General features: G+C 55.4%; 2 protein-coding genes across 3 annotated transcripts; one reads left to right on the top strand and one right to left on the bottom strand.

Annotated features, from left to right (window-relative positions):
* Positions 1–25,578: 25,578 nt before the first annotated feature.
* Positions 25,579–83,441, bottom strand: LOC106732545 (C-type lectin domain family 2 member A-like). Of its 2 annotated transcripts, none has more exons than XM_075913762.1 (6): positions 83,375–83,441; positions 81,465–81,804; positions 34,325–34,429; positions 33,792–33,976; positions 28,331–28,434; positions 25,579–28,096 (listed from the first exon to the last, which is right to left on the bottom strand). In XM_075913762.1, exons 2-6 carry the CDS (start codon positions 81,622–81,624, stop codon positions 27,967–27,969), a joined length of 684 nt encoding a protein of 227 aa, XP_075769877.1. In that variant the 5' UTR covers positions 81,625–81,804; positions 83,375–83,441; the 3' UTR covers positions 25,579–27,966. The 2 variants fall into 2 exon arrangements, with proteins under 2 accessions (XP_075769877.1, XP_075769876.1); XM_075913761.1 differs by lacking the exon at positions 83,375–83,441 and adding an exon at positions 82,426–82,828.
* Positions 83,428–116,887, top strand: LOC102446064 (C-type lectin domain family 2 member B-like). The gene is made up of 6 exons (XM_075913763.1): positions 83,428–83,815; positions 84,431–84,770; positions 113,019–113,123; positions 113,473–113,657; positions 114,611–114,714; positions 114,949–116,887. Exons 2-6 carry the CDS (start codon positions 84,611–84,613, stop codon positions 115,076–115,078), a joined length of 684 nt encoding a protein of 227 aa, XP_075769878.1. The 5' UTR covers positions 83,428–83,815; positions 84,431–84,610; the 3' UTR covers positions 115,079–116,887.
* The last annotated feature ends 1,546 nt before the right edge of the window (positions 116,888–118,433 follow it).

Genomic DNA, 118,433 nt, shown 5'->3' with positions numbered 1-118,433 from the left:
GGAGTCATCCCCAGCCACAACAGGGACAGCCTGCAGGGCGATGTCTACACTGGTGGCTTATTGTGCAAGAACATCTTGCGCAAAGGTTGTTGTCCAATAAGTCTTGCACAGTAAAATGTCCACACTGCCATGTGTGAGCTGTGCTTTTGCACAAGAGCGCCCATGGCAGTGTGGGTGCTCTCTTGTGCAAGAAAGCGCTGATGGCCATTTTAGCTATAGGGCTTTCTTGTGCAAGAAATCCCTGTCGAGTTTCCACACTGCCCTCTTGAGCAAGAGCTCCTGCGCAAGAGGGCTTACACCTGTTAAAAAAGAGTGTAGCTCTTGTGCAAGAAGCCCTCTCTTACACGCCGTACTGTAAATATTCTTGCGCAAGAGGAGGCGGGCAGTGTGGACATTCTGCAGATTCTTGCGCAAGAGGAGATGGGCAGTGTGGACGTTCTGCGGATTCTTGCGCAAGAACGGCTATACTTGCGCAAGAAGCTGTGAGTGTAGACATAGCCCTGGTGCCCTGAGACAGGAGTGGGGGGCACAGCCCATTTGTTCAGGTGCTTTTGCCTGTCCCAGTCACTGTAGCCTCTGCCCATCAATGCAGAAGCTGTCATGTTTTGATAAACAAGGTGTGTGCCTCAGTTTCCCCACTGGTTTCACAAGGATTCTGTTTCTCTTTGGGACAGTCACGGAGACAGTGAACCTGTCTGGATCCATAGCACTGCAGTGTCCAAAACGTTCCATGTTTGATGGAGAGTCAGCAATTATATCTTAACAAATGGCAACACAAGCAGTCAGACCAACAGAAGCGTGGAGTCACCAGAGACACTGGCTCCAGGAAATACAAACTGGGCTGCCCAGCACAGAGAAAACTGAAACCCCGGCATCTTTGAGGCAGGAGATTTTTGCCAGCATGGACACAGAGCTCAGCTCTGCCTTCCCAGACTAACCTAATGGCCCTGAAAAGCTGTGTCCCAGCTGGCTAATCAACGTCAGCTTGGTTTGGGAAGGTGGCTGTATCATGCCCTACAGAAGTGAAGTGTTTACCAGGCATCTGAACTCATTAGATACCCTGGCTTCCCAGGGTGTGAACAAGGGGTTTTCTAGATAATGGAGACCCGGTGTTGGAGTCTCAGGGCTGTGGGGAACACCTATGGGAAAGTGAAGTCCCATAAAGGGGGCACTCATAGAGACTGTGGGAAAACTTGCAGGAGGAGCACAGCCTGGAAATCCCTGACTATGTCCCAGATGGTAACAATGAAGGAAGGCTCTGCAGCCCAACGTGGTGAAACTGAGGCATAGACTGAAGAAGAGACTCACCCAAGGCCATGTCAGAAGTCAGCAGCAGAGACAGGTCTCAAGGACCAGTCCAGAAGGCTGGGCTCTTTTTCCCAGGATCACCTTGGTTCTCCTGCAGTAATTCCCCCAAGAGATCAATCCCCTGTTGCACAGGAAGCTTAGAGCTACGACAGTCACTGCTCTGGGATGTTTTATAGCCACCACACAGTAGAATTCCCCTTCCTCTTGGATCTCTCCCTTTGAGCACAAGCCGGGCACTAGATGGAATTTTCACTTCCTTTTATTCATCTGCACACTACTGCATGGATGGGCAAGAGGCAGCTAGTGGGCCAAATGCCTTCTGGGAACCTCACTACACAGGAAATGCAGCTGCTTTAAACAGCAGGCTGCTAATTGCTCTGCAAGCTGCGCAGGGAGGAGAAAGCTTTCTGCACAGTCCCCCTTGCAAAATCGTCCAGCTCCTATTGGCCAGTTTCCAGCCAATAGGAGCTGAGAAATTTTGCTGACGGCAGGACAGTGAATGAAGCCACCTCATTCCCTCCCTCCCTGTGCGGGAGCAGAGCCAGGTGGAGCAGCCTGCCCAGCACACAGGCATGGAGCCTGTCTCAGGCTCTTGCAGGGCTGCTGGCTGGGAGCTGTATATTAAGCAACTCCTAGCCAGAGCCTGCCTCTGGCATCCCACCCCCTCTCCCTGCAACCACCTGCCCCAGGACACCACCCAACCCCTCTGTGCCCCTTTCTCCCTTCTCTCTGATCATAACTCCCCTTCCAGATCCAGCACCCCCCTTACTCTCCTCCCCCACCTCACCACCCAAACCCTCTGCACCCACTTTTCCCCCTTCTCCCAGGACACTACTCCCTACCAGACCCTGTACCCCCCCCTCACACTCCTCCCCCAGATCAGAATCCTGCGCCCGTAAACCCTCCTGGATCCTGCACAGATCATAACCCCCTCCTGCACCCAAACGCCGTCTCAGACCCCACACTCCCTCCTGCACCCCAGTCCTCTATCCCAAGCTCCCTTCTAAACCCCACCCACCATTCCAGACTCTGCACCTCTCCATAGAAGTGCGGCCTTTGACCACCAACCAAAATCGTGTAGTGCCTCCCCATTAAAAATTATTGCCCACCCCTGAAGTAGACTCTCTGACCAAATCACATCTCCCAGGCTACCCTGCAGATGTGGGACTCCCAAGAGGCACTGCAGTCATGAGGAACCCCCCCCCCCTTAGGATGCCCTGCAGGCACAGGACTCCCAAGGTGCTCTGCAGCAACAGCCAGGGGGGAAGACTTTTGAACAGCAGAACCTCAGCGTTACAAATACTTTCATCACAATTGGCAGGCACCCTACATGCCCTAGCCCCACACCACCGGCCACCCCAGGGAGCTGACAGCAGGGCCCCCTGGTCCAATGTGTGTGTGGAGGGGAAGCTGGAAGGGGGTAGGTGTCTTGGTGCACGGCTCCAGCTGCAAGCACCGCCCCCTCCGCTCCCATTGGCTGGGAATGGGGAACTGCGGCCAATGGGAACTGAAGGGAAGGTTCTGGCAGAGAGGAGCAGCACACAGAGGCACATGCCAACCCATCTCTGGAGCCACAGGGGCACAGTGCCGACCCGAGCCATTCATGCGCACGTCGCCTGGGGCCCTGCATCCGCCCCACCCGCCTGCCCGCCCCCACCACAGGTGGACTCCCCGGGTAGGTGCCCGGTTAGCCCGCTCCTTAATCTGGCCCTGAGGCGCACATTGGCCCCTTGTGAGGGCAGCATGGGGCCAGGCCAGAAAGGAAACCTGCCTCAGTCTTCCTGTGCCACCTACCTGGAGCTGCCCGTGGTAAGTGCTTCCGGGCGGGAGGCCCACACTAACTCCCAGGACCTTCTTGTAGCCAACACTCCATGTCCCCACTCCTGCACTCCAGCCCTCTGCAGAGCCAGCACTCTGCACCCCCCCTGAACCTCTCCCCCAGCTCTGCCCCTCCTCCCATAGTCAGCACCCCACTCCTCTTCTAGGCCCCCGCCTCAGCCCAGTAGCAGTTTGGGAGGGAGACAGGGAGACAGAGAGGGTGGAGTGGGGTTTTGGGAAGGGGCAGGTTAGATTTGCCCTTAAATACAAATAGTTATCTTGGGTAAAAAAAGGTTGGAGAACACTGCCTGACTTTGTAAAAAAAAAAAAACTTCCCTTTTTTTAGTAGTTTATATGTGTTTGCTTTTCTAATCTGTGCTGCTGCCCAATTGTCTACTTCAGTTCCAAATGTAATGTGCATTTGGACATTCAGTTCGTAAGAGAAAGAGAGAGAGTGTAAATATTTGGGTAAAATTTTCTAATTTGAAAATGTTAATATAACTTTCAAGTTTGAAAAAAAAATGGAAAAACGTTGAAACGTTCATTTAATTCTCCATACATCCTTCCATTCTTTGACCAGCAGCAGAGCTTTTCACATTCTGAACTTCATAATTTAGGGAATATTTACACATTTAAAAGAAGGCGACAAGATTTTTTTTCTATAGCCATAAATGTCCCCTTTATTTATAACCAGTTCCTGTTTGCACCTTGTTATCCCTCTATCCCCATGTGTGCGCACCCATCTCTCTGCCCATCTAATTGTCTCTCTCTTACAGACAGGAGCTTTCCAGTAACATGATGTTCACCAGCTAGTAGAAGAGGCTCCACAATGGAATTCCAGAGGGATGGGACAGTCCAGCCTATTTGCTGATGGAGCCGCACAAATAAACAAGGGCCAGTGGCTACTCACCCCACATCCCCAGCACTATCACAGCGATCACTAGGACAATGTTTCCAATCCATCCGACCCACAGCGCTGTGCGGTGCCACCGGGGACTCTGGGCACCTGCAAGAACCAACTTCAGGTGAGAGAAAATCAGGGTCTGGGGTATGAAATATTGATTCAAAGAAAAATACGGCCCCGAACTCACAGTGTGGATAGAATCCTATGCCCGTATGGAGTTTGTTAAATGACTGGGGCCTATCCGTTCACGTGCTCATCTTGTTTTTCTCTGTAGACCCATCTGGCATGGCTGGAGAGCTGCCAGTTTTTTATAAAGGCAACAGGGGTGAATTTTTGGCCACTTTCTGGAATATTGGCACTTTCTCCAATCTTTTTACATTTCCCACATTTTAAAATGAAACTTTCCCCCTCTTTTTTTAATCCCTCACCATATTTATTCCTTGTTTTTCAGATTCTCTTTCTGTTTGAACATATTGTTCTTAACTATTGCCTTGTGTTTAGTGTATGTAGTGTCAATTTGCATACCCTGGCAGTCATACATAAGTCAGCTGAGTGTCCAGGAGAAAACACTTACAAATTGCATGTACCAGTTTAAACAGAATTTGGCCATTGCAAATCTACAGTTTAGAGTCCAAACTATGAGCATTCAACTCAACTGTTATTTCCACCTTCCTGTCCACCAAAAGCATGGACAAGTGTCTACATACGTTGGAAAGCAAAGGCCTTAGAACACTACTGGACATTAAATGGAATGAATTTGTAACAAATACCAGGATGGGTCAAAGTCCAAGAACAGCTGATCTAAAGTTATATAGAACAGAATCTGGTAAGTCCCCGGATGTTAACAATGAAACAGAACATTGGCCTTGGGCATCTAGAGAAACGTGCAAAAAGGCCTTCCTCCAGCGAACAGTCCTGAGAGAGAGAGAACTTACAGAGTATGACAACCCAAATCTGCATCTGACGAAGTGAGTCTTTGCCCACGAAAGCTTATGCTCCAACACTTCGGTTAGTCTATAAGGTGCCACAGGACTCCTCGCCGCCTTTACAACCCAAATGATGCACAAAGGAGGCCCAAGTTAGCCAGAGCTGGTGGAGGCTGGGTCGTGCCTTGAGCAACAGGGAAAGGATTTGGTATCACTAGTGTTATTTTTGCTTTCCCAGTTGATTTTCCCAAAGGTTTCCCATTTGCAACATTAGTGTCTGGAAATTTTTTCCCATTTGTAAACACCTTTGGTTTGGTGCTTGCTGTTTCCATTGTCAAAGTTAAATTGGGATGTTGCACAGCTGAGTGTGATTGGTCAGCTTACTCACATGGCATTCTATTATTTATAACTTATTTCTGTCTTGAAGTCACAAACTCACAGAAATGTGGAGCTGGAAGGGACCTCGAGAACTCATGCAGTCCATCTTCCCCTCCCTCACTCTGCACAGAGCCAGGAACAAGTTCAAGTAACCTTTATTGAACTGGTCTTTATTTAACCTAGTCCTGAAATCTTACAGTGACTGGCCGTCTACAACCTCCCTAGCTAACCTGTTTCAATGCATAACTCTCTTCACAGTTAGAAAGTTTCCCCTAAAATCTCACCTAAACTTCCCTGCTGCAAATTAAGTAGGTTCAGGTACTGTTCATCCCTCCTCCAGGGCCACGGAGAGCATTTGTTCAACACTTCCTTAGTAATAACTTTTTCTGTATTGGAAAACTATTATCATGCCCCCCCCTCCCCTCGCCATCTCTGCTCTAGCCGGAGCACAGCCAGTTCTTTCAACCTGTCCTTACACGTCATGTTTTCAAAGCCTCTTTTAGACTTTTTTCTATCTTGAGAACAAGACAGTTCCCTCTTTCAAAAACTAACCCTATGATCACACAGTGCCTGCAGGGAAGTATCTGGGCAGGTTTTTATTTTTGTCAGGGCCCCAGAAGCCTGAGTCCATCCTGCGACCATCTATGACTCCAAAAGCCACTAGCAGGAGCTCGATGCGGCGCAGCTGGAGAAGGGCCATCTGATGCACCCTCTCTACTGGTGAATGGTGCCTGGAGTTCCCCCTCTCCAGGCTCCTGCACCAACAGCCCCCACATAGCAGTGAGCTGTGACTGAAAGCTGATCCAAAGTATCTCAGCTACATCCCGAAGGCCAGAGGGTCTCCCTGGCACAGTCCCCCTCTGGGTCAGGCTTTGAGAGCAACAGGCTGCCAAGCAAAATCCACCCTGAGGTTTAACATGAATCCCCCAGGAAATAAAACTACTTACCAAAGGGCTGAGCTGAAAAGGGAGACCTGGAGTCAGGCAAGCCAGAGGGTAGGTTCAGATCCGCATAGACGATCTCCCCTGCCATGGTGCAAACAGCTGAGAATTGCTCACACACCTGGCAGTGTTGGACAGACTGCAGCGCGTATGTGCATGAGATTGATCTCAGTCCCACACCAGGAAATGTCGCCTCTCAGAAAGCGGAATTCCACACCTCACATGTGACCGCAAAGGGTCCTTCAGAGTGACAGCAGATTAAATTGTGCAGCCCTAAACCCATGTTACCACCCTTAAAATTCTGAGACTGGTGCAGTCTTGGGCCAGGGAGTTCGAATGCTCCGTAGCTATTTTAAACTCTAGTCACAGGGGCTAGAATGCTCTGGGAATGAAAAACCTGGTTTTTAATCTCTGTTCTGACCCGCTGTGTGAATTTCCGCAGGTCACTTCTTTTCTCCACATGTTTCTCCTCCTGCTACATTTCTATTTAGATTGTGAACTATTGTACAGACTCCTTGTGTGTCTGTGCCGTATCCAGTACAATGGGGCCCTGATCTCAGCTATGAATCATCTCCATTTCATAGAATCCTAGGGCTGGAAGATACCTCAGGAGGGATTGAATCCAGCTCCCTGGCCAAAGCAGGACCAATCCAACTAAATCAACCCAGCCAGGGCTTTGTCAAGCCAGGACTTAAACACCTCTAAGGATGGAGATTCCACCCCCTCCCTAGGGAACCCAGCCCAGTGCTTCCCCACCCTCCTAGGGAAAATAGTTTTTCCTAATGTCCAACCTAGACCTCCCACACTGTAACTTGAGACCGTTGCTCCTTGTTCTGCCTTCTGTCACTACTGAGAACAGCCGCGCTCCAATGTCTCCATCCTCTTTGGAACCTCCTTTCAGGAAGTTGAAGGCTGCTATCAAATCCCCCTCACTCTTCTGTTCTGCAGACTAAATAAGCCCAAATCCCTCAGCCTGTCCTCATAGGTCATGTGCTCCAGCCCCCTAATCATTTTGGCTGCCCTCAGCTGAACCCTTTCCAGTGTGTCCATATCCTTTCTGTAGTGATGGCCCCAGAACTGGACACAATACTCCAGATGTGGCTTCACTAGTGGCGAATAAAGGGAAAATCACTTCTCTAACAGTTTGTAATTGGGTTCCTAAATACCTCCGAAGGTCTGGCCCTAAGTGACTTGCTGAGATCACACACTAAGTTAGAGGCAGAACTTTGTAACCCAGATCTCCCAGGTCCCAGTCCTGAGTGTTAACCAGAAACCATCTTCAGTCTCGTTATCATGTGGGGGCATTTGTTCCACCCGGGAATTATTTGCCCAGAGCCGCTGTCGTGCCTGGCGTGTTGCTGAGGAAAGGGTTACTGAGATGTAGGATTGGAACGGATCCACAGCACGGCCCCAGTTCCAAGAGTTCAGCAGAGGAGCCGATGGAGGAACCAACTAGCCAGACTAATTACTGGTTGACGACTTGGATGATCTGTTTTGCAACCAGGACCTGAGCTCGCATCAGAAAAAGTCACTGTCAAACCACAATGAACTAGGTGAGAAGGCTGCCTTGTGACAGTGGTTAACAAGCATTCAGAAGGTGCTAGGGCCTGATCCCCAGCTGCTGTGAATTGGCCCTGTTTCCAGTTGCATCAATCAGGCTGCAGCCCCAGCCTGTGCACAGCAGTTTGTCTTGCAATGTGCAAAGTGATGAGCACTGGGAAAAGCAATCCCAGCTACACAGTGAGGGGGTCGACACTGGATTCTGCCACACAGAGTGAGATTTTGGCATGTCCAGGGATTGTTCTCTGAAAATGTCCACTCAATGTCCAGCAGCCGTCCCAGAGGTTAACGAAGGGTGAGGAGCTGTGAGAGTTTCCTGGGATCCGGTTCCTTACCAGGCCTCGTACTTAACAGGGAAGTTGGCTGTAGGCAGGTGAAAAGAGTCTGCCTTGAAGGGTTGAATGGTTCCTCGAGCCACTGGGTAGATGAGTTCAGGATCCACTAAGGAATGATGGATCGCTGACTCCTGTGCTCCAGTGTCTCTCCCCACAATAACCTCCTTCCTGTCCATACTCGTGGTCTCTCTTTGCTCTGCAGGTATCTGAGTGAGGGGTATCCCTCTACATGCCACTCACGCTCACTCATACTAGGCCCAGCTGATCTGTCTTTGGCACACACAAATGGAGAAGGCTAACCATGTCTTAAATCACCTTTGTCTTGGGTGGTTGGTGCAGCTAGGGCTGGGAGAGACAGGCCCCCAATCCCACCTCCAGCCCCATTCCCTCTGCTGCAGCGCTGCCCCTCACCATGGGGAGGGGAAAAGCTGGGAAGGGGCCAGCACAAGTGGTTCTAGTCTCTCTGACCCCGGAGTACTAATTACTCAGTAAGAAGAGGTTTTGTAGAGCTGCAGCGGGAGTAGCTCCCAGAGGACAGAGCGGTACTTCTGTGCATCCGAAGGTACTGAGGGAGTTGGAAACGTCATTAGAGCCTTTGGCCATTGTCTTTGAAAAGTCGTGGAGATCAGGAGAGGTCCTGGACAATTGGAAAAAGGCAAATGAAGTGCCCATCTTTAAAACACGGAAGAGAGACAATCCAGGGAACTCTAGTCAGCCTTACCTCAGTCCCCAGAAAAATCAAGGAGGAGATCCTCAAGGAAACCATTTTAAAGCACTTAGAAGAGGGGAAAGTGATGAGGAATAGTCAACATGGCAAAGTCGTGCCTGACCAACCTGATTAGCTTCTATGATGAGGTAACTGGCTCTGTGGACATGGGAAAGTCAGTGGATGTGATATACCTTGACTTTAGCAAAGCTTTTGATATGGTCTCCCACAATATTCTTGCAAACAAGTTAAGGAAGTATGGATTGGATAAATGGACTGTAAGCCTCGTTTCATTAGGCATAAAGGATCGGACGACAAAGGGATCTGGGTTCAGCTGATCCCCTTGTAGACTACCACACTGTGCCAACAATCAGCTGATTGGAACAGCGCAGCAGCCATTTTGATGTAAATGAAGCGGCAATTATTTAAATCACTGCTTCATTTCCCTTTGCCAAGTACACTCATCTACATGGCTCTGTCGATGGAGCCATGTAGTCTAGACACAACCCTGGAGTATTGCATCCAGTTCTGGACCCCGCATTACAGAAAGAATGTGGATGCACAGGAGAGGGTCCAGCTGAGGGCAACCAAAATGATAAGGGGGTTGGAGCACATGACCTATGAGGAGAGGCTGAGGGAATTGGGCTTATTTAGTCTGCAGAAGAGAATAGTGCGGTGATCGTGGACCTCATTGAGGTTTGGGGGGAGGCCTCCAATGCCCACGATCTCCACACTAGACACAGGAATGTGGCTGTCTACAGCCTCATGTCTGTCAGCCTGGCCACCAGAGGACACATGAGGACCCAGGAGCAGGTCCGCTGCAAAATTAAAGATCTGCAGCAGGCCTACTCCAGGGCCTCCGAACCAGGGGCTGACCCAGAGGCCTGCCCTCATTATCAGGCCCTGGACCACATCCTGGGGGCTTACGCAGTCCATGCCCCCCGGGTATTGATCAAGCCCGTGGCAGAGGGCCCTGCCCCTGAAATGGAGGAAGAGGAGGACGCCGACATCCAGGAGCTGCAGGAGGCTGCAGGGAGCCTTCCCAGGACCCAGGACCTCCGAGGCATCCAACAGAGCCCATCAGCTATGTCATCTGAGGCCAGAGAAGGCTCCACATGTGAGCACCATCATGGTCCCCTTATATGGGGGAGTGGGAGAGGGAGCCCAAGGACCATGCGCCTGGGCCTTGCCCATCATGGAGCAGCAGCTGGGTGTCATGCAGGGGCCCTGGTCTGTTCCCCATACACCAACCTCGCCTTGCAGAGGGGGGCTGGGTTTCACCCACTGTGTCCCCAGGGAGAACTGACCACTGCTCTTGTTTTACCACTGGGTCCGGGAGGACCTGCGGCTGTGGCAGTGGAGCTTGGAGGTGCTGGAGGAGCAGAGCCGTGCCCTCCGCGGCCACCTCCAGTCCCTGGTGGACAGGTTCGTGCCTCCTCCTGCTCCAGCCCCTATGGCCGCCCCAGCTCTCGCTCCTCCTCCCACTCATGCTCCCCCTCCCGCTTCCTCCGCACCCCCCGTACCTCCTGCCCCACCCTCCACACCCATTCCCCCCCACACACACCCGCAGTGCTGTGAGACGGGAGAGCCAGCAGGACCCCCAACCCTGAGCTTTCCCTTCCCATCCTCCCCTTCCTGCTCCCTCCTCCCAGGTTTCCCCCCCACCACCACTGTCCTCATGTGGATCCCCACTCACATGTGGAGCCCTCCCCAGCCTGAGAGGACACAGCTGACGTGCTCTGTGGGATGTCCTGGGTCCTGGGCAGGCTCCCTGCAGGCTCCTGGCTCTTGGCATCTTCCTCCTCCTCCTCCTCCATGTCAGGGATGAGGCCCTCTGCCCCGGGGTCAATCACCACCCAAGGGGCATGGACTGCATTAGCCCCCCAGGATGCGGTCCAGGGCCTCATAATGAGGGCATGCCTCCGGGTCAGCCCCTGGCTGGGAGGCCCTGGATTAGGCCTGCCACAGGTCCTTGATCTTGCAGCGGACCTGCTCCTGGGTCCTCATGTGGCCTCTGGTGGCCAGGCTGTCAGCCATGCGGCTGTAGACAGCCGTGTTCCTGTGGCTAGTGTGGCGATCGTAGACGCTGGAGGCCTCCCCCCAAACCTTGATGAGGTCCACGATCTCCGCAGTAGACCAGGCGGGCACCCGCCTGTTGCAGCCCTAGGCAGGCTTCTGTGAGCCGCTAGCCTGGTCCTGGGAAGAGGCGGAGGGCTGGGTGGCAGCGGGTGGCTGGCTCATGCTGTGCCAAGTACAGGGTCTGCTGGCTGGGTGCTGGCAGGCTTGCAACTGGCACAAGCACTGTAGCCAGACCGTGCCCCTTTAAGGGCTCCGGGGCCGGGCGAGGGGCAGACGAGTTTCCCTGGTTTGGCCCAGAGTGGCCACCAGGGCAAGCTGGGAAGGGCTAGCCTCCCACTAGTTCAAGTTAAGTGGCTACACAGCCCTTAATTCGAACTATGTAATTCAAACTAGGCGTTAGTCCTCATAGAATGAGGTTTACTAGTTCGAATTAAGTGCTCTGCTAGTTCGATTTAAATTCGAACTAGCGGTTTGCATGTGTAAGCAGGGTCAGGGTAAACTCTACCCTGACATCTAGTGGTGAACTGTGGCAAGTGGTGCAAAGAGACTTCAGGGGCTGATCCCAATTTGCATAGATACACCCACCCTGTCTAGTATGTGCTCACAGCAGCCCAGATGGTCACTTTGGCCACTGTGGGATCCCCAGTCTCTCTGTTATTGAGGCAGGGGGGATAAAAGTGTTGTTACCCTGATTATGCAAATCAAGGACAATGGAATGGTGGAACTGTTTATGACAGCGGGATTCTCCATAAACTAAGTAGCACTAGCTAGACAAGGGGCATGGGTTCCAAACCCAGTCAAATTGAGAGAGGGTAGGGTTAGGTTTTTGTGCCTGGTGGTGGGACCTTTTCTGAGAGCCTAACCAGTGCCAGTTGCACCTTCTCTTGTTACCTCAGTTTGTATGTTTATTGGTTGTGTGGATGGGAAATTGTGAAGTAGTGTGTTATGAGTCCTGATTAAGACAGACTAAGGCAATTGGTTTGAATGATTTATTTTAGTTCAAACCAAGGAAGTTTGCCAGTTAGAAGTTTCTTGCCTTTTCAAATTGCACATGGTACTAGGGCTCTGTACCCCATTCTAATTCTTTGCACTTGGTAAATAGCTGCACACAGTTCAGAATGTTATGCACCCCACCCACAAAAGAGTACACTGAGCACCTTTGGAATCTTCCTGCTAAAAATACCCCAGTTCAATAGCGGTTCGGGTTCCCTTTTTTTTTTCTTGTTCAGTTCCTGATTGCATTTGGTTCTGTAGAATGTCTCTCTGTGGTAGTGTAAATGGTAGAATGAGTGAGAGAGTGACAGTGTGTGAGCTTAGCCAGTGTAGTGTTTGTGTGAGTGTGGTGGGTTCTATTTTTGGGTTTTTTATGCTTGTGGAGAATTCCTGGGTGAAAACCATTTGGATCCCATTGGATTATTACCGGAGAGCGGAAGGCCTTCGACTTATAGTCCATATCCCATCCATCATCAAACCAGAGGGTCTGATCCTGAAGTGACATCACCTCACTGTTGCTCTGCCACGGCTTGCAACTAGCCAAGGCATAGAGGTTGTGAGTGCCTCAGCTGTTTTAGGCCACATGAACGTAATGTATAGTCCTAGGCTACGTCTACACTGGCATGATTTTCCGGAAATGCTTTTAACAGAAAACTTTTCCGTTAAAAGCATTTTTGGAAAAGCACGTCTAGATTGGCAGGACGCTTTTCCGGAAAAGCACTTTTTCGTAAAAGCGTCCGTGGCCAATCTAGACGCGCTTTTCCGCAAAAAAGCCCCGATCGCCATTTTCGTGATCGGGGCTTTTTTTGCGGAAAACAGTACTGTACTGTCTATGCTGGCCCTTGTGTGCAAAAGTCTTTTGGAAAAAGACTTTTGCCCGAACGGGAGCAGCATAGTATTTCCGGAAAATCACTGACGATCTTACATGAGATCGTCAGTGCTTTTCCGGATATTCAAGCGGCCAGTGTAGACAGCTGGCAAGTTTTTCCGGAAAAGCGGCTGATTTTCTAGAAAAACTTGCCAGTGTAGACACAGCCCTATTGTTTAGGGGTCTTTACTATCTACTTTGTCTTCGGGGATAGGGAGGATTATAGAATTATTGTTACATGCTGTTCTGTATTTTAAATTTACCTGAAAGTAGGAATAAGAGATCCTCCGGAAAAGGGCTTTATTCCGGAGGATCGCGATAGTCTAGACGCTTTTTTCCGGCTTTTCCCCAAGCCGGAAAAAAGCGGCGGCCATGTTTATTTAAATCCCGCGGGGGATATTTAAATCCCCCGCGGATTTCCCTATTCTGATTTACCTGCTTTGCATGACTATTCCGTTTTATGGGGCCAGTGTAGACGTAGCCATAAAGTAATGGTCAACCTTTGCTGTTAAGGTCTTTTGGCATTGGGGCTTCATCATCCATTGCAAATAGTACTCATCGATTCCAAAGTCATAAGGGCCTTTGTTATTTTCCCAGGTGTTGTTTCTGTACCATACCCCATTCAGAATAATGTTTCTCTCACATCTGCTTTTTCCCACTTGGGCTTCTGAACCATTACATGTCCAGCAGTATTCTCCAACTAGGGTCAGGGCTAGGCGGATATACCCTGGGCTAGTAAACCCTTTATCCTGCCAAGTATCATTTGGCTTCAATTCACTAAACAATGGGCCATTCATTTGAGTGTTGTTCAGTGGGACTGGAATCATTGGGATGCCTCCTTCTGAGTCTACAGGACTGTGAGCACATATCCAGCAACCTGTGGAATTAAATTCTTGGGAAACTTGGTTCATTAAAAGCTTAAACTCATTTGAACCATATAGGTTATAACTACTAGGTATTAAAAACAAAATTAAGCATAAGCTCAACATGAATTGTTTGTCCAGCCTCATGCTGGCTGTTCTTCAGGACTTCGTAGATTGCTTCACCTGTCGCTGGCAGCTCCTGGTACCGTGGCCTCGGTCTTTCAGGATCGTCCACTTCTGGGCCTGGATTGCCGGTACCAAGCCTGCTCTGATCCTCGTCTACTTCTGGACCTGGCTTTCTGGTACCAGGTCTGCGGTGATCCCCGTCTGCTTCTGGACCTGGGTCTCCGGTACCAGGTCTGCGATGCTCCTTGTTGGGGCCAACCTCTGTAGGGGCTGGAACTGGTTTGCAGTGGGAGGCGTGAATCCAGGCGGGCAATCCCTCGCACTTTACAGCAGTATTGGTGGTCAGAAGGACTTGGTAGGGACCCTTCTACCTGGGTTACAGGGCAGTTTTCCGCTGGTGAACTTTCACACAAACCCAGTCTCCTGGTTGTAGTTTATGGCACGGCTCAATCGGGGCCTCTTGGAAGGCGTCCTTAACCTGTGAATGATAAGACTATACACACCTCATAAGTTCCTGACAATACTTGACTATGCTTCCTTTAACAAGTGTGACATCAGCCAGGTTAATGTCTGGACTTCTTAAGAGTCTCATAGGTCGGCCACATGCAATCTCATGTGGACTGAGTCCAGTTTTCCAATTAGGAGTGGCTCTCATGCTCATTAGGGCAATTGGGAGTGCTTCTACTCATGTTAAGCCAGAGTCCTCACATATCTTAGCAAGTTTGTTCTTTAAAATCCCGTTACATCTCTCTACTGTTTCTGCGCTCTCCGGGTGTCACAGACAGTGCAGTGCTTGTCTGATAGCGTAGTACTTTGCCAGTTTTTGAACAATTTGTCCAGTAAAGTGGGTACCTCTATCACTGGAGATCACCAGGGGTATTCCCTATGATGGGATGTAATGATTTAGAAGTTTCTTATCTACTGTGATGGCATCCGCTTTCCTGCAGGGATAAGCTTCTATCCATCCCGAAAACAAGCAAACAATAACCAGCACATATTCAAAGGATTGACATTTAGGCAATTGAATAAAGTCCATTTGTAATTCAGAAATGGTCCCAAAGGCGGAGGTCTGGTTGCTGGAACTGTCTTTACAGGTTTACCCATGTTGTGGGCTTGGCAGACAGGGCAAGCCAGACAGTGATCTTTAGCTGCTTGGGAGAATTTAGGAGCAAACCAATTTTGTTTTAAGGATTGCCACCATCCCCCCTTTGCCAACGTGTGACAATCCAGGGAGCACGGAGGCAAGGTGAGGTAGCAAGACCACTGGGGCAACAATGCGGCCATCAGAGCTGCACCACAAATGGTCTGGGTTCAAGGTGCACTCTGCCAGTCTCCACTTCTGCTTTTCCGATTCTGGGGCTTGGTCCTGCAGGAGGGCCGTTTCTGACAGAGATGGCAAAGGAGCTGGCAGTGGTGGGAGAGAAGGGTACAATGCTTCAGCCAGAGGAGGACATAGGGAGGCTGCCTTAGCAGCCCGATCGGCCATGTCATGCCTAATGCAACTTCATTAGAGGAAGAGGAATGAGCTACACACTTAACAATAGCAAGAGCCGAAGGTAAAAGAACTGCATCAAGTAAAGCCGCTACATAAGGTCCATTCTTTATAGAGTGGCCAGAGGAAGTAAGGGAACCTCGCTGCTTCCAGAGCGTATCAAAATCATGAACTACGCCAAAGGCATACTGGGAGTCAGTGTAGATAGTAGCAGATGCTCCTGCAGCAATATGACAAGCCCTTGTGAGAGCCATTAATTCCGCCTCCTGTGCGGAAGATACAGCAGGCAGAGGGGCAGATTCTACGACATCCCAGACAGTACAAACTGCATAGCCTGCTACTAAAACTCCACTAGAATTGTAAAAGCAAGAACCGTCTGTATACAGTATAAAAATAGGGTTATTTAAAGGCGTTTCAGACAGGTCTGGTCTGGGAGCGGTGACGGCTTGCACAACCTGCAAACAGTCATGAGGCTCCCCCTCGTGGGGTGCAGGGAGCAGTGCAGCAGGATTTAGTGTCACAGCGAATTACAGAGACATCAGAAGAAGCAAAGAGAAGCCGTTCATATTTAACAAGACGGGCATTAGAAAGGTGCTGGGTTTTCCCCTTTAAAAGTAATGCTGACACCAAATGAGGAACAGCCAGTGTTAAAGGAGATTGTAAAACCAAAGGTTCTGCTTGCTCTAAAATCTGCGCTGCTGCCGCAATAGCACAGAGGCACGGTGGAAATGAGGCCACAACGGGGTCAAGATAAGTGCTGTAATAAGCAAGAGGGCGGTATTTATCACCATGTTTCTGCACTAGTACACCTAAAGCACATCCCTCTTTTTCATGACAGAACAAAGTGAAATGACGGGAGTAATCGGGTAAGCTCAGAGCTGGAGCAGAAGCTAGCGCCTGTTTCAGAGACGAGAATGCAGTGTCTTGCTGAGATCCCCACGGTATAGGAGAAGGGGTCGCATTACGGCTGAGCTCCTGGAGCGGTTTGGCTAGCTGAGAAAAGTTAGGAATCCATTGTCTGCAGTAGCCAGCCATACCGAGGAAAGAGTGGACTTGGGAAGGGGTAGTGGGCTTAGGGGGCAGAAAGGATTGCCTGGATTCTATCAGTAGAGAGGTGACGGCTCCCTGCCGAGAGGTCATGGCCCAAATACCGAACTGTGGGCTTGCAGAGCTGAAGTTTTTGTTTAGACACTTTATGACCCTTATTAGCTAAAGCAGTCAGAGAGATCCTGCCGTAGAATTTGTGAAAAGTAGGTGGGAGAATCTCTAAACCCTTGTGGCAGAACAGTCCAACAGTATTGCTGTCCTTTATAATAAAAGCAGTAAGATATTGGCAGTCAGTATGGAGGGGAACACTGAAAAAGGCAGAGGAGAGATCAACGACGGTAAAATGGGTGGAATCAGGTGGGATAGAGGAGAGAATAGTGGTCGGGTTAGGCACAACAGGAAATTGAGAAATAACAATAGCGCTGATAGCTCGAAGGTCCCGGACAAAACGATAGGTGTCCTTTCCAGGTTTCTTTATAGGCAGTATAGGAGTGTTACATTCACTTGTACAGCGAATAAGAACACCTTGTGCCAAGAGATCAGAAATAACAGGCTGAATTCCTGCCTCAGCTGCAGGATTCAGTGGGTATTGAGTAATATTGGGCACACGCTCAGTTTTGTCAACAGAAATGTAAATGGGATTCACTGATATCCTGCCCACTTCGTTTGGGGTGGTGGCCCACAAACAGTTGGGGACCTGGGACAAAAGATCAGCATCCGAATCAGGAATTAAGGGAAATAGTTCGGTGTCAGGACCCTGCAGTAGGTCCTCCACCTCCTGTCGGGTCTGTGCAGGCACTTCAAGATAAACCCCATCAGGAGTACAGAAAATAGTGCAATGCAATCTGCACAATAAATCCCTTCCTAATAGATTCACAGGGGAAGTAGGACTTAGAAGAAAGGAATGATGCTCTGAAATGGGTCCTAGTACAAGAGGCACAGGTTTAGAAACAGGGTGAGGCACAACTTGATTAGAAATACCAACTGCATTAACAACCTGGTTAGAAATGGGAATAGAAAAAGACGAAGCTTGGAGGGTGGACCTGCTAGCACCTGTGTCCACTAAAACCTGGGTGTTTTGTCCAGCAACCTGGCAAGTGAGGGTGCCATCAGAATTTAAGGGAATAAGCAGAGATAAAAAAGTGAAGTTGCAATCCTCCTTTGGGCACCCCTATTGACTCTCAGCCGCCGCTAAGTTAAACTGACCCTGCGGGGGTCTGAAAGCTACATAAAATGGTTTCTACATACTTGACACACTTTATCGTGGGGAGGAGAGGGAAACCAGCCGGGAGGGGAGCAGGGCTGGCTGGGAGGAAGGAGGGGGCCGGGAAGCAGAGCTGACCGGGGCAGTGGGGCTGGCTGAGGGAGATGGGAAGCAGAGCTGGTTGGTGGGGGTGGGTCAGGCGTAGTGGGGCTGGCCGGGAGATGTTGGGGGGAGGGGAGGGCTGGCGGGAGCGGGGCTGGCTAGGGGAACTCAGGAGGAGGAGGGAAGAACTAGTCACTGGAAGCAGAGCTGGCAGGGGGTGCAGCAGGGCTGGCTGGGGAAGATCTGGAGCAGGAACCAGCGAGCAGGAGGCAGAGCTGGCAGTGGCAGGAGAACGGGGAGAAGGGGAAGGGGTTGGGTGCAGCAGGGCTGGCTGGGGGAGATCAGGAAAAGGAGGGGTGAGCTGGCTGCCGGAAGCAGGGCTGGAAGGGGCAGCAGGTCTGGCCACAGAAGATTGTGAGGAGCAGAATTGTGAGTAGGGATAGCTCAGTGGTTTGAGCATTGGCCTGCTAAACCCAGGAATATGATTTTAGTCTTTGCGGAGGCCATTTGGGGCAAAAATTTGTCAGGGTTAGTACTTGGTCCTGCTGTGAAGGCAGGGGACTGGACTCGATGACCTTTCAAGGTCCCTTCCGCTTCTAGGAGATAGGCATCTCCATTCATTTATTTATTTTTATTTTATAAGTGGGGAAGAACCAACTGGCTGGCTGGAGGGAAAGCAAATCAGTCGGCTCCCATCCCGCGCAGAGTCCTGGTGAAGCTTGAGTCAGACCGGCTGCGGCTCCACCAGGCAATTGACAGCGCTCAGGAGCACGGACAGAGCTTCCCCTCCTCCTCAGTCGCAACCAGGGCTCCCAGCGCCGATCGCGCCCACCTCACAGACACTCCCTCCGCCCTCACCTGGCTTCCGTCGGGCACCCAGCTGGAAAACCAGAAAATACCAGATATTGCATATAACTGGTATTTTCTGGATGTTTTTAACCAGAGAGAGGGGTCAAAAACCGGACCCAGCCAGCAGCACCCAGCACCCAGCCAGCAGACCCTGCACCTGGCACACGATGAGCCAGCCACCTGCTGCCACCCAGCCCTCTGCCTCTTCCCAGGACAAGGCTGGCGGCTCCCAGGGCGCTGTCCGAGCCCGAAAAAATTGGCGCCCACCTCATCTAGTGTGGACATCGTGGACCTCATTGAGGTTTGGAGGGAGGCCTCCAACGTCCACGATCTCCACACTAGGCACAGGATAGCTGCTAGCCTGGTCACCAAAAGCCACATGCGAACCCAGGAGCAGGTTTGCATGAAAATCAAGTTGGTCCAGTGAGAGCCCCAACCCTGAGCCCTGAGCTTAGAACATAAGAACGGGCGTACTGGGTCAGACCAAAGGTCCATCTAGCCCAGTAGCTTGTAGCGGCCAGCACCAGTTACCCCGGAGGGGATGGACCGAAGACAATGACCAAGCCATTTGTCTCGTGCCATCCATCTCCAGCGTTCCACAAACAGACGCCAGGGACACCATTCCTACCCTCTAGCTAATGGCACTCCAACCTCCGTGAATTTATCTAACTTCTCTTTAAACTCTGTTCTAGTTCTAGCCTTCACAGCCTCCTGTGGCAAGCAGTTCCACAGGTTGACTATTTGCTTTGTGAAGAAGGACTTTCTTTTACTAATTTGAGGCAAGCTACCCATTCATTTCCTTTGGTGTCCTCTAGTCCTTCTATTATGGGAACTAATGAAGAACTTTTCTTTATGCACCCTCTCCACCCCACTCATGCTTTTATAGACCTCTACCATATCCCCCCTCAGTCTCCTCTTTTCTAAGCTGAAAAGTCCCAGTCTCTTTAGCCTCTCTTCATATGGGACTTGTTTCAAACACCTAATCATTTTAGTTGCCCTTTTCTGAACCCTTTCCAAGGCCAAAATATCTTTTTTGAGGTGAGGAGACCACATCTGTACACAGTACTGAAGATATGGCGTACCATAGTTTGATACTTCCCCTCCTCCTTCTTTCCCTGGCTTCCCCCTTCCAGCTCACTCTTCCCAGGTTTCCCCCTCCCCTCTCCCACCTCCTTTCCCCAGTCTCCCCAGATGTTAATCCCCCCTCAGTTTTGTTAAAGAACACACATGTCCTTTATTTTTTACATCAGGAAGGGATGCTAGAGAGGGGTAAGTGGAAGGAAGTGAGGGAGGAATAGGGCACGAGCCCCCGATGGGGAGGACTGGGATGGCTCTGCGGGCTCTTTGGGGTGGAAGCTCTCCTCAAGGCCTCCTGGCTCTGCCTCCCAATTGACCCCCCCCTGGATGGCAGACTACTGCAAATGCAGCCCGTCTGGTGGCCGAGTGCTGTGATGTGCTGAGTGTGGGCACTCAGGGCACTCCAAGACAGGACTGCTTTGCTGTCCCTCACTGAGTTAGACAAGCAAGCGGGGAACCCTGAGAACTGGGGGTCGGATCCCTTTAAGCACAGCCCTTGGCTAGCCTGAGGCAGGGCTCCACACTCTAAGTCCTAACCTGATGACCTTCTGGCACTGGTTCTTACCAGCCTTAACTTCGGTCCAGGGTCCACTAAATGTGGACATGCTAGTTCGAATTATCAAAACGCTAATTCGAATTAGTTTTTAAGTCTAGAGGCGTTAATTCGTATTAGCGCTGTAGTGTAGTCATACCCTAAGAGAGGGAGAATGGAGTGAGCAGGGTTCTCAGAGAATTGGAGGGATGGAGGCAGGGCAAGGGTGTTTATATTTGAGGTAGATCTTGGATTGCACTTAAATTCAAAAAGTGATCTCGTGCTTTAAAAGGTTGGAGACCATTGGTATAAAGCTTCCCTGCAATCCTAAAAACCTAGATTTTGGAGAAAAATATCCACTGCCACCAGCAAGTGTTTTTGAACCCACAGACAGGAGTGGACACTTGAAACCAGCCCCAGGGCACCCAAGTTCTTTTCCCCAAAGAGCCTGAAAAAGAAAATACAAACTGCAGTCTGTGGCTGCAATCCCCTAGTCAAAGGCCTGCAGATCCCACAGAACACAGAACTGAACCAATACCAAGTGAATAGAAAAGAAAGAACTTTTATTATCATAACAATAGTCCCGTTACAAGCATAGCTGGATTGGCTAGATGGTAAGAGCCGCCAATTAATAAACTCATGGGCTGCATCCAGACTGGCAAGTTTTTTCGCAAAAGCTATTGCTTTTGCACAAAAATTCCAGCTGTCTACACTGGCCGCTTGAATTTGCACAAGAGCACTGACTTTGTAATGCACAAAAATCAGTGCTTCTTACGCAAATACAACGATGCTCGCGCTCGGGCAAAAGCCCTCTTGCACAAATGCTTTTGCGCAAGAGGGCGAGTGTAAACAACCTAGAATTGTTTTGCGCAAAAAAGCCACGATGGCAAAAATGGTGATTGGGGCTTTTTTGCGCAAAACCACGTCTAGATTGGCCATGGATGCTTTTGCACAAAAGCGCTTTTGCACAAAAGCATCCGTGCCAATCTACACGCGCTTTTGCGCAAATACTTTTAACGGAAAAACTATTTGTGCAAAATCATGCCAGTCTAGATTCAGCCATGGGGAATTTTCCCATGGGAGCAAAACTTACTTACCAAAGAGAGGAAACCCCATTTCTAAATGCAGATATCAGATTCCCATTCCCAAACCACAAAACAATGAAACCTAATGGATTTATCTAAACTTTTCCCTACTTACCCATGGTGAAGAGTCTTTTCTTGGAAAGAGACACATTGTCTGTCCCCCTCAGTATCTGGAGAGCAAACTGGCCCAGAGACAAAAAAGGGAAAACCACAAAATTCTGTTGCCTGAGTTTGAAATTCCTATCTGCATTTCAACTGGCTGACTGCTACCTGGCTAGGTGCAGTTAACTCCTTAGTCCCCAGGCTGCTTGTCATCCTTCATGACCATGACAGGTGTGGTGAAATGATAAGGCAAGACAGACCTGCACCTCCCTGCACTAGCAATGGCTGGAGAAGGGTGGAATCCAGACTGAAGAACAATGAGAAGAACAATGGGACCTGTGAGGTGGGCTCATTGAAAAAAGACTGGACCTGTGGATGCCTTGGGAGTCAGCAGCAAGCATCTACTTTTGGAAGCTGTGTGATGGGCTGAAGCAACCTTGCACTGAACTCGCAGGGTTCGGCCAGGGATACCTGACTGCAGAGGCCTTGCCCCCTCCGCCCTACCGAGCATGTCCAGGCTGCAGCTTGGCTATAAAAGCCTGGGAAGAGGCTCTGTCTGGGCTGGTGGGAAGGACTTGGTGGGGAGCTCCTGACCAGCAGCCACTAGCGACCCCAGGAGAAGCCAGAGGAGACACCGGGATCAAGTAGGATGTCACAGGGGTCATCCCCAGAGGAGAAGTTTCCCTTGTGAATGCGGAGGACCCTATGAGCATGTGGGAAGAGGCCCTGTTGGACTTGGACCAGGGAGGAAGTGACCCAGGGCAGGGACAGGAGTAGCCTCTCCCACACTGGGAACCTCAGCATGTTGTAATGGGATTTCCCTGCCGAGGGATTGGTGGGCCATCCTGCCACTCACAGGGGCCTGAGCTGGGACCCGGTGGAGTAGGGTGGGCCGAGGTCCCCTACCAAGGGGCAGTCTCATCATATCCATGACCTGCCAACACAACTCTTGCCTTAAAGGGCCATCCAGGGACTTTGCTTATTGACTTGGGCCAGTGGGCCCTGCATGAATGGGACTTGACACCAGAGGGGGCAGGAGGGGATGCCCCATGACAGTCCCTCTTTGAAAGTGAATGGGGCGGCATTAAGACAACACCCAGAAGAAGGTGCCACAGACGAATAACTGCATATGCATATGACGACTCAGATTATGTGGATGCATGTGATGACTGATGGTGGAGAGCTGCATTAGGGAAGATACTAGACATGTAAAACATCTTGCAGTCAACATGGGAGCATTGATCCAGCTCCAACCCTCCTGCACTTAACTCAGTGGCCACTGGAGTAGGGGGAGCAACTATTGGTAATAAGAAAACAGGGTGTGTGTGTGTTATATCACATGCATATGGTGTTTACTGCTATATGTGTGTAACAACAGTAAAGGTGGCATTTTGCCTCCTCTCCCCCCTCCCCCCCAAAAAAAGATCCTATGCAGTCCTTTTCAGTACAACACAACCACCCTCCCCCAGAGCCAGACCCCCCAACACTCCCCATCCCAATGCACTTACCCCGTCCCAGAGCCAGGCACCCCCAGTGCCAGGAGCACCCCCTCAATCAAATCTTCCCATCCCTTGCAGAGCCAGGCACCAGAGGAATGGGACAGGGTAAGGATAGGAAACCTTACCTTTAAAGTCACCACTTCTGCCACCCAGCTTGGCTGCCTCTGTTCTGTTTGTAGAGGGAGGCAGCATGTGGCCAGCTCCCGGGTCTCCACTCAAATATCAAAAATCATGGGTAGTATGAATGCTTAGGAAGAGAGGCCATGCTGAGGTCCAGGGAAGAGCCCTGGAGGATTATGGACTTGTTTACTACTTTAAGAAAAAAGAGTGAGTAAGATAAGAGACTGTGTGTGCTGAGGCAGCATTTCCCAATAAGAGAAGGGCTACGTCTACACTGGCCCCTTTTCCGGAAAGGGCATGTAAATTTCATGAATCGTAGTAGGGAAATGCGCGGGGGATTTAAATATCCCCCGCGGCATTTAAATAAAAATGTCCGCCGCTTTTTTCCGGCTTCAAAGTACGAATAAGATCCTCCGGAAAAGGGCACTTTTTCCGGAGGATTGGGGCCAGTGTAGACGCTCTTTTCCGGCTTTTTTAAAAGCCGGAAAAAAGCGGCGGACATTTTTATTTAAATGCCGCGGGGGATATTTAAATCCCCCGCGCATTTCCCTACTACGACTCATGAAATTTACATGCCTCTTCCGGAAAAGGGGCCAGTGTAGACGAGCCCAAGGGGTATGTCTACACTACCCCGCTAGTTTGAACTAGCGGGGTAATGTATGCATACCGAACTTGCTAATGAAGCCCGGGATTTGAATTTCCCGGGCTTCATTAACATAAAGCCGGCGCCGCCATTTTTAAAAGCCGGCTAGTGCGAACCCCGTGCCGTGCGGCTACACGCGGCACGGGCTAGATAGTTCGAACTACGTAGCCATTCCGAACTATCTGTACTCCTCGTAGAATGAGGCGTACAGATAGTTCGGAATGGCTACGTAGTTCGAACTATCTAGTCCGGGCCGCGTGTAGCCGCGCAGCACGGGGTTCGCACTAGCCGGCTTTTAAAAATGGCGGCGCCGGCTTTATGCTAATGAAGCCCGGGAAATTCAAATCCCGGGCTTCATTAGCAAGTTCGGTATGCATACATAACCCCGCTAGTTCGAACTAGCGGGGTAGTGTAGACATACCCAAAGGAACAAGGGAAGAATCTAACCAAGGACAGACCGTTGTTTCTCACTCGTGGTGAGGCAAGAAAATTGGGTGATACAAAAATCAGGTGTTTCTGGATCGGTTGTGGACACACCAGTAAGGAGAAGGGGGTGTCACTAACGGACATCACCCCACCTGGACTGTGAGCAACCAGAGGTTGGCATCCCACTGGACTGGTCCCTGCCAAGCGGATATATACCACACCATTTTGCCTCACGAATAGGAGTCCATTGATTCAGCATATTGGGGTGATGTGCAAGTCGGACTTCCGCCTCAACAAAATTAACCAACATTACCTGGGTCTGGCCAGCCCCCCAAAGGGTGAGAGTGCATGTGCGTTGGAGTGTATGTTAATTTAGCAGCCGAATTCTTAATTCAATTTAGGTTAAGAATTAGATTTAGATTAAGTATTGAATTTAATTATTGCTTGAAAGCCTATTAATGACTTTCAGGCTCTGTCTAGACTGCATCCCTTTCCATAAAAGGGATGCAAATTAGACACATCGCAATTGCAAATGAAGTGGGGATTTAAATCCCCCCCCGCTTCATTTGCATAAACATGGCAAAATAAGGAATAAGGGATCTTTCGGAAAAGGCTTTATTTTCTGAAAGATCCCCGTCTAGACTGGTGCTTTTTTCTGGCAAAGGCCTGAGCCGGAAAAAAGCGGCAGCCATCTTTATGCAAATGAAGCGGGGGGGATTAAAATCCCTGCTTCATTTGCAATTGCGATGTGTCTAATTTGCATCCCTTTTACGGAAAAGGGATGCAGTCTAGACACAGCCTCACTGTTTTAATTATTTACGTACTAAATATACATATAGTGCTTTTAAAATTTGTTCCTGAATTGCTTGCAGTAAAACTTGTTAAAGGTACAGATTGTTCACTGTGGGTCTCTTGTTCTGTGAGTCAGCGCCCTCTTGTGACAAAAGCATCACATGGTCCAGAGCAGCATGGACTCTGGTCCCACCCCAGCCCGGCGCCCTCCTAGCATGGTACCCGAGGATAACTGCCCCCCCCCCCTTACTCCCTGCCACTCCCTCTTCGCTAGTCTCTGCAATCACTTCCCATTCTGTTATGTGTGCATCTGATTGTTCCTTCCTAAGGGGAGCACTTTGCATTTGGCCTTATTAAACACCATTATTTTTCCTGGCACAGAAGTTAAACTGACTGGTCTGTAGTTTCTAGGTTCTTCTCATTTCCCTTTTTATAGATGGGCCCTAGATTTTCCCTACTCCAGTCTTCTGGAATCTCTCCCCACTTCCCTGACTTTTCAGAGATGAGAACTAAAGGCTCAGCTAGCTCCTCGATCTGCTCCGTGAGTAGTCTAGGCCAGTGTTTCTCAACCTTTATTTATAAAGTAACACTTAAAAAAAAAAAAAAGTACCCTCAACCCGCCCCCGCCACCTAATGCGCCCAGCCCTCCCCCAGAACCAAGCACCCCTAGACCCACTGCTCTAAACCAATGCCCCTCCCCTCCCCCAGAGCCGAGGCACCAAGGTAACCTGACCTTTGAAGTGCCCGCTTCTGCCGCCCAGCCCTGCATCAGTGGCTTGTCTGCAAGGAGCAAGTGTCCTGCCAGCACCAGGCTCACCCCATGGGCCTGTGCGTTCCCACCCCAGCCTGGTGCCCCCCTAGTGTGGTGCCTAGGGGCAACTGCCCACCCTATCCCCTTGCTACGCCACTGATGTGGAGCAAAGCTTATTGTGCCGCGTCACTGCCTTTGAGCTCCTCTCCACAGCACCACCAGAAAGGAGCCATGGGGATGCATTGTACTGAGCTGCTGGTGGAGGTGGGGGTAATGTTGCATGCACAGGAGCAGTTGTCAGTGTCCAGCCGTGACACGTCACCACCCTCTCTCTGATCTCCTTTGCAGGGCCAAATCCCAGACATTCTTTTGCCAAATTTCACTTGTGTTGAGGTACCCCCCCCCCCGACTTCTCTTGTGTACCCCTAAGGGTACTGGTACCACTGGCTGAGAAACACTGCTCTAGGATGCGTTTCAAGAAGCCTGGGTGACCTGCAGACATCTCATTTTTCTAAGTGGTTTTTAACTTGTTTTCCTATTTTAACTATTTCCTGTCTATCCCTATCCTATTTCCACTGGCATCATTAGAAGGACTTAAGGCTCACAAAACTAAAGCATCCCTGAGGGAAGCTGATTATAGATGAAAATATATATTTAGAAAACTTTACAAATTTTCTGCTATACACATGTACATAATTACAAGTTATATACCAATATAAACACGCTATGTACATACACACCCGTATGGCCTAGCCTGGTCCAGCGTTCCCCTCATGCCCAGGGCTTCTTTCCATGCTCCCCCAGCCCTCTCAGCAGGGCCTCCAACCAGCTGCAGGAGTGTGAGTCCTTCCCCCAGGCTGCAGGACTCACCCGGACACTTCGCTCCATGGCTGCAGGGACAGCTCATCTCCAGCCAGCCCTGCAGTACATCACTGGTGACTGGCCCAGCCCTGCGGCTCCCACCCTGGGTCTCTGATTGGGAAGGATACTACAGACTCAGCTGTTCTCTGCCAGTTTCCAAGTTAAAAGTTTCCCCTCCCTTCCCTGTTCCAGAGGCCAGAGCTTGGGGTTTTATCCCCTTTTGCTGCTCCCAGCAGAGCCTGCTGCCACCTGTCCCACCAGGCTGCCTGTGAAGGACATGGCAGCTGCCTGTACTTTGGGACTGGAACACTCGTGGAGTAATAATGGTGGGTGCTGAGGGGCAGTGAAAGCAGGCGGGTGCGCTGTGGCGCGCAGCTCCAGCAAAAGCCGGCTGAGCTGCGGCAAAAGCCAGCAGGGAGCTATTTACACAGCTGGCAAGGCCCCGGGGTGCTACAGGAAAGGACCTGTCAGAAATGTTGAGTTACTTTCAGCCCTGGTGCTGAGTAGGGATGTGAAATACCAGTTAATTGACTAGTCGAGTAACTGCATGAATTCTTATTGGTTACTCCACTATTCTTTAGTTCCCAGGGTGGGGCCAGCAGCCTGTGCACTCCGGCCCCACTCTTGAGGAGCCCCCTGCCACTCTATACTCCTGCCTCTGTATTAGAGGCAGCAGTGCAGGGTGCCAGGTGGGAGCTGGTCCATGACGGGAGCCAGTTTAAAAACCAGCTCCCCTCTTGGACTGGCTCCCTGTCGCTTTGTGCTGCTGTCTCTGATACAGAGGCAGCGATGTGGAGTGTCAGCAGCCCCTGTCTGGGGGGAGGTGAGTTCTGGGCTCTGGGAATTGGCATGAGCGGGGCTGCTGGCCAACCTGCTAAAAATTTACTGGTTGGGGGGAGGGAAATGCGTGTGATCTATAGATTAACCTATTCGCTTTGGCTTGTTTTTCAATCGACTTCACTATTATATCCTTGTCCAGCAGCCTCTCTACCAGCTCCCTCCTCTCCCCCAGGGCTTCCTGCCTGTCTGACAGCTGTTCTGTGGTGTGTGGGAGGCTGGGAGAGGGGAGGAGCAGGGATGAGGCATGCTCAGGAGAGGGGTGGAATTGGGTGGGAAGGGGTAAGGGTGAGAGCAGAGCAGAGGAGGGGCGGGGCAAGGGGCAGAGGGAGGGTGGAACTGTGAGGGTGCGGGGGAGAGTCAGTGCCTGAGGCACAGCTGGGGATTCAGCACCTTCTGGCACATTAGAAAGCTCCGGGCTGGAGCTGCAGCCTTGGCCAGACCAGCATCCCTCTCTGAGTTCAGGATGGGGCAGCTACTGGAAGAGAGCCAGAGGGGACATCCCATGATGTGGCTTCCATGTGAAATCCCTGGCGTGTCACAGAGCCTCAAACAGGCCGATCGGTGGCAGAGACTCTCAGCGGGGAGCTCTGTGCTGTCCTTCAGCGAGCGTCTCTCTTCCTTGCTGCTGGGGCAGCCCCCTTCGCCAGCACATTGAGAGCCGCACACGCTGAGGCCGCTTGGCAGAGCCCCGCTGACAGGACTTGGCCAGCTCATCCAGGCCACTTCATCCAGGCCATGGTCACTTCATTTCGCCTGCTAGTTTTTGGGCAGGTTTGCTGCAGATCCAGCGTTGAATGTTCGAGCAGCGTGAACTGGTGACCACACTGCCACTCAGATAAGCGCATTCTGCTTCTCCTGCGATCGGAAACCTGCAATAGCAACAAACCATGAACAATCCTCCACGGCTGCTGGAGCAGCTTCCTAGTAGTGAAAAACCAGCCCCGAGCAAGTCACCCCAAGTCACGCTGCAAATGTAGGAAGGAGCCAGGCACTGAACCCCCATTGCCCAAATCACAGGCCCAGGTTGTAACCTCAAGGCCGGTCTCTTGTTTTAAATACAAGATGCAACATTTACTGAGTTAACAGAAGAAAAGGGGACTCACCAGTTGTTGAAGTCGGTGCCATTGGCCCATTTCCAGGTCTGGCCCCGTTCTCTGTTGAGCCCGATCCAGTAGTCTAAGGATCCTCTATGGAGTCTCAGGAAATCCTTTGTTCAAAACATAAAAGCCAACGTACATTAGACAGCTGCCTCTCTGGGTTCTCTGCAACCTACCCAGGGCACTGGACAGGGGGCCCAGAGGCTGGGAATTCTGCACCAAGGAATGACACCCACAGGCAGTGGGAAGTTTGATTTTGCCCTGATTCAGAAGGAAAACAAATGTCAAACGATCGGAATTTCCCAGCTGATGCAATTTCCGATTTTCAACCAGCTCCGTTATTTAACGGCTCGGATTCTTAGCTGCATCCAGACCCTGAACACACCTGCGTTCTTAGCAACATCTCCCGATTTGCCGAGAGTCTCCTGTGGTTCGTTCTTTTCTTAACTCCCCAGCTCCTGCAGATTACAAGAGTCTCGTCTTTCACTTAAAAGGTGAGTTTCTAGCCCTTGTGGCTGCAGAGAAAATGTGACCCACTAAAAGCTACAACACGGGAATGTAACACTCTCAGAGCTCATGGAAGAAGTGGTGTGACGGGGTTGCCTCACCCCGTCACTCGCTTACGGCGGGAGACGCAGGCGCCGATGGGGAAACCGCCGGCACGGGTTCAGCCGCGGCGGCACGCCCAACAGCTGGGGATGCGGCGCGTCATCAAGGCGTGCCAGGATCGGAGGAGCAGCCGGCGGGTGCGCCGGGGGAAGCGGGAGGCGTACCCGGAAGTGGAGGGGAAATAGGCACCATTACGGGGGTATATGAGGGATCCGAGAAGGGAGTGGGGGGAGAGCATGTGTGGAAGCAGATGCAGGTAAACGGGGAGGAGGAGGAGGGTGCGGACAGATGGCAGGGTGGTGAAGAGGGTGCATGGCCCGTGTCTGGGTCAGGGAGATGGGACGGCCACTGGCCGGCGGGGTGAGATAGGCCCAGTGAGGGTAGTGGAACCCGTGAGCAGGCGAGCTTAGGGGTAATCTCTCACTTGCTACCATCGGGAGCTAACTCCCGGTGTTAGGGCCCTCGGCCAGGGTCCGGAGTGAGGGCGGGCCTGGACCCTTCACCCTGTCTGGAAGGGCGATAACTGAATATATAGTGGCGTGTAGACACGGAACTAATTCGTGACACGTGGTGGAGAATGTGGGTATGATCCACGCCCTGTAACGAGGGCGTGAGTACAGGGAGTAGCAATATTTGTCGTTAAAGGGGTAAGCACAATGGAGCCGAACAAGATTCTGGAGTGGCTGGTGGACAATCAACGCCAGCTACAGCAGCAGCAGACTGAGGTGCTGCAACAGCTTACCACTGAATTTTGGGAGCAGCAACGACAGCTGATCCATGAGCTAAGGGAAGGGGGCAACGGTAACCCCGACGGACGAATCGCAGGTACGGGACTCGGGGTAGGGGACAATGAAGGAACGATTGGGACTTGTCTCCCGATTAGGTTGGCCAAGCTAGAGCCTGAAGATGACCCCAAAGCCTTCCTGGTGACTTTTGAGCAGGTAGCAACGGCGGCCCGATGGCCTCACGAGCATTGGGCTATGATATTGGCACCTTATCTCTCTGGCCCCGTGCAATTGGCATATCGGGGAATGTCGGACAGGGAGGCCCTCTGTTACTATAAGGTAAAAGAGGCAATACTGGATCAACTGGGTATATCACCCGAAACCTATAGGCAAAAGTTCCAGGCCTCCAAATACGTGACGGGAGAACGTCCCCGAGCGGTGGCCCAACGGGTGAAAAAGCTGGCCTGAGTTGGCTGGAGCCTGCAACCAAGATGGCGGCGCAAGTCGCCGACTTAGTAATATTGGAACAGTACCTACAGGTGCTGCCTCCCGAAGGGCAACGCTGGGTACGCCGTCACCTTCCCGGGACCCTCGAGGAGGTGGTCTCTTTAATGAAACATTTTATGGCCACGGAGGGTGCGGAAGAACGTAGTAAAACAGGGGCGGGGGCCAGCCCGGTGGGAAGAGGAGGGGCCAGTCCGCGGGGGAAGGAGACCCGGAGCAATGGAGGGCTGGGTCCGAGAATCACACCAGGATGGGTCATGGAGCGACGACTCGCCCCGGTATGGCGCAGCCCGGAGAGACAGGAGAAGGATGAGGCCCGCAGTGGCGAGGAGAAACAACCAGAAGTCAAACCCGCAACCACCTTGAGGTTAACGTGTTATCACTGTGGGCAGGAAGGCCACTTCCGCAGAGACTGCCCCATGATGGACTGTACGTACGGACAGCCTACCCCGCGGAGAGCCCCATGACCGGAGATAAGCAGAGCCAGAATCACGCGGATGGTACGCTTGGATGGGAGACTAGTTGAGGCGGTGCTAGACTCGGGGTGCGGGCAGACGCTTGTAAGGAAGGACATCCTGAGAGCGGGGACACGCAGCGGTCGTCAGGTATGGATTAAGTGCGTGCATGGGGACACGCGACCTTACCCGACCGCCCAGGTAGTCTTACATGACGGGCAGCAAGGGGGGCCGCTGCAGGTAGCGGTGGCACAGCGGTTACCCTATCCCGTACTGTTGGGACGCGATTGGCCTGGGCTTAGACAGCTCCTACGGGGGGGGGGGCACGCCCATCAAGACGGGGTCAAAGCTGTCTGGGTAGCCCAAGAAGAGGAGAGGGGATGCCCACCCGAACAGGAGAAAGGAGAGACAAGGCCGCAGAGGCCTGTGACGGCTCTGGATCTAGATGCGGGGGATTTCCTAGTTCTACAACGAGAGGACCCAACGCTCCAGCATTCATGGGAAAGTGCACAGGAGCCCTCGGAGGAGACGGACGGAGCAGGTGAGAGACCCGTGCAAGGGCCCTATTTCGACATCCAGGGCAATAAACTCTATCGCGTTCAGCGGGGTACTGAACGGGGAAGAGAGGAGATCCAGTTGGTCGTACCTAAGGCCTATAGGTGGCGGGTCATGGAACTGGTGCACGACAACCCTTGGGCTGGGCACTTGGGAATAGAGAAAACCCAGCAGCACGTGCTTCAACGATTTTATTGGCTGGGGGTATACCAGGATATTAAGAATTACTGCAGCTCCTGCCCACAGTGCCAGCGGATGGCAGATGCAAGGGTACCCCAGGCTGCGCTAGTGCCCCTACCGCTAGTCGAGGAGCCCTTTGAATGGGTAGGGATAGACCTCGTGGGGCCATTGGAACGAACGCGAAGGGGGCACCAGTACATCTTAGTGGTGGTGGATTACGCTACGCGCTATCCCGAGGCCGTGACCCTCCGCAAAACCACCGCCTCAGTAGTGGCCGACGAACTTATGAAAATGTTTGCCCGGGTCGGCCTCCCCAAGGAGATTCTGACCAATCAGGGCCCAAATTTGGTGTCCCGCCTGATGACGGAATTGTGTAAGTGGTTAAAGGTCAAGAAGATCCGGACCTCAGTATATCATCCCCAGACGGACGGATTAGTCGAACGCTTCAACCAAACTCTAAAAGCGATGCTGCGAAGACTGGCACAAGACGACCCGCGGGATTGGGACAAGCTGTTACCACTCCTGCTCTTCGCCATACGGGAGGTACCCCAGGCCTCAGTAGGATATTCCCTCTTTGAACTAATGTATGGGCGACGCCCCCGGGGGATACTGGACCTAGTGCGGGAAGGGTGGGAGGAGCAGACCTCGACGGCGCTGGGAGCCGTCCAGTACGTTAAGTTACAAAATAGGATGCGTACAATAGGCCAGTGGGCTCGGGAGAACCTGCAACGGGCTCAAGAAGTACAGGCTCGCCACTACAATAGGGGAACATGGACGAGGGAATTTAGCCTGGGCGACCCCGTGCTGGTGTTGTTACCGGTGGGGGACTCTACATTGTTAGCAACGTGGCAGAGACCCTTCCGGGTGTTAAAAAAAATCGGTGAGGTGGATTATGAGGTACAGATAGGGGGGAAGAGACGCCAGAGCCAAGTCTATCACGTAAACTTGTTGAAGCGGTGGGTGCCCTGTGACGCGCCTCCATCCGAAGCCCTAAGCAGCGACATAGAATTCGGGCCGTGGGAGGAGGAGGAGATAACTTGGACGGCTAGCCCCGTGGGGGAAGGCTTGAATCACAACCAACAGGGTCAGCTCCGGGAGGTGTTACAACGGTTGGCGGCCAGCCTGACGAGCAGACCGGGGAGGATGAATCTCGCCTGCCACGAGATCACCACAGCCCCTGGGCAGAAGGTAATGGATCCTGTGCACCCCATACCCCGAAAAATGTGGGAAACTGTCCGGCGGGAACTTCAGGACATGATTCGGTGGGGGATAGTAGAGAAATCTCGGAGTGACTGGCGCAGCCCGATTGTGTAGGTCCCCAAGAAAGACGGGTCTGTTCGCTTTTGCATTGACTTTCACAAGGTAAACACGGTGTCGAAATTCGACGCGTATCCCATGCCCAGAGTTGACGAACTCCTAGAGCGGCTCGGACAGCCCAAATACCTATCGACGATTGATTTGACAAAAGGGTATTGGCAGATACCATTAGCTACCGCGGCGAAGGAGAAGACAGCATTTGCCACCCCATTTGGCCTGTATCAATTCATCACCATGCCGTTCGGGCTCCACGGCGCAGCCGCCACCTTCCAACGACTAATGGATCAGGTTTTGGAGTCCCATCAGGGCTACAGGATGATATAGTTATGATATAGTTATATCAATGATATAGTTATTTTTAGCAGGTCCTGGGACGACCACCTCTGACATCTCAAGGCCGTATTGCATACAATTCAGCAGGCAGGACTGACTGCCAACCCAAAGAAATGCCAGTTTGGTCAGCGAGAAATATCGTATTTAGGATACACGGTGGGGAATGTGCAGTTGAAGCCACTACTAGACAAGGTACAAGCAATCCGGGATTACCCGCGGCCCCGGACAAAGAGGCAGATACGCCAGTTCTTAGGTCTGGCTGGGTACTATCGGTGCTTGATAGCGCACTTCGCCTCGTTGGCTGCCCCCTTGACGGACCTTACAAAAAAGAATCAACCCCAACAGGTAGTGTGGACCCCCCAAGAGGTGCGAGCATTCGAAACGTTACGCGAGGTTCTGATGTCGGGGCCGGTGCTCCAGCCACCCGATTTCGAAAAACCGTTTGTGTTGCAAACAGATGCATCAGAGGTAGGCCTCGGGGCAGTATTGGCACCGGAGGAGGGTGGGGTAGAACACCCGGTGGTGTTCCTGAGCAGAAAGCTATTCCCCCACGAGAAAAATTATGCCATGACAGAAAAAGAGGCCCTAGATATCAAATGGGCCATCGATTCCTTACGCTACTGTCTTGGGAGGATGGGTGTGGGCGGAGCACTGAGAGCTCCAGCTGTTCTGGGCTGGGGAAGTTGCCCTGAATTCAAGCAGCTTCTGGGACCAGTCCAGCCCCAGGACAAGCCCAGACTAGAGCCACCTCTGGCACCCCCATCCCCTGCAGCCCAGAATCTCTCTCACCATTTCCCGCTGCAAATCAATCCCAGCCAGGGAAGCACCGAGGGCAGAGCAGTTCTTCTGGCTCTCGGTCCAGTTTGCTTCCAGCTCTGAGAAATAGTAACACTTCCCCCGGAACTCGATCCAGTCGAAGGGGCAGGCGGCCAGCGGGCAGGGAGCACCAGCCGGGCACGGCTCATATGTCTTGGCTGGAAATGAGAAAGCAGCAGGGTGAGAGATTTGCCCGTTTCCCTCTGTACCCAAGAGAACACGTCTCTAGTGACACTGTAACAAGGAACCGACCCTCTCCCCTCCGCACACACACGCTCTGCTCCAGGGTTAGCTGAGCCTGTACCAAGGCATGTTCCCCTTTCAACAGGGAGAGGCCAGCGCTGCCCCCCTCACCTCCTACCCCCACATGCTCTGGGTTGGAGCCACATTTCCTGCCCTGGGCTCCTTTGCTACAGCCCAGTTTTGCCCCCTGCAGGCGCAGATGCTACCAGGGAGACCCTGAGCACCAGGCGCAGAGATATGGTCAGTGCAGGCTCCACACTCACCTGGGCGGGTGATAAGGACGATGAGGATGGTGATGACGATGATACAAATGAAGTTGAAACCCAGGCTCAGGGGACGTATCCGGGCTTTCAATGCAGAGAGCCAACCTGTAAGAGACGGAGACGTTAGCGCTCACAGCATCACCTGGAAGTTGCTTGTGAAGGGGGATAGTTTGCAAATAGAGAGAAAAGCTTCGAGCGAATATTTTGATCAGTGTTCCTGCTAAGATTTACCATCTGTGAGCGGAGTGAGTTTTGCTTTGTGCACCAATACTGAGGTGACACCCACCAGTTACTAACAAATATCATAGTCACATATACAAAGAATCAAAAGCACAAATAATAAATCAGCACTTTCACCCATGCAGCTGCATATTGACCACCCCTGCACTATGGGTATGTCTAGACTACATGACTCCGTCGACAGAGCCACGTAACCTAGTTTACCCGGCATAGGCAACGAAGCGGGGATTTAAATAATCCCTGCTTCATTACAATAAACATGGCCGCCACGCTGTGCCGGCAATCAGCTGATCCGGCACAGCGTGGCAGTCTAGACGCGGCTCTGTCGGCTGGGGAAGCTTTGCCAACCCATCCCTTACGCCTCGTGAAACATGGGTGCTGCGTAGGGACTGTGGCGCCCAAGCTTGCGCTGCTTGCTCCCCCACGGCAGCCCGGCTGAGCGGTGCAGAAGTCAGCCGAGTGCCATGGTGTAGCCAGACACAAAAACCCCATCTTGTTTTTCCACGAGCCCCATCTTGTTTCCCCCCCCCCCCCCCAGAGAGCAAGAGAAAGGCAGTCAGCCTTTGATGCCCTGGGAACACAGGTGTGCTGTCCCTGGCTCTACCATAAACAGAAACCAGACAGTAAATGGGCTAGCTGACGACCCGGGGCCTCCCGTCGCCCTGATGGCTAGTACCAGTAATTGACATGCCTGCACTGTCCCAGGAGAGGAATCTTCGCCCATCACATACCAGAGGTGCCCATTGTCTGCATTTTCCCAGGTGTAAATTATGCTTTGCACCCTTCGTGGGAAACTTGGCATTCAAAGCCATTTTTCCTAATTGGCCACTTGAAACCAGGAAGAAGCCTACATGACCCAAGGGGTATAAAAAGAGGTTCAGCAGCCCGCCCAATTTGAGCTCCAATCATCTATACCTGCTGGCAGGTATTGATTGTCTCCCGAGGTCTGTGGGACGCCCAACCTCGCCCTACTTCTTCCCGAGGGATTGAGAGAAAGACGCTGGCCACGCCAAGTCTGGAACGCAGGGGTGAGAATATATACCTGCTATGTGTATTTTGCATGCATTTAATAAGAGCTCAGAGAACCAAAGGGTTTCATGGTACCTGTAAGTGACTTCTTAGTGTAATTTCTGTCCTGTCCTTTGTAGTGTCTGTGTTATCTGTAACACAGCAGTAGCATTTAACAACTAAGTTTACCCTGTAACAATAAAATAGTAACTGTTTAAGCTTTAACCTGACTCCTTCAGTTGCTGTAACAGAACCAAGCACAATTTAAAAGAACTTCAGCCGGTCTTAAGGGACTCACTGCCCTGACCGTCGGCTGACAGAATTGGCGTAGTCGGCAGGATTGTGCTACTGGTTCACATACAGCAACATGAAGCCTGTCATGATAGACATGGATTTTAGTGATATAGAGAAAGGGTTTGCCCAGGAAGGTTGGGGCAACCCAAAACGGAATAGAGAAATGTTAGAAGAGGATTGGGGAAATCCTGAGGAGTTGTGGGTACAGTTCTGTAAGTATAGAACTGCCTGCAAGCTAAAGAATGGGACAAAGCCTGAGTCTGTGGAAAGGAGCCACTTTCCATTTAGCAAGGAAAACAGGATCAGGCCCAGACAAGCAGGCAGAAAAGGAAAACAGGATCAGGCCCAGACAAGCAGGCAGGTAACAGATAAGATTGAAAGCCTTGTGGAGAACTGAGAAAAAGGCTGTAAGTACTGGAAATCTCAATCCTTAAGCATACTTACAAGAGTAATATCTGAAACAAGGCCAGGTTTTTTTATTTTAGAGATAAGAAAGTGTTTTAAGAAAAGGAAAACACAGAGAATTTAAACTCTGCAGAGAATGGAGAGAATTGAGCAGTTGTGCAAATGCTAAAATAGTGTAGATAGAAAATTGTGGTTTCTTTACAGTCATTCTGAAGGAAAAATGGGCCCTTTTTCCAAAGGAATGTCTGTAAATAACCCAGGCAAATTTGACTCAAATCTGAACATTTGATTAGAGAGAGACTGTCAAAAGAACTCTAAAGGGAGGGTGTTCTATTGGAACTAAACTACCCCATTGAATAAAAAGGGAATGTAATTGTTGTACAGCTATGTAGAAATAGTGTAAGAAAGGTTCAGAGAGAATGTATGTGTATCTGTGTGTAGATATATATATGTATAGTGTAAATAATATGAAGTTTTAAGGTCCAGTAATCTTGTTTGTTTGTAGGTTTAAAACAAATTGGTTTGGTTTACTTTTAGTCCAAGTTGTTAAATGAAGGTACAGAAAAACTGCAAACAAACTAAAATGCTGTGAAAGCTCCAGGAGCCACACCAGGTTGTGATTTCCTTTGTGGTGCAAATGCCCTAGCTGGCAGCACAAAGAAGCTTTGCAGGTAATAGCTAAGTTTGATTAGCAAACTACCTGAGACCAGAAAGTTCAAATTGTAGCCCTCCAGAAAGAAAGAAAAATGAGGTATTGGTATTGCTATTTTAGTCCCAATAGCAGGTTGGGTATACTAGAAAGGTTTAAATGTAAGCAGTCTTTTAAGAAGGCAGAGAGAAGACTGAGAAATTGGCATTTGTAAAAGATGTTACCCCTTTTGAACAAAATCTTGCAAAGGTTCGGGCATAGCCCTTGGTCTGATCAAGTGTTAACTGCTTGTCCATACAATTTCAGACCTACAAGACAAATTGGCTAACTGCTTGTGTATATGTAAACCCTCAACTTCAAAGGAGAGGGAAACAGCTGCAGCTTTTGTCTTCTGTGAAAAACCTGTAAAGAGGTGTTCTGCAAAAATGTAAAAGCCTCTGCTGCAGAAGTGGAGAAGTAGAAATGCATGTCCCTCAGTACCCAGACGAGCTAGATTCCCTTAAGGATGGGTGCTGAGAGTTAAAGAAACTCTCAGATTTATTTTTTTTCTTCCCTCAGGAATATGTTTAAGAAAAGGACCAGGAGGTATAAGGCTTAGTAAACAAGCTCACCCTCCTTACCAAATTAATAGTAGACAAACCTGTCTCATTGGGAAAAGTCATTTAGCAGGAATTAGGATGGACCATAACAAGGGGAAGGCAAAAAGTTTGGAGCCCTATAGGCATAGTTGAAGGAATAAGGAAAGTAAAGCAGACATTGGAAAGTTACTAGGAATGAGAAACATTTTCTTTGAAAGGACAAAGCAAGTGATTTGAGGGAATGTGAAGATAAAAGGTGGACTCCATGGGAGAATGGAAGGAATTAAGCAATGGTAGTAATATGTGAAGGGAAATCTTGTTTTAAAAATGACACCTTGTTTCTTTGCAGCCTCTTCCTTAAGCACTGTGCAAACGATCTATGCAAAGAAACAATCAAATGTAAACATTTTGTCTTTGCACACCTTTGTTAAATCTGCAAAGGAAAATTAGGGATTCTACTGAAACTTAATTGGTTAACTGCATAAAGAATAAGCTCTATATATTGTAACTATTTTGTGGATTTCAAATTGACCAGTTTTATTTTGTTTTGGATAATGTCCGCTTGCTCAAAATTGCAAATAGACAAGGCACAAATTAGTTAGTGCTTGTGTTGGGCATTCAACTTTTAAGGTTAAATTTAACTTTCTAGAAACCAAATTATTAGTTTAGAAATTCAAGCTTTGAAACTTAACTGTCTCTTTCAAGGCTGAGTTAATAACACTTTTGGCTTGCTTTTAAATTCAACATTATATGTAAATACAGGCTGCCTGGTTATTTCAAAGGAAAGTGGACAGGGAAGGCTGTTGCTGTTTCAGCAGACACATCCATTGCACCCCTGACCACAAACATAGAAGGAACAGCTCAGCTTGCAGAGCTGGCAGCAATCAATTAGCTTGTGAGGCAGGGGCCAGTACCATCTACATTAACTCCTATGCTGTATGGGCTGGAGGCACCCAGTGGATAACTAATTGGAAGAATAATAACTGGGAAATAGGAAAACCTGTTTGGAGATTGGAATATTGGAAATGGATATACCAGCATGCAACCCCACATGCCTTAAGCATAAGTCATGTGTCCAAAAGAAATAATACTCTAGCTGCACAGTTAAATAACCTAGCAGATGCGGCAGTACAAATTTTTGCTGCCCAGGTGGATTGGGAACGCCTGTACATTTGGCTACATGAAACCTTGGGATACACAGAAAGTGATAAGCTGGTGCGGCAGGCACATGCCAGGGGGTGGCCTATCACCCACAAACAAGCCAGAGATCTGGTACAAGCTTGCACCCTATGTGCTGAACTCAGGAAACATAACAGAAAGGCAATGATTTGCCAGGCTAAGAGATGGAAAAATACTATGGGCAACCTGGCAAGTAAATTATATTGGTACACTACCCACCAGTAAGCAAGGGTGGAAGTATGTTTTAACTGGAATGGAAATTGTTTCAAGAATTGGTTTTGCTTACCCAACCCGATGGACAACAGGGTTGTCTACGATCATGGGACTAAACCACTTAATAGCCCTTGTCCCAACACCCCAGTTTGGGAACACAAACCCATGTACTGCACTCCTATAAGGGAAAAGGAGTCTGGACAACTGCAGATGCTGGGCTAACACCAATAACCATCACTGAGGCTTGGATTGTATCCAAGACCGGCAAACCTTATGTTTTATTACAGGAAACTGAGGCAATAGCCCTAAACAGTGCTCCAGTGGGATGAATCCCTCCCAATGCTGGTGTGGATCCGGGAAACCGCCATGAACTTTTTGTATATATACACCGCTTGCTGTTGTAGCGCTTGCAACCACTGTTGTTAGTTACAGACTATTAAAATGAGACATGGTACTCCAACTCGCCATGGTCTTCTTCCTCATCCCAACTGCTACTGCTGTACCAGAACACCTTACTTGACTCCTCTACTGGACTGGGAATCGAGTTTGTCCCTCTCAGCCCAAATGACTGGTGAAACAAAGTGACATCTTCCGATGGGGACCGGTATGGTTCGATGACAGCGACTACCGCAATCCTCTAAATAACTCTGGGGGGAGGTCAAGGGGTGAGGCAAGGGAAGTGGCAACAAACGGTATGGGATAAGACATGCTGTAACTAAAAATGTAAAGCCTCATGGCTAGATTGTCTAGCCCAACACCTAGGACTTTCATTAACTCCCTTCCTTCACTCTATTGTAAATACTATATTAACCATTTTACTTGTTGTAATTGCTTGCTGCATGCTTCTATGTATTGTTAGGCATTTTGTGTACACTGCTACCTCCTCTGCACAAATCTGGTATATGGCGTTGGGAAACGATCCTAATCAATCCCTTGATCCAAATTATCTGATCAGACCCTGCTGATAGGGCGATTTTAGCTTCCTCCAAGGAGGGCAAAGGGTGCTGGCATCACCGCCATCTTGCGTTCTGGGACATAGTGAGGCGTGTCAAGGGGGTGGAATGTAGCCAGACACAAAAACCCCATCTTGTTTTTCCACGAGCCCCATCTTGTTTCCCCCCCCCCCCCCAGAGAGCAAGAGAAAGGCAGTCAGCCTTTGATGCCCTGGGAACACAGGTGTGCTGTCCCTGGCTCTACCATAAACAGAAACCAGACAGTAAATGGGCTAGCTGACGACCCGGGGCCTCCCGTCGCCCTGATGGCTAGTACCAGTAATTGACACGCCTGCACTGTCCCAGGAGAGGAATCTTCGCCCATCACATACCAGAGGTGCCCATTGTCTGCATTTTCCCAGGTGTAAATTATGCTTTGCACCCTTCGTGGGAAACTTGGCATTCAAAGCCATTTTTCCTAATTGGCCACTTGAAACCAGGAAGAAGCCTACATGACCCAAGGGGTATAAAAAGAGGTTCAGCAGCCCGCCCAATTTGAGCTCCAATCATCTATACCTGCTGGCAGGTATTGATTGTCTCCCGAGGTCTGTGGGACGCCCAACCTCGCCCTACTTCTTCCCGAGGGATTGAGAGAAAGACGCTGGCCACGCCAAGTCTGGAACGCAGGGGTGAGAATATATACCTGCTATGTGTATTTTGCATGCATTTAATAAGAGCTCAGAGAACCAAAGGGTTTCATGGTACCTGTAAGTGACTTCTTAGTGTAATTTCTGTCCTGTCCTTTGTAGTGTCTGTGTTATCTGTAACACAGCAGTAGCATTTAACAACTAAGTTTACCCTGTAACAATAAAATAGTAACTGTTTAAGCTTTAACCTGACTCCTTCAGTTGCTGTAACAGAACCAAGCACAATTTAAAAGAACTTCAGCCGGTCTTAAGGGACTCACTGCCCTGACCGTCGGCTGACACATGGCGGGAGGTGAAGGACGTGACTCGGGCAACAGCGCCTCCCAGAGGCAAATGCCAGCATTCCAGCGTTACAGAGTCACGGACATTGGGCTACGATATATATGAAAATGCTAAAGTTTCAAAATAACTTAGTAATGTCTACAGAGGAGGCAGTTATTTTGAAATAGTGTCAAAACACTGTCAAGCTGGAGGACTTCTTACTCCAACTCCTGTAATCCTCATTGTATGAGAAATAAGGAAAGTCGGAGGGAGAGTGCTCGGTTTCGAAATAAGTGCTTTGTAGACACTCCCAATTTCAATTTCAAAATAAGCTAAACAATTGATGTAGCTCATTTTGAATTAAGCCCTGCTGTGTAGACGCACCCTAAGTGATTACTATTAAAAATAAAATAAGTTAAAATAAAGAGAAACACAAAATACTAAAAGGGCATTAGAACAGTCGATACTGCACAAAGAGAGTAACTCCCTTTTCTTCTTCAAGTGATGTCCCCGTGGATGTTCCACTGTTGGCCACTACAGAACTGAGCAGGGCTGCTCACCAGCCTGCTAAAAAAATTGTCGGTGGAGGTGGGGGAGGGAAATGCATGTAGTCTAGAACATTAACCAATAAGCTTTTAATTATAGGTTAATCGGCTGCACTATTACATCCCTACTACAGAGTAGTATTCAACCTGGATGGAGGGAGTCAGGGTCATTGTTTGGCAGTGGTGGACTAAACTGCGGTAGCCACCGCTGAATCGGACATTAGTTCTGGAAAGACGGCATGGTGTTTAGCCAAAGTGTGGTCTGATGAGCGTGGAACAGCTCGATAAATGTCTCTTAAGGGAAAGTTGTTCAAAAAGGCTGTGGAAGCTGCAGTAGCCGACTAGAACGTGCTCATATTGGATGTTGTAGAGGCTTGTTGGCCAGAGTATGACACCTAACTATGCAGGTCAATATCCACTGTGTTCAGCGATGGAAATAAAAAGCCTTTGAGATTTACAAAATACTCGTGTTCTGTCCAAAAAGAAAGCCAATGCTCATCAGCTATCTAGAATGCGTAGGCTCGCGTCTCGTGGTGAGGCGAGGGGCTTTGGGGAAAAGATAGGTAACGCAGTAGGCTCATTCATGTTAAATGCTGTACAAACTTTTGCTAAGAATGCAGGATGAGGTCTCAATATGACTCTGTCTCTTAGGAAAACCATGTATGGGGGTTCTGCCATAAGGGCCCCAAGTTCCCTGACTCTCCTCACTGAAGTGATAGCTAGCAAAAAGCAGACCTTTGTAAAGAGGAAGGTGAGCGCCACAGTGACCAATGGTTCAAAGAAGGGCCTGGTCAAACAATCCAAAACAAAGTTCAAGTCCCATAATGGGGACGGGGTCCTATGAGGCGGGTATATGTTGTGGAGGCCCCCGAGGAACCTTTTTGTGACAGGATGTGCAAATATGGAGAAACCATCTACAGAGGTGTGAAAACCTGTTAGTGCAGAAAGGTGGACCCTTAGGGTATGTCTACACTAGCCCCCTAGTTCGAACTAGAGTGACTAATGTAGGCATTCGAACTTGCAAATGAAACCCAGGATTTAAATATCCTGGGCTCCATTTGCATGTTCCCAGGAGAGTGCCATTTTTAAATGCCCCGTAGTTCGAACTGACTGCCCGCGGCTACGCACAGCAGTCAGAAGTTAATCCAAACTAAGTACGGGTCATTTAAAAATGACGCCCGCCCGGGAACATGCAAATGAAGCCCGGGATATTTAAATCCCGGGTTTCATTTGCAAGTTCGAATGCCTCCATTAATCACTCTAGTTCGAACTAGGGGGCTAGTGTAGACCTACCCTTAGAGAAGAGAGTGAAAGCCCCAACATCTTAAGGTCTAGCATGTAGTCCAGGATGGAGTTCAGTGGGGACATTCGAGGGTCTCGCTCAGCTCTGACACCACTGAAAGAACTGTGCCCATTTTTGCAGGTAAGTCTTTCACGTAGACGGTCTCCTGCTATGACTGAGAACATCCTTCACCTGCTGAGAACATCGGTCTTCTACTTCTGTGAACCAGAGAGAAGCCACGCCTGGAGACAAAGAATTTGTGGTCGTGGATGCAACATCTTCCCGTGGTTCTAAGAGAGAAGGTCCCATCGGCGTGGCAATGGGTAGGGAGGTTGAACTGCTGGCCGGTGCAGGTATGCATGCCAGGTCTGGCGTGATCATTATGAAGCGATCAGGATTACATAAGCCCCGTCCATGCAAATACTTTGGACCCTGAGAATAAGAGGTATGGAGTGAAAGGGAGGGGGGGAGAGAACATAATACACAGGAGCTGTCCGTTGGATCAGAAATGAATCCCACGGTAAGTGTTTGCCGAGTCCTGCTCGGGAGCAGAATCAGGGGCATTTTGTATTCTGGGGAGAAGCAAAGAGGTCTATTGATAGGCACACCCACTGGTAGACTATTGAGTTGGTGACCTCTGGATGTAATTCAGTGAAGTTGCAGCTCAGGGACTCCGCCTTGGTGTGTACGGTGCTATGAGTGTAACCGAGTTGCGGATGCCCCAGTTCTATAGGCAGATGGCTTCTCCACATACTGAGCGGGTGCCGCTTTGTCTGTTTATATAAAACATCATGGAAATGTTGTCTGTAAAGATTCAAACTGTACCACACAGAATACTGGGCACAAAATGTGTGCATGCATTTCTTACTGCCCTCAGCCTGGAGCTTGATGTGCAATGACGTCTTATGCAGAGAACATTTGCTTTGGACCACGTGGTCGTTCACATAGGCACCCCAGACTAGGAGAGATGTGTCTGTAGTAATTTGTAACATGGGCTTGGTTTCATGGAATGACACCCCTGCCAGGAGACTGTCTGAAGTGGGCTGTGCCCACGAAAACTCACGATACCATCTACATGTTTTGTTAGTCTATAAAATGCTACCAGACTGTTTGTTGTTTTTTAAGTTCATCTTAGAGGTGCAAAAACATCCGGAGGTATGGTGTGACGGGGCGCGCCGCCCCCGCACCCCATCCGGCGGCCCGCCCCGCACTCAGCCCGCGATCGCGCTGTCCCTCCTGGGCGCCACCCAGGGAGCGCGGCGGGACTGTGGGGCCTGCTCCCTTGCCGCAGCCCGGATAACGGGCGGCGCGGCGGAGGCGGGGCTACGCCCGGACAGTGACGTGAGGCGGGGGCGGAGCCTCGGCGACGTGACGGCTGACGTCACCGGGCACAGGCGCACGGCGGGGGCGGAGCCTGGTGACGTGGCGCATTGCGTCACCCGGGCCGGACGCCGGCGGGGAATTCAAAAGGGGGAGGGAGCGGAAGGAAAGGGGGAGAGCACGGAGGAGCGAGGAGGGGAGGAGGGAGACGGAGAGCGAGTGGAGGAGGAAGGAGCGGACAAGGAGGAGAGAGCGGAGGCGGGAGAAAGAGCGGAGGAGGAGAGGAGAGGAGAACAGAGGAGGAAGGAGGCACAGGGCACTGGAGGAGAGGCACGCAGCACGAGGAGGAGGGAAGCGGAGGAGCACAAGTGGTGAGAGGGACGTTAAAAGGGGGGCAAGCAGACTCACGGCGGGGAGCAGGATGGGCTCCCGCGTTACATGTGGTGGAGAATGTGGTTATTGAACTCTAGATAAAAGCGCACAACCCCAAAACAACTCACCAAAAAAAAAAAAAAAAAAAAACACACCCACGGGTGGAGGAGTGTCGGGGGGCTCGCCCCTGTCTTGGGGTTGCCACCCCCATCCGGGGCCTAACTCGGCCCGTCTGGGCCTAGCCCTCAAAGTACACTGCCCCTCTCGTAGGGGAAATACGGCCCACCGGCCTAGTCCCAAAGTACAATGCCCCTGTGCTAGGGGAAATACGGCCTCCCAGCCTAGTCCTCAGTTTGCAGGCCAGGAGGCCTAGTTCCCAGTTTGCAGGCCCAGCGGCCTAGTTCCCAGTTTGCAGGCCCAGAGGCCTAGTCCACAGTTTGCAGTTTGTTACCCTGCTCCCACGTGCCAGGGTCTCAGGCAGCAGGGGTAGGGGGGTCCGGGCCCTCCCTCTCCACCGGACCCCGACCCAGGGCCCTAGTAGTTTCGGGTGGTTCCCACCACTGGCTCGGCGGGGGCTCCTCCCCGCAACGCCCCGAGCCCTCAGGGGCTTCTCCAGCTCCCTGCCCTGGGTCGCTTCCTACCCCTTGCTCGCAGCCTGCCGCGGTCCCACCTGTCGGCGCCGGTCGATGGGCTGTAGTGGTCCTCCCCCTGGCAGCTGCAGAGTTGGCGGGGTCCGTTCCCGCACTCGGGTCGCGGGTGGTCGGTCGGCGGCTCCGGCGTTGGGGCCGAGCCCGGCAGAGGCCCGGCAGCAGCACGCTCAGCTCCCCTGGCGACTCCCTCTCTGGCCAGTGGTCGCTAGCTCCTGCTCGGGTCGCAGTCTGCCCCTTCTGAGCAGGCCCGCAGCCTTTTATACCTTTGCTCCCTTTGGAGCATGCCCAGTAGGGCTGTGTGGGTGGGGCCCTCTCCGCCCCCGGCCCCAGGTGGTTTCCCTGGGCTTGAGTGCGGGGCGGGGCCGCCCCGTCACAAGGAGGTTACGGTGTAACAGGACGCACAGCCGAGTAGAGCCGTGACTGAGCGCAACGCGGAGCCATGGACGCGGCCGACGTGTTCAAATGGCTGACGGACAATCAACACCAGCAGCAGCAACAGCAGACGGCCCTCCTCCAGCAGTTGGCCACGCAGCATCGGGAGCAGCAGGCCCAACTGCTGCGTGACGTGACGGAGCAGTTCCGGGCGCAACAGGACCACTGGGTGAGACAGTGGGAAAATGCGGGCCGGGGGCCAGCCCCAGCGGTCGTGGGGGAAGGGGCGGAGGGTGGGGCCCTAGCCCAGCTCCCCGTAAGATTGACTAAAATGGGCCCTGCCGACGATCCCGAGGCCTTTCTGGTCACCTTCGAAAGAGTAGCCACAGCCGCCCGGTGGCCAGAACAACATTGGGCTACGCTGCTAGCTCCGTACCTTACCGGCCCAGCTCAGCTGGCCTATCGGAGTCTAGATCCACGAGACGCCCTACATTATTACAAAGTGAAAGAGGCAGTCCTGGACCAGCTAGGGGTCACCCCCGAGACCTATAGACAGCGGTTCCAGCAGGAAAAATACGCCCCGGGGGCCCGCCCGCGAGCCGTGGCACAACGGCTCAGGGAGGCGTGTTGGCGCTGGTTAGAACCCGAGCAGCGGTCAGGGCCCCAGGTAGCGGAGAAGGTGGTCCTGGAGCAGTTTATACACATCCTTCCGGGCGAAGGGCAGCGGTGGGTGAGACGGCACCACCCTACGTCTCTGGCCGACGCGGTAACCTTAATGGAGGACTATATGTCGGCCGAGGGGGGCCGGGAAGGGCTCGGGTCCCGAGGGGAACACTCCAGCGGGGCAGCAAGGGAGACCAGACCCCCGCCCCGGCAAGGGGAGACAAGGGGACCGGGTGCCCCCCTCAGCCCCAGCCGCGGTGGGGGCAGACGCCTAGCGCCGGTGTGGAGCCGCCCTGCGAGGGAGGAGCCAATCCCCCGCCCAGCTGCCCTGGAAGAGCGGAAGATCAACCCGCCCCCGGCACAGGGCCCCGGGGGAGCATGCTACCAATGCGGCCAAGAGGGACACTTCAAGCGGGACTGCCCGCTGATGGACTGCTCCTTCACGCAGGTAATGACAGGGCAGAACAGGTCGGGGCCCCAACCCGCGGGAAGGATATTACGTCAGGTGGAGGTAGAGGGCCAGGTAGTCACCGCCCTCGTGGACTCAGGTTGCGGCCAGACCCTGGTCCGGGCTGACCTAGTTTCCCCCAGGGAGCCCCGGGGGCCCCCCGTGTTCGTCCAATGCGTACACGGACGCGTCGAGCCATACCCCACTGCCTGGGTGCACTTAAAGGATGGGGGTTCGGAAGGGAGGGCCTACGTCGCCCTTGTACCGGGACTAATATATCCCGTGCTCCTCGGAAGAGACTGGAGCGGGTTCGGGCAGGCCCTCCGGGAGTGGCAGGGAGATCAAGCCGCATTGGCCGGGGAAGATGCAGAGGCCCCAATGAGGGAGCCGGGAACTAGGGCCGGGGAGGACCCGACCGACATAGAGGGTGAGTGGTCCCCCGACTTCGTCCGGGAACAGAGGGAGGACCCCCTCCTGCAGCAAGCATGGGAGAACGCGACCACCGGGGCAGAGGGAGAAAGGGGCTACCCACGCTTTGAGATCCAAGACGACCGCCTATATAGGATCACTGAGGGACGAGAGGACGGGGAGGTGATCACGCAGCTGGTCGTACCGAAGCTACATCACAGGCGGCTGTTGGACCTGGCCCACAGCAACCCCTGGGGCGGGCACCTGGGGTATGAGAAAACGGTGCAGCGCCTATTGCAGCGGTTCTATTGGCCTGGCATATACCGGGCGGCTAAAGACTTTTGCGAATCTTGCCCGGAATGCCAGAGAATGGGACCAGGGAGGGTAACCAAGGCCCCGCTCGTGGCAATGCCGGTGATAGATGTCCCATTCCAGAGGATCGCCATGGACCTGGTAGGACCCTTAGAGCGGACGAAGAACCGGTACCAGTATATCCTTGTGGTAGTGGACTACGCAACCCGCTACCCCGAGGCCGTACCACTTCGGAACGCTACCGCCCCCACGCTCGCGAACGAACTGATTAAGATCTTCTCACGAGTAGGCATACCAGGAGAAATCCTCACCGACCAAGGGACGAACTTCACCTCGGCGCTCATGAGGGAACTGTGCCGCCTGCTGGGGGAAAAACCTTGAGGACATCGGTCTACCACCCACAAACCGACGGGCTCGTGGAGCGGTTCAATCGGACGCTCAAAGGGATGCTCCGGAAATTCGTGGAAGAGGAGCCTAAGGAGTGGGACCGAGCCCTGCCGGCACTCCTGTTCGCAATAAGGGAAGTACCCCAAGCCTCCACAGGGTTCTCCCCGTTCGAGCTCCTGTATGGTAGGCAGCCCAGAGGGATCCTGGATATAGTGAGAGAGGCCTGGGAGGCGCAGGAGACCCGAGTACAAGGGACAGTGCAGTACGTCCTGAGGCTCAGGGAAAGGCTACGTCGGGTAGGTGAGTTCGCCAAGCGCAACCTGGAGGAGGCGCAGGGGAAGCAGGCCCGCTACTATAACCAGAATGCCCGGTTGCGCACCTTTCAGCCCGGGGATAGGGTTCTCCTCCTGTTGCCCGAACAATCCTCAAAACTGTTAGCTAGTTGGCAGGGCCCCTTCGAGGTGATCAGGAGAGTCGGGGACGTGAACTATGAGATTAGGATGCCCGGGAAACGGAAGACAACCAACATTTATCACGTCAACCTGCTTAAAGCGTGGCGGTCCCGGGAGGCCCTGGCGGGGTGGGGCTCAGGACCGAGGGAAGAAGAGGTGGCCGCCCGGCCCCACCTGGGCCCAGGCCTCACGCCAGGGCAGAGCAGGGGACTACAAGAAACCTTGTGGAGGTTCTCTCAGGTCCTGACAGAGACACCAGGACGGACCGACCTGGTCCAGCACCCCATCGTGACCGCACCCGGTCGCCCCGTGAGGGAGCCGGTCAGGCCACTGCCCAGGAAACTGTGGGGAACGGTACGTGACGAGGTGGACAAAATGCTGCGGTGGGAGGTGATCGAAGAATCCCGCAGCGCGTGGAGAAGTCCCATCGTACTGGTCCCTAAGAAGGATGGCACCACCCAATTCTGCATCGATTTCAGGAAGGTCAACGCAGTGTCTGTGTTCGATGCCTACCCAATGCCGAGGATAGATGAGTTGTTGGAGCGGCTGGGGAATGCCCGATACTTGTCCACTATCGACCTATCGAAAGGGTACTGGCAAATCCCACTGGCGGAGGAGGCCCGCGAGAAAACCGCGTTCTCCACGCCGTTCGGCCTATGCCAATTTAAACGGATGCCCTTCGGCCTCCATGGCGCCGCTGCCACGTTCCAGAGGCTAATGGACCAAGTCCTCCGGCCTCACGGGGCATACGCAGCGGCCTATATCGACGATATAATCATCTTCAGCGCAACTTGGACCGAACGCCTACGGCAAATAGAGGCGGTATTATCCTCCCTTCAGGAAGCCGGGCTCACCGCTAACCCCGCGAAGTGTCAGTTTGGCCAGCGGGAGGTGTCGTACTTGGGGTACACGGTGGGGGGAGGACAGATACGACCCCAAATCGGGAAGATGGAGGCATTACGAAATTATCCCCCCCCGAGCACGAAGCGCCAGGTCCGGCAGTTTTTGGGGCTCGCCAGTTATTATAGGCGTTTTGTGCCCGACTTCGCGTCCGTGGCAGCCCCGTTGACGGACCTAACCAGGAACGCGGCCCCTAAGAGGGTGCGGTGGGACCCCGAGTGCGCCCAGGCCTTTGAGACCCTAAAGCAGAGGCTAACTCAAGCCCCCGTACTGGCGCAGCCTGACTTTTCCCGCCCATTCATTTTACAGACGGACGCCTCCGAGCGCGGGCTCGGTGCGGTATTGTCCCAGGGGGAAGGAGAGGAAGAACATCCTATAGTATATGTGAGCCGCAAGCTACTCCCGCGGGAGCAGCAGTATTCAACGATAGAGAAAGAGGCTTTGGCGGTTAAGTGGGCCGTTGACATGTTACGATATTATCTCCTAGGCAGTACGTTCACGGTGGTGACCGACCACGCACCCCTCCGGTGGCTCCAGGCTATGAAGGACGCCAACCCCCGCATCCAGAGGTGGTACCTGGCGCTGCAGCCCTACCGGTTTAAAGTGAGCCACCGGGCGGGGAAGGACCACGGGAACGCAGACTTTTTTTCCAGAATACCCGAGGAGACCCCAGAGACACGAGGGGAGGAACGGGCGAACCTGGAGGGGGAGGTGTGTGACGGGGCGCGCCGCCCCCGCACCCCATCCGGCGGCCCGCCCCGCACTCAGCCCGCGATCGCGCTGTCCCTCCTGGGCGCCACCCAGGGAGCGCGGCGGCACTGCGGGGCCTGCTCCCTTGCCGCGGCCCGGATAACGGGCGGCGCGGCGGAGGCGGGGCTACGCCCGGACAGTAACGTGAGGCGGGGGCGGAGCCTCGGCGACGTGACGGCTGACGTCACCGGGCACAGGCGCACGGCGGGGGCGGAGCCTGGTGACGTGGCGCATTGCGTCACCCGGGCCGGACGCCGGCGGGGAATTCAAAAGGGGGAGGGAGCGGAAGGAAAGGGGGAGAGCACGGAGGAGCGAGGAGGGGAGGAGGGAGACGGAGAGCGAGTGGAGGAGGAAGGAGCGGACAAGGAGGAGAGAGCGGAGGCGGGAGAAAGAGCGGAGGAGGAGAGGAGAGGAGAACAGAGGAGGAAGGAGGCACAGGGCACTGGAGGAGAGGCACGCAGCACGAGGAGGAGGGAAGCGGAGGAGCACAAGTGGCGAGAGGGACGTTAAAAGGGGGGCAAGCAGACTCACGGCGGGGAGCAGGACGGGCTCCCGCGTTACATGTGGTGGAGAATGTGGTTATTGAACTCTAGATAAAAGCGCACAACCCCAAAACAACTCACCAAAAAAAAAAAAAAAAAAAAAAAAACACCCACGGGTGGAGGAGTGTCGGGGGGCTCGCCCCTGTCTTGGGGTTGCCACCCCCATCCGAGGCCTAACTCGGCCCGTCTGGGCCTAGCCCTCAAAGTACACTGCCCCTCTCGTAGGGGAAATACGGCCCACCGGCCTAGTCGCAAAGTACAATGCCCCTGTGCTAGGGGAAATACGGCCTCCCGGCCTAGTCCACAGTTTGCAGGCCCAGAGGCCTAGTTCCCAGTTTGCAGGCCCAGCGGCCTAGTTCCCAGTTTGCAGGCCCAGAGGCCTAGTCCACAGTTTGCAGTTTGTTACCCTGCTCCCACGTGCCAGGGTCTCAGGCAGCAGGGGTAGGGGGGTCCGGGCCCTCCCTCTCCACCGGACCCCGACCCAGGGCCCTAGTAGTTTCGGGCGGTTCCCACCACTGGCTCGGCGGGGGCTCCTCCCCGCAACGCCCCGAGCCCTCAGGGGCTTCTCCAGCTCCCTGCCCTGGGTCGCTTCCTACCCCTTGCTCGCAGCCTGCCGCGGTCCCACCTGTCCGCGCCGGTCGATGGGCTGTAGTGGTCCTCCCCCTGGCAGCTGCAGAGTTGGCGGGGTCCGTTCCCGCACTCGGGTCGCGGGTGGTCGGTCGGCGGCTCCGGCGTTGGGGCCGAGCCCGGCAGAGGCCCGGCAGCAGCACGCTCAGCTCCCCTGGCGACTCCCTCTCTGGCCAGTGGTCGCTAGCTCCTGCTCGGGTCGCAGTCTGCCCCTTCTGAGCAGGCCCGCAGCCTTTTATACCTTTGCTCCCTTTGGAGCATGCCCAGTAGGGCTGTGTGGGTGGGGCCCTCTCCGCCCCCGGCCCCAGGTGGTTTCCCTGGGCTTGAGTGCGGGGCGGGGCCGCCCCGTCACACCCCCCCCCCCCTTTAAGTGGGTACCTATCCCCTCGCCCGTTCCCGTCTCTTCTTCCCCCACTCTGGAAAGGAAATCAGCATTCGTGTGCGCCTTCCCTGGGCGATGGGTTATACTGAAATTGTACGGCTGTAAAGATAGATACCACCGCATTAAACGGGGGTTCGTCTCTTTCATGCTATTTAACCATTTCAGGGGGGCATGGTCTGTCACCACCTGAAACGTGTTGCCCAATAAATAATATCTTAGGGCGTCTATAGCCCACTTTATTGCCAGTGCCTCCTTTTCTATGGTAGCGTAGTTCTGTTCTCGTGGGAAGAGCTTGCGGCTCAAATATACTATCGGGTGCTCCCCTCCCTCTGCCTGTTGGGACAGCACTGCCCCCAAGCCTCTTTCTGAGGCATCCGTTTGCAGTAGGAAGGGCTTTGAAAAATCTGGGTGGAACAGGACCGGGGCTTTAGTAAGCTGGTCCTTCAGTGTCCTGAAAGCCACCTCACAGTCCGCTGACCATTGTACCTTGTTCGGCTGGGTACTTTTCGTGAGGTCAGATAGAGGGGCTGCAATGTCCGCAAAACCGGGGATAAACCGGCGATAGTACCCCGCAAGCCCCAAGAACTGGCGTACCTGCTTTTTGGTTGCGGGTGTCTTGCACTCCTGCACGGCTTTCACTTTGTCCACCAGCGGTCGTACTGTCCCTTGCCCGACCGTGTACCCCAAGTAGGTTACTTCCCGGCGTCCCAGCTGGCATTTCCGCGGGTTGGCTGTGAGGCCGGCCTCCTTCAGGGACTTCAATACGGCTTCTAAATGCTGCAGATGGGCCGTCCACGTTGGGCTATAGATCACCACGTCATCTATATATGCGGCTGCGTAGGCGTGATGGGGCTGTAACAATCGGTCCATTAATCGTTGGAACGTGGCCGCTGCCCCATGCAGTCCGAATGGCATGGTCACGAATTGAAACAGGCCCCATGGTGTAGGGAAGGCCGTCTTCTCCTTAGAGGCTGGTGTCAGGGGGATCTGCCAATACCCTTTCGTCATGTCCAGGATGGAGAAGTATTCCGCTTGGCCGAGCCGTTCCAAGAGCTCCTCGGTTCAGGGCATCGGGTAGGCATCGAACCGCGAGATGGCATTCACTTTCCGAAAATCGATGCAGAATCGCGTCGTGCCGTCTGGCTTCGGGACTAGAACTATGGGACTCTTCCACTCACTATGAGATTCCTCCACCACTCCCATCTCTAGCATGGTCTGGAGTTCCCGCTGGACTGTTTCCCACATCTTCCTAGGGAGGGGCCTGTGTTGGTCTCGCACCTTATGGCCTGGCCGGGTAGCGATGTGGTGATGCGTGGTGTGGACGCGGCCGGGTTGAGTGGAGAAAAATGGCGCGAACCTCTGGGCCACTCGCTGTAATTCTCCCCGCTGTACTGGATTCAACTCGGGCCCCATCGTTACCTGAGCCTCCCCCTGGAGGTCCTCTACAGCTGGCCCGAGCTCTGGCTCCGGGGGATATGGGGTGACCAGTAGTCCTTCGGCGGTCTTCCACTCCTTCAAGAGGTTGATGTGGTATAATCGTACCTCTCTCCTCCTCCCCGGCAGCCTCACTTCGTAGTCCACCTAAGAGGGTGCGGTGGACCCCGAGTGCGCCCAGGCCTTTGAGACCCTAAAGCAGAGGCTAACTCAAGCCCCCGTACTGGCGCAGCCTGACTTTTCCCGCCCATTCATTTTACAGACGGACGCCTCCGAGCGCGGGCTCGGTGCGGTATTGTCCCAGGGGGAAGGAGAGGAAGAACATCCTATAGTATATGTGAGCCGCAAGCTACTCCCGCGGGAGCAGCAGTATTCAACGATAGAGAAAGAGGCTTTGGCGGTTAAGTGGGCCGTTGACATGTTACGATATTATCTCCTAGGCAGTACGTTCACGGTGGTGACCGACCACGCACCCCTCCGGTGGCTCCGGGCTATGAAGGACGCCAACCCCCGCATCCAGAGGTGGTACCTGGCGCTGCAGCCCTACCGGTTTAAAGTGAGCCACCGGGCGGGGAAGGACCACGGGAACGCAGACTTTTTTTCCAGAATACCCGAGGAGACCCCAGAGACACGAGGGGAGGAACGGGCGAACCTGGAGGGGGAGGTGTGTGACGGGGCGCGCCGCCCCCGCACCCCATCCGGCGGCCCGCCCCGCACTCAGCCCGCGATCGCGCTGTCCCTCCTGGGCGCCACCCAGGGAGCGCGGCGGCACTGCGGGGCCTGCTCCCTTGCCGCGGCCCGGATAACGGGCGGCGTGGCGGAGGCGGGGCTACGCCCGGACAGTAACGTGAGGCGGGGGCGGAGCCTCGGCGACGTGACGGCTGACGTCACCGGGCACAGGCGCACGGCGGGGGCGGAGCCTGGTGACGTGGCGCATTGCGTCACCCGGGCCGGACGCCGGCGGGGAATTCAAAAGGGGGAGGGAGCGGAAGGAAAGGGGGAGAGCACGGAGGAGCGAGGAGGGGAAGAGGGAGACGGAGAGCGAGTGGAGGAGGAAGGAGCGGACAAGGAGGAGAGAGCGGAGGCGGGAGAAAGAGCGGAGGAGGAGAGGAGAGGAGAACAGAGGAGGAAGGAGGCACAGGGCACTGGAGGAGAGGCACGCAGCACGAGGAGGAGGGAAGCGGAGGAGCACAAGTGGTGAGAGGGACGTTAAAAGGGGGGCAAGCAGACTCACGGCGGGGAGCAGGATGGGCTCCCGCGTTACATGTGGTGGAGAATGTGGTTATTGAACTCTAGATAAAAGCGCACAACCCCAAAACAACTCACCAAAAAAAAAAAAAAAAACACCCACGGGTGGAGGAGTGTCGGGGGGCTCGCCCCTGTCTTGGGGTTGCCACCCCCATCCGAGGCCTAACTCGGCCCGTCTGGGCCTAGCCCTCAAAGTACACTGCCCCTCTCGTAGGGGAAATACGGCCCACCGGCCTAGTCGCAAAGTACAATGCCCCTGTGCTAGGGGAAATACGGCCTCCCGGCCTAGTCCACAGTTTGCAGGCCCAGAGGCCTAGTTCCCGGTTTGCAGGCCCAGCGGCCTAGTTCCCAGTTTGCAGGCCCAGCGGCCTAGTTCCCAGTTTGCAGTTTGTTACCCTGCTCCCACGTGCCAGGGTCTCAGGCAGCAGGGGTAGGGGGGTCCGGGCCCTCCCTCTCCACCGGACCCCGACCCAGGGCCCTAGTAGTTTCGGGTGGTTCCCACCACTGGCTCGGCGGGGGCTCCTCCCCGCAACGCCCCGAGCCCTCAGGGGCTTCTCCAGCTCCCTGCCCTGGGTCGCTTCCTACCCCTTGCTCGCAGCCTGCCGCGGTCCCACCTGTCGGCGCCGGTCGATGGGCTGTAGTGGTCCTCCCCCTGGCAGCTGCAGAGTTGGCGGGGTCCGTTCCCGCACTCGGGTCGCGGGTGGTCGGTCGGCGGCTCCGGCGTTGGGGCCGAGCCCGGCAAAGGCCCGGCAGCAGCACGCTCAGCTCCCCTGGCGACTCCCTCTCTGGCCAGTGGTCGCTAGCTCCTGCTCGGGTCGCAGTCTGCCCCTTCTGAGCAGGCCCGCAGCCTTTTATACCTTTGCTCCCTTTGGAGCATGCCCAGTAGGGCTGTGTGGGTGGGGCCCTCTCCGCCCCCGGCCCCAGGTGGTTTCCCTGGGCTTGAGTGCGGGGCGGGGCCGCCCCGTCACAAGGAGGTTACGGTGTAACAGGACGCACAGCCGAGTAGAGCCGTGACTGAGCGCAACGCGGAGCCATGGACGCGGCCGACGTGTTCAAATGGCTGACGGACAATCAACACCAGCAGCAGCAACAGCAGACGGCCCTCCTCCAGCAGTTGGCCACGCAGCATCGGGAGCAGCAGGCCCAACTGCTGCGTGATGTGACGGAGCAGTTCCGGGCGCAACAGGACCACTGGGTGAGACAGTGGGAAAATGCGGGCCGGGGGCCAGCCCCAGCGGTCGTGGGGGAAGGGGCGGAGGGTGGGGCCCTAGCCCAGCTCCCCGTAAGATTGACTAAAATGGGCCCTGCCGACGATCCCGAGGCCTTTCTGGTCACCTTCGAAAGAGTAGCCACAGCCGCCCGGTGGCCAGAACAACATTGGGCTACGCTGCTAGCTCCGTACCTTACCGGCCCAGCTCAGCTGGCCTATCGGAGTCTAGATCCACGAGACGCCCTACATTATTACAAAGTGAAAGAGGCAGTCCTGGACCAGCTAGGGGTCACCCCCGAGACCTATAGACAGCGGTTCCAGCAGGAAAAATACGCCCCGGGGGCCCGCCCGCGAGCCGTGGCACAACGGCTCAGGGAGGCGTGTTGGCGCTGGTTAGAACCCGAGCAGCGGTCAGGGCCCCAGGTAGCGGAGAAGGTGGTCCTGGAGCAGTTTATACACATCCTTCCGGGCGAAGGGCAGCGGTGGGTGAGACGGCACCACCCTACGTCTCTGGCCGACGCGGTAACCTTAATGGAGGACTATATGTCGGCCGAGGGGGGCCGGGAAGGGCTCGGGTCCCGAGGGGAACACTCCAGCGGGGCAGCAAGGGAGACCAGACCCCCGCCCCGGCAAGGGGAGACAAGGGGACCGGGTGCCCCCCTCAGCCCCAGCCGCGGTGGGGGCAGACGCCTAGCGCCGGTGTGGAGCCGCCCTGCGAGGGAGGAGCCAATCCCCCGCCCAGCAGCCCTGGAAGAGCGGAAGATCAACCCGCCCCCGGCACAGGGCCCCGGGGGAGCATGCTACCAATGCGGCCAAGAGGGACACTTCAAGCGGGACTGCCCGCTGATGGACTGCTCCTTCACGCAGGTAATGACAGGGCAGAACAGGTCGGGGCCCCAACCCGCGGGAAGGATATTACGTCAGGTGGAGGTAGAGGGCCAGGTAGTCACCGCCCTCGTGGACTCAGGTTGCGGCCAGACCCTGGTCCGGGCTGACCTAGTTTCCCCCAGGGAGCCCCGGGGGCCCCCCGTGTTCGTCCAATGCGTACACGGACGCGTCGAGCCATACCCCACTGCCTGGGTGCACTTAAAGGATGGGGGTTCGGAAGGGAGGGCCTACGTCGCCCTTGTACCGGGACTAATATATCCCGTGCTCCTCGGAAGAGACTGGAGCGGGTTCGGGCAGGCCCTCCGGGAGTGGCAGGGAGATCAAGCCGCATTGGCCGGGGAAGATGCAGAGGCCCCAATGAGGGAGCCGGGAACTAGGGCCGGGGAGCGCCCGACCGACATAGAGGGTGAGTGGTCCCCCGACTTCGTCCGGGAACAGAGGGAGGACCCCCTCCTGCAGCAAGCATGGGAGAACGCGACCACCGGGGCAGAGGGAGAAAGGGGCTACCCACGCTTTGAGATCCAAGACGACCGCCTATATAGGATCACTGAGGGACGAGAGGACGGGGAGGTGATCACGCAGCTGGTCGTACCGAAGCTACATCACAGGCGGCTGTTGGACCTGGCCCACAGCAACCCCTGGGGCGGGCACCTGGGGTATGAGAAAACGGTGCAGCGCCTATTGCAGCGGTTCTATTGGCCTGGCATATACCGGGCAGCTAAAGACTTTTGCGAATCTTGCCCGGAATGCCAGAGAATGGGACCAGGGAGGGTAACCAAGGCCCCGCTCGTGGCAATGCCGGTGATAGATGTCCCATTCCAGAGGATCGCCATGGACCTGGTAGGACCCTTAGAGCGGACGAAGAACCGGTACCAGTATATCCTTGTGGTAGTGGACTACGCAACCCGCTACCCCGAGGCCGTACCACTTCGGAACGCTACCGCCCCCACGCTCGCGAACGAACTGATTAAGATCTTCTCACGAGTAGGCATACCAGGAGAAATCCTCACCGACCAAGGGACGAACTTCACCTCGGCGCTCATGAGGGAACTGTGCCGCCTGCTGGGGGAAAAACCTTGAGGACATCGGTCTACCACCCACAAACCGACGGGCTCGTGGAGCGGTTCAATCGGACGCTCAAAGGGATGCTCCGGAAATTCGTGGAAGAGGAGCCTAAGGAGTGGGACCGAGCCCTGCCGGCACTCCTGTTCGCAATAAGGGAAGTACCCCAAGCCTCCACAGGGTTCTCCCCGTTCGAGCTCCTGTATGGTAGGCAGCCCAGAGGGATCCTGGATATAGTGAGAGAGGCCTGGGAGGCGCAGGAGACCCGAGTACAAGGGACAGTGCAGTACGTCCTGAGGCTCAGGGAAAGGCTACGTCGGGTAGGTGAGTTCGCCAAGCGCAACCTGGAGGAGGCGCAGGGGAAGCAGGCCCGCTACTATAACCAGAATGCCCGGTTGCGCACCTTTCAGCCCGGGGATAGGGTTCTCCTCCTGTTGCCCGAACAATCCTCAAAACTGTTAGCTAGTTGGCAGGGCCCCTTCGAGGTGATCAGGAGAGTCGGGGACGTGAACTATGAGATTAGGATGCCCGGGAAACGGAAGACAACCAACATTTATCACGTCAACCTGCTTAAAGCGTGGCGGTCCCGGGAGGCCCTGGCGGGGTGGGGCTCAGAACCGAGGGAAGAAGAGGTGGCCGCCCGGCCCCACCTGGGCCCAGGCCTCACGCCAGGGCAGAGCAGGGGACTACAAGAAACCTTGTGGAGGTTCTCTCAGGTCCTGACAGAGACACCAGGACGGACCGACCTGGTCCAGCACCCCATCGTGACCGCACCCGGTCGCCCCGTGAGGGAGCCGGTCAGGCCACTGCCCAGGAAACTGTGGGGAACGGTACGTGACGAGGTGGACAAAATGCTGCGGTGGGAGGTGATCGAAGAATCCCGCAGCGCGTGGAGAAGTCCCATCGTACTGGTCCCTAAGAAGGATGGCACCACCCAATTCTGCATCGATTTCAGGAAGGTCAACGCAGTGTCTGTGTTCGATGCCTACCCAATGCCGAGGATAGATGAGTTGTTGGAGCGGCTGGGGAATGCCCGATACTTGTCCACTATCGACCTATCGAAAGGGTACTGGCAAATCCCACTGGCGGAGGAGGCCCGCGAGAAAACCGCGTTCTCCACGCCGTTCGGCCTATGCCAATTTAAACGGATGCCCTTCGGCCTCCATGGCGCCGCTGCCACGTTCCAGAGGCTAATGGACCAAGTCCTCCGGCCTCACGGGGCATACGCAGCGGCCTATATCGACGATATAATCATCTTCAGCGCAACTTGGACCGAACGCCTACGGCAAATAGAGGCGGTATTATCCTCCCTTCAGGAAGCCGGGCTCACCGCTAACCCCGCGAAGTGTCAGTTTGGCCAGCGGGAGGTGTCGTACTTGGGGTACACGGTGGGGGGAGGACAGATACGACCCCAAATCGGGAAGATGGAGGCATTACGAAATTATCCCCCCCCGAGCACGAAGCGCCAGGTCCGGCAGTTTTTGGGGCTCGCCAGTTATTATAGGCGTTTTGTGCCCGACTTCGCGTCCGTGGCGGCCCCGTTGACGGACCTAACCAGGAACGCGGCCCCTAAGAGGGTGCGGTGGGACCCCGAGTGCGCCCAGGCCTTTGAGACCCTAAAGCAGAGGCTAACTCAAGCCCCCGTACTGGCGCAGCCTGACTTTTCCCGCCCATTCATTTTACAGACGGACGCCTCCGAGCGCGGGCTCGGTGCGGTATTGTCCCAGGGGGAAGGAGAGGAAGAACATCCTATAGTATATGTGAGCCGCAAGCTACTCCCGCGGGAGCAGCAGTATTCAACGATAGAGAAAGAGGCTTTGGCGGTTAAGTGGGCCGTTGACATGTTACGATATTATCTCCTAGGCAGTACGTTCACGGTGGTGACCGACCACGCACCCTTCCGGTGGCTCCGGGCTATGAAGGACGCCAACCCCCGCATCCAGAGGTGGTACCTGGCGCTGCAGCCCTACCGGTTTAAAGTGAGCCACCGGGCGGGGAAGGACCACGGGAACGCAGACTTTTTTTCCAGAATACCCGAGGAGACCCCAGAGACACGAGGGGAGGAACGGGCGAACCTGGAGGGGGAGGTGTGTGACGGGGCGCGCCGCCCCCGCACCCCATCCGGCGGCCCGCCCCGCACTCAGCCCGCGATCGCGCTGTCCCTCCTGGGCGCCACCCAGGGAGCGCGGCGGCACTGCGGGGCCTGCTCCCTTGCCGCGGCCCGGATAACGGGCGGCGCGGCGGAGGCGGGGCTACGCCCGGACAGTAACGTGAGGCGGGGGCGGAGCCTCGGCGACGTGACGGCTGACGTCACCGGGCACAGGCGCACGGCGGGGGCGGAGCCTGGTGACGTGGCGCATTGCGTCACCCGGGCCGGACGCCGGCGGGGAATTCAAAAGGGGGAGGGAGCGGAAGGAAAGGGGGAGAGCACGGAGGAGCGAGGAGGGGAGGAGGGAGACGGAGAGCGAGTGGAGGAGGAAGGAGCGGACAAGGAGGAGAGAGCGGAGGCGGGAGAAAGAGCGGAGGAGGAGAGGAGAGGAGAACAGAGGAGGAAGGAGGCACAGGGCACTGGAGGAGAGGCACGCAGCACGAGGAGGAGGGAAGCGGAGGAGCACAAGTGGCGAGAGGGACGTTAAAAGGGGGGCAAGCAGACTCACGGCGGGGAGCAGGACGGGCTCCCGCGTTACATGTGGTGGAGAATGTGGTTATTGAACTCTAGATAAAAGCGCACAACCCCAAAACAACTCACCAAAAAAAAAAAAAAAAACACCCACGGGTGGAGGAGTGTCGGGGGGCTCGCCCCTGTCTTGGGGTTGCCACCCCCATCCGAGGCCTAACTCGGCCCGTCTGGGCCTAGCCCTCAAAGTACACTGCCCCTCTCGTAGGGGAAATACGGCCCACCGGCCTAGTCGCAAAGTACAATGCCCCTGTGCTAGGGGAAATACGGCCTCCCGGCCTAGTCCACAGTTTGCAGGCCCAGAGGCCTAGTTCCCAGTTTGCAGGCCCAGCGGCCTAGTTCCCAGTTTGCAGGCCCAGAGGCCTAGTCCACAGTTTGCAGTTTGTTACCCTGCTCCCACGTGCCAGGGTCTCAGGCAGCAGGGGTAGGGGGGTCCGGGCCCTCCCTCTCCACCGGACCCCGACCCAGGGCCCTAGTAGTTTCGGGTGGTTCCCACCACTGGCTCGGCGGGGGCTCCTCCCCGCAACGCCCCGAGCCCTCAGGGGCTTCTCCAGCTCCCTGCCCTGGGTCGCTTCCTACCCCTTGCTCGCAGCCTGCCGCGGTCCCACCTGTCGGCGCCGGTCGATGGGCTGTAGTGGTCCTCCCCCTGGCAGCTGCAGAGTTGGCGGGGTCCGTTCCCGCACTCGGGTCGCGGGTGGTCGGTCGGCGGCTCCGGCGTTGGGGCCGAGCCCGGCAGAGGCCCGGCAGCAGCACGCTCAGCTCCCCTGGCGACTCCCTCTCTGGCCAGTGGTCGCTAGCTCCTGCTCGGGTCGCAGTCTGCCCCTTCTGAGCAGGCCCGCAGCCTTTTATACCTTTGCTCCCTTTGGAGCATGCCCAGTAGGGCTGTGTGGGTGGGGCCCTCTCCGCCCCCGGCCCCAGGTGGTTTCCCTGGGCTTGAGTGCGGGGCGGGGCCGCCCCGTCACACCCCCCCCCCCTTAAGTGGGTACCTATCCCCTCGCCCGTTCCCGTCTCTTCTTCCCCCACTCTGGAAAGGAAATCAGCATTCGTGTGCGCCTTCCCTGGGCGATGGGTTATACTGAAATTGTACGGCTGTAAAGATAGATACCACCGCATTAAACGGGGGTTCGTCTCTTTCATGCTATTTAACCATTTCAGGGGGGCATGGTCTGTCACCACCTGAAACGTGTTGCCCAATAAATAATATCTTAGGGCGTCTATAGCCCACTTTATTGCCAGTGCCTCCTTTTCTATGGTAGCGTAGTTCTGTTCTCGTGGGAAGAGCTTGCGGCTCAAATATACTATCGGGTGCTCCCCTCCCTCTGCCTGTTGGGACAGCACTGCCCCCAAGCCTCTTTCTGAGGCATCCGTTTGCAGTAGGAAGGGCTTTGAAAAATCTGGGTGGAACAGGACCGGGGCTTTAGTAAGCTGGTCCTTCAGTGTCCTGAAAGCCACCTCACAGTCCGCTGACCATTGTACCTTGTTCGGCTGGGTACTTTTCCTGAGGTCAGATAGAGGGGCTGCAATGTCCGCAAAACCGGGGATAAACCGGCGATAGTACCCCGCAAGCCCCAAGAACTGGCGTACCTGCTTTTTGGTTGCGGGTGTCTTGCACTCCTGCACGGCTTTCACTTTGTCCACCAGCGGTCGTACTGTCCCTTGCCCGACCGTGTACCCCAAGTAGGTTACTTCCCGGCGTCCCAGCTGGCATTTCCGCGGGTTGGCTGTGAGGCCGGCCTCCTTCAGGGACTTCAATACGGCTTCTAAATGCTGCAGATGGGCCGTCCACGTTGGGCTATAGATCACCACGTCATCTATATATGCGGCTGCGTAGGCGTGATGGGGCTGTAACAATCGGTCCATTAATCGTTGGAACGTGGCCGCTGCCCCATGCAGTCCGAATGGCATGGTCACGAATTGAAACAGGACCCATGGTGTAGGGAAGGCCGTCTTCTCCTTAGAGGCTGGTGTCAGGGGGATCTGCCAATACCCTTTCGTCATGTCCAGGATGGAGAAGTATTCCGCTTGGCCGAGCCGTTCCAAGAGCTCCTCGGTTCAGGGCATCGGGTAGGCATCGAACCGCGAGATGGCATTCACTTTCCGAAAATCGATGCAGAATCGCGTCGTGCCGTCTGGCTTCGGGACTAGAACTATGGGACTCTTCCACTCACTATGAGATTCCTCCACCACTCCCATCTCTAGCATGGTCTGGAGTTCCCGCTGGACTGTTTCCCACATCTTCCTAGGGAGGGGCCTGTGTTGGTCTCGCACCTTATGGCCTGGCCGGGTAGCGATGTGGTGATGCGTGGTGTGGACGCGGCCGGGTTGAGTGGAGAAAAATGGCGCGAACCTCTGGGCCACTCGCTGTAATTCTCCCCGCTGTACTGGATTCAACTCGGGCCCCATCGTTACCTGAGCCTCCCCCTGGAGGTCCTCTACAGCTGGCCCGAGCTCTGGCTCCGGGGGATATGGGGTGACCAGTAGTCCTTCGGCGGTCTTCCACTCCTTCAAGAGGTTGATGTGGTATAATCGTACCTCTCTCCTCCTCCCCGGCAGCCTCACTTCGTAGTCCACCTAAGAGGGTGCGGTGGACCCCGAGTGCGCCCAGGCCTTTGAGACCCTAAAGCAGAGGCTAACTCAAGCCCCCGTACTGGCGCAGCCTGACTTTTCCCGCCCATTCATTTTACAGACGGACGCCTCCGAGCGCGGGCTCGGTGCGGTATTGTCCCAGGGGGAAGGAGAGGAAGAACATCCTATAGTATATGTGAGCCGCAAGCTACTCCCGCGGGAGCAGCAGTATTCAACGATAGAGAAAGAGGCTTTGGCGGTTAAGTGGGCCGTTGACATGTTACGATATTATCTCCTAGGCAGTACGTTCACGGTGGTGACCGACCACGCACCCCTCCGGTGGCTCCGGGCTATGAAGGACGCCAACCCCCGCATCCAGAGGTGGTACCTGGCGCTGCAGCCCTACCGGTTTAAAGTGAGCCACCGGGCGGGGAAGGACCACGGGAACGCAGACTTTTTTTCCAGAATACCCGAGGAGACCCCAGAGACACGAGGGGAGGAACGGGCGAACCTGGAGGGGGAGGTGTGTGACGGGGCGCGCCGCCCCCGCACCCCATCCGGCGGCCCGCCCCGCACTCAGCCCGCGATCGCGCTGTCCCTCCTGGGCGCCACCCAGGGAGCGCGGCGGCACTGCGGGGCCTGCTCCCTTGCCGCGGCCCGGATAACGGGCGGCGCGGCGGAGGCGGGGCTACGCCCGGACAGTAACGTGAGGCGGGGGCGGAGCCTCGGCGACGTGACGGCTGACGTCACCGGGCACAGGCGCACGGCGGGGGCGGAGCCTGGTGACGTGGCGCATTGCGTCACCCGGGCCGGACGCCGGCGGGGAATTCAAAAGGGGGAGGGAGCGGAAGGAAAGGGGGAGAGCACGGAGGAGCGAGGAGGGGAGGAGGGAGACGGAGAGCGAGTGGAGGAGGAAGGAGCGGACAAGGAGGAGAGAGCGGAGGCGGGAGAAAGAGCGGAGGAGGAGAGGAGAGGAGAACAGAGGAGGAAGGAGGCACAGGGCACTGGAGGAGAGGCACGCAGCACGAGGAGGAGGGAAGCGGAGGAGCACAAGTGGTGAGAGGGACGTTAAAAGGGGGGCAAGCAGACTCACGGCGGGGAGCAGGACGGGCTCCCGCGTTACATGTGGTGGAGAATGTGGTTATTGAACTCTAGATAAAAGCGCACAACCCCAAAACCACTCACCAAAAAAAAAAAAAAAAAAAAAAACACCCACGGGTGGAGGAGTGTCGGGGGGCTCGCCCCTGTCTTGGGGTTGCCACCCCCATCCGAGGCCTAACTCGGCCCGTCTGGGCCTAGCCCTCAAAGTACACTGCCCCTCTCGTAGGGGAAATACGGCCCACCGGCCTAGTCCCAAAGTACAATGCCCCTGTGCTAGGGGAAATACGGCCTCCCGGCCTAGTCCACAGTTTGCAGTTTGTTACCCTGCTCCCACGTGCCAGGGTCTCAGGCAGCAGGGGTAGGGGGGTCCGGGCCCTCCCTCTCCACCGGACCCCGACCCAGGGCCCTAGTAGTTTCGGGTGGTTCCCACCACTGGCTCGGCGGGGGCTCCTCCCCGCAACGCCCCGAGCCCTCAGGGGCTTCTCCAGCTCCCTGCCCTGGGTCGCTTCCTACCCCTTGCTCGCAGCCTGCCGCGGTCCCACCTGTCGGCGCCGGTCGATGGGCTGTAGTGGTCCCCCCCCTGGCAGCTGCAGAGTTGGCGGGGTCCGTTCCCGCACTCGGGTCGCGGGTGGTCGGTCGGCGGCTCCGGCGTTGGGGCCGAGCCCGGCAGAGGCCCGGCAGCAGCACGCTCAGCTCCCCTGGCGACTCCCTCTCTGGCCAGTGGTCGCTAGCTCCTGCTCGGGTCGCAGTCTGCCCCTTCTGAGCAGGCCCGCAGCCTTTTATACCTTTGCTCCCTTTGGAGCATGCCCAGTAGGGCTGTGTGGGTGGGGCCCTCTCCGCCCCCGGCCCCAGGTGGTTTCCCTGGGCTTGAGTGCGGGGCGGGGCCGCCCCGTCACAAGGAGGTTACGGTGTAACAGGACGCACAGCCGAGTAGAGCCGTGACTGAGCGCAACGCGGAGCCATGGACGCGGCCGACGTGTTCAAATGGCTGACGGACAATCAACACCAGCAGCAGCAACAGCAGACGGCCCTCCTCCAGCAGTTGGCCACGCAGCATCGGGAGCAGCAGGCCCAACTGCTGCGTGACGTGACGGAGCAGTTCCGGGCGCAACAGGACCACTGGGTGAGACAGTGGGAAAATGCGGGCCGGGGGCCAGCCCCAGCGGTCGTGGGGGAAGGGGCGGAGGGTGGGGCCCTAGCCCAGCTCCCCGTAAGATTGACTAAAATGGGCCCTGCCGACGATCCCGAGGCCTTTCTGGTCACCTTCGAAAGAGTAGCCACAGCCGCCCGGTGGCCAGAACAACATTGGGCTACGCTGCTAGCTCCGTACCTTACCGGCCCAGCTCAGCTGGCCTATCGGAGTCTAGATCCACGAGACGCCCTACATTATTACAAAGTGAAAGAGGCAGTCCTGGACCAGCTAGGGGTCACCCCCGAGACCTATAGACAGCGGTTCCAGCAGGAAAAATACGCCCCGGGGGCCCGCCCGCGAGCCGTGGCACAACGGCTCAGGGAGGCGTGTTGGCGCTGGTTAGAACCCGAGCAGCGGTCAGGGCCCCAGGTAGCGGAGAAGGTGGTCCTGGAGCAGTTTATACACATCCTTCCGGGCGAAGGGCAGCGGTGGGTGAGACGGCACCACCCTACGTCTCTGGCCGACGCGGTAACCTTAATGGAGGACTATATGTCGGCCGAGGGGGGCCGGGAAGGGCTCAGGTCCCGAGGGGAACACTCCAGCGGGGCAGCAAGGGAGACCAGACCCCCGCCCCGGCAAGGGGAGACAAGGGGACCGGGTGCCCCCCTCAGCCCCAGCCGCGGTGGGGGCAGACGCCTAGCGCCGGTGTGGAGCCGCCCTGCGAGGGAGGAGCCAATCCCCCGCCCAGCTGCCCTGGAAGAGCGGAAGATCAACCCGCCCCCGGCACAGGGCCCCGGGGGAGCATGCTACCAATGCGGCCAAGAGGGACACTTCAAGCGGGACTGCCCGCTGATGGACTGCTCCTTCACGCAGGTAATGACAGGGCAGAACAGGTCGGGGCCCCAACCCGCGGGAAAGATATTACGTCAGGTGGAGGTAGAGGGCCAGGTAGTCACCGCCCTCGTGGACTCAGGTTGCGGCCAGACCCTGGTCCGGGCTGACCTAGTTTCCCCCAGGGAGCCCCGGGGGCCCCCCGTGTTCGTCCAATGCGTACACGGACGCGTCGAGCCATACCCCACTGCCTGGGTGCACTTAAAGGATGGGGGTTCGGAAGGGAGGGCCTACGTCGCCCTTGTACCGGGACTAATATATCCCGTGCTCCTCGGAAGAGACTGGAGCGGGTTCGGGCAGGCCCTCCGGGAGTGGCAGGGAGATCAAGCCGCATTGGCCGGGGAAGATGCAGAGGCCCCAATGAGGGAGCCGGGAACTAGGGCCGGGGAGGACCCGACCGACATAGAGGGTGAGTGGTCCCCCGACTTCGTCCGGGAACAGAGGGAGGACCCCCTCCTGCAGCAAGCATGGGAGAACGCGACCACCGGGGCAGAGGGAGAAAGGGGCTACCCACGCTTTGAGATCCAAGACGACCGCCTATATAGGATCACTGAGGGACGAGAGGACGGGGAGGTGATCACGCAGCTGGTCGTACCGAAGCTACATCACAGGCGGCTGTTGGACCTGGCCCACAGCAACCCCTGGGGCGGGCACCTGGGGTATGAGAAAACGGTGCAGCGCCTATTGCAGCGGTTCTATTGGCCTGGCATATACCGGGCGGCTAAAGACTTTTGCGAATCTTGCCCGGAATGCCAGAGAATGGGACCAGGGAGGGTAACCAAGGCCCCGCTCGTGGCAATGCCGGTGATAGATGTCCCATTCCAGAGGATCGCCATGGACCTGGTAGGACCCTTAGAGCGGACGAAGAACCGGTACCAGTATATCCTTGTGGTAGTGGACTACGCAACCCGCTACCCCGAGGCCGTACCACTTCGGAACGCTACCGCCCCCACGCTCGCGAACGAACTGATTAAGATCTTCTCACGAGTAGGCATACCAGGAGAAATCCTCACCGACCAAGGGACGAACTTCACCTCGGCGCTCATGAGGGAACTGTGCCGCCTGCTGGGGGAAAAACCTTGAGGACATCGGTCTACCACCCACAAACCGACGGGCTCGTGGAGCGGTTCAATCGGACGCTCAAAGGGATGCTCCGGAAATTCGTGGAAGAGGAGCCTAAGGAGTGGGACCGAGCCCTGCCGGCACTCCTGTTCGCAATAAGGGAAGTACCCCAAGCCTCCACAGGGTTCTCCCCGTTCGAGCTCCTGTATGGTAGGCAGCCCAGAGGGATCCTGGATATAGTGAGAGAGGCCTGGGAGGCGCAGGAGACCCGAGTACAAGGGACAGTGCAGTACGTCCTGAGGCTCAGGGAAAGGCTACGTCGGGTAGGTGAGTTCGCCAAGCGCAACCTGGAGGAGGCGCAGGGGAAGCAGGCCCGCTACTATAACCAGAATGCCCGGTTGCGCACCTTTCAGCCCGGGGATAGGGTTCTCCTCCTGTTGCCCGAACAATCCTCAAAACTGTTAGCTAGTTGGCAGGGCCCCTTCGAGGTGATCAGGAGAGTCGGGGACGTGAACTATGAGATTAGGATGCCCGGGAAACGGAAGACAACCAACATTTATCACGTCAACCTGCTTAAAGCATGGCGGTCCCGGGAGGCCCTGGCGGGGTGGGGCTCAGAACCGAGGGAAGAAGAGGTGGCCGCCCGGCCCCACCTGGGCCCAGGCCTCACGCCAGGGCAGAGCAGGGGACTACAAGAAACCTTGTGGAGGTTCTCTCAGGTCCTGACAGAGACACCAGGACGGACCGACCTGGTCCAGCACCCCATCGTGACCGCACCCGGTCGCCCCGTGAGGGAGCCGGTCAGGCCACTGCCCAGGAAACTGTGGGGAACGGTACGTGACGAGGTGGACAAAATGCTGCGGTGGGAGGTGATCGAAGAATCCCGCAGCGCGTGGAGAAGTCCCATCGTACTGGTCCCTAAGAAGGATGGCACCACCCAATTCTGCATCGATTTCAGGAAGGTCAACGCAGTGTCTGTGTTCGATGCCTACCCAATGCCGAGGATAGATGAGTTGTTGGAGCGGCTGGGGAATGCCCGATACTTGTCCACTATCGACCTATCGAAAGGGTACTGGCAAATCCCACTGGCGGAGGAGGCCCGCGAGAAAACCGCGTTCTCCACGCCGTTCGGCCTATACCAATTTAAACGGATGCCCTTCGGCCTCCATGGCGCCGCTGCCACGTTCCAGAGGCTAATGGACCAAGTCCTCCGGCCTCACGGGGCATACGCAGCGGCCTATATCGACGATATAATCATCTTCAGCGCAACTTGGACCGAACACCTACGGCAAATAGAGGCGGTATTGTCCTCCCTTCAGGAAGCCGGGCTCACCGCTAACCCCGCGAAGTGTCAGTTTGGCCAGCGGGAGGTGTCGTACTTGGGGTACACGGTGGGGGGAGGACAGATACGACCCCAAATCGGGAAGATGGAGGCATTACGAAATTATCCCCCCCCGAGCACGAAGCGCCAGGTCCGGCAGTTTTTGGGGCTCGCCAGTTATTATAGGCGTTTTGTGCCCGACTTCGCGTCCGTGGCGGCCCCGTTGACGGACCTAACCAGGAACGCGGCCCCTAAGAGGGTGCGGTGGGACCCCGAGTGCGCCCAGGCCTTTGAGACCCTAAAGCAGAGGCTAACTCAAGCCCCCGTACTGGCGCAGCCTGACTTTTCCCGCCCATTCATTTTACAGACGGACGCCTCCGAGCGCGGGCTCGGTGCGGTATTGTCCCAGGGGGAAGGAGAGGAAGAACATCCTATAGTATATGTGAGCCGCAAGCTACTCCCGCGGGAGCAGCAGTATTCAACGATAGAGAAAGAGGCTTTGGCGGTTAAGTGGGCCGTTGACATGTTACGATATTATCTCCTAGGCAGTACGTTCACGGTGGTGACCGACCACGCACCCCTCCGGTGGCTCCAGGCTATGAAGGACGCCAACCCCCGCATCCAGAGGTGGTACCTGGCGCTGCAGCCCTACCGGTTTAAAGTGAGCCACCGGGCGGGGAAGGACCACGGGAACGCAGACTTTTTTTCCAGAATACCCGAGGAGACCCCAGAGACACGAGGGGAGGAACGGGCGAACCTGGAGGGGGAGGTGTGTGACGGGGCGCGCCGCCCCCGCACCCCATCCGGCGGCCCGCCCCGCACTCAGCCCGCGATCGCGCTGTCCCTCCTGGGCGCCACCCAGGGAGCGCGGCGGCACTGCGGGGCCTGCTCCCTTGCCGCGGCCCGGATAACGGGCGGCGCGGCGGAGGCGGGGCTACGCCCGGACAGTAACGTGAGGCGGGGGCGGAGCCTCGGCGACGTGACGGCTGACGTCACCGGGCACAGGCGCACGGCGGGGGCGGAGCCTGGTGACGTGGCGCATTGCGTCACCCGGGCCGGACGCCGGCGGGGAATTCAAAAGGGGGAGGGAGCGGAAGGAAAGGGGGAGAGCACGGAGGAGCGAGGAGGGGAGGAGGGAGACGGAGAGCGAGTGGAGGAGGAAGGAGCGGACAAGGAGGAGAGAGCGGAGGCGGGAGAAAGAGCGGAGGAGGAGAGGAGAGGAGAACAGAGGAGGAAGGAGGCACAGGGCACTGGAGGAGAGGCACGCAGCACGAGGAGGAGGGAAGCGGAGGAGCACAAGTGGTGAGAGGGACGTTAAAAGGGGGGCAAGCAGACTCACGGCGGGGAGCAGGACGGGCTCCCGCGTTACATGTGGTGGAGAATGTGGTTATTGAACTCTAGATAAAAGCGCACAACCCCAAAACCACTCACCAAAAAAAAAAAAAAAAAAAAAACACCCACGGGTGGAGGAGTGTCGGGGGGCTCGCCCCTGTCTTGGGGTTGCCACCCCCATCCGAGGCCTAACTCGGCCCGTCTGGGCCTAGCCCTCAAAGTACACTGCCCCTCTCGTAGGGGAAATACGGCCCACCGGCCTAGTCCCAAAGTACAATGCCCCTGTGCTAGGGGAAATACGGCCTCCCGGCCTAGTCCACAGTTTGCAGTTTGTTACCCTGCTCCCACGTGCCAGGGTCTCAGGCAGCAGGGGTAGGGGGGTCCGGGCCCTCCCTCTCCACCGGACCCCGACCCAGGGCCCTAGTAGTTTCGGGTGGTTCCCACCACTGGCTCGGCGGGGGCTCCTCCCCGCAACGCCCCGAGCCCTCAGGGGCTTCTCCAGCTCCCTGCCCTGGGTCGCTTCCTACCCCTTGCTCGCAGCCTGCCGCGGTCCCACCTGTCGGCGCCGGTCGATGGGCTGTAGTGGTCCTCCCCCTGGCAGCTGCAGAGTTGGCGGGGTCCGTTCCCGCACTCGGGTCGCGGGTGGTCGGTCGGCGGCTCCGGCGTTGGGGCCGAGCCCGGCAGAGGCCCGGCAGCAGCACGCTCAGCTCCCCTGGCGACTCCCTCTCTGGCCAGTGGTCGCTAGCTCCTGCTCGGGTCGCAGTCTGCCCCTTCTGAGCAGGCCCGCAGCCTTTTATACCTTTGCTCCCTTTGGAGCATGCCCAGTAGGGCTGTGTGGGTGGGGCCCTCTCCGCCCCCGGCCCCAGGTGGTTTCCCTGGGCTTGAGTGCGGGGCGGGGCCGCCCCGTCACACCCCCCCCCCTTAAGTGGGTACCTATCCCCTCGCCCGTTCCCGTCTCTTCTTCCCCCACTCTGGAAAGGAAATCAGCATTCGTGTGCGCCTTCCCTGGGCGATGGGTTATACTGAAATTGTACGGCTGTAAAGATAGATACCACCGCATTAAACGGGGGTTCGTCTCTTTCATGCTATTTAACCATTTCAGGGGGGCATGGTCTGTCACCACCTGAAACGTGTTGCCCAATAAATAATATCTTAGGGCGTCTATAGCCCACTTTATTGCCAGTGCCTCCTTTTCTATGGTAGCGTAGTTCTGTTCTCGTGGGAAGAGCTTGCGGCTCAAATATACTATCGGGTGCTCCCCTCCCTCTGCCTGTTGGGACAGCACTGCCCCCAAGCCTCTTTCTGAGGCATCCGTTTGCAGTAGGAAGGGCTTTGAAAAATCTGGGTGGAACAGGACCGGGGCTTTAGTAAGCTGGTCCTTCAGTGTCCTGAAAGCCACCTCACAGTCCGCTGACCATTGTACCTTGTTCGGCTGGGTACTTTTCCTGAGGTCAGATAGAGGGGCTGCAATGTCCGCAAAACCGGGGATAAACCGGCGATAGTACCCCGCAAGCCCCAAGAACTGGCGTACCTGCTTTTTGGTTGCGGGTGTCTTGCACTCCTGCACGGCTTTCACTTTGTCCACCAGCGGTCGTACTGTCCCTTGCCCGACCGTGTACCCCAAGTAGGTTACTTCCCGGCGTCCCAGCTGGCATTTCCGCGGGTTGGCTGTGAGGCCGGCCTCCTTCAGGGACTTCAATACGGCTTCTAAATGCTGCAGATGGGCCGTCCACGTTGGGCTATAGATCACCACGTCATCTATATATGCGGCTGCGTAGGCGTGATGGGGCTGTAACAATCGGTCCATTAATCGTTGGAACGTGGCCGCTGCCCCATGCAGTCCGAATGGCATGGTCACGAATTGAAACAGGACCCATGGTGTAGGGAAGGCCGTCTTCTCCTTAGAGGCTGGTGTCAGGGGGATCTGCCAATACCCTTTCGTCATGTCCAGGATGGAGAAGTATTCCGCTTGGCCGAGCCGTTCCAAGAGCTCCTCGGTTCAGGGCATCGGGTAGGCATCGAACCGCGAGATGGCATTCACTTTCCGAAAATCGATGCAGAATCGCGTCGTGCCGTCTGGCTTCGGGACTAGAACTATGGGACTCTTCCACTCACTATGAGATTCCTCCACCACTCCCATCTCTAGCATGGTCTGGAGTTCCCGCTGGACTGTTTCCCACATCTTCCTAGGGAGGGGCCTGTGTTGGTCTCGCACCTTATGGCCTGGCCGGGTAGCGATGTGGTGATGCGTGGTGTGGACGCGGCCGGGTTGAGTGGAGAAAAATGGCGCGAACCTCTGGGCCACTCGCTGTAATTCTCCCCGCTGTACTGGATTCAACTCGGGCCCCATCGTTACCTGAGCCTCCCCCTGGAGGTCCTCTACAGCTGGCCCGAGCTCTGGCTCCGGGGGATATGGGGTGACCAGTAGTCCTTCGGCGGTCTTCCACTCCTTCAAGAGGTTGATGTGGTATAATCGTACCTCTCTCCTCCTCCCCGGCAGCCTCACTTCGTAGTCCACCTAAGAGGGTGCGGTGGACCCCGAGTGCGCCCAGGCCTTTGAGACCCTAAAGCAGAGGCTAACTCAAGCCCCCGTACTGGCGCAGCCTGACTTTTCCCGCCCATTCATTTTACAGACGGACGCCTCCGAGCGCGGGCTCGGTGCGGTATTGTCCCAGGGGGAAGGAGAGGAAGAACATCCTATAGTATATGTGAGCCGCAAGCTACTCCCGCGGGAGCAGCAGTATTCAACGATAGAGAAAGAGGCTTTGGCGGTTAAGTGGGCCGTTGACATGTTACGATATTATCTCCTAGGCAGTACGTTCACGGTGGTGACCGACCACGCACCCCTCCGGTGGCTCCGGGCTATGAAGGACGCCAACCCCCGCATCCAGAGGTGGTACCTGGCGCTGCAGCCCTACCGGTTTAAAGTGAGCCACCGGGCGGGGAAGGACCACGGGAACGCAGACTTTTTTTCCAGAATACCCGAGGAGACCCCAGAGACACGAGGGGAGGAACGGGCGAACCTGGAGGGGGAGGTGTGTGACGGGGCGCGCCGCCCCCGCACCCCATCCGGCAGCCCGCCCCGCACTCAGCCCGCGATCGCGCTGTCCCTCCTGGGCGCCACCCAGGGAGCGCGGCGGCACTGCGGGGCCTGCTCCCTTGCCGCGGCCCGGATAACGGGCGGCGCGGCGGAGGCGGGGCTACGCCCGGACAGTAACGTGAGGCGGGGGCGGAGCCTCGGCGACGTGACGGCTGACGTCACCGGGCACAGGCGCACGGCGGGGGTGGAGCCTGGTGACGTGGCGCATTGCGTCACCCGGGCCGGACGCCGGCGGGGAATTCAAAAGGGGGAGGGAGCGGAAGGAAAGGGGGAGAGCACGGAGGAGCGAGGAGGGAGACGGAGAGCGAGTGGAGGAGGAAGGAGCGGACAAGGAGGAGAGAGCGGAGGCGGGAGAAAGAGCGGAGGAGGAGAGGAGAGGAGAACAGAGGAGGAAGGAGGCACAGGGCACTGGAGGAGAGGCACGCAGCACGAGGAGGAGGGAAGCGGAGGAGCACAAGTGGTGAGAGGGACGTTAAAAGGGGGGCAAGCAGACTCACGGCGGGGAGCAGGACGGGCTCCCGCGTTACATATGGTAACTCTCTCGTTTCAAGAGTGACGGGATGGGATATACACGGTTGCTATCCAGCGTTGAAAGCAACAAAAGTACAGATGGGCATGATGGAATACGTAAATAGTTGAAGCCATGTGAGGTAGTAAAGTTTGCAGATGATACCAAACTGTTTAGGATAGTCAAGACAGAAGCAGACTGTGAGGGACTCCAAGAAGATCTCACCAAACTGAGTGATTGGGCAACAAAATGGCAAATGAAATTTAATGTGGATAAGTGTAAAGTAATGAACATTGGGAAAAATAACCCCAACTATAGGTTTAGTATGATAGGGGCTAATTTGGCTATGACATATCAGAAAATTGATCTTGGAGTTATTGTGGACAGTTCTCTGAAAACTTCCACGCAGTGTGCAGCGGTGGTCAAAAAGGCAAATGGGATGCTAGGAATTATTAGGAAAGGGATAGAAAATAAGACCCAGAATATCTTACTGCCCCTGTATAAAACTATGGTACGCCCACAACTTGAATACTGTGTACAGATGTGGTCTCCTCACCTCAAAAAAGATATTTTGGCCTTGGAAAGGGTTCAGAAAAGGGCAACTACAATGATTAGGGGTTTGGAATGGGTCCCATATGAGGAGAGGTTAAAGCGACTGGGACTTTTCAGTTTAGAAAAGAGGAGACTGAGGGGGGATATGATGGAGGTTTATAAAATCATGAGTGGTGTGGAGAGGGCCGATAAAGAAAAGTTATTGATTAGTTCCCTAAATAGAAGAACTAGAGGACACCAAATGAAATTAATTGGTAGCAGGTTTAAAACTAATAAAAGTTCTTCTTCACACAGCGTGTAGTCAACCTGTGGAACTCCTTGCCAGAGGCGGCTGTGAAGGCTAGAACTATAATAGAGTTTAAAGAGAAACTAGATAATGTCATGGAGGTTAGGTCCATAAAAGGCTATTAGCCGGGGGATAAAAAGGTGTCCTTGGCCTCTGTTTGACAGAGGCTGGAGAGAGATGGCAGGAGACAAATCGCTTGATCATTGTCTTCGGTCCACCCTCTCTGGGGCACCTGGTGCTGGCCACTGTCGGCAGACAGGATACTGGGCTAGAAGGACCTTTGGTCTGACCCAGTACGGCCGTTCTTATGTCCTTATGTTCATGTGACCCATCAACCGGGGGCAGGTGAGTATCGTGGTAGAAGGGGTCACGGATATCGTGTTTATGAGGTCTTGTATAGCTATGAAGTGTTGTCAAGGTAAGTATGCATGGGCTGAGCTTGAATCTAGGCGAGCGCCAATAAACTTTGTCTTCGACTGGGTGCAGCGTTGATTTCTGTTCGTTGATTAGAAGGCCTAGAAGACCAAAGCGGGCTCTGGTTATGTTCATCATGGAGGTGGTTTCCTCCCATGATGCCCCTTCTATCAGGCAGTCGTCGAGGTATGGAAAAATGATGACGTGTTGTTGTTTGAGGTATGCAGCGATCACTGCTAGTACCTTTGAAAATACCCGGGGAGCCGATGAAAGGACAAAAAGTAGGTCCTTGTATTGTTAATGGTCTGGTCCGAGAGTAAAACATGTAACGCCTGTGTGCTGGATGAATGGTGACATGAAAGTAAGAATCTTGCAGGTTGAGGGTTGCGAACCAGTCCCGTTGATTAACCCCAGAATAATTGTGGTTAGCGTGACTATCTTGAGTCAGTGTTGCTTGAGAAATTTGTTCAGTTTGCAGGAGGTCAAGGACTGGTTTCCAAGCCCTCGTTTTTTTCCTCTGTCAAGAAGTAATTTGAGTAGAACCCGCTTCCATGAAATTCCTCGGGTCCTCTTTCTACGGCCCAAGTCACGAGGAGGCGACCGATCTCCTGTTTTAGTAGGGCCTCGTGAGAAGGGTCCCTGAAAAGGGATGGGGGAGAGCAGTGTTTCCCAACCAGGGTTCCGCGGAACCCTGGGGTTCCGCAGACCATTGTTAGTGTTCCGCAAGAAATCGTGGAATAAATAAATACATTTTTTTTCTTACAATGTAAGCTGACATAGATAACAGCTCTTTACAAATACATTTTCTTGACAATAATTTAGCAGTAATTGAATTACGCTCCCCGCTGTCAACTTTTTCTGCCCAAGCAAACCATTTCATAGGTAGGGTTCCTCAGGACATGAAAAATTAATTAAGGGGTTCCTCCATGGGAAAAAGGTTGGGAATCACTGGGGTAGAGGGTGGGAGAAAGGGGGGAGGGATAGAAGTAAAGGGGACACTATATCCTACTCAGGTCGTTTCCAGCACCGAACAGTTTGACTTTATGGATTCCCATTGTGATAAGAAAGGATGCAAACGGTGGGAAAAAAGATGGCCATGTTGCATCGTCATTGGATCGTGAGGGAGGTCTAGCAGACTTGATCACACCCTCAAATCTGCTGCTTTGTGGCTTGGTTAGTAGAGGGGACACCCTGGTTGGAGAACCTTTTCTGTGTCCGCTGTCTTGGCCTGGTATCTGCATAGGGTCTCTGTGGGTACGTCTAGACTACATGCCTCTGGCGACAGAGGCATGTAAATTAGACTACCCGGCAAGGGAAAATGAAGCGGCGATTTAAATAATCGCCGCTTCATTTAAATTTACATAGCTGCCACGCTGAGGATGAGGCATACCCGGGAGGTCGACAAATGCCTTTGATATCGACCCCCATGCGTCCAAACTACCGCGCTGAGCCCACAAACAGCTGATCGGCTCAGCGCGGCAGCCATGTAAATTTAAATGAAGCGGCGATTATTTAAACCGCTGCTTCATTTTCCTATGCCGGGTAGTCTAAACTACATGCCTCTGTCGCCAGTACCCTCAGGTAACTGATTATATTGTCCATATCTGTTGCAGTTAGAGCTGGTGTATCGTTTCCGCCTGTAGGACAGGGTTTACATGCCCAAAGTGCAGAGCGTGGTTCTTGCATCTTTCCTATTGTGCAGAACCTCGTGCGTGGAAGCTGCGAACAGCTTCAATTTATCAAATGGGAGGTCTTCCACTTTGGACTGAAGTTTCCAGGGAACACTAGAGGCCTGTAACCAAGATTCCCTGCTGTAGCTGTCGCCCTAGCTGCAGTACCATAGAATACTAGGACTGGAAGGGACCTCGAGAGATCATCGAGTCCAGTCCCCTATAAAGTGCTACCAGACCTTTTGTTGGTTTTTTAAGTTCATCATAGAGATGCTGGATGTATCGGCGACATCCGGTGCTATTTGTAGGGAGGTGCGGGCGCTCACATGGCCCTCGTGGTCTACTGCTTTGAAGATAGGTCTTTTCAACTCAGGGAGGTATTGCATGAGATCCCCCAATTTTGAACAGTTATCAAAATCATGATTTGCCAAAAGAGCAGAGTAATTTGCAATTACTAGATTACCAGACCTATACTGTGGCAGTTTGGATCTCTACTCGGCTGATTTCATCTGATGTTTCCATAATTGCCTTACGTATACAAAAGGCAATCTTCCCGTATCATCTAGGGTGTAGATTTTTTTAAAGAAGCGGTGCTGTTTTTCCTGCACTTCTTGGAGGGACACTTGTTGACTTGCTGCCACTCTTTTAAATAACTCCTGAAATTGCTTAAGATCGTCCGTTAGGCAAGCGTCAGGTGGCACGACCGTGTCATCTGGTAGTGACGGAGAATTATTTGCTGGGAACGCGTTAAGCGCATGAGAGTCTGGATCTTTGTCAGATATTTGAACCTCCTCCTCCTCCAGAAGACTCAGGGGAAGGGACCGGCTTGGGGGCAAGCTTCTTCTTGCTGGAGTAGAGTGAATTAAGGACCAGTGTTTATATGGGTCCCAACCTTCCCTAGACGGGTGGGTAAGGTGCGGGGAGTAAGCCCAGTATGGGTACAAGGGGTTTTGATGGGATTTGAATCTGTAATGGTATGAGCGTGACCCTGTCGGCGAGGCATGCTGTGAAGAGAATGCACTCATCTGGTCGTCATCAGGTAAAGGACTGCGGCGAGACAACAGCAGAGATTTCAGTATGCGAGGAGAACCTTGGGCTGAAGACATTGCGGGTGATAGATCTGCAGAGGGAAAGCGGATGTCTGCTCTGGTTATCAGTGGTTGATTGCGGCGTCTCAGATGCTGCCCGCCTGAGTTGCAGGTCCATGTGCACTGTCGGCACGGATGTAGGAGCACACGACACTATTGGCACCGGTGTCGCTTTAACTGAGCAAGCCGCGGCTTTTTGTGGTGCCGGTTATTTATGCGGTGAGGCAGGTGTGGGGCGCTCTCGGGCTCCTGCCGGCGCAGAGAAAGCGCGCACCGGTCCCGGTGCTAGCACTGAGGCTCTCCCAGCCGCTTTGGTAGCAGGGGTTCCTAAGGTGCCCTGTGGCTCTCCCATGCTGGTTCTTGGGGGGCGGGGGAGGGAGAAGAGAGAGTGTTATAGTGAGGCTCTCTTTTTAGAAGCCTTCCTGGGGAGCAGGGAAGCAGCTCTAGTTTGAAGAGAAACTTTTTGCAGTCGGGAGGCCTTCTGTGCCTCAGCAGGCTGTAAAGCCTTGTCAAATAATATCACCCTGAGGCAGAGCTCTCTGTCCTTTCTGCCTCTCGCTGTGAGGGATGAACAATGGTCAAATTTCTGTGGTGTGTGGGATGCCCTCGAGCACCGTATGCGAGTGAGTGGCCATTCGATACTGGCATAGGCTGCCGGCACTCCTCACATTTTATGAAGCCTGAGGAACCCGACATATTCAGTTGTCTCAGCTGCTCCTTCTTTATTTCCTTTTTTGTTTTTCTTCAGAAAGAGGAGGATCCGGTAAAATCCTGGTGCGTAGTGCCACTGAGCGGCAAAGCCGCTCTCAAATCCTCTGAGGGGACATTTTTATTTTATTTTTATTTATTTATTTTTAAGTACAACAAACGAGGGAAACGATCAACAGAACTGCTAAAGCGAACTATCTAATGGTAACTGTGAAATACTAAGTGAGGTAACGGGCTGACAGGGAGATGTTGAAGCTCTGTCCACTGACAAGGGCGGCTAAAGAGTTACTAAAAGGCAGGGGTTGGGCTGCATGTCTAGCCCAATCGGGCGGGAGTCTTGCGAGACGCCTCCTGCACATGTGCGGCTCAACGGGGGAAACTCCTTGGCAAGGCTCAGATCTGTGGCTCCGGGCGACCCATCCCCAACAGTGGTGCACCCATAGAGACATCACTCGAAGAAGAACCCTAAATCCCTTCATCAATAATAAAAGCAACTTATACAATACAATTATCATTGAAATAAAAAATTGAAAATAATTACAGGTATTCCTATAAAATACATAACACAGAACATGAGAACTGGAAGGGACCTTGAGAGGTCCTCAAGTCCAGCCCCCTGCCCTCCCAGGGCTCAAGAAAGGCCACCAGCTGGGTGGTTTGAAAATAAAAAACAACTCAGCCCCTGCACATGCTCACACACACTCACACTCACACTCACACTCACACTCACACTCACACTCACAACCCTATAAAACAAAGCCCAACTGTTAAATTCCAATTCAAAACAGGGATGTGAATGGTTCACACCCCCTTACTGGGTGATGCCTACCATGTTCTTAGGGTCAGTGGCTGCTCCCGCTCTGTGGGGCCTGGCGTGCCACAGGCAGGGATGCTTCAGCTGGACAGAATCAGCTCCCACCCTGGCTGGAGCCACTGGAGCAGGCACCATCTGACACGTGGCTCGGGCTCTGGCCCTAGCCACTGGAGAAGATATAACCCACCAGTGGCCTGCAGTCTAACCGATAAACACAAGCTTATAGGTTAATGCTGTAGACCCGTGGTCACCAACCAGTAGATCGTGAGCTACCGGTAGATCTCAGGGGCTCTAAGAGTAGCTCTTGAGCCCTCTCTGAACTGCGCACCTGCGCAGTACATTTACATTAGATTTTCTCATTTGAGGAGCAGTTACTCACTGAACAACAACACAGGTGAGTAGCTGCGAGGAATGGTGGGAGCTGGGAGGTCGGGGAGGCTGAAACACCCCAGCCAGCTGACTGTGGCTTTCACAGCTGGAGATAGGCGCAGCCTCCCTGGGCTGAGCACAGGGCAGCCGGGCTGGAGGGAAGAGAAGCAGCTGCCCGGCCAGCTGGCCATGGTGCTCAGCCAGGGTGCACCACGCTCTACGTGGGCTGGCGCAGAGGAGAAGCTGCCTGGCCTGCTGGCTGTGGCGTTCAGCCCAGAGGAGGCTGAACTGCACTCCAGCTGATTGGGCGGCTTCTCCTCTGTGCCTGCCCACATGGAGCTTGGTGGCACCCTGGCTGAGCACCATGGCCAGCTGGCCGGACAGCAGCTTTTCTTCGCTCCAGCCCGGCTGCCCTGCGGTCAGTCCGGAGGGAGCGCGGGTCGGAGGCTTCCCTCCGGGGCTGGTGTAGGGAACTCCCTGCCCCCAACCTTATTCCCTCTCTTCTGCCCCAAACTTGTCCCCTGCCCTCCTGGCCCCCTGTTCCCTCTCCCCTGCCTCCACTGGCACCCTGTTCCCTGCTCCAGCACCCACTAGCACTCCTCCCCAGTACTGTGTCCCCTGCACCCAAATGACTTTTCTATGAGTCAATGACCCCTGACTCAAGGCAGGTTCCCTGCCATTCTCATAAATAAAGACAATGCAGAAAGTTTTTGTGTTTAACATAGCATTCTATTTAAAAATGAAGCCTGGCCAACAAACCCCCAGTTGGGGCCAAGCCCCTATCTGGCCACAACCATTCCTGCACTCCCCCTTCCCCACATCCTAGATCTGAGCCTATCAAACACTGGAACCTCATGCCCTCAGCCCCTCACATACCCCAACCCAAATTCCTGCACCCTCACATCCGCAAGCCTGTGGCTTGTTTAGTATCCCAACACTGCCCAGCCTGGAGCCCCCTCCCCAAGCCAGTGTCCCCTTCTCTACCTCCTCCTGCATCCAGATTTCCTCCCAGAGCTTGCACCTCTCACCCCTTCCCACACCCAAATCCCTCATTCCCACCCCAGAGCCTACACATCCTGTCTCAACACAGCAAGGGTCCAGCTAGACTGCAGGAGTTTTTCAGGATTCTGGAGATATCCCAGAAAAACTCTTCTGCATCCAGGGTTGCGTTTGTTCTTCCGCTTTTTTAGTGGAAGAGCAAACAGGCGCTTTTGGTCACCCCTATAGTCCTCTTTCCACAAGGAATAAGGTGGCTTCCAAAAGAAGGTTTTTTTTTCTGACATTTGGTCCAGTGTAGACAGGCCAAATGTTGGAAAAACCTCTTCCTACAGAAGAATAAAATAAAAAAAATAAATAAGCAGCAGTATAAGGATTAGGGATAGCAAGTGATGGAGAGGAGGAGAATAGAGAGGGCGGGGCTTCAAGGAAGGGGCAGGGCTTCAAGAAAGGGGCGGGGCCGGTAGATCTTGGCTTAGTCTGTCATTTAAAAAGTGATCTTGGGTGTAAAAAGGTTGGAGACCACTGCTGTAGACGACAGGCATTTCTCCCCTCCCCACCTCCGCCAGTACATTTTATAGCAGGCTGACCCACAGCCCGGCTCACTCCCGGCTTGTGATGGGTCGGTGACCTGCCCCTGCTGCCCTCTGCATTTTTAAAGTGTATTACAAACTAGGCGGGCAGGCAGCACGGCTCAGTTCCGGCTTGCACTAAGTCTGGAAGCTCAGAATTCCTCCCCCCCCCCCCCCCCCGCAGACAGGAGCTTCGGCCACCCCACACTGCACTGCAGCCTTTGTATCAGAGGCAGCAGCACAGGGCAGAAGGCACCTAGTCCGCAAGGGGAGCTGCTTTTCAAGCTGGTTCCTTTCACGCACCAACTCCCGCCTGGCACTCTGATACAGGGGAACAGCAGCGGGGGATGTCAGGGAGCTCCTTGTGAGCAGGGCCAAGAGCGCACTAGCTTCCGGCCCCAGCCCCACAGACTACAGAAAAGTCGAGTAACCGATAAGAATTCATGTAGTTAATCGACTAGACAAGCAAAATCTAACACGACTAATGGGGCAGCTGCCTGCCACGCAGCCCTGCCCCAGAGCAGCTAAGCAGCCACTGCATGGCTCTGCTGAGGAGGTGGGCGGGAGGCAAATTCTTGGTGCATGCCCGCACAGGCACACGCCTTAGAGGGAACACTGATTTTGATTCCAAATGGGAGGAAAAAGGCATTTCAGCTTTTTGAGGAAAAATCCCCAGGGACACTGGTTTCTGTTGGAGATTTTCAGAAACCACTGAGATTTCCCCCCTTCCACAAGAACGTTATCAGTAGGGATGTGAAACTGTGAACGTGAACACGGTTAACCTTCACGGATACATGCAGCGCTGTCCTTCCACTGCTGCTGCCTCTAGATCAGAGGCAACAGCATGGGGCGGGGAGGGGAAGGTGCAGGCAGAAGCTGGTGTTTGCAGGCAGCCACCACTCCCCCTGCATATAAATGTGTAACCGAAGACCTGGGGACGTTTACTGGTCAGAGGGAAGCGGCAGTCTGGGTGGGAGCAGTTCCCCACCCACCCACACTGCAACACGGTGGGCATTGGCTGGCCAGCGCAGTCCACAGCACTCCAGCCTGGCTGGCCCACTGCGCCATGCCTAGCCCTGTTTAAGCAGTTAACTCATTAAAGAGGGGTTTACATCTCAGATCTAAGGCCACAGACTGCAGCAGTCTGACTTAATGGTCTGTTGAGGCCTGGCCACAACAGGGAGATAAAGGCATCAGTGGGTTCCTGCAAGTTTCCCATGGGAAGGGGACGTTGTGAGATGGCTCCCGAGAGGTCACGGTACCTGTAGGATGGCTCTTGCTGCTCTCTCCAGCCGTCGGAGGGATGCTCACAGAAGCTTCCGACTCCAACCTCTCAGCAGCACACGACCCGTTTCCCCTCTCTGCTCTCTCTGGCAGATGTGTGGGCTGCAAAAGCGGAGACATGTTCACCTGAACCTCCATTCTGCAGCTAGCGGTAACTACGGCCTGTTCCCGCTGGGTAGGCAGGGCCAGCAGAGCCCCTCCTAAGGGCAATTTCAAAGCGGCTCCCTCGATTACAGCTCAGGCGCAGTTTGGCTACTTGGGGTGATCCTGGCTCCGAGTCTCTTCCCTGGTGCTTGGCGGGGGCTGGGCTGGAGGTTCCTGTGGAGAGAATTGCCGGGTCACTCGGGATGGCTGCTGTCGCTGGTTTATCTGCCCAGCCCCAGCCCCAGCCCCAGCCCCACACTGCTGAGGCAGGTGGAGCCGACAGAGCTGGGGCTACCCTGGTCTCTCTGCAGCCACTGTTGGCTGAAGGCTCCCAAAGCCCCTGACACACACAGGGAGGCGCGTGCTGGACGGGACCAGTTCCATGGACAGAGAGTGGGGCCAGGCCCCCAGCTGGTATGAATTGGTGCAGCTCCACTGAAAACTCTGAGCCCAGCCCCCCAGCTAGGGAAACGAGCCATTGCCTCATTGGGGCCTGACCCCCAGCTCTGATTGGTTGTGTCTGTTTATAGTAGTCATTCTCAGAGCTCAATGACTGAGCCAAACCAGCGGCCCACACGACCCAAAAGTGGTGTCAATTCATTGTTTCATTTTCTACAGTGCTACTCATGTATAAACCACATGGCAGGGAAATATTTACTATACACAAATACATACTCCCTGGCATCTGAGGAACTGAGTTGTACCCACAAAAGCTCATGATCCCGGCTACATATTTAGTTAGCCTTCAAGGTACTGCAGGAGTATTGGTTGTTTTTTTTCCAGTTACAGACCAACCTGGCTCCCCCTCTCAAGCTTTTCACCCCGGCATTGGGGATCCTCCTGGCAAATAAGGAAATAGCTTCTGGAAGTTGAAAGTGAACTAGTCGAGGACACAGTGAGAGCAGCCTGAGTAGGCCAGAATGACACCGCGCTGCTTGGCAGTAGCACGTTCTGTAAAGATCCGCGGCAGAGGGTTCTGAATGGCCATTGGCCGCGACGGGTGGGATGGTGCCCCCAGCTAGACTGTCAGCTGCTGGGAATGGGTGGCGGGAGGGAACATGCGATGATTGACAGCGCAGCAGACCAACGAGAGAGAGGCAGAGGCGGGGCGGGGAAAGCTTGCCAGCTTGAATTTCTGCAAGAGCACTCGGGGCTAGCGGCTGAAGGCTGTTCCTACTTTCTTCCCCCCCCCCCCCCCACCGAGGGGGCCTAGTGACGGCGGGTTCACACTCGGTAAGTGGCGTCCAGCGGCTCCGTGTTTCGCGGGGGGCGGGGCGGAAGCAGCCGCTGCCGGGGCTGAAGGGGCCAAGGGCCCGGGGCCAGGCCGCTGGGAAACAGGAGAGAGGCAGGGGCGGGGCGGGGAAACGCGCCCAGAACAGATCAGAGCAGAGGCGGCTCCGCTCGGGATTACTCTGCGACCCAGGTGAGGGGCTGCGGGCGGGTCGGCGCTGCCGCTTGTTATGGGCGGGGCTGCTCTGCCCCTCCCGCCCCTACGCAGCCACTTCCGCTTCCGGCCCCAGCTGCCTGGCTTCCCCTCCCCCCCACTCTCGGTTCCCCGCTCAGCCCCCGGGGGTCGGGTCCAGGGGGGCGCGGCTGAGGCCGCCACGCGCTGCGGGATCCATCCCCGGGCCCCGCTCGCAGCTTTCCCAGCGGCCTGGCCCCGGGCCCTTGGCCCCTTCAGCCCCGGCAGCGGCTGCTTCCGCCCCGCCCCCCGCGAAACACGGAGCCGCTGGACGCCACTTACCGAGTGTGAACCCGCCGTCACTAGGCCCCCTCGGTGTGGGGGGGGGGGGGGGGAAGAAAGTAGGAACAGCCTTCAGCCGCTAGCCCCGAGTGCTCTTGCAGAAATTCAAGCTGGCAAGTTTTCCCCGCCCCGCCTCTGCCTCTCTCTCGTTGGTCTGCTGCGCTGTCAATCATCGCATGTTCCCTCCCGCCACCCATTCCCAGCAGCTGACAGTCTAGCTGGGGGCACCATCCCACCCGTCGCGGCCAATGGCCATTCAGAACCCTCTGCCGCGGTTCTTTACAGAACGTGCTACTGCCAAGCAGCGCGGTGTCATTCTGGCCTACTCAGGCTGCTCTCACTGTGTCCTCGACTAGTTCACTTTCAACTTCCAGAAGCTATTTCCTTATTTGCCAGGAGGATCCCCAATGCCGGGGTGAAAAGCTTGAGAGGGGGAGCCAGGTTGGTCTGTAACTGGAAAAAAAACAACCAATACTCCTGCAGTACCTTGAAGGCTAACTAAATATGTAGCCGGGATCATGAGCTTTTGTGGGTACAACTCAGTTCCTCAGATGCCAGGGAGTATGTATTTGTGTATAGTAAATATTTCCCTGCCATGTGGTTTAAACATGAGTAGCACTGTAGAAAATGAAACAATGAATTGACACCACTTTTGGGTCGTGTGGGCCGCTGGTTTGGCTCAGTCATTGAGCTCTGAGAATGACTACTATAAACAGACACAACCAATCAGAGCTGGGGGTCAGGCCCCAATGAGGCAATGGCTCGTTTCCCTAGCTGGGGGGCTGGGCTCAGAGTTTTCAGTGGAGCTGCACCAATTCATACCAGCTGGGGGCCTGGCCCCACTCTCTGTCCATGGAACTGGTCCCGTCCAGCACGCGCCTCCCTGTGTGTGTCAGGGGCTTTGGGAGCCTTCAGCCAACAGTGGCTGCAGAGAGACCAGGGTAGCCCCAGCTCTGTCGGCTCCACCTGCCTCAGCAGTGTGGGGCTGGGGCTGGGGCTGGGCAGATAAACCAGCGACAGCAGCCATCCCGAGTGACCCGGCAATTCTCTCCACAGGAACCTCCAGCCCAGCCCCCGCCAAGCACCAGGGAAGAGACTCGGAGCCAGGATCACCCCAAGTAGCCAAACCGCGCCTGAGCTGTAATCGAGGGAGCCGCTTTGAAATTGCCCTTAGGAGGGGCTCTGCTGGCCCTGCCTACCCAGCGGGAACAGGCCGTAGTTACCGCTAGCTGCAGAATGGAGGTTCAGGTGAACATGTCTCCGCTTTTGCAGCCCACACATCTGCCAGAGAGAGCAGAGAGGGGAAACGGGTCGTGTGCTGCTGAGAGGTTGGAGTCGGAAGCTTCTGTGAGCATCCCTCCGACGGCTGGAGAGAGCAGCAAGAGCCATCCTACAGGTACCGTGACCTCTCGGGAGCCATCTCACAACGTCCCCTTCCCATGGGAAACTTGCAGGAACCCACTGATGCCTTTATCTCCCTGTTGTGGCCAGGCCTCAACAGACCATTAAGTCAGACTGCTGCAGTCTGTGGCCTTAGATCTGAGATGTAAACCCCTCTTTAATGAGTTAACTGCTTAAACAGGGCTAGGCATGGCGCAGTGGGCCAGCCAGGCTGGAGTGCTGTGGACTGCGCTGGCCAGCCAATGCCCACCGTGTTGCAGTGTGGGTGGGCGGGGAACTGCTCCCACCCAGACTGCCGCTTCCCTCTGACCAGTAAACGTCCCCAGGTCTTCGGTTACACATTTATATGCAGGGGGAGTGGTGGCTGCCTGCAAACACCAGCTTCTGCCTGCACCTTCCCCTCCCCGCCCCATGCTGTTGCCTCTGATCTAGAGGCAGCAGCAGTGGAAGGACAGCGCTGCATGTATCCGTGAAGGTTAACCGTGTTCACGTTCACAGTTTCACATCCCTACTGATAACGTTCTTGTGGAAGGGGGGAAATCTCAGTGGTTTCTGAAAATCTCCAACAGAAACCAGTGTCCCTGGGGATTTTTCCTCAAAAAGCTGAAATGCCTTTTTCCTCCCATTTGGAATCAAAATCAGTGTTCCCTCTAAGGCGTGTGCCTGTGCGGGCATGCACCAAGAATTTGCCTCCCGCCCACCTCCTCAGCAGAGCCGTGCAGTGGCTGCTTAGCTGCTCTGGGGCAGGGCTGCGTGGCAGGCAGCTGCCCCATTAGTCGTGTTAGATTTTGCTTGTCTAGTCGATTAACTACATGAATTCTTATCGGTTACTCGACTTTTCTGTAGTCTGTGGGGCTGGGGCCGGAAGCTAGTGCGCTCTTGGCCCTGCTCACAAGGAGCTCCCTGACATCCCCCGCTGCTGTTCCCCTGTATCAGAGTGCCAGGCGGGAGTTGGTGCGTGAAAGGAACCAGCTTGAAAAGCAGCTCCCCTTGCGGACTAGGTGCCTTCTGCCCTGTGCTGCTGCCTCTGATACAAAGGCTGCAGTGCAGTGTGGGGTGGCCGAAGCTCCTGTCTGCGGGGGGGGGGGGGGAGAGGAGGAATTCTGAGCTTCCAGACTTAGTGCAAGCCGGAACTGAGCCGTGCTGCCTGCCCGCCTAGTTTGTAATACACTTTAAAAATGCAGAGGGCAGCAGGGGCAGGTCACCGACCCATCACAAGCCGGGAGTGAGCCGGGCTGTGGGTCAGCCTGCTATAAAATGTACTGGCGGAGGTGGGGAGGGGAGAAATGCCTGTCGTCTACAGCAGTGGTCTCCAACCTTTTTACACCCAAGATCACTTTTTAAATGACAGACTAAGCCAAGATCTACCGGCCCCGCCCCTTTCTTGAAGCCCTGCCCCTTCCTTGAAGCCCCGCCCTCTCTATTCTCCTCCTCTCCATCACTTGCTATCCCTAATCCTTATACTGCTGCTTATTTATTTTTTTTATTTTATTCTTCTGTAGGAAGAGGTTTTTCCAACATTTGGCCTGTCTACACTGGACCAAATGTCAGAAAAAAAAACCTTCTTTTGGAAGCCACCTTATTCCTTGTGGAAAGAGGACTATAGGGGTGACCAAAAGCGCCTGTTTGCTCTTCCACTAAAAAAGCGGAAGAACAAACGCAACCCTGGATGCAGAAGAGTTTTTCTGGGATATCTCCAGAATCCTGAAAAACTCCTGCAGTCTAGCTGGACCCTTGCTGTGTTGAGACAGGATGTGTAGGCTCTGGGGTGGGAATGAGGGATTTGGGTGTGGGAAGGGGTGAGAGGTGCAAGCTCTGGGAGGAAATCTGGATGCAGGAGGAGGTAGAGAAGGGGACACTGGCTTGGGGAGGGGGCTCCAGGCTGGGCAGTGTTGGGATACTAAACAAGCCACAGGCTTGCGGATGTGAGGGTGCAGGAATTTGGGTTGGGGTATGTGAGGGGCTGAGGGCATGAGGTTCCAGTGTTTGATAGGCTCAGATCTAGGGTGTGGGGAAGGGGGAGTGCAGGAATGGTTGTGGCCAGATAGGGGCTTGGCCCCAACTGGGGGTTTGTTGGCCAGGCTTCATTTTTAAATAGAATGCTATGTTAAACACAAAAACTTTCTGCATTGTCTTTATTTATGAGAATGGCAGGGAACCTGCCTTGAGTCAGGGGTCATTGACTCATAGAAAAGTCATTTGGGTGCAGGGGACACAGTACTGGGGAGGAGTGCTAGTGGGTGCTGGAGCAGGGAACAGGGTGCCAGTGGAGGCAGGGGAGAGGGAACAGGGGGCCAGGAGGGCAGGGGACAAGTTTGGGGCAGAAGAGAGGGAATAAGGTTGGGGGCAGGGAGTTCCCTACACCAGCCCCGGAGGGAAGCCTCCGACCCGCGCTCCCTCCGGACTGACCGCAGGGCAGCCGGGCTGGAGCGAAGAAAAGCTGCTGTCCGGCCAGCTGGCCATGGTGCTCAGCCAGGGTGCCACCAAGCTCCACGTGGGCAGGCACAGAGGAGAAGCCGCCCAATCAGCTGGAGTGCAGTTCAGCCTCCTCTGGGCTGAACGCCACAGCCAGCAGGCCAGGCAGCTTCTCCTCTGCGCCAGCCCACGTAGAGCGTGGTGCACCCTGGCTGAGCACCATGGCCAGCTGGCCGGGCAGCTGCTTCTCTTCCCTCCAGCCCGGCTGCCCTGTGCTCAGCCCAGGGAGGCTGCGCCTATCTCCAGCTGTGAAAGCCACAGTCAGCTGGCTGGGGTGTTTCAGCCTCCCCGACCTCCCAGCTCCCACCATTCCTCGCAGCTACTCACCTGTGTTGTTGCTCAGTGAGTAACTGCTCCTCAAATGAGAAAATCTAATGTAAATGTACTGCGCAGGTGCGCAGTTCAGAGAGGGCTCAAGAGCTACTCTTAGAGCCCCTGAGATCTACCGGTAGCTCACGATCTACTGGTTGGTGACCACGGGTCTACAGCATTAACCTATAAGCTTGTGTTTATCGGTTAGACTGCAGGCCACTGGTGGGTTATATCTTCTCCAGTGGCTAGGGCCAGAGCCCGAGCCACGTGTCAGATGGTGCCTGCTCCAGTGGCTCCAGCCAGGGTGGGAGCTGATTCTGTCCAGCTGAAGCATCCCTGCCTGTGGCACGCCAGGCCCCACAGAGCGGGAGCAGCCACTGACCCTAAGAACATGGTAGGCATCACCCAGTAAGGGGGTGTGAACCATTCACATCCCTGTTTTGAATTGGAATTTAACAGTTGGGCTTTGTTTTATAGGGGTGTGAGTGTGAGTGTGAGTGTGAGTGTGAGTGTGAGTGTGAGTGTGAGTGTGAGTGTGAGTGTGAGTGTGAGTGTGAGTGTGAGTGTGTGTGTGAGCATGTGCAGGGGCTGAGTTGTTTTTTATTTTCAAACCACCCAGCTGGTGGCCTTTCTTGAGCCCTGGGAGGGCAGGGGGCTGGACTTGAGGACCTCTCAAGGTCCCTTCCAGTTCTCATGTTCTGTGTTATGTATTTTATAGGAATACCTGTAATTATTTTCAATTTTTTATTTCAATGATAATTGTATTGTATAAGTTGCTTTTATTATTGATGAAGGGATTTAGGGTTCTTCTTCGAGTGATGTCTCTATGGGTGCACCACTGTTGGGGATGGGTCGCCCGGAGCCACAGATCTGAGCCTTGCCAAGGAGTTTCCCCCGTTGAGCCGCACATGTGCAGGAGGCGTCTCGCAAGACTCCCGCCCGATTGGGCTAGACATGCAGCCCAACCCCTGCCTTTTAGTAACTCTTTAGCCGCCCTTGTCAGTGGACAGAGCTTCAACATCTCCCTGTCAGCCCGTTACCTCACTTAGTATTTCACAGTTACCATTAGATAGTTCGCTTTAGCAGTTCTGTTGATCGTTTCCCTCGTTTGTTGTACTTAAAAATAAATAAATAAAAATAAAATAAAAATGTCCCCTCAGAGGATTTGAGAGCGGCTTTGCCGCTCAGTGGCACTACGCACCAGGATTTTACCGGATCCTCCTCTTTCTGAAGAAAAACAAAAAAGGAAATAAAGAAGGAGCAGCTGAGACAACTGAATATGTCGGGTTCCTCAGGCTTCATAAAATGTGAGGAGTGCCGGCAGCCTATGCCAGTATCGAATGGCCACTCACTCGCATACGGTGCTCGAGGGCATCCCACACACCACAGAAATTTGACCATTGTTCATCCCTCACGGCGAGAGGCAGAAAGGACAGAGAGCTCTGCCTCAGGGTGATATTATTTGACAAGGCTTTACAGCCTGCTGAGGCACAGAAGGCCTCCCGACTGCAAAAAGTTTCTCTTCAAACTAGAGCTGCTTCCCTGCTCCCCAGGAAGGCTTCTAAAAAGAGAGCCTCACTATAACACTCTCTCTTCTCCCTCCCCCGCCCCCCAAGAACCAGCATGGGAGAGCCACAGGGCACCTTAGGAACCCCTGCTACCAAAGCGGCTGGGAGAGCCTCAGTGCTAGCACCGGGACCGGTGCGCGCTTTCTCTGCGCCGGCAGGAGCCCGAGAGCGCCCCACACCTGCCTCACCGCATAAATAACCGGCACCACAAAAAGCCGCGGCTTGCTCAGTTAAAGCGACACCGGTGCCAATAGTGTCGTGTGCTCCTACATCCGTGCCGACAGTGCACATGGACCTGCAACTCAGGCGGGCAGCATCTGAGACGCCGCAATCAACCACTGATAACCAGAGCAGACATCCGCTTTCCCTCTGCAGATCTATCACCCGCAATGTCTTCAGCCCAAGGTTCTCCTCGCATACTGAAATCTCTGCTGTTGTCTCGCCGCAGTCCTTTACCTGATGACGACCAGATGAGTGCATTCTCTTCACAGCATGCCTCGCCGACAGGGTCACGCTCATACCATTACAGATTCAAATCCCATCAAAACCCCTTGTACCCATACTGGGCTTACTCCCCGCACCTTACCCACCCGCCTAGGGAAGGTTGGGACCCATATAAACACTGGTCCTTAATTCACTCTACTCCAGCAAGAAGAAGCTTGCCCCCAAGCCGGTCCCTTCCCCTGAGTCTTCTGGAGGAGGAGGAGGTTCAAATATCTGACAAAGATCCAGACTCTCATGCGCTTAACGCGTTCCCAGCAAATAATTCTCCGTCACTACCAGATGACACGGTCGTGCCACCTGACGCTTGCCTAACGGACGATCTTAAGCAATTTCAGGAGTTATTTAAAAGAGTGGCAGCAAGTCAACAAGTGTCCCTCCAAGAAGTGCAGGAAAAACAGCACCGCTTCTTTAAAAAAATCTACACCCTAGATGATACGGGAAGATTGCCTTTTGTATACGTAAGGCAATTATGGAAACATCAGATGAAATCAGCCGAGTAGAGATCCAAACTGCCACAGTATAGGTCTGGTAATCTAGTAATTGCAAATTACTCTGCTCTTTTGGCAAATCATGATTTTGATAACTGTTCAAAATTGGGGGATCTCATGCAATACCTCCCTGAGTTGAAAAGACCTATCTTCAAAGCAGTAGACCACGAGGGCCATGTGAGCGCCCGCACCTCCCTACAAATAGCACCGGATGTCGCCGATACATCCAGCATCTCTATGATGAACTTAAAAAACCAACAAAAGGTCTGGTAGCACTTTATAGGGGACTGGACTCGATGATCTCTCGAGGTCCCTTCCAGTCCTAGTATTCTATGGTACTGCAGCTAGGGCGACAGCTACAGCAGGGAATCTTGGTTACAGGCCTCTAGTGTTCCCTGGAAACTTCAGTCCAAAGTGGAAGACCTCCCATTTGATAAATTGAAGCTGTTCGCAGCTTCCACGCACGAGGTTCTGCACAATAGGAAAGATGCAAGAACCACGCTCTGCACTTTGGGCATGTAAACCCTGTCCTACAGGCGGAAACGATACACCAGCTCTAACTGCAACAGATATGGACAATATAATCAGTTACCTGAGGGTACTGGCGACAGAGGCATGTAGTTTAGACTACCCGGCATAGGAAAATGAAGCAGCGGTTTAAATAATCGCCGCTTCATTTAAATTTACATGGCTGCCGCGCTGAGCCGATCAGCTGTTTGTGGGCTCAGCGCGGTAGTTTGGACGCATGGGGGTCGATATCAAAGGCATTTGTCGACCTCCCGGGTATGCCTCATCCTCAGCGTGGCAGCTATGTAAATTTAAATGAAGCGGCGATTATTTAAATCGCCGCTTCATTTTCCCTTGCCGGGTAGTCTAATTTACATGCCTCTGTCGCCAGAGGCATGTAGTCTAGACGTACCCACAGAGACCCTATGCAGATACCAGGCCAAGACAGCGGACACAGAAAAGGTTCTCCAACCAGGGTGTCCCCTCTACTAACCAAGCCACAAAGCAGCAGATTTGAGGGTGTGATCAAGTCTGCTAGACCTCCCTCACGATCCAATGACGATGCAACATGGCCATCTTTTTTCCCACCGTTTGCATCCTTTCTTATCACAATGGGAATCCATAAAGTCAAACTGTTCGGTGCTGGAAACGACCTGAGTAGGATATAGTGTCCCCTTTACTTCTATCCCTCCCCCCTTTCTCCCACCCTCTACCCCAGTGATTCCCAACCTTTTTCCCATGGAGGAACCCCTTAATTAATTTTTCATGTCCTGAGGAACCCTACCTATGAAATGGTTTGCTTGGGCAGAAAAAGTTGACAGCGGGGAGCGTAATTCAATTACTGCTAAATTATTGTCAAGAAAATGTATTTGTAAAGAGCTGTTATCTATGTCAGCTTACATTGTAAGAAAAAAAATGTATTTATTTATTCCACGATTTCTTGCGGAACACTAACAATGGTCTGCGGAACCCCAGGGTTCCGCGGAACCCTGGTTGGGAAACACTGCTCTCCCCCATCCCTTTTCAGGGACCCTTCTCACGAGGCCCTACTAAAACAGGAGATCGGTCGCCTCCTCGTGACTTGGGCCGTAGAAAGAGGACCCGAGGAATTTCATGGAAGCGGGTTCTACTCAAATTACTTCTTGACAGAGGAAAAAAACGAGGGCTTGGAAACCAGTCCTTGACCTCCTGCAAACTGAACAAATTTCTCAAGCAACACTGACTCAAGATAGTCACGCTAACCACAATTATTCTGGGGTTAATCAACGGGACTGGTTCGCAACCCTCAACCTGCAAGATTCTTACTTTCATGTCACCATTCATCCAGCACACAGGCGTTACATGTTTTACTCTCGGACCAGACCATTAACAATACAAGGACCTACTTTTTGTCCTTTCATCGGCTCCCCGGGTATTTTCAAAGGTACTAGCAGTGATCGCTGCATACCTCAAACAACAACACGTCATCATTTTTCCATACCTCGACGACTGCCTGATAGAAGGGGCATCATGGGAGGAAACCACCTCCATGATGAACATAACCAGAGCCCGCTTTGGTCTTCTAGGCCTTCTAATCAACGAACAGAAATCAACGCTGCACCCAGTCGAAGACAAAGTTTATTGGCGCTCGCCTAGATTCAAGCTCAGCCCATGCATACTTACCTTGACAACACTTCATAGCTATACAAGACCTCATAAACACGATATCCGTGACCCCTTCTACCACGATACTCACCTGCCCCCGGTTGATGGGTCACATGAACATAAGGACATAAGAACGGCCGTACTGGGTCAGACCAAAGGTCCTTCTAGCCCAGTATCCTGTCTGCCGACAGTGGCCAGCACCAGGTGCCCCAGAGAGGGTGGACCGAAGACAATGATCAAGCGATTTGTCTCCTGCCATCTCTCTCCAGCCTCTGTCAAACAGAGGCCAAGGACACCTTTTTATCCCCCGGCTAATAGCCTTTTATGGACCTAACCTCCATGACATTATCTAGTTTCTCTTTAAACTCTATTATAGTTCTAGCCTTCACAGCCGCCTCTGGCAAGGAGTTCCACAGGTTGACTACACGCTGTGTGAAGAAGAACTTTTATTAGTTTTAAACCTGCTACCAATTAATTTCATTTGGTGTCCTCTAGTTCTTCTATTTAGGGAACTAATCAATAACTTTTCTTTATCGGCCCTCTCCACACCACTCATGATTTTATAAACCTCCATCATATCCCCCCTCAGTCTCCTCTTTTCTAAACTGAAAAGTCCCAGTCGCTTTAACCTCTCCTCATATGGGACCCATTCCAAACCCCTAATCATTGTAGTTGCCCTTTTCTGAACCCTTTCCAAGGCCAAAATATCTTTTTTGAGGTGAGGAGACCACATCTGTACACAGTATTCAAGTTGTGGGCGTACCATAGTTTTATACAGGGGCAGTAAGATATTCTGGGTCTTATTTTCTATCCCTTTCCTAATAATTCCTAGCATCCCATTTGCCTTTTTGACCACCGCTGCACACTGCGTGGAAGTTTTCAGAGAACTGTCCACAATAACTCCAAGATCAATTTTCTGATATGTCATAGCCAAATTAGCCCCTATCATACTAAACCTATAGTTGGGGTTATTTTTCCCAATGTTCATTACTTTACACTTATCCACATTAAATTTCATTTGCCATTTTGTTGCCCAATCACTCAGTTTGGTGAGATCTTCTTGGAGTCCCTCACAGTCTGCTTCTGTCTTGACTATCCTAAACAGTTTGGTATCATCTGCAAACTTTACTACCTCACATGGCTTCAACTATTTACGTATTCCATCATGCCCATCTGTACTTTTGTTGCTTTCAACGCTGGATAGCAACCGTGTATATCCCATCCCGTCACTCTTGAAACGAGAGAGTTACCATATGTAACGCGGGAGCCCGTCCTGCTCCCCGCCGTGAGTCTGCTTGCCCCCCTTTTAACGTCCCTCTCACCACTTGTGCTCCTCCGCTTCCCTCCTCCTCGTGCTGCGTGCCTCTCCTCCAGTGCCCTGTGCCTCCTTCCTCCTCTGTTCTCCTCTCCTCTCCTCCTCCGCTCTTTCTCCCGCCTCCGCTCTCTCCTCCTTGTCCGCTCCTTCCTCCTCCACTCGCTCTCCGTCTCCCTCCTCGCTCCTCCGTGCTCTCCCCCTTTCCTTCCGCTCCCTCCCCCTTTTGAATTCCCCGCCGGCGTCCGGCCCGGGTGACGCAATGCGCCACGTCACCAGGCTCCACCCCCGCCGTGCGCCTGTGCCCGGTGACGTCAGCCGTCACGTCGCCGAGGCTCCGCCCCCGCCTCACGTTACTGTCCGGGCGTAGCCCCGCCTCCGCCGCGCCGCCCGTTATCCGGGCCGCGGCAAGGGAGCAGGCCCCGCAGTGCCGCCGCGCTCCCTGGGTGGCGCCCAGGAGGGACAGCGCGATCGCGGGCTGAGTGCGGGGCGGGCCGCTGGATGGGGTGCGGGGGCGGCGCGCCCCGTCACACACCTCCCCCTCCAGGTTCGCCCGTTCCTCCCCTCGTGTCTCTGGGGTCTCCTCGGGTATTCTGGAAAAAAAGTCTGCGTTCCCGTGGTCCTTCCCCGCCCGGTGGCTCACTTTAAACCGGTAGGGCTGCAGCGCCAGGTACCACCTCTGGATGCGGGGGTTGGCGTCCTTCATAGCCTGGAGCCACCGGAGGGGTGCGTGGTCGGTCACCACCGTGAACGTACTGCCTAGGAGATAATATCGTAACATGTCAACGGCCCACTTAACCGCCAAAGCCTCTTTCTCTATCGTTGAATACTGCTGCTCCCGCGGGAGTAGCTTGCGGCTCACATATACTATAGGATGTTCTTCCTCTCCTTCCCCCTGGGACAATACCGCACCGAGCCCGTGCTCGGAGGCGTCCGTCTGTAAAATGAATGGGCGGGAAAAGTCAGGCTGCGCCAGTACGGGGGCTTGAGTTAGCCTCTGCTTTAGGGTCTCAAAGGCCTGGGCGCACTCGGGGTCCACCGCACCCTCTTAGGTGGACTACGAAGTGAGGCTGCCGGGGAGGAGGAGAGAGGTACGATTATACCACATCAACCTCTTGAAGGAGTGGAAGACCGCCGAAGGACTACTGGTCACCCCATATCCCCCGGAGCCAGAGCTCGGGCCAGCTGTAGAGGACCTCCAGGGGGAGGCTCAGGTAACGATGGGGCCCGAGTTGAATCCAGTACAGCGGGGAGAATTACAGCGAGTGGCCCAGAGGTTCGCGCCATTTTTCTCCACTCAACCCGGCCGCGTCCACACCACGCATCACCACATCGCTACCCGGCCAGGCCATAAGGTGCGAGACCAACACAGGCCCCTCCCTAGGAAGATGTGGGAAACAGTCCAGCGGGAACTCCAGACCATGCTAGAGATGGGAGTGGTGGAGGAATCTCATAGTGAGTGGAAGAGTCCCATAGTTCTAGTCCCGAAGCCAGACGGCACGACGCGATTCTGCATCGATTTTCGGAAAGTGAATGCCATCTCGCGGTTCGATGCCTACCCGATGCCCTGAACCGAGGAGCTCTTGGAACGGCTCGGCCAAGCGGAATACTTCTCCATCCTGGACATGACGAAAGGGTATTGGCAGATCCCCCTGACACCAGCCTCTAAGGAGAAGACGGCCTTCCCTACACCATGGGGCCTGTTTCAATTCGTGACCATGCCATTCGGACTGCATGGGGCAGCGGCCACGTTCCAACGATTAATGGACCGATTGTTACAGCCCCATCACGCCTACGCAGCCGCATATATAGATGACGTGGTGATCTATAGCCCAACGTGGACGGCCCATCTGCAGCATTTAGAAGCCGTATTGAAGTCCCTGAAGGAGGCCGGCCTCACAGCCAACCCGCGGAAATGCCAGCTGGGACGCCGGGAAGTAACCTACTTGGGGTACACGGTCGGGCAAGGGACAGTACGACCGCTGGTGGACAAAGTGAAAGCCGTGCAGGAGTGCAAGACACCCGCAACCAAAAAGCAGGTACGCCAGTTCTTGGGGCTTGCGGGGTACTATCGCCGGTTTATCCCCGGTTTTGCGGACATTGCAGCCCCTCTATCTGACCTCAGGAAAAGTACCCAGCCGAACAAGGTACAATGGTCAGCGGACTGTGAGGTGGCTTTCAGGACACTGAAGGACCAGCTTACTAAAGCCCCGGTCCTGTTCCACCCAGATTTTTCAAAGCCCTTCCTACTGCAAACGGATGCCTCAGAAAGAGGCTTGGGGGCAGTGCTGTCCCAACAGGCAGAGGGAGGGGAGCACCCGATAGTATATTTGAGCCGCAAGCTCTTCCCACGAGAACAGAACTACGCTACCATAGAAAAGGAGGCACTGGCAATAAAGTGGGCTATAGACGCCCTAAGATATTATTTATTGGGCAACACGTTTCAGGTGGTGACAGACCATGCCCCCCTGAAATGGTTAAATAGCATGAAAGAGACGAACCCCCGTTTAATGCGGTGGTATCTATCTTTACAGCCGTACAATTTCAGTATAACCCATCGCCCAGGGAAGGCGCACACGAATGCTGATTTCCTTTCCAGAGTGGGGGAAGAAGAGACGGGAACGGGCGAGGGGATAGGTACCCACTTAAGGGGGGGGGGGGGTGTGACGGGGCGGCCCCGCCCCGCACTCAAGCCCAGGGAAACCACCTGGGGCCGGGGGCGGAGAGGGCCCCACCCACACAGCCCTACTGGGCATGCTCCAAAGGGAGCAAAGGTATAAAAGGCTGCGGGCCTGCTCAGAAGGGGCAGACTGCGACCCGAGCAGGAGCTAGCGACCACTGGCCAGAGAGGGAGTCGCCAGGGGAGCTGAGCGTGCTGCTGCCGGGCCTCTGCCGGGCTCGGCCCCAACGCCGGAGCCGCCGACCGACCACCCGCGACCCGAGTGCGGGAACGGACCCCGCCAACTCTGCAGCTGCCAGGGGGAGGACCACTACAGCCCATCGACCGGCGCCGACAGGTGGGACCGCGGCAGGCTGCGAGCAAGGGGTAGGAAGCGACCCAGGGCAGGGAGCTGGAGAAGCCCCTGAGGGCTCGGGGCGTTGCGGGGAGGAGCCCCCGCCGAGCCAGTGGTGGGAACCGCCCGAAACTACTAGGGCCCTGGGTCGGGGTCCGGTGGAGAGGGAGGGCCCGGACCCCCCTACCCCTGCTGCCTGAGACCCTGGCACGTGGGAGCAGGGTAACAAACTGCAAACTGTGGACTAGGCCTCTGGGCCTGCAAACTGGGAACTAGGCCGCTGGGCCTGCAAACTGGGAACTAGGCCTCTGGGCCTGCAAACTGTGGACTAGGCCGGGAGGCCGTATTTCCCCTAGCACAGGGGCATTGTACTTTGCGACTAGGCCGGTGGGCCGTATTTCCCCTACGAGAGGGGCAGTGTACTTTGAGGGCTAGGCCCAGACGGGCCGAGTTAGGCCTCGGATGGGGGTGGCAACCCCAAGACAGGGGCGAGCCCCCCGACACTCCTCCACCCGTGGGTGTTTTTTTTTTTGGTGAGTTGTTTTGGGGTTGTGCGCTTTTATCTAGAGTTCAATAACCACATTCTCCACCACATGAAACGCGGGAGCCCATCCTGCTCCCCGCCGTGAGTCTGCTTGCCCCCCTTTTAACGTCCCTCTCGCCACTTGTGCTCCTCCGCTTCCCTCCTCCTCGTGCTGCGTGCCTCTCCTCCAGTGCCCTGTGCCTCCTTCCTCCTCTGTTCTCCTCTCCTCTCCTCCTCCGCTCTTTCTCCCGCCTCCGCTCTCTCCTCCTTGTCCGCTCCTTCCTCCTCCACTCGCTCTCCGTCTCCCTCCTCCCCTCCTCGCTCCTCCGTGCTCTCCCCCTTTCCTTCCGCTCCCTCCCCCTTTTGAATTCCCCGCCGGCGTCCGGCCCGGGTGACGCAATGCGCCACGTCACCAGGCTCCGCCCCCGCCGTGCGCCTGTGCCCGGTGACGTCAGCCGTCACGTCGCCGAGGCTCCGCCCCCGCCTCACGTTACTGTCCGGGCGTAGCCCCGCCTCCGCCGCGCCGCCCGTTATCCGGGCCGCGGCAAGGGAGCAGGCCCCGCAGTGCCGCCGCGCTCCCTGGGTGGCGCCCAGGAGGGACAGCGCGATCGCGGGCTGAGTGCGGGGCGGGCCGCCGGATGGGGTGCGGGGGCGGCGCGCCCCGTCACACACCTCCCCCTCCAGGTTCGCCCGTTCCTCCCCTCGTGTCTCTGGGGTCTCCTCGGGTATTCTGGAAAAAAAGTCTGCGTTCCCGTGGTCCTTCCCCGCCCGGTGGCTCACTTTAAACCGGTAGGGCTGCAGCGCCAGGTACCACCTCTGGATGCGGGGGTTGGCGTCCTTCATAGCCTGGAGCCACCGGAGGGGTGCGTGGTCGGTCACCACCGTGAACGTACTGCCTAGGAGATAATATCGTAACATGTCAACGGCCCACTTAACCGCCAAAGCCTCTTTCTCTATCGTTGAATACTGCTGCTCCCGCGGGAGTAGCTTGCGGCTCACATATACTATAGGATGTTCTTCCTCTCCTTCGCCCTGGGACAATACCGCACCGAGCCCGCGCTCGGAGGCGTCCGTCTGTAAAATGAATGGGCGGGAAAAGTCAGGCTGCGCCAGTACGGGGGCTTGAGTTAGCCTCTGCTTTAGGGTCTCAAAGGCCTGGGCGCACTCGGGGTCCCACCGCACCCTCTTAGGGGCCGCGTTCCTGGTTAGGTCCGTCAACGGGGCCGCCACGGACGCGAAGTCGGGCACAAAACGCCTATAATAACTGGCGAGCCCCAAAAACTGCCGGACCTGGCGCTTCGTGCTCGGGGGGGGATAATTTCGTAATGCCTCCATCTTCCCGATTTGGGGTCGTATCTGTCCTCCCCCCACCGTGTACCCCAAGTACGACACCTCCCGCTGGCCAAACTGACACTTCGCGGGGTTAGCGGTGAGCCCGGCTTCCTGAAGGGAGGATAATACCGCCTCTATTTGCCGTAGGCGTTCGGTCCAAGTTGCGCTGAAGATGATTATATCGTCGATATAGGCCGCTGCGTATGCCCCGTGAGGCCGGAGGACTTGGTCCATTAGCCTCTGGAACGTGGCAGCGGCGCCATGGAGGCCGAAGGGCATCCGTTTAAATTGGCATAGGCCGAACGGCGTGGAGAACGCGGTTTTCTCGCGGGCCTCCTCCGCCAGTGGGATTTGCCAGTACCCTTTCGATAGGTCGATAGTGGACAAGTATCGGGCATTCCCCAGCCGCTCCAACAACTCATCTATCCTCGGCATTGGGTAGGCATCGAACACAGACACTGCGTTGACCTTCCTGAAATCGATGCAGAATTGGGTGGTGCCATCCTTCTTAGGGACCAGTACGATGGGACTTCTCCACGCGCTGCGGGATTCTTCGATCACCTCCCACCGCAGCATTTTGTCCACCTCGTCACGTACCGTTCCCCACAGTTTCCTGGGCAGTGGCCTGACCGGCTCCCTCACGGGGCGACCGGGTGCGGTCACGATGGGGTGCTGGACCAGGTCGGTCCGTCCTGGTGTCTCTGTCAGGACCTGAGAGAACCTCCACAAGGTTTCTTGTAGTCCCCTGCTCTGCCCTGGCGTGAGGCCTGGGCCCAGGTGGGGCCGGGCGGCCACCTCTTCTTCCCTCGGTTCTGAGCCCCACCCCGCCAGGGCCTCCCGGGACCGCCACGCTTTAAGCAGGTTGACGTGATAAATGTTGGTTGTCTTCCGTTTCCCGGGCATCCTAATCTCATAGTTCACGTCCCCGACTCTCCTGATCACCTCGAAGGGGCCCTGCCAACTAGCTAACAGTTTTGAGGATTGTTCGGGCAACAGGAGGAGAACCCTATCCCCGGGCTGAAAGGTGCGCAACCGGGCATTCTGGTTATAGTAGCGGGCCTGCTTCCCCTGCGCCTCCTCCAGGTTGCGCTTGGCGAACTCACCTACCCGACGTAGCCTTTCCCTGAGCCTCAGGACGTACTGCACTGTCCCTTGTACTCGGGTCTCCTGCGCCTCCCAGGCCTCTCTCACTATATCCAGGATCCCTCTGGGCTGCCTACCATACAGGAGCTCGAACGGGGAGAACCCTGTGGAGGCTTGGGGTACTTCCCTTATTGCGAACAGGAGTGCCGGCAGGGCTCGGTCCCACTCCTTAGGCTCCTCTTCCACGAATTTCCGGAGCATCCCTTTGAGCGTCCGATTGAACCGCTCCACGAGCCCGTCGGTTTGTGGGTGGTAGACCGATGTCCTCAAGGTTTTTCCCCCAGCAGGCGGCACAGTTCCCTCATGAGCGCCGAGGTGAAGTTCGTCCCTTGGTCGGTGAGGATTTCTCCTGGTATGCCTACTCGTGAGAAGATCTTAATCAGTTCGTTCGCGAGCGTGGGGGCGGTAGCGTTCCGAAGTGGTACGGCCTCGGGGTAGCGGGTTGCGTAGTCCACTACCACAAGGATATACTGGTACCGGTTCTTCGTCCGCTCTAAGGGTCCTACCAGGTCCATGGCGATCCTCTGGAATGGGACATCTATCACCGGCATTGCCACGAGCGGGGCCTTGGTTACCCTCCCTGGTCCCATTCTCTGGCATTCCGGGCAAGATTCGCAAAAGTCTTTAGCCGCCCGGTATATGCCAGGCCAATAGAACCGCTGCAATAGGCGCTGCACCGTTTTCTCATACCCCAGGTGCCCGCCCCAGGGGTTGCTGTGGGCCAGGTCCAACAGCCGCCTGTGATGTAGCTTCGGTACGACCAGCTGCGTGATCACCTCCCCGTCCTCTCGTCCCTCAGTGATCCTATATAGGCGGTCGTCTTGGATCTCAAAGCGTGGGTAGCCCCTTTCTCCCTCTGCCCCGGTGGTCGCGTTCTCCCATGCTTGCTGCAGGAGGGGGTCCTCCCTCTGTTCCCGGACGAAGTCGGGGGACCACTCACCCTCTATGTCGGTCGGGTCCTCCCCGGCCCTAGTTCCCGGCTCCCTCATTGGGGCCTCTGCATCTTCCCCGGCCAATGCGGCTTGATCTCCCTGCCACTCCCGGAGGGCCTGCCCGAACCCGCTCCAGTCTCTTCCGAGGAGCACGGGATATATTAGTCCCGGTACAAGGGCGACGTAGGCCCTCCCTTCCGAACCCCCATCCTTTAAGTGCACCCAGGCAGTGGGGTATGGCTCGACGCGTCCGTGTACGCATTGGACGAACACGGGGGGCCCCCGGGGCTCCCTGGGGGAAACTAGGTCAGCCCGGACCAGGGTCTGGCCGCAACCTGAGTCCACGAGGGCGGTGACTACCTGGCCCTCTACCTCCACCTGACGTAATATCCTTCCCGCGGGTTGGGGCCCCGACCTGTTCTGCCCTGTCATTACCTGCGTGAAGGAGCAGTCCATCAGCGGGCAGTCCCGCTTGAAGTGTCCCTCTTGGCCGCATTGGTAGCATGCTCCCCCGGGGCCCTGTGCCGGGGGCGGGTTGATCTTCCGCTCTTCCAGGGCAGCTGGGCGGGGGATTGGCTCCTCCCTCGCAGGGCGGCTCCACACCGGCGCTAGGCGTCTGCCCCCACCGCGGCTGGGGCTGAGGGGGGCACCCGGTCCCCTTGTCTCCCCTTGCCGGGGCGGGGGTCTGGTCTCCCTTGCTGCCCCGCTGGAGTGTTCCCCTCGGGACCCGAGCCCTTCCCGGCCCCCCTCGGCCGACATATAGTCCTCCATTAAGGTTACCGCGTCGGCCAGAGACGTAGGGTGGTACCGTCTCACCCACCGCTGCCCTTCGCCCGGAAGGATGTGTATAAACTGCTCCAGGACCACCTTCTCTGCTACCTGGGGCCCTGACCGCTGCTCGGGTTCTAACCAGCGCCAACACGCCTCCCTGAGCCGTTGTGCCACGGCTCGCGGGCGGGCCCCCGGGGCGTATTTTTCCTGCTGGAACCGCTGTCTATAGGTCTCGGGGGTGACCCCTAGCTGGTCCAGGACTGCCTCTTTCACTTTGTAATAATGTAGGGCGTCTCGTGGATCTAGACTCCGATAGGCCAGCTGAGCTGGGCCGGTAAGGTACGGAGCTAGCAGCGTAGCCCAATGTTGTTCTGGCCACCGGGCGGCTGTGGCTACTCTTTCGAAGGTGACCAGAAAGGCCTCGGGATCGTCGGCAGGGCCCATTTTAGTCAATCTTACGGGGAGCTGGGCTAGGGCCCCACCCTCCGCCCCTTCCCCCACGACCGCTGGGGCTGGCCCCCGGCCCGCATTTTCCCACTGTCTCACCCAGTGGTCCTGTTGCGCCCGGAACTGCTCCGTCACGTCACGCAGCAGTTGGGCCTGCTGCTCCCGATGCTGCGTGGCCAACTGCTGGAGGAGGGCCGTCTGCTGTTGCTGCTGCTGGTGTTGATTGTCCGTCAGCCATTTGAACACGTCGGCCGCGTCCATGGCTCCGCGTTGCGCTCAGTCACGGCTCTACTCGGCTGTGCGTCCTGTTACACCGTAACCTCCTTGTGACGGGGCGGCCCCGCCCCGCACTCAAGCCCAGGGAAACCACCTGGGGCCGGGGGCGGAGAGGGCCCCACCCACACAGCCCTACTGGGCATGCTCCAAAGGGAGCAAAGGTATAAAAGGCTGCGGGCCTGCTCAGAAGGGGCAGACTGCGACCCGAGCAGGAGCTAGCGACCACTGGCCAGAGAGGGAGTCGCCAGGGGAGCTGAGCGTGCTGCTGCCGGGCCTCTGCCGGGCTCGGCCCCAACGCCGGAGCCGCCGACCGACCACCCGCGACCCGAGTGCGGGAACGGACCCCGCCAACTCTGCAGCTGCCAGGGGGAGGACCACTACAGCCCATCGACCGGCGCCGACAGGTGGGACCGCGGCAGGCTGCGAGCAAGGGGTAGGAAGCGACCCAGGGCAGGGAGCTGGAGAAGCCCCTGAGGGCTCGGGGCGTTGCGGGGAGGAGCCCCCGCCGAGCCAGTGGTGGGAACCACCCGAAACTACTAGGGCCCTGGGTCGGGGTCCGGTGGAGAGGGAGGGCCCGGACCCCCCTACCCCTGCTGCCTGAGACCCTGGCACGTGGGAGCAGGGTAACAAACTGCAAACTGTGGACTAGGCCTCTGGGCCTGCAAACTGGGAACTAGGCCGCTGGGCCTGCAAACTGGGAACTAGGCCTCTGGGCCTGCAAACTGTGGACTAGGCCGGGAGGCCGTATTTCCCCTAGCACAGGGGCATTGTACTTTGCGACTAGGCCGGTGGGCCGTATTTCCCCTAGCACAGGGGCATTGTACTTTGCGACTAGGCCCAGACGGGCCGAGTTAGGCCTCGGATGGGGGTGGCAACCCCAAGACAGGGGCGAGCCCCCCGACACTCCTCCACCCGTGGGTGTTTTTTTTTTTTTTTTTTTTGGTGAGTTGTTTTGGGGTTGTGCGCTTTTATCTAGAGTTCAATAACCACATTCTCCACCACATGTAACGCGGGAGCCCGTCGTGCTCCCCGCCGTGAGTCTGCTTGCCCCCCTTTTAACGTCCCTCTCACCACTTGTGCTCCTCCGCTTCCCTCCTCCTCGTGCTGCGTGCCTCTCCTCCAGTGCCCTGTGCCTCCTTCCTCCTCTGTTCTCCTCTCCTCTCCTCCTCCGCTCTTTCTCCCGCCTCCGCTCTCTCCTCCTTGTCCGCTCCTTCCTCCTCCACTCGCTCTCCGTCTCCCTCCTCCCCTCCTCGCTCCTCCGTGCTCTCCCCCTTTCCTTCCGCTCCCTCCCCCTTTTGAATTCCCCGCCGGCGTCCGGCCCGGGTGACGCAATGCGCCACGTCACCAGGCTCCGCCCCCGCCGTGCGCCTGTGCCCGGTGACGTCAGCCGTCACGTCGCCGAGGCTCCGCCCGCGCCTCACGTTACTGTCCGGGCGTAGCCCCGCCGCGCCGCCCGTTATCCGGGCCGCGGCAAGGGAGCAGGCCCCGCAGTGCCGCCGCGCTCCCTGGGTGGCGCCCAGGAGGGACAGCGCGATCGCGGGCTGAGTGCGGGGCGGGCCGCCGGATGGGGTGCGGGGGCGGCGCGCCCCGTCACACACCTCCCCCTCCAGGTTCGCCCGTTCCTCCCCTCGTGTCTCTGGGGTCTCCTCGGGTATTCTGGAAAAAAAGTCTGCGTTCCCGTGGTCCTTCCCCGCCCGGTGGCTCACTTTAAACCGGTAGGGCTGCAGCGCCAGGTACCACCTCTGGATGTGGGGGTTGGCGTCCTTCATAGCCTGGAGCCACCGGAGGGGTGCGTGGTCGGTCACCACCGTGAACGTACTGCCTAGGAGATAATATCGTAACATGTCAACGGCCCACTTAACCGCCAAAGCCTCTTTCTCTATCGTTGAATACTGCTGCTCCCGCGGGAGTAGCTTGCGGCTCACATATACTATAGCATGTTCTTCCTCTCCTTCCCCCTGGGACAATACCGCACCGAGCCCGCGCTCGGAGGCGTCCGTCTGTAAAATGAATGGGCGGGAAAAGTCAGGCTGCGCCAGTACGGGGGCTTGAGTTAGCCTCTGCTTTAGGGTCTCAAAGGCCTGGGCGCACTCGGGGTCCCACCGCACCCTCTTAGGGGCCGCGTTCCTGGTTAGGTCCGTCAACGGGGCCGCCACGGACGCGAAGTCGGGCACAAAACGCCTATAATAACTGGCGAGCCCCAAAAACTGCCGGACCTGGCGCTTCGTGCTCGGGGGGGGATAATTTCGTAATGCCTCCATCTTCCCGATTTGGGGTCGTATCTGTCCTCCCTCCACCGTGTACCCCAAGTACGACACCTCCCGCTGGCCAAACTGACACTTCGCGGGGTTAGCGGTGAGCCCGGCTTCCTGAAGGGAGGACAATACCGCCTCTATTTGCCGTAGGTGTTCGGTCCAAGTTGCGCTGAAGATGATTATATCGTCGATATAGGCCGCTGCGTATGCCCCGTGAGGCCGGAGGACTTGGTCCATTAGCCTCTGGAACGTGGCAGCGGCGCCATGGAGGCCGAAGGGCATCCGTTTAAATTGGTATAGGCCGAACGGCGTGGAGAACGCGGTTTTCTCGCGGGCCTCCTCCGCCAGTGGGATTTGCCAGTACCCTTTCGATAGGTCGATAGTGGACAAGTATCGGGCATTCCCCAGCCGCTCCAACAACTCATCTATCCTCGGCATTGGGTAGGCATCGAACACAGACACTGCGTTGACCTTCCTGAAATCGATGCAGAATTGGGTAGTGCCATCCTTCTTAGGGACCAGTACGATGGGACTTCTCCACGCACTGCGGGATTCTTCGATCACCTCCCACCGCAGCATTTTGTCCACCTCGTCACGTACCGTTCCCCACAGTTTCCTGGGCAGTGGCCTGACCGGCTCCCTCACGGGGCGACCGGGTGCGGTCACGATGGGGTGCTGGACCAGGTCGGTCCGTCCTGGTGTCTCTGTCAGGACCTGAGAGAACCTCCACAAGGTTTCTTGTAGTCCCCTGCTCTGCCCTGGCGTGAGGCCTGGGCCCAGGTGGGGCCGGGCGGCCACCTCTTCTTCCCTCGGTTCTGAGCCCCACCCCGCCAGGGCCTCCCGGGACCGCCACGCTTTAAGCAGGTTGACGTGATAAATGTTGGTTGTCTTCCGTTTCCCGGGCATCCTAATCTCATAGTTCACGTCCCCGACTCTCCTGATCACCTCGAAGGGGCCCTGCCAACTAGCTAACAGTTTTGAGGATTGTTCGGGCAACAGGAGGAGAACCCTATCCCCGGGCTGAAAGGTGCGCAACCGGGCATTCTGGTTATAGTAGCGGGCCTGCTTCCCCTGCGCCTCCTCCAGGTTGCGCTTGGCGAACTCACCTACCCGACGTAGCCTTTCCCTGAGCCTCAGGACGTACTGCACTGTCCCTTGTACTCGGGTCTCCTGCGCCTCCCAGGCCTCTCTCACTATATCCAGGATCCCTCTGGGCTGCCTACCATACAGGAGCTCGAACGGGGAGAACCCTGTGGAGGCTTGGGGTACTTCCCTTATTGCGAACAGGAGTGCCGGCAGGGCTCGGTCCCACTCCTTAGGCTCCTCTTCCATGAATTTCCGGAGCATCCCTTTGAGCGTCCGATTGAACCGCTCCACGAGCCCGTCGGTTTGTGGGTGGTAGACCGATGTCCTCAAGGTTTTTCCCCCAGCAGGCGGCACAGTTCCCTCATGAGCGCCGAGGTGAAGTTCGTCCCTTGGTCGGTGAGGATTTCTCCTGGTATGCCTACTCGTGAGAAGATCTTAATCAGTTCGTTCGCGAGCGTGGGGGCGGTAGCGTTCCGAAGTGGTACGGCCTCGGGGTAGCGGGTTGCGTAGTCCACTACCACAAGGATATACTGGTACCGGTTCTTCGTCCGCTCTAAGGGTCCTACCAGGTCCATGGCGATCCTCTGGAATGGGACATCTATCACCGGCATTGCCACGAGCGGGGCCTTGGTTACCCTCCCTGGTCCCATTCTCTGGCATTCCGGGCAAGATTCGCAAAAGTCTTTAGCCGCCCGGTATATGCCAGGCCAATAGAACCGCTGCAATAGGCGCTGCACCGTTTTCTCATACCCCAGGTGCCCGCCCCAGGGGTTGCTGTGGGCCAGGTCCAACAGCCGCCTGTGATGTAGCTTCGGTACGACCAGCTGCGTGATCACCTCCCCGTCCTCTCGTCCCTCAGTGATCCTATATAGGCGGTCGTCTTGGATCTCAAAGCGTGGGTAGCCCCTTTCTCCCTCTGCCCCGGTGGTCGCGTTCTCCCATGCTTGCTGCAGGAGGGGGTCCTCCCTCTGTTCCCGGACGAAGTCGGGGGACCACTCACCCTCTATGTCGGTCGGGTCCTCCCCGGCCCTAGTTCCCGGCTCCCTCATTGGGGCCTCTGCATCTTCCCCGGCCAATGCGGCTTGATCTCCCTGCCACTCCCGGAGGGCCTGCCCGAACCCGCTCCAGTCTCTTCCGAGGAGCACGGGATATATTAGTCCCGGTACAAGGGCGACGTAGGCCCTCCCTTCCGAACCCCCATCCTTTAAGTGCACCCAGGCAGTGGGGTATGGCTCGACGCGTCCGTGTACGCATTGGACGAACACGGGGGGCCCCCGGGGCTCCCTGGGGGAAACTAGGTCAGCCCGGACCAGGGTCTGGCCGCAACCTGAGTCCACGAGGGTGGTGACTACCTGGCCCTCTACCTCCACCTGACGTAATATCCTTCCCGCGGGTTGGGGCCCCGACCTGTTCTGCCCTGTCATTACCTGCGTGAAGGAGCAGTCCATCAGCGGGCAGTCCCGCTTGAAGTGTCCCTCTTGGCCGCATTGGTAGCATGCTCCCCCGGGGCCCTGTGCCGGGGGCGGGTTGATCTTCCGCTCTTCCAGGGCAGCTGGGCGGGGGATTGGCTCCTCCCTCACAGGGCGGCTCCACACCGGCGCTAGGCGTCTGCCCCCACCGCGGCTGGGGCTGAGGGGGGCACCCGGTCCCCTTGTCTCCCCTTGCCGGGGCGGGGGTCTGGTCTCCCTTGCTGCCCCGCTGGAGTGTTCCCCTCGGGACCCGAGCCCTTCCCGGCCCCCCTCGGCCGACATATAGTCCTCCATTAAGGTTACCGCGTCGGCCAGAGACGTAGGGTGGTACCGTCTCACCCACCGCTGCCCTTCGCCCGGAAGGATGTGTATAAACTGCTCCAGGACCACCTTCTCCGCTACCTGGGGCCCTGACCGCTGCTCGGGTTCTAACCAGCGCCAACACGCCTCCCTGAGCCGTTGTGCCACGGCTCGCGGGCGGGCCCCCGGGGCGTATTTTTCCTGCTGGAACCGCTGTCTATAGGTCTCGGGGGTGACCCCTAGCTGGTCCAGGACTGCCTCTTTCACTTTGTAATAATGTAGGGCGTCTCGTGGATCTAGACTCCGATAGGCCAGCTGAGCTGGGCCGGTAAGGTACGGAGCTAGCAGCGTAGCCCAATGTTGTTCTGGCCACCGGGCGGCTGTGGCTACTCTTTCGAAGGTGACCAGAAAGGCCTCGGGATCGTCGGCAGGGCCCATTTTAGTCAATCTTACGGGGAGCTGGGCTAGGGCCCCACCCTCCGCCCCTTCCCCCACGACCGCTGGGGCTGGCCCCCGGCCCGCATTTTCCCACTGTCTCACCCAGTGGTCCTGTTGCGCCCGGAACTGCTCCGTCACGTCACGCAGCAGTTGGGCCTGCTGCTCCCGATGCTGCGTGGCCAACTGCTGGAGGAGGGCCGTCTGCTGTTGCTGCTGCTGGTGTTGATTGTCCGTCAGCCATTTGAACACGTCGGCCGCGTCCATGGCTCCGCGTTGCGCTCAGTCACGGCTCTACTCGGCTGTGCGTCCTGTTACACCGTAACCTCCTTGTGACGGGGCGGCCCCGCCCCGCACTCAAGCCCAGGGAAACCACCTGGGGCCGGGGGCGGAGAGGGCCCCACCCACACAGCCCTACTGGGCATGCTCCAAAGGGAGCAAAGGTATAAAAGGCTGCGGGCCTGCTCAGAAGGGGCAGACTGCGACCCGAGCAGGAGCTAGCGACCACTGGCCAGAGAGGGAGTCGCCAGGGGAGCTGAGCGTGCTGCTGCCGGGCCTCTGCCGGGCTCGGCCCCAACGCCGGAGCCGCCGACCGACCACCCGCGACCCGAGTGCGGGAACGGACCCCGCCAACTCTGCAGCTGCCAGGGGGAGGACCACTACAGCCCATCGACCGACACCGACAGGTGGGACCGCGGCAGGCTGCGAGCAGGGGTAGGAAGCGACCCAGGGCAGGGAGCTGGAGAAGCCCCTGAGGGCTCGGGGCGTTGCGGGGAGGAGCCCCCGCCGAGCCAGTGGTGGGAACCACCCGAAACTACTAGGGCCCTGGGTCGGGGTCCGGTGGAGAGGGAGGGCCCGGACCCCCCTACCCCTGCTGCCTGAGACCCTGGCACGTGGGAGCAGGGTAACAAACTGCAAACTGTGGACTAGGCCGCTGGGCCTGCAAACTGGGAACTAGGCCGCTGGGCCTGCAAACTGGGAACTAGGCCTCTGGGCCTGCAAACTGTGGACTAGGCCGGGAGGCCGTATTTCCCCTAGCACAGGGGCATTGTACTTTGCGACTAGGCCGGTGGGCCGTATTTCCCCTACGAGAGGGGCAGTGTACTTTGAGGGCTAGGCCCAGACGGGCCGAGTTAGGCCTCGGATGGGGGTGGCAACCCCAAGACAGGGGCGAGCCCCCCGACACTCCTCCACCCGTGGGTGTTTTTTTTTTTTTTTTTTTTGGTGAGTTGTTTTGGGGTTGTGCGCTTTTATCTAGAGTTCAATAACCACATTCTCCACCACATGTAACGCGGGAGCCCGTCCTGCTCCCCGCCGTGAGTCTGCTTGCCCCCCTTTTAACGTCCCTCTCGCCACTTGTGCTCCTCCGCTTCCCTCCTCCTCGTGCTGCGTGCCTCTCCTCCAGTGCCCTGTGCCTCCTTCCTCCTCTGTTCTCCTCTCCTCTCCTCCTCCGCTCTTTCTCCCGCCTCCGCTCTCTCCTCCTTGTCCGCTCCTTCCTCCTCCACTCGCTCTCCGTCTCCCTCCTCCCCTCCTCGCTCCTCCGTGCTCTCCCCCTTTCCTTCCGCTCCCTCCCCCTTTTGAATTCCCCGCCGGCGTCCGGCCCGGGTGACGCAATGCGCCACGTCACCAGGCTCCGCCCCCGCCGTGCGCCTGTGCCCGGTGACGTCAGCCGTCACGTCGCCGAGGCTCCGCCCCCGCCTCACGTTACTGTCCGGGCGTAGCCCCGCCTCCGCCGCGCCGCCCGTTATCCGGGCCGCGGCAAGGGAGCAGGCCCCGCAGTCCCGCCGTGCTCCCTGGGTGGCGCCCAGGAGGGACAGCGCGATCGCGGGCTGAGTGCGGGGCGGGCCGCCGGATGGGGTGCGGGGGCGGCGCGCCCCGTCACACCATACCTCCGGATGTTTTTGCACCTCTAAGATGAACTTAAAAAACAACAAATAGTCTGGTAGCATTTTATAGACTAACAAAACATGTAGATGGTATCGTGAGTTTTCGTGGGCACAGCCCACTTCAGACAGTCTCCTGGCAGGGGTGTCATTCCATGAAACCAAGCCCATGTTACAAATTACTACAGACACATCTCTCCTAGTCTGGGGTGCCTATGTGAACGACCACGTGGTCCAAAGCAAATGTTCTCTGCATAAGACGTCATTGCACATCAAGCTCCAGGCTGAGGGCAGTAAGAAATGCATGCACACATTTTGTGCCCAGTATTCTGTGTGGTACAGTTTGAATCTTTACAGACAACATTTCCATGATGTTTTATATAAACAGACAAAGCGGCACCCGCTCAGTATGTGGAGAAGCCATCTGCCTATAGAACTGGGGCATCCGCAACTCGGTTACACTCATAGCACCGTACACACCAAGGCGGAGTCCCTGAGCTGCAACTTCACTGAATTACATCCAGAGGTCACCAACTCAATAGTCTACCAGTGGGTGTGCCTATCAATAGACCTCTTTGCTTCTCCCCAGAATACAAAATGCCCCTGATTCTGCTCCCGAGCAGGACTCGGCAAACACTTACCGTGGGATTCATTTCTGATCCAACGGACAGCTCCTGTGTATTATGTTCTCTCCCCCCCTCCCTTTCACCCCATACCTCTTATTCTCAGGGTCCAAAGTATTTGCATGGACGGGGCTTATGTAATCCTGATCGCTTCATAATGATCACGCCAGACCTGGCATGCATACCTGCACCGGCCAGCAGTTCAACCTCCCTACCCATTGCCACGCCGATGGGACCTTCTCTCTTAGAACCACGGGAAGATGTTGCATCCACGACCACAAATTCTTTGTCTCCAGGCGTGGCTTCTCTCTGGTTCACAGAAGTAGAAGACCGATGTTCTCAGCAGGTGAAGGATGTTCTCAGTCATAGCAGGAGACCGTCTACGTGAAAGACTTACCTGCAAAAATGGGCACAGTTCTTTCAGTGGTGTCAGAGCTGAGCGAGACCCTCGAATGTCCCCACTGAACTCCATCCTGGACTACATGCTAGACCTTAAGATGTTGGGGCTTTCACTCTCTTCTCTAAGGGTAGGTCTACACTAGCCCCCTAGTTCGAACTAGAGTGATTAATGGAGGCATTCGAACTTGCAAATGAAACCCGGGATTTAAATATCCCGGGCTTCATTTGCATGTTCCCGGGCGGGCGTCATTTTTAAATGACCCGTACTTAGTTTGGATTAACTTCTGACTGCTGTGCGTAGCCGCGGGCAGTCAGTTCGAACTACGGGGCATTTAAAAATGGCACTCTCCTGGGAACATGCAAATGGAGCCCAGGATATTTAAATCCTGGGTTTCATTTGCAAGTTCGAATGCCTACATTAGTCACTCTAGTTCGAACTAGGGGGCTAGTGTAGACATACCCTAAGGGTCCACCTTTCTGCACTAACAGGTTTTCACACCTCTGTAGATGGTTTCTCCATATTTGCACATCCTGTCACAAAAAGGTTCCTCGGGGGCCTCCACAACATATACCCGCCTCATAGGACCCCGTCCCCATTATGGGACTTGAACTTTGTTTTGGATTGTTTGACCAGGCCCTTCTTTGAACCATTGGTCACTGTGGCGCTCACCTTCCTCTTTACAAAGGTCTGCTTTTTGCTAGCTATCACTTCAGTGAGGAGAGTCAGGGAACTTGGGGCCCTTATGGCAGAACCCCCATACATGGTTTTCCTAAGAGACAGAGTCATATTGAGACCTCATCCTGCATTCTTAGCAAAAGTTTGTACAGCATTTAACATGAATGAGCCTACTGCGTTACCTATCTTTTCCCCAAAGCCCCTCGCCTCACCACGAGACGCGAGCCTACGCATTCTAGATAGCTGATGAGCATTGGCTTTCTTTTTGGACAGAACACGAGTATTTTGTAAATCTCAAAGGCTTTTTATTTCCATCGCTGAACACAGTGGATATTGACCTGCATAGTTAGGTGTCATACTCTGGCCAACAAGCCTCTACAACATCCAATATGAGCACGTTCTAGTCGGCTACTGCAGCTTCCACAGCCTTTTTGAACAACTTTCCCTTAAGAGACATTTATCGAGCTGTTCCACGCTCATCAGACCACACTTTGGCTAAACACCATGCCGTCTTTCCAGAACTAATGTCCGATTCAGCGGTGGCTACCGCAGTTTAGTCCACCACTGCCAAACAATGACCCTGACTCCCTCCATCCAGGTTGAATACTACTCTGTAGTAGGGATGTAATAGTGCAGCCGATTAACCTATAATTAAAAGCTTATTGGTTAATGTTCTAGACTACATGCATTTCCCTCCCCCACCTCCACCGACAATTTTTTTAGCAGGCTGGTGAGCAGCCCTGCTCAGTTCTGTAGTGGCCAACAGTGGAACATCCACGGGGACATCACTTGAAGAAGAAAAGGGAGTTACTCTCTTTGTGCAGTATCGACTGTTCTAATGCCCTTTTAGTATTTTGTGTTTCTCTTTATTTTAACTTATTTTATTTTTAATAGTAATCACTTAGGGTGCGTCTACACAGCAGGGCTTAATTCAAAATGAGCTACATCAATTGTTTAGCTTATTTTGAAATTGAAATTGGGAGTGTCTACAAAGCACTTATTTCGAAACCGAGCACTCTCCCTCCGACTTTCCTTATTTCTCATACAATGAGGATTACAGGAGTTGGAGTAAGAAGTCCTCCAGCTTGACAGTGTTTTGACACTATTTCAAACTAACTGCCTACTCTGTAGACATTACTAAGTTATTTTGAAACTTTAGCATTTTCATATATATCGTAGCCCAATGTCCGTGACTCTGTAACGCTGGAATGCTGGCATTTGCCTCTGGGAGGCGCTGTTGCCCGAGTCACGTCCTTCACCTCCCGCCATGGCACTCGGCTGACTTCTGCACCGCTCAGCCGGGCTGCCGTGGGGGAGCAAGCAGCGCAAGCTTGGGCGCCATGGTCCCTACGCAGCACCCATGTTTCACGAGGCGTAAGGGATGGGTTGGCAAAGCTTCCCCAGCCGACAGAGCCGCGTCTAGACTGCCGCGCTGTGCCGGGTCAGCTGATTGCCAGCACACCATGGCGGCCATGTTTATTGTAATGAAGCAGGGATTATTTAAATCCCCGCTTCGTTGCCTGTGCTGGGTAAACTAGGTTACATGGCTCCGTCGAGGGAGTCATGTAGTCTAGACATACCCATAGTGCAGGGGTGGTCAATATGCAGCTGCATGGGTGAAAGTGCTGATTTATTATTTGTGCTTTTTATTTTTTTGTATATGTGAATATGATATTTGTTAGTAACTGGTGGGTGTCACCTCAGTATTGGTGCACAAAGCAAAACTCACTCCGCTCACAGATGGTAAATCTTAGCAGGAACGCTGATCAAAATATTCGCTCGAAGCTTTTCTCTCTAGTTACAAACTATCCCCCTTCACAAGCAACTTCCAGGTGATGCTGTGAGCGCTAACGTCTCCGTCTCTTACAGGTTGGCTCTCTGCATTGAAAGCCCGGATACGTCCACTGAGCCTGGGTTTCAACTTCATTTGTATCATCGTCATCACCATCCTCATCGTCCTCATCACCCGCCCAGGTGAGTGTGGAGCCTGCACTGACCATATCTCTGCGCCTGGTGCTCAGGGTCTCCCTGGTAGCATCTGCGCCTGCAGGGGGCAAAACTGGGCTGTAGCAAAGGAGCCCAGGGCAGGAAATGTGGCTCCAACCCAGAGCATGCGGGGGCAGGAGGTGAGGGGGGCAGCGCTGGCCTCTCCTTGTTGCAAAGGGGAACATGCCTTGGTACAGGCTCAGCTAACCCTGGAGCAGAGCGTGTGTGTGTGGAGGGGAGAGGGTCGGTTCCTTGTTACAGTGTCACTAGAGACGTGTTCTCTTGGGTACAGAGGGAAACGGGCAAATCTCTCACCCTGCTGCTTTCTCATCTCCAGCCAAGACATATGAGCTGTGCCCGGCTGGTGCTCCCTGCCTGCTGGCCGCCTGCCCCTTCGACTGGATCGGGTACCAGGGGAAGTGTTACTATTTCTCAGAGCTAGAAGCCAACTGGACCGAGAGCCAGAAGAACTGCTCTGCCCTCGGTGCTTCCCTGGCTGGGATTGATTTGCAGTGGGAAATGGTGAGAGAGATTCTGGGCTGCAGGGGATGGGGGTGCCAGAGGTGGCTCTAGTCTGGGCTTGTCCTGGGGCTGGACTGGTCCCAGAAGCTGCTTGAATTCAGGGCAACTTCCCCAGCCCAGAACAGCTGGAGCTCTCAGTGCTCCGCCCAGACCCATCCCCCCAAGACACTGGGCACGGAGTCGGACCCACGTGGGGCTCATGTGCCGACCCTCTGCTCCCGGAGAATTCCCAGCAGGGGAATCCAGATGCTTCCCAGCCCCTTTTATGTGACAGGAGCAGCCTTGCCAGCCCAGCATTTGGTAATCGTGCATGGGGCTCTTCAAAATCATGTGACTGACTTTATAGCTCTGAGCTCTTTAGGGGTGAACGAGTTGGTCTGTAATTGGAAAAACGTCAACAACAAATAGTCTAGTAGCACCTTACAGGCTAACAAAACACATAGGTGGTGTCATGAGCAGTCACGGGAACAGCCCACTTCTTCCATGAGCTCTGAGAGTGTTACGTTCCCGTGTTGTAGCTTTTAGTGGGTCACATTTTCTCTGCAGCCACAAGGGCTAGAAACTCACCTTTTAAGTGAAAGACGAGACTCTTGTAATCTGCAGGAGCTGGGGAGTTAAGAAAAGGACCAAACAGCAGGAGACTCTCAGTAAAATCGGGAGACGTTGCTAAGAACGCAGGTGTGTTCAGGGTCTGGATGCAGCTAAGAATCCGAGCCGTTAAATAACGGAGCTGGTTGAAAATCGGAAATTGCATCAGCTGGGAAATTCTGATCATTTGACATTTGTTTTCCTTCTGAAGCAGGGCAAAATCAAACTTCCCACTGCCTGTGGGTGTCATTCCTTGGTGCAGAATTCCCAGCCTATGGGCTCCCTGTCCAGTGCCCTGGGTAGGTTGCAGAGAACCCAGAGAGGCAGCTGTCTAATGTACGTTGGCTTTTATGTTTTGAACAAAGGATTTCCTGAGACTCCATAGAGGATCCTTAGACTACTGGATCGGGCTCGACAGAGAACGGGGCCAGACCTGGAAATGGGCCAATGGCACCGACTTCAACAACTGGTGAGTCCCCTTTTCTTCTGTTAACTCAGTAAATGTTGCATCTTGTATTTAAAACAAGAGAGCGGCCTTGAGGTTACAACCTGGGCCTGTGATTTGGGCAATGGGGGTTCAGTGCCTGGCTCCTTCCTACATTTGCAGCGTGACTTGGGGTGACTTGCTCGGGGCTGGTTTTTCACTACTAGGAAGCTGCTCCAGCAGCCGTGGAGGGTTGTTCATGGTTTGTTGCTGTTGCAGGTTTCCGATCGCAGGAGAAGAACAATGCGCTTATCTGAGCGGCAGTGTGGTCGCCAGTTCAAGCTGCGGGAACATTCAACGCTGGATCTGCAGCAAACCTGCCCACAAACTAGAAGGCGAAATGAAGTGACCATGGCCTGGATGAAGTGGCCTGGGTGAAGTGGCCAAGTCCTGTCAGCGGGGCTCTGCCAAGCGGCCTCAGCGTGTGCGGCTCTCGATGTGCTGGCGAAGGGGGCTGCCCCAGCAGCAAGGAAGAGAGACACTCGCTGAGGGACAGCACAGAGCTCCCCGCTGAGAGTCTCTGCCACCGATCGGCCTGTTTGAGGCTCTGAGACACGCCAGGGATTTCACATGGAAGCCACATCATGGGATGTCTCCTCTGGCTCTCTTCCAGCAGCTGCCCCATCCTGAACTCAGAGAGGGATGCTGGTCTGGCCAAGGCTGCAGCTCTAGTCTGGAGCTTTCTAATGTGCCAGAAGGGGCTGAATCCCCAGCTGTGCCCCAGGCACTGGCTCTTGCCACCCCCCCGCCCTCACAGTTCCACCCTCCCTCTGCCCCTCGCCCCGCCCCTCCTCTGCTCTGCCCTCACCCTTACCCCTTCCCACCCAGTTCCACCCCTCTCCTAAGCATGCCTCATCCCTGCTCCTCCCCCCTCCCAGCCTCCCACACACCACAGAACAGCTGTCAGGCAGGTAGGAAGCCCTGGGGGAGAGGAGGGAGCTGGTAGAGAGGCTGCTGGACAAGGATATAATAGTGAGGTCGATTGAAAAACAAGCCAAAGCGAATAGGTTAATCTATAGATCACACGCATTTCCCTCCTCCCCCAACCAGTAAATTTTTAGCAGGTTGGCCAGCAGCCCCGCTCATGCCAATTCCCAGAACTCACCTCCCCCCAGACAGGGGCTGCTGACACTCCACATCGCTGCCTCTGTATCAGAGGCAGGAGCACAAAGCGACAGGGAGCCAGTCCAAGAGGGGAGCTGCTTTTTAAACTGGCTCCCGTCATGGACCAGCTCCCACCTGGCACCCTGCACTGCTGCCTCTAATACAGAGGCAGGAGCATGGAGGGGCGGGGGGCTCCTCAAGAGTGGGGCCGGAGTGCACAGGCTGCTGGCCCCACCCTGGGAACTAAAGAATAGTGGAGTAACCAATCAGAATTCATGCAGTTACTCGACTAGTCAATTAACTGGTATTTCACATCCCTACTCAGCACCAGGGCTGAAAGTAACTCAACATTTCTGACTGGTCCTTTCCTGTAGCTCCCCGGGGCCCTGCCAGCTGTGTAAATAGCTCCCTACTGGCTTTTGCCGCAGCTCAGCCGGCTTTTGCTGGAGCTGCGCGCCACAGCGCACCTGCCTACTTTCACTGCCCCTCAGCACCCACCATTTTTACTCCATGAGTGTTCCATTCCCAAAGTACAGGCAGCTGCCATGTCCTTCACAGGCAGCCTGGTGGGACAGGTGGCAGCAGGCTCTGCTGGGAGCGGCCACAGGGGATAAAACCCCAAGCTCTGGCCTCTGGAACAGGGAAGGGAGGGGAAACTTTTGACTTGGAAACTGGCAGAGAACAGCTGAGTCTGTAGTATCCTTCCCAATCAGAGACCCAGGGTGGGAGCCGCAGGGCTGGGCCAGTCACCAGTGATGTACTGCAGGGCTGGCTGGAGATGAGCTGTCCCTGCAGCCATGGAGCGAAGTGTCCGGGTGAGTCCTGCAGCCTGGGGGAAGGACTCACACTCCTGCAGCTGATTGGAGGCCCTGCTGAGAGGGCTGGGGGAGCATGGAAAGAAGCCCTGGGCATGAGGGGAACGCTGGACCAGGCTAGGACATACGGGTGTGTATGTGCCTAGCGTGTTTATATTGGTATATAACTTGTAACAATGTACATGTGTATAGCAGAAAATTTGTAAAGTTTTCTAAATATATATTTTCATCTATAATCAGCTTCCCTCAGGGATGCTTTAGTTTTGTGAGCCTTAAGTCCTTCTAATGAATGCCAGTGGAAATAGGATAGGGATAGACAGGAAATAGTTAAAATAGGAAAACAAGTTTAAAATCACTTAGAAAAGTGAGATGTCTGCAGGTCACCCGGGCTTCTTGAAACGCATCCTAGAGCAGTGTTTCTTGGCCAGTGGTACGAGTACCCTTAGAGGCACACGAGAGAAGTCGGGGGGTACCTCAACACAAGTGAAATTTGGCAAAAGTATGTCTGGGATTTGGCCCTGCAAAGGAGATCAGGGAGAGGGTGGTGACATGTGCCTGTCAAATTGACCATTTGAAGCTTCACAGCTGGACACTGACAACTGCTATGCGCATGCAACATTACCCCCACCTCCACCAGCAGCTCAGTACAATGCATCCCCATGGCCCCTTCCCGGTGGTGCTGTGGAGAGGAGCTCAAAGGCAGTGACGCGGCACAATAAGCTTTGCTCCACGTCAGTGGTGTAGCAAGGGGATAGGGTGGGCAGTTGCCCCTAGGCACCACACTAGGGGGGCACCAGGCTGGGGTGGGAACGCACAGCCCCATGGGGTGAGCCTGGTGCTGGCAGGCCACTTGCTCCTTGCAGACAAGCCACTGAGGCAGGGCTGGGCAGCAGAAGCGGGCGCTTCAAAGGTCAGGTTACCTTGGTGCCTTGGCTCTGGGGGAGGGGCAGGGCATTGGTTTAGAGCAGTGGGTCTAGGGGTGCTTGGTTCTGGAGGAGGGCTGGGCGCATTGGGTGGCGGGGGCAGGTTGAGGGTACTTTTTTTTTTTTTTAAAGAGGTATTTTATAAATAAAGGTTGAGAAACACTGGCCTAGACTACTCACGGAGCTGATCAAGGAGCTATCTGAGCCTTTAGTTCTCATCTCTGAAAAGTCAGGGAAGTGGGGAGAGATTCCAGAAGACTGGAGTAGGGAAAATCTAGGGCCCATCTATAAAAAGGGAAATGAGAAGAACCTAGAAACTACAGACCAGTCAGTTTAACTTCTGTTCCAGGAAAAATAATGGTGTTTAATAAGGCCAAATGCAAAGTGCTCCCCTTAGGAAGGAACAATCAGATGCACACATAACAGAATGGGAAGTGATTGCAGAGACGTAGCGAAAAGGGAGTGGCAGGGAGTAAGGGGGGGGGGGCAGTTGTCCTCGGGTACCATGCTAGGGGGCCGCCGGGCTGGGGTCGGACCAGAGTGCATGCTGCTCTGGACCATGTGATGCTTTTGTCACAAGAGGGCGCTGACTCACAGAACAAGAGACCACAGTGAACAATCTGTACCTTTAACAAGTTTTACTGCAAGCAATACAGGAACAAATTTTAAAAGCACTGTATGTATATTTAGTACGTAAATAATTAAAACAGTGAGGCTGTGTCTAGACTGCATCCCTTTTCCGTAAAAGGGATGCAAATTAGACACATCGCAATTGCAAATGAATCCCCCCCCCACTTCATTTGCATAAACATGGATGCCACTCAGGGCTTTGCCGGAAAAAAGCGCCAGTCTAGATGGGGAT

This window comes from Pelodiscus sinensis, chromosome 32, assembly GCF_049634645.1.
Source record: "Pelodiscus sinensis isolate JC-2024 chromosome 32, ASM4963464v1, whole genome shotgun sequence".
Taxonomy (NCBI): Eukaryota; Metazoa; Chordata; order Testudines; family Trionychidae; genus Pelodiscus; species Pelodiscus sinensis.
The sequence above is the reverse complement of the archived record's forward strand: the minus strand, read 5'-3'. Positions and strand labels throughout refer to the sequence as shown.

Bases quoted from the DNA above. Each gene is read 5' to 3' on its own strand.
- LOC106732545 (XM_075913762.1), bottom strand. From the start codon at position 81,624: ATGGAGGTTCAGGTGAACATGTCTCCGCTTTTGCAGCCCACACATCTG. The intron at 34,430-81,464 runs GTACCGTGACCT...CGTCTCTTACAG, and splicing joins CAGCAAGAGCCATCCTACAG to GTTGGCTCTCTGCATTGAAA. The intron at 28,097-28,330 runs GTGAGTCCCCTT...TTGCTATTGCAG, and splicing joins GGCACCGACTTCAACAACTG to GTTTCCGATCGCAGGAGAAG.
- LOC102446064 (XM_075913763.1), top strand. From the start codon at position 84,611: ATGGAGGTTCAGGTGAACATGTCTCCGCTTTTGCAGCCCACACATCTG. The intron at 84,771-113,018 runs GTACCGTGACCT...CGTCTCTTACAG, and splicing joins CAGCAAGAGCCATCCTACAG to GTTGGCTCTCTGCATTGAAA. The intron at 113,658-114,610 runs GTGAGAGAGATT...TTTTGAACAAAG, and splicing joins TTGATTTGCAGTGGGAAATG to GATTTCCTGAGACTCCATAG.